The following is a 107,713-nucleotide window of genomic DNA, read 5'->3' as shown; positions in this document are numbered from 1 at the left end:
GATCCGATCTTCCCTCACGACCTCCTCCTCTTGCCAAGACCTATAGCCGACCGAACTTCAACCCACGACACTACTCCACTCCTGCCCTAGCCCAATCCTAACCCCATCTCATATAGCCGAAACCACTTCATAACACACTCTCCCTCTCAACCAAAATCGGCCCAAATCATATTAACAACAACTACACTCAACACCTCACTCCAACTCAACAACTTACCTCAACTCAGTCAACTCAGCCCCCAACTCAATTCACTCAATCCTTACCCAACTCAACTTAACTCAGCCCTCCAACTCATTACTTAGCTCAAGGTATAATCTTTCGAACCTTAAAAACTTCGACGCTTGCAACGTGACAAAACGATCACATATACACGCTTTTCTTAGCGTGGTGGGAGGAAGTTCGTCGTGGTGCTCTCGATGAATCGGGTGATCACCTAAAGTCCCTTCTTCACAGTTCGTAGCGCACCGAAAAACCTCTTATACACGCTTTTCTTAGCGTGGTGGGATGGGAACCCGGTGCGATGCGTACGACGAAGCGGGGATACCCATAAGTACCCGCTTGCGGGGAAACAACTGATTTTCTTTTGTAACAGGTACCGAAGACTCATACACACTTTTCTTAGCATAGTGGGGGATTAAAAAAAATATGGTCGCGGTGTCCTCGTTCGAGGACATCTACCATATACATTTTTCTTAGGGTGGTGGGAAAGACCCAGTTTCCTATAGTTTGACCCTAAACAGGGGAGACGTTAGGAGGCTGCTGAAATTTTGGGTAAACATAAGATCGTACTTGAACATTATTTGGATTTGCATTTGAACACAAAGTGATTTATAAAAATACTTGAACTTAAATGATATGAATTTGAATATGAAATGAATTCGAATGCAAGCAAGAATTTGAACAAAAGAATGATACCTATTTGAACACAACAAAGGACTTGTGGACATGCATTTGAACTTGAATTGAACAATGTCACTTGAGACTTATGAACTTGGTTTGAACCAAGTAAGAGGGACTTATGAACTCAAAAATGATATAAAGAGCTTTAATTCAATTTGAACCTAAATAAAAAACACAATAGGATATGTTATAATTTGAACCTCATTACTTGAACAATAATGAGGACTTGTAATTTGACCAACGAGGACTTGAATCAAAGCTCAACCAAAAGAACTTGATTCAAACCTGATTTGAATAATTGAATTCAAGCAAAGACTTGGATGGACTACAGGGGACTCGTAGCAAGAGGTCTTCATATGAATTCAACCGTCATTTGATTGCAAACAATCATCAACAAAGAACTTTAGGAGGATATTCAGATGAGCAATCATAATATATAAGCTCAATAAACAGAAATTAATCATTCAAGCGGATGTAGATGAGCAGATGAAGATGTATAGTGGAGAAAGAAGGTCCCTACTACATCTCATTCACAAGTAATAAGCAAGATATAGATACATTTGCACACACCAATGAACAATAATGTCATGCTCGTTATGCATGTTATAAATCATCATCGGAGACAGAATTTATCAGTATAATCTGTTTGCAAGCAGCAAGAAGATTGTAACATAGGGTAATAAGCAAGTACAAATAATGATTCTAATCATTCAAGTGTATCCAAATAAAGACCATACAAGCAAATGTCAACCATGCAAACAAATGTATAAGGACTTGTGGACTTCGATGTAATTTGCTTCAAGAAGTTTCATTCAAACGAACTTCAAGCAAGCCATACAACTCAAATGAAGGCGATGAATGTCACAACACCTCTATAATCAATCACTATCCAATGTTGAGCAAATACGTTGATCTGTTACAAGCAAAGATTGATAATACTACAACAAGTGCAAGCATCTGCAAACTATTGTAAAATACCCAGTGTACATACTAAATATCCGACAAGCATAATGTAAGAAACTACAGCTAATGAAACTATCCATATGCCAAAGCACGAGATTCGTTAGTGCACTATAATCTACCTATGCAAATCATGCAAGTAGTGCACGACAGTCTACATGTACAAAACAGCAAACAACTGATCTAGAAGCTGCTACAACACGCCACCGGATCTGGAAGCTTTGTACAAGCAGACAGAAGGCATTTACAAATATTTGTAAAATACTCATACACATGCACCGTAGTTTGTATACACATAGATACACAATAGGTAAATACAATTACAATAACCCGGGCCCCGGCGAGCATGTTATTAATACACACGTGACGTCTAGGAATGTTGCGCGGGTTATTAAATTTGAACATGATCCTCCTGTGTAGGTAAAAAGGAGTTGACAGGGTTTAATTATAAAAATGCCCCCAAACACTTGCATGGCCCCGACGAGTGTGTTATTTGTACACACATGACGTCTAGGAATGCTGCGCGGGTCAATAACTGAATTTAAGTTGAAACCTGATCCTTCTATGTAGATCAATAGGAGTCAACAGAGTTCAAACAATCAAATAAATATACGATTGTGATGACCAGAATATTTATTTTAATACATTCATAGTAGACATTTAGTGCCTATAATAAAGAGAATTCACTAATAAATACATAAAGCCTACGAAATCAGATCCTCCTAAACATGTAAATAGGAGTCGACAGGGTTTAGAAAATAATTATAAAATGCCTCCCAATCACCTTCATGGGCCCCGACGAGCGTGTTTTTGGTACACACATAACGTCTAGGGATGCTGCGCGGGTTTGTAAGTGAATTCAAGTCTGAGCCCGATCCTTCTATGTGAGTAGATAGGAGTTGACACGGCTCAAACCATCAAATAAATATGTGGTCGTAAGGTCGACCATGATATTTATTTTATACATTCATATTATGCCTTCAAAACCTATAATTAAAATAATTCACTAATAAAGACATAAAACCTAAATCTGATCCTCGGTCGACTACTATACAGAGTCGACAAGGTTCAAAACATAAATATTTTCAAATGATCCCAAACACCCTGATGATGACCGTGTTGATAGAAAATCTCAACCGGATGGGTTAATTCCAAATATTTTCAAATGCTTCCCAAAACTTCAATTAAATTTTAGAAAAACCCAAAACTCCAAAATCACAAAAAAACCCAAAAATATTTATAATAAAAATCAATCCATCAAACACATAAAGCAAAATCCATCCACCCTCCGCAACAGTTTGCTGAGATGGAAAATTTTGAATATTACTTTAGTTCACAAAGAGCTAATGCCTAGTCGAATATATCACTAGGATCCATTCTCAAACAATCTCCTGTCATTAAGGACGTGATATGTGTCCTCTAACCGGCGGTTTTGTCGTCAAATGGTACCGTTGGATAAATGGTTATGACACAGTGCCCTCTGAACCGAGTGGTTTTGCTGTCAAATGGCACCACAAAATACCGGTTATGGTCAGAGCCAATACGCTCCTTAGTGACATCAAATCCTTGAGATAAGAATCAATAGGATATGATCGATATGGCACAAAGCCCTCTGTTAGCTAAGGCGAATTCAAATTTGTCCTCTTAGACAAACATTCACCCCAAGTCTACAAGGTTCCATTGGACGAAGCAACCCAAGGCTGCCGATAAGGATCCTTCTATCAGGTTGGGTTGACTACCTCCTCTGACTAAGTAGACCAGGGACCATGATGGGTCTGGACGATGGAACCATGGGATCTTGATCAGGTCTATCATCCATTCCCCCACCATCCGCTTTAAGTGCAAGAAGGTAAAATTTCTATTTTAAACATTAAATCTTTCAACCCAAATTTTCAAACTTTCCAATTTTCCAACATCTCAAACCCATGTTGCTACTATATGTCAGATAACACGTATTTTCTACGTATTTGATTGACGACTAGCCTTAATCGAAAGTTCTCTCTCATGATTGAGAGGGGTAATTAACTATAGGGGCTTGGGCCTATAGGAAATCAGAACTCATATCATAAAGTCCTCGCAAAATGAGGGAGAAATATCTGGGTAGTGTCTTATCTACAAACCCATCTGCCTTCTAAAATTTACCCCGAAACTTATCCATTAAAACTCCCACGTTGAAGAAAAAAGCAATCATCGGGCGGAGGCCGGAGCCGAATTTTTGGAGCTCACAAGCATTCACCCTGAGAATACAATAACAATGACTATGTTTTAACTTATAATAATTTCACTATAACTAGTTATCTCAGTGGATAATAATATTGTAACACTAAATGCACCTAAAGGTACAAATAATCCACCACCTTTAGAGACACAGAGCACCATCTCTCTCACTTCACAATATTTTTAATTCTACATAGCTATCAGGTGAACTAGTGTTGATGCAGGACAAGTAGGCCTTTCACTAGATCTATTTCAAAGATCCGTCATCATTATAATTAACTGCATCTTTTTTTTTAAAGAAATATGGGACAAAACATATGAGATTTAGATATGACATTTTAAAAGTCAAATATTATTTTAGGATTATATCAAACAACTCAACTTAAGGTTTCAAGAGAAATCAAATATTTAACTAAATTTTGAGTAGAATTATTTATTTTCAAATGAGGAGAAACTTTGAAGGGCTGTCATTATATACTATAGATGAATTTTTACAAAGGTATTTTGGTGAATTTTTTGGCTGGTTTTCTGAATTTTCTACAACACTTCATATATTATTTATGTTGCCATTGATTCAATGAAAAAGACCTTGATTTCTTACAAATACTTGTGTCAATGAGGACTTTGTGCTATCAAATCCTTGATATATTTAATAATCAAGGATTTGATAACACAAAGAAGGAGAATAATAAAGAAGAATAGCATCAATAAGGAGGGAAACTTAGAATAGTAAAAAGTGTAGATTCGTACTATAGCTAATTTAGGCCATGAGATAATTTGGATATGGTAATACTCATCATTAAACATAAGGTCACATACTGCCAACTTGAGTTTAAAAATAGTGACCATAAATAATGTAGACAAGAGTTTTATTTTCCTGAAAATGTGAACTTCGGAATAAGAGAGTGACTGATAAAAAAAAATAAATAGTATACTAAATCAAATCCAAACAAACAGCTAAAAGATCCATGTCCAAGAAGATACTAATAAGATTGTTAGTATCTACAATAGGGAGCATCACCAAATATTATTGAAAGAGAGAGTTGATAGAGAGATCAACATAGTGGGGCTGAAAAAGAAGTAGCAAAAAAGAATAAGAGCTTTTATTTTTATTTTTATTTTTTTTGGAAAATGAAGAATGGGAGGTTTTGAATAATACATTATGTAAACTAATGAAGTAGACAATTTTATATGAGACAGTCAACAATGGCACTAGAGGAGATGGAATGAGCAAAGGGAAGGTGAGAAAGGGGATTGAATTGCTTTAATATAATGTCAAAAGAAAGAGAGATCTGAAAAGTACAAAATCTTTACTAATTTTTTATACTAGCTAAAGTATATATGTGACTATATATAGAAAAGAGAAGAAAAAATTAAAGAAAATATCCTAAATATGAGAAAATATTACACTGGTAAATATTATGGATTCCTATTTTAAATGATTTGGGTCATTTAATAATTTAGAAACGATAATAATTATATTAGAGATGGTTGAAGTAACACTTGCTAAAGCAAGCCAATGAAAAGAAGAAGAAGAAGAAGAAGAATTGGGTGATTTAGTAGGGGTGTCAACTTTTGACCCGACCCGAAAACCCGACCCGGACCCGACCCAGAAAATCCGGGTTGAACCCGACCTGTTTGATAAACGGGTCGGGTTCGGGTTCGCAGATCTGACCCGTTTGAAAAAAACGGGTCGGGTTCCCGAAAACCCGTTTAATTTTAAAAATTTTGAATTCCCGAACTAGTTGCCGCGTGCCGAGCTCAAACCAGCGTGCGCGCCAGCCTGGCCGCCTGCCCCGAGCGAGCCCACCTGGCCGCCTGCCCCACGCGAACCCGCGTGCTCCGCCAGTCCGCGTGCCCGCTGCGCTCCGCCGTGCCGAGGCGCGAACGCTCGCTCCCGTCCGTGCCGAGCGGCGAACCCGCGTCGCTCCGCCGTGCCGAGCGCGAACCCGCCGTGCCGAACCCAGCGTGTGAGCCCGCCGTCACTCCGCAATCGCTGCGCGCTCCAGCTGCGGGTGCGGTCGTGTCGAGTCAACCCGGCAACCCGGCCGGTTGAAATGTCCGACCCGTTTTGCAAACGGGTCGGGTTCGGGTTGACCGTTTAGATCCGGTCGGGTCGGTTCGACCCGAACCCGACGGGTTGACCCGAATTGACACCCCTATGATATATATATATATATATATTATATATATATATATATATATATATATATATATAGGGGTAGAATTAGCACTAATAAGATGGTAGATTAAGTTAAGACAAAGGAGTTAAGAAGGGAAAAATGGTAAACCAAAACTAACATGAAAAGAGGTTATTTAAAAAGATTTACATAAAAAAGAGCTAACAATTCAAGCAGCCCTCAACAAGAACCAAAGGAATCTTAGCTTTCATGAAGCCAAGCTCAAGTAGTTGGAATGGATAATAATGACAATGATGGCTGTTGAAATAATACCTTTCAATAAGTTTACACTCAGTTACAAGATGTAAAATATAAAAAGGGGTCTAAGGATAACAAAAACAACAACATTGTTGGCTCAAGAAAAATGACACGAGTGCATGAATCTCGCTTTGCAGCTGCAAGATTCCATTTCCCTTAAGTCAGATTGCAATTAATCAGATTTTTCATGAGGGTGGTGTTAGGGTTTAATTAGATCTAGAGTCCTTACTTCCTATGAGCGCAAACACTCATAATTAATTACACCTCTTAACATATAAGAGAGAACTCTCGATTAAAGATGAAAATTTTTTATATATTTTAATCTCAAATGTGGGGAAAATGGAGGTAAACCCGATCAAGATCCAATGGTTTCGTCGTCTAGAGTATACCATAGTTTCAGTCTACAACCACTAACAATCTTTGACGGTAATGTCCAGGGAATCTAATTAACAACCATGAGTTATCTCCTCTCAGGGATCCCTAATAAACGGAAGAGGCTAGATGTAGGTTTTAATTTTATTTGGTGCTTTGGGTTTACATCTATTATAATACCCAAAAATTGATTTAGTTTAAGACTTATGACTTCGTTTAGAAGTAACCCAGGAGTTTGGATTAGAGCGGATCTTATGGCTTCTTTAGGAAGTAGCCTAGGTATTTAGATTTAGGTTGAGACTTATGCCTTTAGTAAAAAATAGCTCAAAATTTTAAATTTAGGTTAGGACTTACGACTTTCGTAGAAAGTAGTCCAGGTATTTGATTTAGAATGGAGCTTACTGCTCTATTTATGAGTTGCCCAAAAATGGGTCTTAAAACCTAACTTTACAGCAAAGCTGCCCGAAGATTTTAATTATTTAAGGTAGGTCTTATGTCTTTTAGAAAATATCCTGAAAGCAGGTCTTACAACTTAATCCTTTAGACTAAGATGCCCAAGAATTTTGGATGAAAGGTTTAATAGCTTTCTTAGAAGTTGCTTGGTTATTTGTAGGAGTGTTATGGTTGTTGTACTTTATTTTAAAAGTATTCCTAACATATAAGATTTACAACTTCACTTAGAAGTAGCCCGTTATTGGGTCTTTTAGACTAGGATGCCCATTGTTTTGAATGGGATTGTTTGGGGGTTTAGGATCATTGCAATTTATAGCAATTTTTTCTAAAATATGAGGCTTATCACTTCCCTTAGAAGTTGCCCGATTGTGGGTCTTACAACCTAATCTTATAAATTAGGATGCCTAGTTGGTTGAATTTTGAATCTAGGGTTGTTCATTTAGAAGTTTCCTAACACGCGGGCCTTACTGCTTTGCTTAGAAGTAGTCTATGGATTGATATTTGTTTGCTAGTTTGACACTAGAATGTGTTTTTTGACACTTACTTCCGAGCAGTTTGTTTAGCTTTTAGTATTGTGTTTGTTATTTTTATTTTGTGCTCATAGATTTTTCCTATTACAGTAATTTGTTACTCTACTTTAACATTGTCGTTTGTTTGTTTCTACCCTCTTTCAGCACTGTTTCTTTACTAAATTTTTCGGTACTTTGCTTACAATACCTATATTTATTATTCTTCCAACATTGATTTTTATTAGTGATGTGCTAACTCTTGTTTGTTTGCTTGCAGGTACAGTTCAGAGAGTTCACAGATGCATGAGTCACTGTCAAGTGTTAAGAGTCTTAACTTGTGTTATGGGGGAGTTTTGCAAAAGAATTTGTAGAGTTTTGTTTTAGTTGTAGTTGATTTGAGTTTAAGTTGTTTGTTAGTTTAGTTTGTTTTGAGAGTGGGTTGAGAGTTGTATATGCCAATTAGTGGAAAAATAATATTTTTTTCCTGTATTTTCTTTCAAGCTTGATTAATTAATCAATTAACCAAAAATCTAATTTTCTTAGTTAATTATATTAATTTCAAAAACAAACTCTCATACTTTAAAACTCTCGAATTTTAATTCTCTCAAAATTTAAAATTCTCTAAATTTAAAATTCTGGTATTTAAAATTTTTATTTAAAATGTTATTGTATTTTAAAACTTGCTTATTTCAAATGCTCTTGAATTTTTAAATTAACCAATTAATTACAATAGATAAATTAATTTTTGAGATGATTTGTTACAATCATTGCTACCTCATTAGCTAGAGGAAGAGATAATGTTTTGAGAATCATAGGCCTCTAAAGTTTCAAAGGGGAATAGCATTTGAAATGCCACAACAATTCAAAGTCTTCTATCGAACATTACCTATGTTGGCATTTTTTAAAGAGAGATCCCATTTAGAGACATTCAAGGCACCTAAAAATAATCTTTGGATTGGAATAATATCTAACAAGTTCTGCTTATATTGAATAACATTTAGGAGAAAGATGAGAAGCAGGATAAAAGCAAATGGAAAAACATGCTTTTCCCTCTAGCTTATAGAAATTTTGGTAGTGGGCTTCTTAGTAACAACTCAAATAAATTTAATTGCAAAGGACATTAAAGAGCTTGGAAGATAAGTGTTTGCAAACTCTCAACTTTCATGCATTAGATGATTTAGAGAACTCTAATGTTCGTAAAATTAATCAATCAATTGCTTTGATTAATTTTAATCAATTAATTTTACATTTGAATCCATCTTTTCATGTTTTATATGTTTCAACTTATGAGAATAGTTTTGTTAAAAACATTCGCTGACGAAGTGTGACATGTCATAAGCCATAAGTTCTCTTACAGCTTAAAGTGAAACTACACATCCTTTAGTAAAATTTATCTTCTATTCTTGAATTTCAGGACTCATAAGATGATTTCTTCTAAAATTTGCTCATACTAAGAGATGTACCCAATTCATTGAGTTTGTCAATGCAAGATATGAGGCTAATCAAAGATCATATAAATTCATCATTTTATGGCACTCCGCATTTGATTCACCTTTTCATTCTTGTTCGTCGTTAAGATGATAATGATGATATATTGAGTTATTCACTTGTCCTGAATCTATTCAGAACTTTCATTTATGATGTTAGTTATTCCCAAATTAATCAATTATTTTAATTAATTTTAATTGATTAATTTTACTAAACATTAATTAACCAAATTAGTTATTTAATATACGAACTGAATTGTACTCTAAAATTTTGAAGAAATTTCAGTAGCCTCCCAGCATCCTCTCCCTAGTGAGGAAGAAATCGAGATGGTGTTTGTCGTAATTTATTCTTACACAGACTTAAGGTCAACGGTGTAGGGTTTTCGATTTGGAACCATCCTGGTAGGATCTAAGATACGACGTCCGGGGTCTTCAAATTTTAAAACCATCCGCTCAAATCTAAGATCGATGGTGCGGGTCTTCAAATTTTAAAATCATCCACCCACATCTAATATCGATGCCGCGAGTCTTCGACACCTGCTTGAAAGTCTCTTTTTTTATATCACTCTCTCTTTCTCTTTTTTTAGATATATAATATTATATAAATGATAAAAATAATATATTATGATATAGATATATCATAATATATATTTATATATATAATATTATACATTATAATATAATAAAAAAAGGAAGGGTTTAAGTCGTATGGGCTGTTTGGATACCGGATTTATGTAGTATTGGAACAAGATAATGACAAATCTTGCCAAACAAGATTTATGGCACTGTTAAATCTCACAGTGAATTCAATATTAAGTCTCCCTCAGTTTGCTATAAATCTTATTCGGAGGACTTGTGGGATTTGGCCGAAGAAGGGCGCGAAAGGAAGAGATATGGCTACCTTCGCAACAAGCAGGTTGTTGCATGTGGGGTTTTGTCGGCTAGGGCACGGTTGGGCAAAGGCTTCCGAGCGGGAGTCGCGACTAGGGTCTGTCAGGCGGAGGCGAGTTGGTCGCGTGGGTGTTTGCACGTGGGTCTAGGGCGTCGGGCGAGATTCGGGGGCACAGCGGCTGCCCGGCGTGGGTCTGGGGCTTCGAAAATGAAGGAGGCCGGGTGGACTGGTCACCCGGCGGGCCTGGAGCTTGCGAAGGAGACGTATAGAGAGGCTTTTTGGTTGGAGATAGGAGCGAGATTTTTAAATTAAATCCTGTTAGCTTTGCTTCTTCACCTTTTTATTGTTGGAAATCATCGAATGGAAGTTATTGTGGGAAGCAAAGCATAGTTTTGAGCATAACTGTGTGTGTGGAACAATTATTACGTCGACCGGACGCAGAGGAACGTCCGGTCGGAGGCCAAATCCCACCAAAAAATGAGTTGTACCGAGCAAATACCGAGCAATACCAAACAATAACGAGGAATACCATCATTTGAAGACCCAATACCGAGTTATACCTAGTTAAATCGAGAAATACCGAGTTATACAAAATTTATACCGAGTTTTTCCTAGAAAAACTCGGTACAACTCGGTATTTCTCGATACAGCTCGGTATAACTCGATATTGGTCTTCAAAGAGCGATATTCTTCGTTAATATCAAATAATACCTAGTTGTACCAAGCAAATACCGAGTTTTTTGGCGGGATTTTGCCTCCAACCGGAGGTTCCTCTACGTCCTTACACCGGACATAATAAAAGTTTGTGTGTGTGGGACCGGATTGGAAGAGGCATCGTAAGAGATGCATATATTCGATCATTTCTTTTCTCTTTTTTTTTTCATTCAACAAATTACGTCCCAAAGAATTTGTTGTATGACTTTCACACAATGAATCCGTTGTAAATTTGTAGTATCTGTAGACATTTAGCATTTATGTTCAACGCTACCCTTTTTCTCTATTTCAATCATTTAGATTGATTTAAGTAGCTCGACTCTTAGATTTATGAACACAAAAAAGTTTAAGGGTTTGGCTCTTAGGCTTGGTGAACCTGTATTTCGTTTCAACCATTTGAGTTGATGAAAAATAACTCGATCCTTATGTTTATGAGCATGAATTGTTAGGATTTAAAGGAGACACAAAAATCAATTTGATCGTCTCCGAACGACATGTCAAATCATCGAGAAGAATTTTCGGAAGCGTACCTGAATCCATTGAAATGCAGAATTAAGGTCTTTTGATCTTCCACGTTTAGAGCGGCGTTCTCCAAGAGAGCGAGAGACCCCTTCTTTTCACTCAAGATGAGAAAATGAGAGAAATGAGAACTTAACCGCTTAAACTGGGGACCACGACCTTTTATACTTTAAGTGTATTTCTTTTATTTCAGTCCATCATTAAAATAAAATAAATACCCAGCCTCTACACAAAATTAATTCCATACAAAATTTAAATGAGATGCCACATAAGCCAAATAATTATTTAATACTTAAATAGATCACAAATTTAATTGGCTTAATTTTATATAGCGTCTAATGTATAATTCTTTATTTATATGTATAAAATATATTGGCCCACATATAGAAATTTCCCAACATGAATGATTTAGAGGTTTGGTTCTTAGACTTATCAAACCTATATTTGACTTTTAACTTTTATGTAGGTTGATGAAAATAGCTCGAACCTTAGGTTTATGAGCATAAAGAATTTTTTAAATGTTCAGCCCTTAGATTTATTAAACCTTTAGATTTAACTTGATCACTCTTATGTTTGTGAGCATAAAAGGTTTAGAGATTCAGCCCTTAGAATTATTGAAACTATGGAGTTTGGCTCGACCTTTAGGTTTGTGAGCATGAAAGATTTATAAAGGTTCGATCCTTAGACTTGTTGAACCATTATAATGAGCTAGACCCTTAAGTTTATGAGCATGAAAGATAAATATTTGGCCCTCCAGCTAGCTATGCAATTTCTTCTTCATTAGTTCTTGCGCTAGTCCTCGCAGCTATCTTGGCTTCAAGCACTTCACGCCATCTATTATAAAACAGGAAAAAGAGATTTTGAATGAGTTTGTCTTGCCAGGATCTCAAAAGGCAGTATAGCCACCACCGTTGTTACAAAATCATCACAGTTGCCTCCATCCGACAACCTTCATCATAACAGGAAAAAAAAATGAAGAGTTCAAGTAAAAAAGACCAAAGAAAAAGAGGATTGTGCAGGAAGAAGGCTGCATGTACGTGGTATGACAGATATGCTTGTGACAAAATTACTGCAATGCTAAAGACCTTTAACTCCAGCGAGTAGCATAAGTTACAATGTTTAACAAAGATAGAAAGGCACCGCAAGAGTGGCTAGCAGTAACCGGTTTCATGAAAGGACAAGACAATGCCAATGACGCACTATAGAACCAAGTTGATGCCATCTTAAAGGAGCTTGTGATAACTACAGTTGAGTGGAAAGGAAAAACAGGTGTTGGAAGTAGAGATGGATATCCTCATCCACTGGCTAGTCAACAAACAATGGTAGTATGAATCAGTTTTCATCCTTTCTGGGTTAGCAAGTTCAAAATTCTTAATAAAAAGGCATTCTGTGTATTGCTTAAAAAATACATTTCTAAACAGGCAATTTTTTTTTTTCAAGTCTTTTTCAAGAACACCATTGCAGTGTAAAACTTGCATATTTCAGTAAGAATCAGAACCAAAGCTATGCTAAGAAAGATTAAAATTCAACTTGAGGTCTCAAGTGCTCCAAAGGAATAGACGGTTCAACCTCTGTCCATGGGACCAGAAACTTACTTTTGAGAGATCGATAGGAACATCTAAATAGTGATCAAGGAAGTTCATATTTTGTTCAGGATCAAGAAGCTCCAACAGAGCACTTGCTGGATCACCAGCATGCCCTCTGCCTAACTGCAAAAATGGGAAATCTAAAATAACTTACAGAAACATAAATAATAACCAATAGAGGCATGGTTTCTAAAAGAACGATGAATTTTTTTAAAATACTGCGCGTCAATGATGCGACACCCAAGGCTGCAATAATGATAGGGTAGTAATTTCTACTTACACTCTTGTTTTACAATTTGTTGAAAGCAATAAATGCTCGTCTTTAATTCACTTGTACTTTTCACAATCGACTTTCAAAAGGTCAAGTGAATAAGAAAACTAAATATATAATCATTCACACCTATGTAGGATACCCTCAAGTACCTAGTAGTTTCCAACTAAGAGGATTGGCCGAAATTGTCACATCACCCAAGAGAGGAACTAACATGCATGGAAGGACACCTCACAATAAGGTAGCTATCACCAATTTGTAGATCGGCCACTCTCCCTCAGAGGAAACATAACTTAACTTGAAGACTTGTCATCATCCTCTGCAAGACCCATCGGACGACTCGTCCAGATCAATATGGGTCCTAGAGGTCACTCGCCTCAACAGAAACCACTCATCTATAGCAACTATCCACAATCAAGGCCACCCGCCTGCTGATTCAGTTGCAGGAAGCGCATAGCTCAGAATCCCTTAGTTACGATTCCTCATGTTGAGTCAAACCTTGGTTTACGGCTATTTCTATCAAAGTGGATTCACCCCTCGCGCATAAAGGTTCGAATAATGCCTCTATGGACTCACCCTGTCATCTAAAGAACTCACCTACACATACTCACCCAAGACACTAACTAGCCATCGAAGACTCTTCCAGGGAACTAGCCTAGGTGGAGGAAACCACATCATTAGGGGCGGGGAACCAGCCGAAATTTTCAGGGAGGGGGGGGAACTTATAAGGCATATATATCAGGGGTCCAAGGGTTCAGCGTCCCCTAACGGGGTTCGACCTGATGGGGGCAATTACCTAAAGACCATAGTATTTTAAAATTTTTATAGGGGTCAATGGCCTAAAAACTCTTGTAATAAAGACTAAAAAATGAATGAATATGAATAAATTACCTTAAAAATCATATAATCATTTTTTTTTTTTTTTTTTTTAAAGATCATTGTTTTTTTTTTGGGGGGGGGGGGGGCAATTGCCCCCCCTGACCACAAGGTAGTTCCGCCTCTGCACATCATAGATAGGGATCCACTTAGACATCAATCAACTAGGTCACATTTGTATAATGGAAGATATGTTATTTTATATTTCTTTCAAGGTGTACCATTCATTGTAGTTATTTGAGCCTTATAAGAAATGATGAAGAGGTATATTTTGGATCTTTTGATTTCATATATAATTTATAGAGCGCTTTTCTAACTCTTCATACTCACTTAGATCCAAAGAAAAAATTAGAGTTTTTGATTTCATCCACAAACAAATATAGATCCAACAGTAATGATTATTCATAGCACAAATCTATATTAGGTTCATGCTAAAGTGCCAATAATGCTAATATTATGCTTTCAATCATCACATCCTTTCTCATGAACAAATTAAACTTATGCATGGCAAGAAAACTTATATATATATATATATATATATAAGAATAGAGATATTAATATAAGGTCAAACTGCTTTTTGTGAGCACTAAAATTCTAAATCTATGATTGATAAAGGTCTTCTAGTATAGTTAAACGGTCTTTAATTCAATTCTATGAATTTGATGCTTCAGAAAAAATGACTATACAATGAATCAACATATTGCAATTTTCCAGAAAAATCAACGACGGCATGCATTTAAATATAAACCAATAATCAATTATAAGAATTTATTTCATCAAGCGTTCCAAGTAAAGGGATCTGCAGTAGTTTAAGCACAACAATTTTAATTTTTCTGATTACAACCAATCCAGGATTTACGGCAAAAAGAGCAAAACGGAGGATTTATTCCCTTCCGCCGTGAGATTTACGAGGCGTTCAAATTCTGTTTGGCAGGATTTAGCAAACTGCGTACATGACTCCTTTAGCTGCCAAACAGCCCCCGAGTATTCTCACTGCATCTGTATCGCATTTCCCACATTGTAGAGGGTTTTGTGGGGTTTTTTTTGGCTGTTAAGCTTCAAGAAATTCGCGCATCTGAAGTTCTAAGCCCGCTGGGCTGAATTACCCAAACTGCATAACCAAAAAGGTGATTGAGACAGAAATCAAGGTGGAAGGGGATATAGATTGCGACTTTTCTACTGCAGATCGTGCTCCGTAACCCATGCTTAAATTACTGTCTTCCTCCTGCCGTCAAGGGATATTGTGAATCCCATTCAGCAGGTTCCCTGACCGCGCTTTCAATGGCGCCCTCGAGAAGAGCCCTTTGTTTCGAGCCTTCAAGGAGTTCTACTGGCGAAAAACTGCTTTATTCAGCTCGGAGTCTGGGGAGGGGGGATGGTGACGCAGCTAAGCCGGTGGATGCTAAGGCGGCGGAGGAAGCGGAGGAAGCGGAGTACGCGTCTACCGGAGCGGGGGCGGAGGAGGCCAAGGCTTCTTCATGCATAGTGCCTACGATCCCCTTTCGCGCGCTTCTTTGCCAAATATTTGGCGAGCTCCGTTGTTGCTTCCGATCCCACAGGCGACAGGAAGGCAAAGTCGTGGAAGGAGCAAACTAGTTTATGTATTAATTAAATAATTAATTATTTAAAAAATTAACTAATTAATTAGATACTTATTAATATAATTAGATATCAAATATTTATTAAATTAACAAATAAATAAGTAATTTAAAAATAATATTATAATTAATAATTTAATAATTTAGCAATCAAGCTAACTTCTAATTAAATTATTTATCATTAAAATGTATTAACTATAATTAAAATTAAAATTAATAAGTAGTTTGTACTAAACATGTCATTAAATTCATAACATATTAATTTTAATTTTTAATTTTTAATTATTTTCTTCACATTTAAATTTCTAATTGTATAAATCCTAAAATATATTACCAAACAATTTCTCATGATTTAATAGGATTTAAAATTTGTCATATCAAACTGTTTTTAAGATTTAACACCCTTAATATTTACTAAATTCGGATTTACAGGATTTACTGCCACTAAAATTAAATCTCACTTTTTGCCAAACAGCTCATTGGAGTTTAAGAAGGAAGCAAATTACAAACGTCTCCCACCAACTTACATAAATTACTTCCACCTCATTTATTTTAATACACATCAAAATACTTTTTTTTTCAACCAAATATTATGAAAGTTGAATCTCTAGTTTCATATTTTGTGAAGAATTAAGACTTTGTTTGAGATAATTTTATTATTATTTTTTAAAGCAGTTTTTTAATAAAAAAAAGTTTTTGAACTATGAATTTTTGTACTTAAAAATAGACAAACTAAACCTGAGTGAATGCAATATTATTTATAATGTTACATGTGCCTATATATGTGGCAGATAATGACTCATTGTATGTGGCTGAGATTTGTTTCTTGATTATACACGTGTACTGTCTTGATGTTATACACATAGTTTGTTATTTGTCGGCTAGGATTGTTCGTTCCTTTTTAAATACCCTCGGTCGCCGATTATCCTTTCGACTGGGCAGACTGGAAAGGGCACGTGCCCTCCCTAACCTCCCCTAACAGGGAGGGGGTGTTGGAAGGCTGTAGGATTTTTAAGGGGAACAAAATGTGCGTTTTAATTTAAAATTAACAGGTCACGTAAAATGGAATACTGGAAGGCCTATTCTGGAACCAACTAACGTCTAGAAACCCTCAACCGCCGATTATCTTTTCAGTTGGACAAATTTGAAAGGGCAAGTGCCCTCCCTACCTCCCTTCACAAGGAGGGGATGTTGGGAGGCTTAAAAGAACCCCAAAGAATTAATGTTTCACTTTAATTAATTATATAAACAAAAATATGATGATAAAAAGAGATCACACTCATGAAACCCATATGACTGAAGTAGAGGCACCACATGTAAATGCAAGAGGTTGGGATGAGGGGCTCGAGCTTTCGTTTCGTTCACATGAAGGAGACGTTCACAGGCTAATATGTGGACGAGCGATGGCTATAGGTGGGGAGGCGAGAGAGAGAATGTTCAAGAGGCACAACTTGGAAGTTCCGTACAAGTGAGACTTCAGATATCGCAAGCAAGGCGGAAGATTTGGCTTTGTTTGCAGGAGAAGACCTGGTCCGGTGTACGATTTGCCTGCATGAGATCAAAGGAAATCGCGCCTACATGAGATCGAAGGAAGCCAGAGTTAGTTCTGGCATCAGGGTCAAGATTCTGGAGAGGAAGACAGCTTGGGGTAGTGAATTGAAGACTATTGGACGTTGGGCTTGCGAACAAGAGCCGGGAGAGAAACAAGGTCGTCATGGGTTTGTATTTTTTTCTTACATTTTTATTACAAATATATTTATTCGAATAATAGAGAGCATATCTCCTCAAATCATCAAGCTCAAGGCACAACCTCTGCTCTGTATTTAACAACTTAATAATTTCATAATTCTTTTTATGTGATCTGTAATTTGGTTGAACCAAACTAAGCTCACATCAGTAGCTCTAATCACAGCCAATTCCAACGCATTCTTGGCTTCGAGTAAATGTTTCACTAATGATTCTGTGATCATGAAAATTTCCAGTTTTCTAAAATAATCACAGCCAATTCCAACCTCTGCCTCATCTTCTTCTTTTTTTTTTTAACTTTTAAATCATAGTATAAATAAATTCTAAACACCACATAATGCTTTGATGCTGGATAAATCAAAGCATTATGACTTTCATGTGTTGTAATGAAAAGTCAGTGTCTTCTATCTCTACTAAAGGACTGTGCAGTGACCACCGAAGTTTGAGATGATTTTTGAAATTGAAGTGCATCTATCTTGATTCGATTCCTTCTTCATGTTGGAAAATTAAAACAGCTCTGATAAGGAATAATATTTTTCATCTATAGATGGAGGGTCTCAGTATCCTTCTCTTCACCATGATGTATAATTAACAAGGCTTAATCATATAATTTTTTTTTTCATAGTTAAAATACTCATAACATGTGTGCTGGCTGTGATTATCTGTTTTATGAGTGGAAATATACATAACTAAGGCATCATATTGCTGATAATTTCTCTTCTTTTTAATATTTGAACAGAAAGTTTAACATTGTTATTGTCAAATCCCAAATTCTGAATAAGAAAAGTAAAGTAAAGTGATAATTAGTCGATAACTAGTATAAAACTTTTCGACTAATCATAACATAAATCCAAAAGTTTTTACAAAATGAATGTGTCAGAAGCAACATAGTGAACTTCCGAGCAATCATAATTTTAAATTATCATTCGGCTCATAAACTATGCCTTAACAAACAAAGAATAATACAAAATTTTGATTGAGATAATATTGATAAAATAATAGAAGGGAGAAAAAAAATCTGTTATGAGATTGTAACCTAGGAGAAAAAAAAAATTGTATGGTGGCGCAAGGGTGTTGTAATTCAGTGCAATATGACAAGATATGAAACCTCCTCAATTAGCTTTTAGAGCTGTCAATACTTCCAAAAGCAAGCTCAAATATCTTACTGTAATCATCAACAAAATGGACATCAAGACCTTCTTTCACATTATCTGAAAGCTCATCAAAATCTCTTCTATTTGCAGCAGGGAATATGATTGTCTTTACCTCACTTCTCCTTGCAGCTATAGTCTTCTCCTTAACCTAATTTATTTATGAAAGATATCAATCAGAACTATAATATAGGAGAAAATCATAATAAATAAAAACTATGAAAAACCTAATTTTGATAATAAAATTTATCAAACAGAGAATTTCAGACTCTGTAACATTACTCTGCTCACAAAGAACAAATTGACAGGAAAAAAATATGTAATTTTGTAAACTAGACAATAATATTGATAGTTAAATTTATAATATCAAGGCATGAGGGGAAAAAGATAATTCATCAGAAACTATCACAAAAAGAGAAATAAAAAACTGAAACATACCCCACCAATGGGAAGAATGCGCCCAGTCAATGTAACTTCACCGGTCATTGCTAAATCCTTTCTTACTTGCTTCTTTATTGCAAGAGAGAGCAATGATGTGATCATGGTACAGCCAGCACTCGGCCCATCCTTGGGCGTTGCACCGGCAGGTACATGCAAATGAAGCTTTGAGTTTGCAAAAAATGGGTTTTCTGGAACTTTCTCAAGCAAAATTGCTCGGGCAACTGTGTGGGCGATCTGGGCACTCTCTTTCATAACATCTCCAAGTTGACCTGTAATATGAAGTACACCTTTGGCTTCTCCTTGCTCAACTAGCGTTGTTTCAATATATAGTGTAGATCCGCCCAAAGCAGTCCATGCTAGCCCCATAACGACTCCTATCGGAGTTTGATCATAAATTCTATCAGCATGGAATACTGGTTTACCCACAAAATCAACCAAATTTGAAACATCGATTACAACTTTATCAACCTCAGTATCACCACCAGCTTTTTCTCCTATATCAATCACTTCATCGACCTGTCAAGAAAACAATTAACATCTACCACTCGATTTACGAAGTATATAATCAATGTAATAAAAAAAATTTGGGTTATTGATCTGCAATCCTTTATAAGTGGCAAGTTAGTCAACAATAATCAACACCAATATAAAAGGAGCAGTATAAAAGGAACAAAGTTACAGACAACCTAAAGAAAATAATGGTCCTCAATAAAAAAAAGCATTTCTTGTCTTCTGTACATTCACCCCCATACATTTAGGGGACGAGTGGACCAAAAATCTTTTGGTGAATTGACGTATCCCATGCACTTTGTCAAAATGATTGTGCGGCCTATGAAGCATAGCACTGCACTTATTTGTGTCATTTAGGAAATACTCATTCATGAGGTGCGTTGTTTGTTATGCGTTGTACTGTTTATTCACGGGATATGTATAAGTTCCTTTTATTTTAATAATTAACATATATGTCACTTAGAGCACTCATGCAACCGTGATGTACAACAAGTTTGACCATGTCATTTTGTTTGGAAACAATTCACGTGAATGCAACTATTTGAGATGGGTATGAGACTAATGTAAGTATGTAACATGCACATGACTTTGCCCCATGTCAGCATTAGTATTCATACTAATTCGTAAATTGGTCTGTTTCCCACATTAGATGACAATCTGTTGTGCCAAAGTTTTTACTATTGCAAAAGCAAAATAGAGGTTATTTTTCATTTTTGGCGAAGTTGCAAATAGTAACTGTTCGAGTAGATGATAGTTAGGACAAAGAGCGAGTCAACAGACAAAAAAAACAACTACCATAGAAAACACAAGAAACAACAGGAAAAAAAAAAAATCAACAATAACTAACAAGGCAACAGCGGCAGTAAGCAAGCAAGGCAGAAGGAACATCTGCTAGGATTCTTGTAAAAGAGAAGGCAACTATTAGTTTCAATACTTTGGGGAAATCAAGAGATAACATCTAATCCACTACTTCAAAAACGCCATTAAAAACAAAAAAGAACCCCCGTTTATTATAACAAATTAAATATGTTCAATCTACAAAATAATTCCAGCTGAATCTTAATCCTGAATTTTAAATTTGAAACAAATAAACTTTAATTCGACAATCCAAGTTATGGGACCTTAATTTCTCACATGATGTTTGGATAATAATACAATCGTGTGTTTATACTCTTGATGATATCCTATTCAATCTCAATGACGTGATCTATGAATCACTACCACCACCAATATTGACCAAAAGATAGGACGATTGGATTTAACTGATTCGATCTTCTTATGAAAGATGCTTCTTTTTGTAGTCTTCTAAAAAATGAATGGTCGGATTTAACATATCCTTCATGATATCATCCCCAAATCACATAGCTAATAAGCATGGAAATAGTAGTAAAAACTCAGCTAGCAAGGTACAAATAAGATGCTTATCATTTAAAATGTAAATTATCACTAAACTATTAAAAGCATCATCATGATGTCAAGTCATAACCTAAACAAATTACACCCATAGACTATTCTAAGCATTAAAAATAAATGTATGAAGATATAGCTCCAAAGGATGCACAAATAATATCACAGGCACAATATGCAGACCACAAGAAATAATAACTTCAAAAACTCAAGCAAAAAGGCAATGGGAAGTCTTCAAGCTCAACAGTTCTTGAACAAAGTATCTAGAGTTTATTGCTCTGAAAGTAAGAAAAACAAACCTTTGAGTTAATTTGTTCGCCAACTCTTGTAGTTTGGTCAGGGGATAGATCAACTTCTGCCATTTCAACCTCCTCCCAAGTTTCACCAATTTGTTCAGGATTAGCTATATTTTTGGATTCCGCAGTAGCAGCAGCATCAACATTTTCACTAGATGGATCACTATCTGATTTTTCAAAGCTTAGAGAACCATCAACATCTTCAATAAGATCTTCTTTAGATGGTTCATTATATTGCTCAAGTTTACCAGGCTGAATGCTGGCAGCCGCAGATGTCTCAATTGAAATTGCCTTCCGAACTAATTGTAGAGCTATCTGTAACAATATCAGAGTAATAATTGTAGAACTATCTGTCAAAATATCAGAGTAATAAGTAGAAAATGGATAACTATTGGGAGTGAACAAGTATTTCTTACAACACGAGAACTTCATGATTTATATTGCAGATAGAAGTACAAGTTCATGTTATAGAAACTGGCTTAAGAAGAAAACTGATGGAACAAACTTAAGTAAAAAAGTCATATATTTTAATAATATACTTCTTTACTATCTTTAACATGCTAATCTGTGGAAGGCATCATGACTTACAAGTGGTGGTTCTATAATATATTCAATAGCAAAGTGATTTTAGAGATGAATAATCAGACTTGGGAGATGTGAACCTATTATTCCTAATAATCAAGTAATTACAATGACAAACAGTTCCCTAAAATACCTTTTAAACTGCAGATCAATAAGGGAACTTCGCAACAGAATTAAAACAGATTTAACAAAATCATTATGCACAACTACATTGCCCCAAAGCTGAAAATCTAAAATTAACTGAGTGGACAACAAACAAAATTGCTGGTAACAGACGAAATATCACTATGATTGTGCAACCAAAGGAAGGAAGCCCACATATAGTTTTAAAATTATATTTCAAAGAACTCTCACGAAAAAACCTAGATTATTTGCTTGTTCTGATTATTAACAATATCACAAACTGGATTGAAAAAACTAATACAACTTAAAAATATGAAAGCATGAACAATCTTCAAAATTCATATATTCAAACCTTGCGGTATATCTTCTCAATTTGTTTCTGCAAATTACGCACACCAGCCTCTCGACAATAATTTTCTATAAGTTCATGTAGAGCTGCAGCTGTTACTTCCACCTGAATATTTTAATCTAATCAGATTTACTCAATTAAATATATCTATATAAAAAAAAAGATTAGTGGCTCAGTTTGCATTGCCCTTTTACAGAATAACGCAATAATTCTAGTTACAAAGCATCTCAGACATGACAATATTACGGCATACTTGTTCAGGCTTGATACCACAGGCTTCACGAGTTGCCTTCTCCAGGTAATCCCTTGCAATATGCATCTTTTCATCAGTTATATAACCAGCAATCGCAATTACTTCCATTCTATCCAAGAGAGGAGTCGGAATAGTTTCAATCACATTAGCTGTGCAAACAAAGAGCACCTGCATTTCAAATAAAGAAATATAATTCTTTTGATTTCTAAAAGAAAAAGAAATGGGATTTCTCATCTATTCGCTTGTCAACAAACAATGGTAGTATGAATCAGTTTTCATCCTTCCTTGGTTAGCAAGTTCAAAATTCTTAAAAAAAAAAGGCATTCTCTGTGGATTACTTAAAAAATGCATTTCTAACCAAAATTTATTTTTTTAGAATCTTTTTCAAGAACACCATTGCAGTTTAAAACTAGCATATTTCAGAAGTATCAGAACAAAAGGTATGCTAAGAAAAATTAAAATTCAACTTGAAGTCTCAAGTGCTCCAAAGGAATAGAAGGTTCAACCTCTGTCCATGGAAGCAGAAACTTACTTTTGAGAGATCGATAGGAACATCTAAATAGTGATCAAGGAAGTTCATATTTTGTTCAGGATCAAGAAGCTCCAACAGAGCACTTGCTGGATCACCAGCATGTCCTCTGCCTAACTGCAAAAATGGGAAATCTAAAATAATTTACAGAAACATAAATAATAGACGATAGAGGCGTGGTTTCTAAAAGAACAATGGTTCTAATGAATAATGATTAAATGTCAAAATAATTGTATAGGCTGTCACAATACCTTATCAATTTCGTCAATTAGAATAAGAGGATTAGCTGTTCCAACGCTTTTCAAGCATTGGACAACTTTTCCTGGCATTGCACCAATGTAGGTTCGACGATGACCCTGAAAAATTTGAATCATTCAAATTAACTCCATTTAAATGATTTCCTAAGCTGCAGAATAAAGCTATTAAGGTTCAACAATCACCAATGCACGATAAAGACAGATTTGTACCTTGATTTCAGCAACATCAGCCAAGCCTCCCACAGAAAACCTATAAAATTTGCGGTTCAGCGCACGTGCAATTGAACGTCCAATACTAGTTTTACCAACTCCAGGAGGACCGGAAAGACATATGATTTTCCCTGTGACCATTAAATGTAAATTAAAGCCATATCGATGTGCTCATAAATCTGGTGATTCTCCTTAATTAGTACAATAATTCATCACCAAAATACAGTAAATTTCAATTTTTGGAAAGTTAAATTATTTGCATATCAGCAATCACATGGTTGGGAATAAAGGTTGACTAATTTAGAAGTTCCGAGAACATAATGTTAGACTTAATTGGACCTTTTCAAACAAGAATCTTCAAAAGAAAATCAGATTTTCAATAGCATTGGTCATGTTTATGATCAATAATGTCAGATCTTCATTCTCACTGCTAATACTTGTCAGCTCAAGAAAAACAGCGCGAAAGCATGAATCCTACTTTGCAACCGTAGGATTCCATCTTCCTTAAGTTAAGATTGTAGTTATTGAAGCGAAGGGTTGCTTCATTTGGCATGAATCACTTGAGGTGGGACTAGATTATAGAAAGTATTAGAAGAGATTTCACGAAGAGCTGCAACTCTTCATTTCATCATTTTTTTCGTCTCTTTCTATTCTTTCTTTTCTTTTTCTTTTTTTAATCAATCAACAATACTATATTAAGAATAGCCAACTCCCGTTGTATATTACTGATTCTAACCCAAACAGCAATTGGAAAAAAAAAATTTACACATTTCCAAGAAGTTGGGATTTGACCATAATTGAACTAGGTCAAGAATCAATCCACACTTAACAATGCTTGCAAGGTCATGCTTATCATGTATATCCATATTAACTTCTGTGCATCCAAACATTACACTTTCCTACTTACCTGCCCACGGAATTAAGCTTATTAGTCATCTTTTATATTCCTTTTCTATGAGCTAAAAACATTATTGAAGGGAAATAATTGAAAAAAGTACATCTTTGCTCAATTGTCATCATATATGTGCCAATAATTAGGCAAGGGAATAGAACAATAAATGCAAGTATAATAAAGGAGAATATCCTCAATGATGAGAAAACGTAACAAAAATAAATACTGTGGAATCCTACTATAAATAATTAGTAGATATGATAATTTTTATATTTTAGCACTCGCACGCAAACTTAAGGTGGCATAAAAGATGTCAACATGAATTTAAAAATAATTGTCACCATAGATGAAGTAGTCCAATGTTTTTTTGCCCAAAGATAGCAAGTGTAAAAAGATGATGAAATCGATTCCTTGAAAAGATAGTAGCGTAAACTGAATGCAACGAGAAAGCAACGAATTCTGTATCAAAGAAGGCATAGATAAATTCCTTAAACAAATGTATGATAGAGAGTGTCAACTAAGAGTATAAAATGGAATGTAGAGGTGAATAGAAATAGCCAAATATAGAGGTGGCAAAGTGCCTTAATGGCCAGTGAGTGAAGATGACATCTAGCTCCCGGATCATGATTGCAAGATCACTGGGTAAAGAATTTTATGTAGTATTTTGGTCAGATAATGAATCGATGTATAAACAGAACAAGAGGGTGAGTTTTTAGCTCATGTCAATGTAGTGCAAACAATGTTGCAACCATTAGAGAACATCTCATTCCAGATGAAGATGAGAATTTCATGAGGGAAGCCTATAGAACTCAGATAGGTCGTAGTCCGAGGCAAGTGTGAGAGCATGTCAATGGAGATTATTAGTTCAAGGAATACGACATCAACAAGAAGGTGCTTAAAGCAGATTAGGAGTATTCTATGCTATGGCTCTAATAGCATGTTAAAGAGAATTGGAAAAGACTATAACTCACCTCAAATGTCTTCATGATACAATTATATATGTATTTATATAGGTAAGAGAAGAGAATGATAAAGGAGAATATCCCAATAATGATGAAATACGATAATAATAAATTTTTGAAAATTTCTGCAATAAATAGTTAGCACGTGATAATTTAAAAATGACAAGAACACAGTGAAAAAAGAGAGGCTAGTAATAGTTTATAAATCTAAACATAAGCATGTTAAAAATCTTATAATCTCTTGCACATACAAAAATATGTTGAAAGTTTTTTTATTGAGTTACATCAGTTAAACAAATAGCATATATTCATGAAACTATGGAAGAACATCCTTGCTAACCATGTGAGGTTCCTCTCAATTTTCCAACAGCTATAAATTCCAGAATTCTTTCCTTCACATCAGATAAGCCATAATGGTCCTCATCTAAAATCTTTTGTGCATTATGAACGTCGAAGTTTTCATCGCTGCAATCAAAAGGAAAATTATACACTTATGTTACTTGGTACTCCGAAAAGGGAATTCATAAGATAATTGCATGAATTTATTCAACAAAAGAAGAAAATATGGGAGAAACATTAAAATAAATTACATTAAGAAACTATATACAAATCATAGTAGTTAGATGAAACTAAATTTCCAACACTATCAAGAGTGATAGCAAACAGTAGGAAGAGGGAGAAAGACTTCTGAAGAAAATAATTCTGAAAGAAAAAAAGGTAGGAAGAAAATGGAATAGTAAAAATTGGGTGACTCCATCACCTCAAGTTGATAAAGAGAGCCTGAGGCTAGCATAATAAAATTAGATTTTCATCGCCTTGACAACTATATCACAACTCCAGATCTGGTCACATCTACAGTGTAAGATCTCCATAATTCCACAGATGCTAAGGAATATTTGAGGCTACCAGTACTAACAAGTGGCCACGGTTCTCATGACCTTCAACGAACACATAACCTAGCCAAATTTACAGTGCATGTACCTGAATTCTCCAATAGCAAGAAAAATATAGTGTGGTTTTTGAAAAAAAAAAAAATCAGCAATCCAACTAATGCAATTAACTCAAAATTTCTTGGAAGGCACTCTAATTATTAACCTATCTGCAAGCTTTACATGGCATATAATTTAGATATCTACTATTTCAAGGGACGAATCAAGGCCCAACTAAAAGGTGCGGCAAGGAAAAGATTGTCAACCCTCCGCACAGTGATAACACGAAAGGCAAAATAATATGCATTCAAAGCAGTGACAAATAAAAGAGTTATTTTGACAAATAAAAGAGTTATTGCAGGTATTGTCAACTTTTCAAGACCATGGTATACAAGTTGTTTGTACATGCATCTAATCATAATACATCACAAGGACAGATCATAATATTGGCTCAAGAAAAATGGCACGTCAGCATGAATCCCGCTTTACAGAAGTAGGATTCCATTTCTCTCAAATCAGATTGTAATTAACCAAAATTTTCATGAGGGTAGTGTCAGGGTTTAATTAGATCTAAGTCCTTACTTCCCATGAGCGCAAACACTCATAGTTAATTACCCCTATTAACACGTAAGAGAAAACCCTCGATTGAGGATGAATAATTTTAAATGTTTTAGTCTCAATTGTGGGGAAATGGAGGTAAACCCGATCAAGATTCCATGGTTCCATCGTCACGGGTATACCAAAAGTTTCAGTCTACCAACACTAACAATCATTAACTATAATGTCTAAGGAATATGATTAGCAATCATGAGTTGCCTCCTCTTACGGATCCTAAGTAGACTGAGGTTGCTAGATGTGAATTTTAGTTTTATTGGGTTTTGGTGTTTATGACTTCCTTTAGAAGTTACACAAAAAATTGAATTAAAATGGGTCTTACAACTTCTCTTGGAAGCAGCCCGTCGGTTTGAATTTGGGTTGGAGCTTATGGCTTTCATTGAAAATATCCTGAAAAGCAGGTCTTATGACTTCTATTAGCAATAGCATATTGGTGGGTCTTACAACCTAGCCCCATTAGCTAAGCCACTCATTAATTTTGAATTTGGTTAACAGATCTTACGACTCCCTTAGAAATTGGCAGTAGGTTTAATTTGGAGTGGAACTTACGGCTCTACTTATGAGTTATCCAAAGATGAGTCTTACAACCTAGCTCTACAGCAAGACTGTCAAAAGATTTAATTATTTGGGTAGGTCTTAAAGTTTTCCTTTGAAAATTTCCTAAAAGTGGGTCTTACCAAATCCTTTAGATTAAGATGCCCGTTAATTTTTATTTGAGGGTTTGATATTTCATTTGAAAATTTCTCAAATAATAGGTCTCACGAGTCCCAATATAAGTTGTCTAATTATTAGGTAGGACTGGTCTTATTGCTTCACTTTTGAAGTAGTCCAATAGTGGGGCTTACAACCTAACCATATAAGCTAACATGCACAGAGATTTAATTGTTAATTTGTTTGAATGGACAGCTGTTATTTGTTAGCTTGATATAAAACAATAGTTTTTAGTTGTTTACTAGCACGACACTTACTAGACAATAGTTATTGTTGTGTGACACTAGTGTTTTTTGCTACAGTGGCTTTTTTCTTCCTGCTTGGCAATTTCTTTTCAGTTATAGTAGTTTCTTTTCTCTGCATTGTAGTTTATTCTTTTTATTTAACAATTATTAATTATTATGGTACTAATCATTTTTTGTTCTTTAACTTGCAGGTGCTTGGAGTTTTGTACCGCAGGAGCTTTCCCAAGAGCACTAGAGAATATGGAGTTTGTGTTAGAGTTGTGTTTAGTGTTTGAGAGTTGGTTGTGTAGAGTGTGTTGAGTTTTGAGTTGTGAGTTTGAGTTGAGTTGGGTTGTGTGTATTTTATTTGATATTAACTAGAGCAAATATTTTTATTTTGTATTTTATTTCATTTTAAATTGGTTAGATGTGTTTTAAGTTTTAAATTAATTTAATTTAAATTATATTATTAGTTAAAATTGATTATTTGAATTTCTAAAATCAGTTAGTTAATTGGTTGTTTATATGAAGTTTAGATTGGTTAAAATCGGTTAAATGTTTAATTAATTAAAATTCAATTTTATTTAAAAATTTGTTAATTAACTAAATCTAATACTTTGAATTGAATGATTAATTATCTGATTAATTTTAAATTGCTCAATTTATTAAATTTCAAATTTCTTTTAAAGTTTGATTAATTTATTAATTAAATAGATTTAGATTTATTTGAAATTGGCTTAATTAATTAAATTAAATTCCTATTAAATTGAAGTTTAATTTAAAATAATTTTTAAAGTTAGATTTAAAGGTTGTGTTTTGAAGTTAAATTTAAAATTAAAGTTAAAGACTTAAAGTTATATTCACTTTACCGTTTAATTAAATAATTACATTTAAATTTTATGTTTTGAAATCATTAATTAATTTGATAATCATATTTAATCTGTATTTTAAATTATTTAATTAAAGTTAAATTTGTTCAGTTAATTAATTGTATTTTATTATTTTTCATTTAATGAATTTTAATTAAGTTGATCAATTAATTGAATTAGTTATTTTAATTATTATAGTTATGACGTTGCTCTCTAATGGCTCCAAAGGCAATTCGGCAATTTTCCAGGAAATTTTCGGCAGCCTCTCGACATCCCCTCCCTACAAGAGGAGGTAGGGATAGCACTTGTCATTGTTCCTTCCTGCCTGAATCACAGATCAACGGCACAGGGTCTTCGAATTTAAAATTTATCTCACCAGGATCAAAGATTCAACTGCATGAGGTATTTAAATTTAAACCATCCCACCCAAATTAAAAATCAATGGCGTAAGGCCTACGAAAATTAAAAATCATCCGTCTAAATTAAAAATCATGGCATGGGTCTTTGAATTTAAAACTCATCTGTCCAGATCAAAGATCGATTGTACGGGTTTTGAGTGAATATATGTTGCTTTGAGATCTCCAAAGAAAAAAAAATTAATTACATAGCCACTTATTTAGTTTCTTTAGTCAATGCTATCAATTAAAGCAATTGTGTACGCATAAAGCCAGGGCATACAATTGATTTTACTCTTTTTTTAAATTAAAGCAACTGATGACAGGACAATACATTGTCTTGTATTAAATAATATGCCTGAATAATCTGAGGCAATTAGAATATAGGAAATAGGAGGTGGAGAGCTCGCACAGGTTTTCACGTACACAAGGTCAGCTGTACGGTTTTTGTAAGAGAGTCACACACACAAAAAGGAAAAAATTGATTGCCTAAAGCACTTGTGCGTGGGTTGAGGTCGGGAAAGCCTAAGTCGCGCAAACGCAAAGGAGGTGTAGGTTGGATTGCGGGTTGGGGTGATTTCACTTAGGAAAATCGGAGGTGTGCGAAGGCAGGCCGGCGTGCAAATTGGGTCGTGCGGGTGGAGGGGGATGGCGGTTTGGTCAGTTCCAGCGTGTGGAGGCTGTGTGAGGCAGGGTTGATTGAAGCGGGCAGGGATTCTGTAACGGAGACGGGCCGGAAAAGTAGCTTGGGTTGAGTTGTGGCGTCACATGAAAGAGCAGGTTGGGGGGCTAAACATGGCAGGTTAAGCAGGAGATTGTGGAAGAAGAACAAGGAACGGACAGGGTTGAAAATTGAAATAAGCATATGTCATCATTCTTTCTATTTAATGTATTTTTTATATCAATTAAGTAGCCGATCGAGTGTGTTGTTCCCTGAAGAGATGCAAATACCATTTTCTATCTCCTCTCCTCGGTCAACACATAAATTAAGATAAATAGCATATTCCTTACAAGCAAAAACCAGTAAAATAAAACTATAGAATTCCAGAGATAAACAATTCTTAGGCATCAACAAAAAGAAGCATCTCTTATAAGTTGGCAATTTTAGTGTTAAAAGAAAATCAAAAAGCCTGAGGTCAGTTAGTATTCCTAAGGTTGTCATTTTCTGCAACTTGCTTTGAATTACTAGATATGCTGAAAGAAAACAAATCTCTCTTTGAACTGCTAGATACTTAGAAATTAAGTGTTTCTAAGTAGAACCTGTAGTCTCCCCAGGGTAAAGCAGTAAGCCAGTCAAGATAATTACGAGTAACATTAAACTCGCTAGAACTTGCTTCCAACAACTGCAGCTTTGCAAGTTCTTCTTCAAAAACCTGCAATACATGAGGAGGGCATCTATCCTTTTTTGATTCAATCCTTTCTCTAAACTTTGCTGCAAAAGGGGAAAAATATTGAAATATATTATTTCGGTAATCGGGAAACACGCCATACTTACAGAATGGATTTCACACACTGCATTAGGCCAAAATAAGAACTCACCAGAAAGTGCTGTTTTATCATCAGTTTCCAAACCAAGCTCCTGGATCAATGGAATAAAGTCATAAACATGAAAAGAATTATTACATCAACAAGACAAGTTTAAAAGAAGTTGCTCCCCCAGGATCCCATTGATAAGCCAAATGCTCTTTTTGGCTCTTTTTCCCAGAAGAAATTATGAAGATAGGTACATGCCAGGACGGGACAGGCATAGTTCAAGAAGGCTAACAAATTTGATCTAACCAGTTTACTTTGACTACTCTACATTTGAAAAATTACAGCCGCTTCCCACATGAAATGAAATAAGAACTTACCTTCTTAATTGCTTTTAGTTGCTCATTTAGAAGATAGCGTCTCTGTTCACCAGATATTTTTTCCTCAATAGCCTTAGCAATTGATTCCTAGCATATAAAATAAACAGTATAAAACACCTTATAACATGCTTAATTTGGGGGAATGGGATAACTCTTCACACAGCTTAAATTAGCAACAGTGACAGTACCTGTATTTTATTGATCTCAATCTCTTTCTTGATTAAGTCTAGTGTGAGCTTCAAGCGCCTGTGCACCTAGTTAGACAAAAAAATTGAAAAAACATCATAAGTTGAAAAGCTGATCCTTGGAGTGCATATTGCTGATGGCAGCAACCTATCAACGTTTATACAGTTAAGAGAAGAATCAGAGATTTGAATTCTGCTAGTAATACAAAAACGAACACTCGATCTTTTGTGCCTCAAGGCTGAGAAATTTTTTTTTATTAACGTAATTTTAATTACATTAAAATACTATCTAGTAAGTTAAGTTGCAATTAGAACACATTGGTAAATTAGCTAAAAATCTAAAATAAAGCAAACATTCACACAACCTCAACCATACTGTGGAATGTCACAAGGTTCAAGAGAAGTATGTTACAATTGCAATCATAACACTATTAGCATCCAAAAACTACTCAGAAGTGATAGAAAAAAATGGAAATTTCATTGCCTAAGATATTTATGATATCTTCTAAATGGAAAAGTTAACATGTATCTTTTCCTACAGAGCTCAATGAATCTCCTATTACATCTGATACGCACAATTATAGTTTCAGATCATAAGTCTAAACTATTAGATTAATTACATAATATCATGCTTGACGAAACCTCTCATTAAGAGATTTAACACACAATTTTGCCTTGTGATATGCATACCTATTGTGATCTTAGAACCCCAACCTATTTTATTTGACACACATATTAGGGAGTCTAGTGATGAGCCATCATCCATATTTAACATACAACATGACTCGGATATTAGTCCTAGTCCTCCATTGTCAAATTTGTTTCTCATGCAATTAAGCATCTTAAGATGCATTATGAGAATGATGGCTTTTGTTTTAGTGCCTCTTAACTCAATTGACACGATTTACCGTTCATTTTATAACAATGCATTTTCATTAGCACTTCATCTACAGTCTTTATTCACATATATTACAATGAGTTGACCAAAATAATGATAACATTGCTGAAATTATTTTTTAAAAGTATTCACCCTGAGAATAGAATAGCAATGATTATGTTTTAACTTATAATAAAATCACTATTATTAGTTATCTCAGTGGATACTAATTTTGTAACATTAAATGCACCTAAAGGTACAAATAGTCCACCACCTTTATAGACAAGAAAAATTATTAGGTGCGGAGTGCAGACGGGGTGAGAACCGTCCGCACAGACACAGGGTACCGAGCGGTACCCAGTGGTACTGAGTGGTACCGAGTGGTACCGAACGGTACCGAGCGCGGTTTTATACTAGTGTGCGGACGGTTCTCCCGTCCGCACTCCGCACCTAATAATTTCTCTATAGACACGTAGCACTATCTCTCTCACTTCATAACATTTTTAATTCTACACAGCCATCAGGTGAACTAGAGTTGATGCAAGACATGTAAGTAGGCCTTTCACTAGATCTATTTCAAAAATCAGTCATCATTATAATTAACTGCATCTTTTTTTCCTTTTTTTTTTTAAGAAATATGGGACAAAACATATGAGATTTCGAGAAGACATTTTAAAAGTAAAACATTATTTTAGGATTATATCAAACAATTCAACTATTCAAAAGAAATCAAATATTTAACTAAATCATTTAAATTTGAGAAGCATTATTTATTTTCAAATGAGGAGAAATTTTGAAGGGCTGCCATTATATACTATTGATGAATTTTTACAAAGGCATTTTGGTGAAATTTCATGCTGGTTTTCCTCATTTTCTACAACACTTCATGTATTATTTATGCCTCCATCGATTCAATGGAAAAGACCTTAATCTCTTACAAAAACAGGTGTCAATGAGGACTTTGTGCTATCAACTTCTAGATATATTTATGAATCAACAATAGTTAAAATTTGTGAACTGTAACGCATCATTTTTTTCTAATTTCTCTTTCTCTCTTACATCCCCACCAGCTTTCCAAAACCTTGAACCAATTCAACCAACACAAAATTCTGTCTTGCCCTTCCACAAAACCTTAATTAATAATGTCCACATGCTCAGACTAATCCATATAAAAATTCATAATTTCCTAACCACAAGAAAAATCGATCTAAAATCACCTCCATTAATTAACTTACATCCCAAACCTCAGATATGAGGGTTCTCACCCTTCTCCATCAAAGAAAACTTAGTATGCTACTACCATAAAGTTCAACAAAAAATCTATTTAGAAATTGTAAACTAGTTAATATTTTCCTTTAGCCTTCCATTAACTCTAAATTATCCACCACCACATCAACAACCTTTGAAATCTATTAAATACCTCCCCATCAGGGTTACATCTTTATTGAATCTTCATTCTTAGAAAGTATATATGTACCTATATGAAGACAAGAGAGGAGAATAATAAACAAGAATAGCATCAATAAGGAGGGAAACTTATAATAGTAAAAAGTGTAGATTCGTACTATAAATAATTTAGGCCATGAGATAATTTGGATATGGTAATACTCATCATTAAACTTAAGGTCACATAGTACCAACTTGAGTATAAAAATAGTGACCATAAATAAAGTAGACAAGAGTTTTATTTCCCTGAGAATGTGAACTTCACAATAAGAGAGTGATTGATCAACTTCATTTTTAGAAATAAGAGGAAAAAGCCACGAAAACTTAGAGTAATCATCGATGAAAATGACATAATAGCGGAATCCTTGATGAGAGGGAACCGGAGCCGGTCCCCAGACATCAGAATGAACAAGTTCTAAAGGAGCATTAGTGCAGGTAATGGAATTATCAAAAAATAGTTTCTGTCCTTTACAAGAAATACAAGCAGAACACATAGGTGAAGAAGAAGAAGAAGAGATATAGAGAGAGGGATTAAGAGCAGCGATCTGCTGAAGAATGCGATTGTTTGGATGGCCAAGTCGCTGATGCCAGTTGATGAGGCGATTGCGGGTGACTGAGAGACCCGTGGGTGGAATTTGTTACTGTGCCGCAAGCTTGTACAACCCATCCTTACATGGACCTGTAAGAATAATTTGATTGCTCTGCCGGTCCTTGAAAACAAACCCATTTTGGTCAAATATAATGGCTAAGTTATTATCTTGAACAAGCTTAGAGATAGACAACAAATTATATGATAAAGACGGAATGTGTAAAATTTTAGAGAGAAGAAGCTTACTATCGGGGGTGGGAAGGATACCAGTGCCTGTATAGGCAATAGGAACCGACCTTCCGTCCCCGATTGTTACCGAGTCAGGTCCAGTGTAGGTAGTGGAAGTAGACAGATTTTCCAAAGTATTTGTCATGTGAGCCGATGCTCCCGAGTCGATATACCAGTCGGTGGACGAGTTGTTCTCGGAGCTGGCTAGAAGCGCATTCGGATTCTTGGTTGATTGCGGATTTGGTTTGTAATTAATGTTGAGCCGATGCCAACACACATCAGCTTGATGGCCCTTCTTCTTGCAAATTTGACAGAATATAGCAGAGGGCTGAGAGGAACGGTTCAACGATGTTGTATCGGAGTTGTTTCGAATCCGACCACGACGACCGCGACCTCGAGAGGCGTATAATGCAGCCTGATTTTCGGGCAGCCTGGGAAACTTGGCGGCAGCAGCTTTAAGATGTATTTCTTCGCTAATGAGAAGAGAATACAAGCTGTCAAGAGAAAGCGAAGTCTGCAATGTGCGGATTGAGGTAGTGAACGACTGATATTCAGGAGATAAGCCGTTCAGAATGTAGATGATTATATCTTCAGGATCGACCGAAGAACCCGCAGAGGCAATTTGATCTACTATTTTCTTGATCTTAGTGAGGTACTGAGTCATAGTGAGATTTTGCATCGAGACATTGTGAAGCTCGTGTTTAAGCTGAATTACTTTAGAGCGGTTGGATGATTGGAATCGGGTATGAAGCGTAGACCAAATATCGTGCGTTGATTCAAGATGAATCACATATGGTAGAACCGACGGAGCAATGGTAGAGCACATGGCAGTCGCAAGATTCTGATCAGTGATGGACCAGATTTGAGAATCAAGATTCGGATCTGCATTTTCAGACGCGGATTTGGATTCTAGAAAACCAGCGAAGCCATTTGCTTTGAAAAGCTTGGCAATCTGCGTACTCCAGATAGGAAAATTTTCCGGGGTTAACGCGTGGGGAACGAGAAATTTCAGATTAGAAATAACGAACTTGAGCGATGGTGAGATTGCCGGAACGGACGACGCGCCGGGCGTGGTAGCGGCTGTAGACGAAGAAGCAGCGGATTGAGATGCCATGGCCAGGTCTTAAGAACTGGAATACTCTTGATACCATGTAGAAACTCTTATTCTAATCTTGAGCAGCAAGAACCCATTGAGGAAGAAGATGAACAGTGAAAAGGAAATAGTTAATTCGTATTTCTTGCCTTACACAGTTACATAGAAGGTTATTAAATAGAGTCCTGAGAAGGACTTTACACGTGTAATAAGACTACTGGATTACAAGAAATGGAAAAGTAAAGTGAACTGCTGACTGTACATCTTCTTTAAATACACTAACATCCCCCTTCAAACTGAGAATTGGAGGAAATGGTCAGTTTGGATCGCAGAAACTTGAAGCGAGGAGTTGATAATGGCTTGGTAAGGATGTCAGCTAGCTGATCGATCGTGCTGATGGGTAGTAACCGGATTACTTTGTTCTGAATATGCTCACGCACAAACCGTTGATCAATTTCAATGTTCTTGGTGCGTGCGTGAAAAAACAGGATTATTTGCGAGGGCAATGGTTGAGGTGTTGTCGCAGAAAATGTCCACCGGTGAAGTATGATCGATACGAAAGTCGGCGAGCAGCTTCTTGAGCCAAATAGTGTCCGCCGTTGCTGCAGCTAAGGCGCGGTACTCTGACTCAGTTGATGAGCGTGATACAGTGGATTGCTTCTTGACGGTCCAGGAAACGAGTGTGTCGCCCAAAAACGTGCAGAACCCAGACGTTGATTTCCGAGTGATGGGATCCGATGCCCAGTCCGCATCGGAGTACGTCTTGAGCAGTAGAGTTGATTTGGTTATAGGAAGACCAAACTCGGTGGTTCCTTTTATGTATCGGATCAGCTTTTTTAGCAAGGAGGTATGAGTGGAGGTTGGATCGTGTATATGCTGAGACAAGGCGTTGACAGCATAGGCAATGTCTGGTCGTGTAAGAGTCAAATATTGCAGGGATCCGATCAGTTGGCGATAGACAACCGGAGAAAAGCAGGGAGTTGAATTAGACAGATTGCCTGCAAGTTTTGTAACAGAGGGATTAGCAACTGAGTTGCAGTTTTGCAACTCAGCTAGTTCGACAATAGACTTGGCGTAGAAAGCTTGAGACAAAAAATACTTATCAGCGGTTGTATCGATTTTGATTCCTAGGAAGTGAGTCGGCGAACCGAGATTCTTCATGGTAAATTTAAGTTGTAACTGTTGAACGAGCTGTTGGATGGCTGAAGGATCATTGCCGGTAAGAAGGATATCGTCAACGTAGACAAGCAGATATAGTTGCAATTCCTTGCGATGGAGAAAGAGAAGCGAGGGATCGGCTTGACTGTGCGAGAACCCGAGCTGTTGGAGGTATGAGGTGAATGTTGTATACCACTGACGAGGAGCTTGGCGGAGACCGTATATGGCTTTTCGCAGACGGCACACATGATTAGGGTGTGTAGAATCCTCGAAGCCTTTTGGCTGTTTCATATAGACAACCTCATTGATGTCACCATGCAAGAAGGCATTGGTTACATCCAATTGAAGAATTTTCCAACTATGAAATAGCCCGATAGTGAATAGGATACGAATGGTGGGAAGCTTGGCAACTGGACTAAACGTATCGCTGTAGTCTAAACCGTGTTCTTGTTGGTTGCCAAGTGCAACCAATCTGGCTTTGAACCGAGCAACCGAGCCATCGGAGTTGTACTTAGTGCGATAAGTCCATTTCGATCCAAGAACATAGCACGTTGAAGGAGGAGCAACTAGTTCCCAGGTTCCTTGTTTTTGAAGAGCAAAGAACTCTTCGGCCATAGCACGACGCCATTCTAATTTTTTGTTGGCCTCAGAGTATGAGGTGGCATCTAAACTTGATTGTTCTTTATGTAACAAATTAAGTTTTTGAACGGGTTTAAGTGTCCCAGTTTGACGTCGGGTAGTCATAGGATGTCTTTGAGGGAGAACAGCCGGTATAGTTTGATCAATGCTAGCGGAGGCAGGGATGCTTATTTCAGGTGTCGTAGAAAAGGTTGCAGAAGGCTGAGAAACGACGACATTGTGTGGAACCGTAGGAGTAGAGTGGCGCAGAGAGCCTGATGAGGTGTTATATTGCTGGACCGAAGCAAGGGTAAGAAGAGATGGTGGCAGCGGCATAGTAGGAGACAATGCAGCCGAGGTCCTATTAGTAAACGGAAAAATAGATTCATTAAATTGTACATGACGTGAGAAGGTAACTTTGTGAGTAGCCAAATTTTGACATTTATATCCCTTCATAACGTCGGAGCAACCAAGCAGAACACATTCAGATGAGGTGGGGTTTAGTTTGTTACGAAGCATTCGAGGAGTAAGCGGGTAACACAGACAGTTGAACGGACGAAGATGATTGTACAAAGGTGTAGTGTTAAACATTCTGTACAGTGGAGTAGAATTGTTGATCATCTTAGAAGGAAGACGATTAATGAGGTAGACCGATGTGTTGACAGCATCAGCCCAATAGTCCATAGGCATGCCGGCGTTATGAAGAAGAGTGCGAGCAGTGGAAATGACGTGTCTGTGCTTTCTCTCAGCGACCCCGTTTTGTTCGGGGGTATAGGGACAAGCTGTCTGATGACAGATGCCTGCATTCCGAGTAAACGCTTGAAATTTGTGATTGACGAACTCGCCACCACCATCAGTTCGAATGATCTTAAGCTTGCGATTCGTTTGACGTTCAATAAAAGATACAAATTGTATAAACGTATTAGTAACTTCAGTTTTAGAAAGAAGAGGAAATAACCACGAAAATCTGGAGTAATCATCAATGAAGATTACGTAATAACAGAACCCCTGATGAGAGGGGACCGGAGCCGCTCCCCAGACATCAGAATGAACAATTTCTAACGGAGCATTAGTGCAGGTAATGGAATTATCAAAAACTAATTTCTGTCCTTTACAAGAAATACAAGCAGAACACATAGGTGAAGAAGAAGAAGAAGAGATATAGAGAGAGGGATTAAGAGCAGCGATCTGCTGAAGAATGCGATTGTTTGGATGGCCAAGTCGCTGATGCCAGTTGATGAGGCGATTGCGGGTGACTGAGAGACCCGTGGGTGGAATTTGTTACTGTGCCGCAAGCTTGTACAACCCATCCTTACATGGACCTGTAAGAATAATTTGATTGCTCTGCCGGTCCTTGAAAACAAACCCATTTTGGTCAAATATAATGGCTAAGTTATTATCTTGAACAAGCTTAGAAATAGACAACAAATTATATGATAAAGACGGAATGTGTAAAATTTTAGAGAGAAGAAGCTTACTATCGGGGGTGGGAAGGATACCAGTGCCTGTATGGGCAATAGGAACCGACCTTCCGTCCCCGATTGTTACCGAATCACAGCCGTTGTAGTTAGTGGAGCTGGAGAGATTTTCCAACGTATTGGTCATATGAGCCGATGCTCCCGAATCTATATACCAGTCGGTAGTGGAGCTGTTGTCTGTGCTAGCAAGAAGCGCATTCGGAGCCTTGTTTGATTGCTGGTTTGGCTTGTAGTTAATGTTGAGGCGATGCCAACACGCATCAGCTTGATGACCCTTCTTCTTGCAGATTTGGCAGAAGATGACCGCAGCCTGAGATGAGCGATGCGACGAATTTGTATCAGAATTGGTTCGAAACCGACCGCGACGACCGCGACCTCGAGAGGCGTATAAAGCAGCCTGATTGTCGGGTAGTCGGGGAAACTTGGCAGCAGCGGCTTTGAGATGTATTTCTTCGCTAATTAGAAGAGAATACAGGCTGTCGAGAGATAGCGAGGTCTGACCAAAAAGGCGCTTTTTTAAGAAGTTGAGGGACCAAATTGGCCCCTCAAAAGAGTTGGGGACCATTTTGGTCCCTCACAAAGAGTTGAGAGACTATTTTGATCATTTTCTCATTTATAATATTATTTGTCAATATTATAATATTAACAAAGCACGCACTCAAATTTTTAACTTATTTATTAGCTCGTTTAAGTACTCATTCAATTAATTTAAATAAGTCAATGCTAAGTTAAGTATGAACATATGTGTGAAAGTTCGATTTAAGCTCGAACCAAACATGAGTAACTCGTAGCATAACCAAGCCAAGTTTAATCCACGATGTACTTGGCACGACTTGCCTAGATTACAGCCCTAATGATAGATGACTTCAAGGAAGGGCTAACCTAATTAAAAAGGTTTATTGCAAGATAATTTGAGGTAATATAGATTGTTGATCAACTTCAAAATAGAAATGCTTGGATTTAAGCTAAGAAAATACTCTAATAGACCCAACAAAGAAAATTATAACCATCACTAACAGCACGCTATTGAGAAAGGCAGGTATCAACGTCTTATAGGCAAACTCATCTAGCTCTCTCTAGCTTGTCCAAATATTAGGATCCATATTAGTATTGCACATCAATGCTAAACAGCCCCACTAAGGGCCACATGAAAATTATTAATCACATTCTAAGGTATCTGAAAATGACACTAAAAAAGGGCCAACTATATAAAAAGCTATCCAACAAGGATATTAAAATTTTCAAAAATGTTGATTGGGCTACCAAAGATCCACCTATTGTTATAATGTATAAATGTATGGGGAAATTTAGCTACATTGTGAAGTAAAAAAAATAATACTTGGTATCAATAAGTAACATTGAAGTTGAATATAGGATAGTGGCACTTGATATTTACCAAAGAATGTGGTTACTTATACACAGAGATAGACCACATTAAATTATATTCCAAAAAACTCACAAACTGCAAATATTCCTAGCAAAATTTTACCCAAAATAAATTTTGATAAACTTATCAACAAATTGGGCATTATCAATATATACAATCCAACTTGAGAGAGAGTGTTGAAATAATCTTGAGTGTAAGGCATCATGACCAGCAACTTTTCATCTACAACAAGCTAGCAAATTTGTGGACAATAGTTTTCCATCTACAGTAATCCAACAATCTGTAGATAACACCATTCCATCTAAACCGAGCTAACAAGTTGTAGATAATAGCTTTCTATCTTAAAAAATCCATGAAAAGCGGCATTCCAATTATGTTGTACAGGTAACTCTAGATTATATAACAAAGACTAATTTATACATTTGTTTCTTTACTTGATAGTTATTTCCCTACCTATGTGATCTTCTCATTTTATTTTTTACAACACCAAAAACAACATCAAGCCTTTATCCCACTATGTGGGGTTGCCTACAATGAATCTTTTTTCTCCATTGTGTCATGTTAAGAGTCAATTTCTCATTTAAATCTAAAAAAATAGGTCATTTCTAATACTTTCTAACCAAGTCTTTTTAGGTATATTATACAACTTTTAACATAGGCCAAATCTAATACATCTACTCTCCCAACTAGGTCATCAGAAGGCTAATGTCTTATATGACCAAACCATCTAAGGCGACTCTCTTTAATCTTATCTGCCACTGGACCTAATCTAACCTTTTTACATATATACTTGTTTCGCATTCTATCTCTAAGAGTAAAGCCCATCCACCTGAGCATCCTTATCTCTGCAACAATTAACTTAGGTGTTGTTTGGTTGCCTGCAAAGTAAACACAATGTAAAGTAAATATAGTGTAAAGTAAATGTAGTGCATTTTAAATACTTTGAGGCTGTTTGGTTGTCTGCAAAGTAAACGCAGGAAAAATGTTTCCCTTGTTTGGTTAGATATATCCAGAGTAAAGTAAAAATAGTGCATTTGTAAATTTTTTTGTCATTATAACTTATGTATTTATAAAAGTAATCACCGATTGTTGAAACTTCGTTTGGGCTAGCTTCTTCTTGCTTTCTAAAATAGCTTTTCAGTACAAAGAAAAATAATAAATCAAAATTTGTTAGGCAGGTCGAACCCGCCATGGGACACTGCCCCCTTGGACCCTGACATATTTGCCAACAGTTACTTATAAATTTGCCCCCATGAAAATTATGGCTGATTCCACCCGTGATTTCGATTGAAGAAAGGCGGAGGAAATGAAATGAAATCCTTGTAATTTAAAATTTTATTATTAATCTGCAACCATTTATTTAAGTATTACAACTCTTTTCTCATTACCTTCCACTCAACCTCCTCACATTAAAAAACAACATTAATTTCATGAGCTCTCCTCTCACAAAAATTCAAAATGAGATTGTCAGCTTGGGAACTAAAGCTGCTGTTTCGCATGTAAAATGAAAAATTTGCAAGTCCAGAAGGACAAACATGAGCAAGAAGCATCTCTCCCGACAAAAAAGATAACAATATTGAAGGTGCAATGCAATTCATTTTAACTACTGTAGATTGAAAGCTAACAGTGTCTAATATGAAGAATGTGTCACGCTGATCTGAATAATCACTAATGCAAGTTTTAACATTCATTGAAAACAACAATAAAATTATTATGTTTTATTTAAGCAATCTCGGAAGTTGAGTTGAACCTCATCAGGTGGAGCCTCATTTGCAGCCTATTCATGCTTAAGATAAATCTCTAAGTTCACATGCAAAAAGCAAGCATCATTTTAACAACTGTATATTAAAAATTCAATGTGCATGGTATACTATATGGTCTGTTCTATGGTTCTTTCACATACAATAATTCAATTAATATAAATAGAATAATACTCAAAGCAACAAAAATAAAAAAACAAAAGTGAAACAATAAAAATTAGATGGATTTATGATCCGACAACATTTCAGAAATGCTTTTTCCTTCCCTACGAATTTCCTACTCAACCTTTTCGGTTCAGCAAACGAGCTAATAAATTAACAAAAAACAATAACTGAGAATTTGTTTGGAGATTTCAGGCTGTATGAATATATGAACCTGGAAGAAGATGACAGAGTCACAGAAGTTTCAGAAGGGGCGTCGAGGACGAAGCCGCCCTTCAGAAAAGACTAAGGGCCGCCGACGCACCAACCAACGTCTAGGATGTGATGCTCGGTACGTGCTTTGATGAGATCGACGACGAGTTCATCATGTGCTCGAGTGGCGTCGCATTGGGAGCGGTTTGGGACGGAAGGCTGGTACCTTTTCCGATGACTTGACGGTGTCTTTCGGCCGGCGGAAGAAAGACCAGTAATGTTTATATTTGTCCTGGACTTTGTCTTTAGTGATCGATCCCATCTTGAGATCTACTGCTCGTTTTCCTTTCACCTCCGCGGAGTCCATCACCCATATAAACCAGTACAAAACTCTGGTATTGAATACCGTCGTCGTTGCAAGAAGCGCAGCCGTATCCATCGTCAGAATGCAGAAGAAATGGAGATGGAGAAGTGGCGAGCGAGCGAGAGAAGAAATGGAGAGGTTGAGTCGGCATAGCGCTCGAATAACTCTCGCAGGTTCCGTCGACGCCAATCGCTGGTTGCGGCTTCTCTTCTCCCTGACTCATCTCACCTTCGCCAGCGAGCTACGCGACGAGTGAGTGGTTGTCGCGGCCGAGAGGATTTCGAACTCGCTCAATTTGAGCGGGTTTCGAAGTCGTGCGAATGGCCGCTCGAAATACACGATTAATACTTCGGAGGAATTACTAAAGTTTCGCTCAAAACAAACCAAACGAACTAATTTATTAAATGCAGGTAAATAAATTACTTTGCACTCTTAATTCTGCATACCAAACAGCCCCTTAATTGTATGTTGCTCTTTCAAAAGCCAACATTCTGCGCTATAAAGCATTGTAGGTCTCACACTCTCACCATCATCTTATAAAATTTTCACTTGAGGGGTACTTTTCTATCACACAATAGGCCCAATGCATTCCTCCTCTTCAACCATCCAACTTGAATTCTACTAATAATATCCCCATCTATTTCACCATCACTCTGAGCAATAGACCCGAGATATCTAAAACATATACTCCTATTAATGACTTGACTTGATCGTCCAAAGTCACAATCCCCTCATTAGATCTATTACTGCTAAAATTACACTCCATGTATTCAGTTTTAGATCTACTCGGACGAAAACCTTTAAACTCTAAGATTGACCTCCATAATACAAGTTTATCTTCAACTCCCTCTCTAGTATTATTATCAACAAGAAGAATATCATCAGCAAAAAACATACACCATGGCAAATCCTATCGCAAATGTCTAGTAAGAACATCTAAGACTAAAAGCAAAAAGATAAGGGCTTAAAGTTGATCCTTGGTATTTTATTTTTTACACATAACAAAAAAATAAAATTCAATTATACAATCTCTCATTTATTACTCTCCTATCTTCTCATTATAATTTTCAAAATAACAATAAATATGAAATGTTACACACAAACTGAGAGCTACGGCCTTGAAACAATAGCCAATAATTCTAAATTTAATCCCCAGAACATTTGCTTTTAAGGAGTCAACAAAATCCATTAAGAGAAAGGTAGCCAGTTAAAGTGGCAGAACAAAAATCCATGCATCAATATGACCTGAGATCCGTTCCATCTCAAACCACCCACCTTATACAATACTGAACTGTCAACCCACAAAGATAAAGAAGCACCCACTTCCGAACCATTCCAAAACATAAAGGGCTAAAGTCAAATAAGGATCTATAACACTTTTGAACAAAGAAATCACTTCTCACTTTTCAGCCTACGCATCAAGCCTAGTTGAACCCACTTCCATTTCTCATACAGAACCGATCAACCCCATAGTCAACCAAACAGAATAAAAGTTCTCTCTATTTTGGGATCGACCAACACCACACAAACCCACCTCTCCACCGTAAGGAAATTCTCCATGCTGATTTCCTGACTTATACCCAACTATATGTAGAGCAAAGTTGATAGGCAACCTATTTTTCTTTTCATGTAAAGACAGCCTTTGTTGTTGTATCAGAGAATGGAGAACATATATGATTTTCATCTGTGCAGCAAAGCCTTATTAATGTGTATCTTCTAAACTAAAAGTTGAAACCAAGAATGAAGAAATTTCCGAAAGGAATATACTTAATTCTGCAGAGAAAAATCAGAGCATAATTATGAAAATGAAAATTTCAGATTCACTGAAAAATGTTCTTACATCTAGTTCTTCAAGCACTTGCTGGCAAAGTAACTTGTTGGCCATAGATAAAGCAGCACCAAAATCTGCTAGCCTTCCATATGTAAATTCTCCAATGTACTAGGAATGCCAAGAAGACTTTTTGTTAGGTACAGCAGCTGAATCACTACTTTATCTAGTGAAACAGACAATTAACTAAGCATGGATCTAGATAAAACACAAGAATCACTTATATACCATTAAGAAGATATTTCTTTCACTACAAACGAAATAGATTCCAAAGAGATTGAAAGTGCAGGAAGAAAGTCTTAAAGTCAAAGTCACAACAAAATACCAAAATTTTGGAAACGAACATTGCTTTTTTTGTATACATTTTTCCTCCACAAAAACAGTCAAAAAGCCATCGAAATGAAGTTGATTAAATAACAACTTTATTAATGGCATTCATTTCCTATTTTGATGTAATCAAGATTTTCGGCAAACTTGTCAGCATCTGCTATGTTCAAGTAAAATAGCAATCAACCAAGTACATTGCATTTGACAACACTATGATCTGAACAACATTGAACTAGAAAACCTGAAAAAATACAGTATTAGAGAGTAAAAAGCAGTACAATTACAGATATGCAACATACCCGAGAATATGTTTTGGCGTATTCTCTCCAAACTGAACTTATCTTCAAAACATCTCTTAATGTTGAAATAACTTCGAAATAGGTTGCTTTTATCACATCATCATCTTTGTTATAGGGCAATTCCTGCAACATAACAAGCTTCATTGATAAGACGACGATGACGACGAGGATGACGACAAAAACAACAACAAGCCTTTATCCCACTATGTGGGGTTGGCTACATGAATCATTTTTCTCCATTGTATCTTATTAGAGTTAAATTCTCATTTTAATCTAATAAAGAAATGTTATCATTAACACTTTCTAACCAAGTCTTTTTAGGTCTACCTCTACCTTTCTTCATCTCTACAACAACAACAACAATATCAAGCCCTTATCCAACTAAATGGGGTCGGTCACATGAATTTTTTTTCTCCATTATCTTTTTAAGAGTCAAATCCTCATTTAAATCTAATAAAAATTGTCATTTCTAATATTTTCTAACTAAGTCTTTTTAGGTCTGCCTCTATCTTTCTTAATACAAGCCAATCTAATACATATACTCTCCTAACTTGGTCATCAGAAAGCTGATGTTTTATGTGACCAAATCATCTAAGATGACTCTCTCTAATCTTATTTGCCGCTGGAGTTACTCCAACCTTTTCACGTATATGCTCGTTTTGCATTATCTCTAAGAGTAAAGGCACTCATCCACTTGAGCATCCTCATCTCTACAACACTTAACTTAGTTTTATGCTTCTCTTTCAATTGCTAACATTTTGCACCATAAAGCATTGCAGATCTCACCACCATCTTATAAAATTTTCCCTTAGGTTTGAGTGGTACTTTTCTATCACACGACAAGTTGATGCATTCCTCCACTTCAAAAACCCATGGACAGAAGCTTCATTGATGAGAGAAGTTCAGAAATTAAAATAATACATGGACAATATTCATCAAGTATCATTCACAAAATATGGAACAACCAAAATGGTGAATTGAAAACATATTATCCCAAACATAAACTAGGTGAGACAAGGAAAAAATCAACAAAAAAGATATTACAAATGCATTTAAAGAAAGAACCAAGATCCTATGTTAATATGCGGAGAACTTACGTCAAGCTGAGAAGGGAAAGCAATGAATATAATATGCATGAAGAAGATCACAATGCATGCATGAAGAGGATGAAAAAATGAAGAATATCTGGAATATAATATGCATGAAGAAGATCACAACGCATGCATGAAGAGGATCATTCAAGTTATCGTTAATATAAATATATTTCATATAAACAGTATCTTCTACACAAGACAGAACCCGTTGCAGAATCCTCTACGCAAGAGAGAGATAGATCAATCTAACAAACATCTTAAAAAGAAATGATTAGTCAACTTAAACTCAGAGAACTGAAACAGAAACCATTTTCACTGGAAATTATAAAGGAAAAAAAACAGAGAGGTATATATTGGCAGGCAGAGAGGGTGAGAGAAACAGGGGAGTAAGGAGAAGGGCGGAGTGGCAACGCAATGGATAATAAAAGGAGAGTTGTATGCCTTTAGGTGATCAACTTTAACTGTAAGAGGTTCTTCATCAACCTGCATATGATAAGCATGTCAGTAAAAAGATAAAAAAATGATGAAATAAAAATAAACAGAAATCACCAAGCTTCTTGAAATACAAACCATCTCCGTTTTTCGTAGACGACGGTGACCAAGGAGATAAACCTCATTTCCTTGGATGCTACTTATCTATATAAGAAGAACAACACAATGAGTTAGCTAATGAATAAATGACTGTTACACAAGTCAGTTATCCTTTCCCTTCAGATAAAAACGAGATACAAGCTATGTTCACATATGACAAAATTTTTTTACTGCATCAGAAAGAAAAAAGTTTTTTGTTTTTTTTTTTTGGTGGGGGAGAGGGGAGTGAGAGAGAAAAGAGAGAACCTGAGCCAGGGTACCAATGTCATGTAGGCGGTTAAACAATTCTTGACCCTTGAATTCATAGATGCTTTTCCCAGTTTCTGTACCAGACACCAGACTAGGGTCAGTTCCAGGCTCATCCTTGAAAAGAAAAGCACCGGCATATGTAACTGATCTTTTACAGTTGTCCGCCAAAGCTGACAGAAGTTTAGAATCCTAGCCAAAAGAACAAATAGAGAAATTACAAACTGAACTCAATGAAGTATTGAAGCAAGCACAAATAAAACCTGCACTATGTGGTCAAAATGATTAGCAAACTAAAAGGAAAATAGATAGGGTTCATACTAGCTTAAGAGGGAGGCTCAGTTGGTATTACCCTTGAAAGAAGTTGGTATTACCCATATTTTATAGTGTGGTGCGGCGATCAACTCCCACCCATGTTGGGTGATTAAGAAAAAAAGAAGGGAAATTTTACAAACCATAAACTTTAATAACTATTGCAAAAATGTAATAAGAATCGCTTCTTTATTTCACAGTTTAATTTTCAAGGAGGTTTAAAACGGACATGTCACAATGTTGTTAGCCAGGAATATTTTTCATATATTCTTAATAGAAAATAAGAAAAACATAAAATTACTTGGACTAGAGAATCCTTCCTGTAATCGAGAAAATATGGTCTAATTGCAAGGTCTTACTTTTCTAGGTTGATATGCTATTTACAGAGGAGAATTTTATATGAAAATTAGACTGCACTGCACACTAAATCTATGAAAAAATCTAACTTGTTAATAAAAAAATTATAGACATATTAAAGCATGAGTTCAATCTTTGTAAACCATAAAGGTTAGAGAAGTCTTCAGAGGTATGAATCCTACGATCAGAAGGTTGAAGCAACTTTAATATTAAAACAAATATGGGATGTTAAATTAGATTATCACATTGAGGAATCTTCATTATTAAGGACAAATGGCACATAACTCAAAAGCATTTACTGTACCGGCATGGCACACAGCACATTCTAGGCATAATATGATCGCATAATGATTTTGCGTTAAGGATATCAAACTTAACAACAAGAGCAAATAGCAGTGAACTTTTGAAAAGATGCACTGAGCAGGTTTCAAACACCTATGAATCAAGACCCGCATCATCGAAGTGAGTAGATATAACCTCTCAAACTGTGAAAAATGACTCAACCCTAAAAAATGACCAAAATCACAAAATGGTGACTCTCTATAGGTAGCAATTGTATACTCATACATGTTTCTATATGTAACTCTCTGATACCAAACAACTTCCAACCAAGAGGCCCAGCTAAAGCGATCATGTCACCTAAGAGGGGAACTCACTTGAAGGGAACAAAACCACAAAGCAAGCTGGCTAGTACCAGTTTGTAGCTCCATGGTCACTCTCCCTCAAAGGGATCATAACATGAAGATTTGTTTTGCTAGGCCAAATGAAGGGGTGATCGTCCTCGGCAAGCCCCATTAGAGGACTTATTCTTACCAATCCGAGCCTTGTAGACCACTTGCCTCAATAGGGATTGCTCATCCATCACAACTATCCATAGTCAAGGCCTCACCCCTCGCGCCTAAAGGTTCGAATAATACCTCTATGGACTCACCCTGACATCTAAAGAACTCACCGTCACAGACTCACCCAAGACACTAACTAGCCCTCAAAGACTTATCCAGGGCACTCGCCTTGGTGGAGAAAACCACATCATAGATAGGGATTCACTTAGACATCGATCAACTAGGCCACATTTGTATAATGGAAGATATGTTATTTTCTATTTCTTTCGAGGTGTACCATTCATTGTAGCTCTTTGAGCCTTATAATAAAGGATGAAGATGTATATTTTGGATATTTTGATTTCATATACATTTTATAGAGCACTTTTCTGACTCTTCATACTCACTTAGATCCACAGACAAATTTACAGCTTTTGATTTCATCCACAGATAAATTTAGATCCAACAGCAATGATTATTGATAACACAAATCTATATTAGGTTCATGCTAAAGTGTCAATAATACTAACATTATGATTTCAATCATCACATCCTCTCTCATGAACAAAATAAACTTATGCATGGCAAGAAAACTTTTATATATATTCATATTTGATATTAATACTGTAATCATTTAACATCTTTTGCTACCACTCTCTTCTATATTGTTATTGTATGGCATTTAAATCGATACAACACAAATATACAAAAATCTTGCTTCACAAAATAATAAAACAGCACACATCAGAAAATATATATGATAAAGTTGCTAGATATATGCATCAGAAAGGTTTAGCAAAGACAAAATTTTCACCTAAATAGATGTTAATAAATATGAAATATGTTTCATGTATGAATTAATGTTTTTGATACTTTGCAAAATATACAAGAAAAAAAATGGACATGCCTTGATGGAGACTGGCATGTAAAATCCAGGGAAAAGAGGCCGATGTGGGAGTGGCACGACCATAACCTGCTAACACCAAGAAAAAAGAAGCTGATCAGCACAAAATAAACCTTTAAAAAAGTGATTATATAATAGAAATATTAATATAAGGTCAAGCTATTTTATGTGAGTACTAAAATTCTAAACCTATAATTGATAAAGGTTTTCCAGTATAGTTAAACGGTCTTTATTTCAATTCTATGAATTTGATGTTTAAGAAAAAATGACTATACAATGAATCAGCATATTGTAGTTTTCAAGAAAAATCAACAACGGTAAGTATTTATATATAGACCAATAATCAATTATAATAATATATTTCATCAAGCCTTCCAAGTAAAGGGATCTGCAGTAGTTTAAGCACAACAACTCTAATTTTTCTGACTACAACCAATGCATTCCAATGGAAATCTTTTGTTCAAGAAACAAAAACTTCATATAATTGCTACGGGGTTTGTGATACAAGCAAACTGCTTCTTTATAGATTCAAAACTAAAAATAATCCCAAAGTATAAACTAAACTCAAAAAAATTTAGCTTGAATCAAAGCTAGCATTATTTCACAAGGCCATATGGTATCTCCAAGCAGACAAATTTTAAAAAATTACTACACGTAGACCAATACAATCACAACAAACCACTCAACAATTCATATCTTTCAAGCAAAGCCGTCGGAGTAGAATCTCCACGGGAACTTCCCTAAAAGCAGTGCACTAGCATTCTTGAACAAGACACAGACCTCAAATAGAGGTTAACAATAACCAATTCCAAATAGAATCCGATGTCCAAAAGGAAAAAACGCCCAAAACATTCTGGTTAAATATATCACTTAAGCACAAAAGAATGATACGAACGTTCAGGTGATCCTCTGGCCGGGGAATCGTAGGCACTATGGCTGAAGATGCCTTGGCCTCCTCCGCCTCCGCTCCGGTAGACGCGTACTCCGCTTCCTCCACCGCCTTAGCATCCACCGACTTAGCCGCGTCGCCATCCCCCTCCCCAGAATCCGAGCTGAATGAAGCGGTCAGCCGAAAAAGAGTTTTTTCGCCAGTATAACTCCTTAAAGAACGAATAACTCGAAACAAGGGGCTCTTCTCGAGCGCCCCGTTGGCAGCGCCGTCAGGGAACCTACTGCATGGAAACCCCGATCTCCCTTGACGGCAGGAAGTAGACAGTAATTTAAGCATTGGAGACCGAGAACGATCTGCAGGGTAAAAGCTGCAATGATGCAATCTTTATCTCCCTTCCACCTTGATTTGTAATTCAGCCAAGTTTTTGCGGGGCTTAGAAACTAAGTTAATTTCTTGAAGCTTACCAGCCGAAAAGGCGAAAAACCCCTACAAAACCCTAGACAACGAGGGAAAGACGATACAGATGCATTATGAGAAATCTTGGAGCTTAAGAATGAAGTAAATTACGAACTCCTCCAACCAGCTTACATAAATTACTTCCATGTCCTTTATTTTAAATTTTTAATACACATCAAAATATTGTTTTTTTATGTAAAACAAATTATTATTTTAAATCTTTAAATGCAAGGGAGGCTAACCAAAGCAAGAAGAAATGAGTTTTAAAAAATTTAAAATGAATCCATGATTTTAAAATTTATTAAGTTGTTTGGATAAGTGGATATCGTATAGAAAATACTACTTATATTGTATTGAAACATTTAGATATTTATATTGTTTTTAATGACTCAATATGACTATAAATAAGGATTCTCTTTTTTTTTAGAAATTATAAGAGTTCTTTATAATCATATTTCCAAGGCTTTTAAAACCGGATCGGACCGGCCGGCCGGCCGGTTACGGTTCTCTTGAGAGTCGGTTTCGCGTCAAACCGGCCTCAGATCGGTCGAACCGACGTTCCGACCGTTGAACCGGCAAATCGACGCCTGTTTTGGATAACCGGAGGGTTCGCAATTAGCTTAATTTGTGCCGTTGGATCTGATCCTACGGTAAGGATTAGACAACGCTTATACGAAAACGAAAAAAAAGCCCTACTATTCACATATTCGCAAGTTCGTTCAACTTCCTTCTTCCCGTCTGTTCCCCGAACCAGTCGCCTCTTTCGTGAAAGCTTCCCTCTCTCGTGTTGTTTTCCATCTTCTCCAACCCACAGTGAGTTCTACACACGCTTCTCCTTCTCCTCGTTTCTACTTTCTACTATTTCACGAAGCCGACCGCCGACCTGTTTTCCATCTCCTACTTTCTACTAGGAGATTTAATCTTTAGTCATATTGATTTGAATATTTGATTCTATTTCCCTTGTATGAAACAACAAATGTGATAAACAATTTTTATGCTACCAGTTTCAATTTTTATGCTGCCAGTTATGTTTTGTGATGTGTTGTTTTTGGATTAATTTAAATGAAATGCTCACTCTCAACCCGCATTTAAATAGAAGCAGTTATGTTTTGTGATGTGCTCAAGCTTTTGGATTAATTTAGGTTACTTGAATTTTTCTTTTTTTCCTACAGTAAAATATCTATATGCGTAATAGTTTTGATCTTTTTTCATATCTTTCAATGCCTTCTCAGGAAGCTGTTGAGTGGAAGTACAAGAGCAAGATCCCTGGTAAATGTTGAGAGTGAGCATTTCATTTTGAAGGCTCGTGAACATCATCTAAAGGTAGTTTTATTTTCTTAAATGTTTTGTAAGCATGAATGGTATTATCCTTTTTCCTTGATTGATTGGCCGAAAATATCTAGCAAGTCAATCTCAGTTAGTTGGGATAAACATGATGATCTAAGATAACCATTGTTACAATTTATTTATTTTTCAAGTTGATTGGATGCCATTGCCTACATCAACTAAAAAACTTAAATGCAAATAGAATTTGAGGAGACATAGGTCAAAAATATTACTATGGATCTTATTCCAATGCTCTGCTTGCTGAGTCTTCTCTTTCCAATAAAAAAAAAAGATTATAATGTTATATCATGTTTCCTTGCTCAAACCTTTTTCAATATTCTTATTTCTTAAAGCAAACGTTCCTGATTTGTTCAAAGGATTTTATTTGAGTAATTTTCATTGTGATCCTTAAAAATATTTTCAATAGAAAACTTTTACTTCACACTGCATTTTTTAGTTTGCATTTCTTTTCATCAAACAAAAGAGCTTTTTTTTTAGTATTATAGTTAAAATGCATATTCAATTTGAAATCATCTTAAATATATTCCAGGTTTTGAACATGCTTTCTTTGAAATAATATAAAATTGCTACTACGACGAATTGAGGTATGCATTGTTTTCTACCTTGCATAGTTTTCAACTTTATTATTTTTTTTACTTAATAGTTTTCTACTTTGTAGTTTTCTACGTTGCATGGTTTTAATTTATTTATATGTGATTTTATTTAGTAAATCAAATTAGAATGGAAGCACCTAGTAATCAGACTTCAAAATCAACTTATACTGTGCGTGAGAAAATAGATATTGCTTAGAACCATTTTGCTGAAGTTAAAGGACCTGATGGGAAGAAACAATTTAAGTGTATACATTGTGGTATTTCATACAAGGGAGGAGGAATTAATAGAATGAAACAGCATTTAGCAGATGTAAAGAGGAATATAGCTACTTGTAAAAAGGTTCCACATGATGTTAGATATCAAATGAATGAAAACTTGAAGAAAATTTTAAGAAAAAACAACAAGCACAGGAAGACTTGGACAGTACACCATTTCCTGTAGATGATGCTATAAATGAAGAGAGAGATTCTTGCTAGCTACCAAAAACACAATATTCTCATGCAAATGTTTCATAACTTAGTAAGGGAAAAAGAAAAGCTTCTGATATAGATACCTTCTTTGCTCCTAGAACTACACGAGGTGCCCAACCTTCAATTAAGAGTGCTTTAGCATCTAAGGAAGTAGTGCACCGTGCAGATATGGCTTTAGCAAGGTGGTTTTTTTATTGTTGTATTCCTTTTAATGCTCTTACTTCAGTATATGCACAGAAAGCTGTTGACGCTATTGCTGTAATAGGTCTTGTTACAAGCTCCCCAATTATCATAACATGAGAGTTAACTTACTTAGGAATTGCAAGGAAGAATGCATACTACTCATTGATAGTTATAGATAAACTTGGAAGGAAACAGGTTGTACACTTATGACAGATGGATGGACTGATAGTAGGAGCAGAACTTTAATCAAATTTTTAATATATTGTCCACGTGGTCTAGCTTTTTTAAAATCAGTAGATGCTTCAGACATCACAAAGGATGCTACCACTTTGTGCTCTTTATTTACTGATGTTGTTGAGTGAGTTGGTCCATAGAGTGTTGTTCAAATAGTTACTGATAATGCAGCTAATTACAAAAAGACAGGTGAACTATTACATAAAATATTCAACAATATTTACTGGTTTCCTTGTGCCGCCCATTGTATGAATTTAATTTTGAAAGATATTGGCAGTATGCCTCTTATAAAGGACCTAGCAAAAAAACATCAAAGTTGACAATTTTTTGTTATAATCACATATTCATACTTGCATGGCTTAGGAAAAGACCAGGTTGGAAGGAAATCGTACGTCCTGAAGCAACCCATTTTGCAACAACATTTATAACTTTGAAAAGTGTGCATAAGCATCATCATGACCTACAAGCACTAATCACAAGCAAGTTCTTTGTGGATTCAAAGATATCCAAAACTTCTAAGGGAAAGGAGGTAGTTTCAATTATTTTAGACTTGAAGTTTTGGGATAACTGTCTCATTATTTCAAAGATATCAGGCCCTTTGATTAGATTGTTGCGTATTGTTGACTCTGATGAAAAACCATATCTTGGATATCTATATGATGGCATGTATAGAGCAAGAAAGGCAATTAAAGCAATGTTCAGAAACGTAAATAGATCATATAAGCCTTTTACTACATAATAAAAAGAAGATGAGATACTCAATTAAGACAAGGCATCCATGCAGCAGCATATTTTCTCAATCCTCATTTTCCATATAATAGAGAGAACTATTGTCAAAAGCCAAGAATTTTACAAGGTTTAGTTGAATTAATTGGAAATAAAGACATTTGCTCTAAGTCAACTGTTGCAATTAATGAAGTCAGATTATTTCGTGATGGCTTAGAAAGCTTTGGAAAACCAATTGCACTGATAATGGCGAAAGAAATGCAATATGGTTATTCACTTTTTTACTTTTAACATGTGTATATACTAATACAAATATGCTCATCACTAAACTCTCAAACTTGATAATATGTAGATGAGTGGCTGAAGATGTTTGGATCAAGTGCTCCAAACTTGCAGAAAGTTGCTATAAGAATTCTCAGCCAAACATCATCTTCATCAGGATGTGAAAGAAATTGGAGTATTTTTTAACAGATCCACTCAAAGAGGCAGAATTATTTGGAGCATCAACGACTCAACAATCTTGTATATGTTCGATATAATTTGAATTTAAAGAATAGGTATGATCTAACATTAAATTTATGTACAAGTGTCAATTTAAGTAGTATGTATAATCTTAACATAAAATTATTTATTCATTTTTTAGATTTCAACTGTAAAAAAGGCATTATGATCCTCTGGACTACACTTATGTTGAAATGGTTGATTTTTGGATACTTGAAGATGTATCAACTCCAGAACTTGACTTACAGGATTTGAAAAATGAGATATACAAAGATGATGCAATACCAGTTGTTGAAGAACAAAATATATAATTTGATCAGTCAGGACATTATAAGTTGACAATGAAATTTGAATATATTATTTAATTGAAAGCAAAAATAATATATTATTTTATATTTCTTATTTATTGGTGAAGGTGATTTAGAGAATGAAGGAGATGTAGGAGACATAACCGGGCTCGATCAATCGGATGCATTTGAGTTTGAATATTTTGGTGAAGCGAGACCTGGAGACTTAACTTATATAGATAGATTTGATGATGCTAATTTAGGAGATCTTTGAAACTATTGAATTGAGAAAGTGAAACTTTGATTTTAATTATGAATATGTTATGTTTTTGTTATCATTTGGTATAAAGTTATTTTGCATCTTTTTATGATTGGTTGTCTTCAAGTGAAAAATATTGTTATATTTTTCTTAATTATTACCAAATGCTATTATATTTGATTCATATATGGAACTTGTTTGATCTTACTATTCTATTATGTTTTTGGAACGGAAATAGATGTGATTATGCTTTTAGAAACTATTGGTTTAGCATTATCTATGGTAATATAGTTTTTATCCTTTAGATTTAAATGTTTGAATTTATTTGACTAACATTTCTCTATTAGATAAGTAAAAGTATTATAATTTTCTTCAATTTTTGCTATATATTTATAAATAGTTGTGTCATTATTATAATATTTAAATATAATAAATATTTATTACGTCATCCGGTTCGACCCCGGTCGAACCATCAAACCTCTAACCCCTCCTTATTCTGGTTCATTGGCCGGTCCGGTTTTAAAAGCCTTGCATATTTCAGCCATCCAATAATATGATCCTCTAGCGCAAGCAGGCGGGTAGCTGGCCGGGTAAAGCAGAAATTTTTTTTTTCTAGCGGCCTAATTCTGTTGGATAGTCGCCAGAATTATTTCTTGCCGGAAAAATTTTTCCTATGCGGGTTTTACGGGCAAAAATTTTTTCATCGAAAAATCGCCAGTAAATTCTAAATCCGCCGAAAAATTCCGCCAGTAATAGATGATTTTCCTGTAGTGTATTATCTTTGACAAATAGTTCATGTGACATTCTAGAGTAGATAGAACAAGCAATTTAACATTAACATACAAGTTATCTTAAGTTCTAAATCATTTAGTGCAAAGAAAAGCCAAGCATAATCCTCCAATATGTAAGATAACAATATTTTTAATGATCATCATGTAATCATGAGTTTATAATCGAATAAACATTGAAAATAATTAAAATAAAAGGAATATTCATTCTATAAACCTGCAATATACAAATTCACATTTTGCTCCAAGGTATTTTTGTAAAGTATATTATGTAGCATGTAAATTATGCATTTATCATTCTATATATAAATAATACTCATCAAGTAACCTTGTTCGGTGCTACATCTAATTTCAGTTCTAATATGTGTTATATGCCTGCAGATTTGTTGCAATGAATAATTATTTAAGCATGAATTTGATCTGTTAAAACAGGACTATATTACACAAATTTAAGAATGATCTAAGAACCACATGAACGAAAAATAATATTTTAAAACTCACAAATATTAATCTTTCTGAAACAAAACTTACAAAACATTTTTATATCTTAGTAGTTTTTTTTAAGGCGAAGAAGATGAATGACCTAAGAACTCCTAATCGGAGAAAGTAACATTCCGAACAAGTGGAATCTCTTGTTGCAAATCATGGCTGCCATAAGTATTACCATTTATGCAAAACATGTGAAGTTAGGATACCTACAAAAATATCAATGTCTCTCTAGTTGCTGACTTCCTCCTCAAGCTCATGAACCACAGCAGACGATGAAGAGAGGAGAAGCCCTAGCTCACGAACAATAACTCACGAGCAAAGAAAAAAAAAACTATTTGGCGGTTCATTCGCAAAACCAGAACAGTAACATTTTCCTCAAGAATACCAACATCACAACCCATTTCCTGCACCTCAGACATAGACACAGAAGGGACAACAGGGTTCACAGAGACAACAAGGTTCACAAAAATCTCAACAGGAGGTTTAACAGAGAGGGGCAAATCATCAGAAACCAGGACAACACCCTTTGAACGACAATTTCCCAATGAGAATCAATCAATTGTTCCAACATAATTCCTTCTTCTTCGCCTATGAGGATGAGACAATTTTTTGTATCTCATATTATATAGTTGATTATTGCAAAATATTTGTTTACTTTTCTATCGATTAGTTCGCTTCGCAAATCACATAGCAGGGAGAATGGTTGGTCCGCCTTCCCCCATACACACAAATTTGAGTGGTTTGACGAGTAATTGAGCCAAACATCGTCTCGTTAGAACTCGAGCTTGATAATCCAATGGGCTCAAAATTTTACTCGAGCTCGATACTCAATAAACTTATTACGCAAGCTCATTAATGAGTTAAGATGGAGCCAACTCGAGTTGATCGAGTTGGCTCCACTCATTTGCAAGGCTAGATAAAACCAAAATCCCAGCGAGCGGATTTAAGGACGCGTGGCAAGTAAATTGACATGTGTCTATTTCGACCTATGTAGAACATCGGAGACGGCGGCTACCAGCTCAAGTCGCCGTTCTCGTCACCGCTGGCCATTTATCTCCATCAGTCCATCCCCCTTAGGCCCTTCTCTTTTGTCGCCTCCTTCCTCTCTTCTTCCTTCCTAAGGAAAATCAATGGCTTTACCCACTAACAGATCCTGAAAGCCTACTCCCGTTTTCTATAAATTCCCTTCTTCTCTCATCTCTCCACCTCCCTCGCTCGCCCTCTCCGTCTCGTCTGCCATTTCGTAGATCAATTCCTGGATCGAATTTGTTTTCGTCTTCTTATCTGAGGGAAAACTCTGTTTCACGATCGTCCCATCTTCGGCAGTCAGTCCGATCTCTTGAAAATTCCAGTAACAAGCCATCTACGGCATTCATGAACACTAATTCCTTCTTCCGCAGAATCCACCTTCTCCAATCCTTCTCCGTTGTGTTTCTATACTATTTCTACGTCATCTGTTGACGTAACCCTAGCAATCATCTACAACATTTCCCAAATCTGATAGATGTCGATGGAGGAAGAAAATCGGTTTGACCTTGATCAGAGGAAGCGGAAACGGATGCTCTCGAACCGTGAATCGGCGAGGAGGTCACGGATGAGAAAGCAGAAGCATTTGAATGATCTCGTGAACCAGGTGGGCAAGCTCCGGGAGGATAACAGCCGGATCTCCGCACAGGTGAAGTTGAGGAGCGAGTGGTACGCTACTGTTGAGACCGAAAACAGGGTGATGAGGACCCAAGTGATGGAGCTCACGGAAAGGCTTCGGTACGTCAGCTCGCTGCTTAGGTTCGTACAGGCTGCGAGTGGCATGGTAATGGAGATCCCTGATCCCCTCCTCAAGCCATGGCAGGTCCCTTGCCCGTCGCAGTCTATTATGGCATCGGCCAATTTTTTCCAATGCTGAATCGGTTTGCTTGCTTATATTTATTTCTTTTCAGTTTTGGAGGCTTTGAAATCTTCAGAAAGACCTTTGAATCCTTGATTGATGTCAACTTTAGCTGTTGAAAATTGTTACTTTGACATTTCTTCGGTTGTTGAATCTCTCTCCTTCCTTTAATTTTTCTGTAGTTCGTGTTTTGCTCAGATGCTTCTATGGGCTTCTATGATGCTTTTGTTAGTTAATTATGTAATATGGAAAGAAGTTAGAACTACGATCAATCTGTTGTAATACTGGTGCTCTATGATTCGTCGAGGGAATCATAGAAGATGGTTTTTTATTTTATTTTAGCTAATTTTTCGAAAGAATCTTTTTTTTTTTTTGGACATTTAGGTCATTTAAGGCAAACTCAGACACACAACATCTATACATATACTCAAAACCCTAGAACTCTTGGTTGGAAGCTTTAGCTCTCAACCAATAGGTCAAGGAGAGCTGTGTAGAATCTTCTTTTCCAATGTAATATTTAATGAAGTTATGATAAACATAAATTAGAAGGATTAATTATTCTGTGGGGAGGCTGAACGTCATTCGAGGATCAATTAGAATGCGTCACTTCTCCTCTTTGCTTGGTACCGCTCAATCCCGTGGCTCAGTACCGCTGACGTAATTTGGGGCTGATTGGATGCAGCTAGGGTTTATCTTAATGGTATGTTTGAAAGCAAGATTTAAAAAGCATTTCATCAGTTTATATTTAAGCTCTTCAAACGTTAAAACTAAAAAAGTTAAAGTTAATAGTTAGTTATAGCTATTTGAAATGATTTGTTTTTTTAATGAAACTCATCTTGATCTGTTAATTGAAAGTTTTGACTATCAATAAAAATGTTTTGTATTTGAATCTTATGTATGTGATATGTGTATGAAATTATCCTGATTGGCTTAGATGTCCAAAAAAAAAAAAAAGATTTTAATTTTTAATAAGAGATTATCTGTTTGTCTCTAAAAGAAATGCAATGTTGTTATTAAGCTTGCATGAACTCTACATATGATATTGAGCTCATCGAACGGTAATGATGCGCCTTATTGTATTTATTTTTAGGCATAAAATAATTACTTAAATTAAAATTATTCTTCTTATACATTCTTTCTTTTTCTTAAAGATTAAAAAAAATGATAAGCTCTATTTTAGAGACCAAAAAATTTTGTTTGGTATTGTTATCTCCTTCAAAGATTGAAAAATTGAAAATTTGATTTCCGTGGAAAGATATAACCTACTTAGAGCATTTCCAATCGAAAATCTCATTTTTTCACTCCAAAATGCCGTGAAATTACAAAATGTCGCGATTCATCTCCAATCGAACTCCACTTTTCACTTTTGCAGGTAACGATTCTCTCTTTTTTTCCGCGCCAAGTTCGGTAGAGAGGTAAAAATGACGGAGATGAACAGTGCAACGCCAATATTTACATCCCACTGTTCACCCGCAGCCAAATAGCGAGAAATTTACGGTTCAACTGGAGCTGGCCATGGACGCCATTCAAGCTGTTGGAGTTCGGTTGGAGATACCCTTAACCCACCAACAGGAAGCACACACTGCAATTGCTTTACACCAATTTCTTTCAAAACTATTTTCATTATAAATTGCTCAATTTCAAGCGTTTAAAGCGAATTGCAAGCATTCCCAGGATAATTGCAATCACAATGGAGATTTAGACTTCATTTGAAATAATTTTATTATTATTTTTTAAAGAAAATTTTTAATATAAATTTTTTAATTTAATTAATTTTCATACTAAAAAATCATTTAAAAAAGTAATAAAAAAAGCGTCCGAAATAAAATCTTAGCCAGCAAACTCTTCTATCCATGTCTTGCACAGTACCAATCTCCTATTTAAGGGCCAACATAATTCAAATCCAATATTTTCTTACATCAATAGAACATGTGGAAGTTCATAATTCCTATTTTCAAACGCCATATATTTGAACTGTACATAATACATTAAAACAATGAAGTTTCCAACCAGATAGCTTCTGTAATGCAAATATAATATCAGAAAAATCCCCAGCCAACAGAAGCTTGAGTGTTCTCTGATGCATCTTCAATCTGCACTTGCTTGTTCAAGTCCTCAAATTGAACAAAATTGAATATATAATTAATGCCATTAATAATATCATAAAACATTAAGCCTATCCTTCCTCCAATCCAACTCCCTAAGTGACTTCCAGCAAAATAACCTAATCTTCCTAGCAACTGCTCACCATGAAAACCTCCAATGTAAGTACCAAATAATGTGCCACTTCCTCTAAGAAACCCTTCAGTCATGGTGCCACCATAATAAATGGCTTCAAAGAAGTCCCACCCTGACGATATAATTGGGCCGACGATCCGTTTAGTTTGGCGAGAGGCGACCTTCGCAGCCTTCGCTCCTACCTTTTTAGCTTGTTTTGCGGCGGCATTGGTGCTCAATCCCTCCTGCAATGCTTCATTGAGTGCAAACTCAGTGGCCCTTTGTCTTACATTCTCAACATGAACACTTCTGATGCTGTAGCTGTAAAGCTTGACACCTTCTTTAACTCCACAGGCTAGAGTGCCAGAACCCATGTCAAAGCAATTAAGAAATGTGAACTTTCCGCTCTTTGATGAAGATTGTTCCCCCATAAGTTCTCGGAACATTTCAGCTGTATTTAAAATTGATATGGGAGTTAGAGACATGAATAAATTGGCATGAAAGCAGGTTAGAAATGAAGACAACAACAGTTGGCTACCGCTAAAAATAAGTGCCAGGGAAGAAAAGTTAAAATGCCAATCGGAAGAGCAAACAGCAGGAAAACAGCAGAATTTCTGCTGTGGACAGCAGAAAACTGCACTCAAACTGAGAAAACAGTGGGAAAAACTGGAATAAAACCAAGCCAATACTTGTATTCCACTAGAAGAAGAATCAAAACAGCAAAGATACAATAGTTCTTCAATTCGAGAGGAAGAACAACTCTCCACAAGTCTCTAGCAAACCCTAGAGCCCAAGCACACAATGAGATCTCAAACTTTTCATTCAAATTCAAGATGAGGACCTAATTCTCCCTTTTCCCCCTCTTTAACTCTCATCCCCATACAAAATCCCTAAACAGCCCTTCTATTCAAATTTCCCCCCCTTTCCATTCAAATTTTCCCTCCAACCCTTGAATTAACTCCATGTGGGGCCCGCCTAGAGTAAGTAAGGATCGGAGGGGCCCGCCTAATACAGACATGAATAAATTGGCATGAAAGCAGGTTAGAAATGAAGTCAACAACAGTTAGCTACCGCTAAAAATAAGTGCCAGGGAAAATATTAGAGCTAGAAAAGTTAAAATGAAGAAAAATACATCATTGTCGATTACTCGTTATTATGAATGCTCTTTAGCATGAGAAATTATTCTATGCGGACACCGGACGGTCCGGAGACCAACCAGAATGCATCACTTCATCCGGTACATAGCGGTACCGAGCACCGGTACAGAGCAAAAAAGTGACGTGACGCGTTCTGGTTGGTGTCCGAATGCCGTCCGGTGTCCGCACAGAATAATTTTTCCTTTAGTATAGAGAGAGAAAGCAATATCAGTCTACATAAATTCTGCACCAATTTTAATAAATCAAATTTGGTTCAGATCAAATTATACGAGACAGCTTATTATATTAAAAGGATAAGATCAAAATAATCCAGTCAACTGTAATGGTCGAACCAAGTATGGAAAATATATTTGTTGCCAGGCACAACCACCAACAGGATTTAGAACAAATATGTTGATACAAGGTAAAAGAAGAGCCCAAAATCAAATGAATATAAAGCAAAAAAAGTAATTATTGGCTAGAGTCTTTTTGCCTTTTTCAACTGCATTTTGTGTTTGCAGTAAAACGTACACTATATTCTCTCCTACTTTAAAGATCTGTACAATATTTCTGAAAATTTTCTACTTGGCAAACCGTTATCTATATTCTCTTGCGCTGTGGCTAAGTAAAAGCTTATATGTGACACATGACTTGAGCTATGGCTTATAAATAAGCTTCTGAAAACTTTTGTTTACTGTTTGTAAACATATTATTAAGATTGCATTGATTCAAACCAATGGACCAGTTTGTAAAAATGACACTTAAAGCTATTGTAGTTTTTGTAACAAAGGCATACGAGTTTGATGTCCTTGTTTGCAGGTGTTAGATTAAGACTGCTCAATGATACTAGTTCTCCAAAATCTATTGTTTTTCAAGATTCCTTTTAACTCTTACGTAGAAGAAACTCTTTTAGAAGCCCAAGTGATATCAAAAGTAAACAAAAGCATCCTCTTAGGCCCATTGGCCTCCGCTACAACCTTGATAACGTCAATTCATAATATATTTTGACCCTATATCTTTGAAACCAAAGTTTTGTGCATAACATCTAATTATGAAGGCTATACATTGCTCCAATTAACACAAGTGGGTGGAAGCTATTAAGGTAACAAGGTGGGAAAGCGAACTTGATGAATCATTGGCAACATAAACATCAAAATTCTATTTGATATCTTAAAAATTGGTTCACTAATCCCTTACTCTCATTATCAACCAAATGGAAGAAACATCATCAACAACAACAACAACATCAAGCCTTTGTCCAACTATGTAGGGTCGGCTACATGAATCCTTTTTCTCCATTGTGTCTGGTTAAAAGTCAAATTCTCATTTAAATCTAATAAAAGAAAGATCATTTCTAATATTTTCTAACCAAGTCTTTTTAGGTCTACCTCTGCCTTTCTTAACATAAGTCGAATTTAATACCTCAGCTTTCCTAACCGAGTCATCGGAAGGCCTCCGTTTAATGTGACAAAACCATCTTAGGCAACTCTCTCTAAACTTAATCTTCCCATTTATATTGTCAGTAATCCAATATTCCATGAAAGAGCAAAACATATTGAAGTTGATTGTAACTTCATCTCAGATATTGTGTTAGCCAAAAAGATCACTAATTCGCATGTTCCCACTTTAAAGCAACTTTTTGATGTGTTTAACAAGGCTTTAGGACCTCTTCAGTTTGTTAAGCTTTATAACAAGTTAGAGCTTATCGATATATATATGCTCCAGCTTGTGGAGGAGTACTAAGGCAGAGCACTTTAGGAAACTATGCCATGGATGGTTACATGTATAACTTTAGTTTATGATTCTCGGGAACATTGCATTCATGCCTCTAGTTTTTATTGGAAGTTTCTCGACTAACACATAAATTCTCCTCCCTCCCAACAAAATTAAAATATCAACTTCATATATCAGTGAATTCGCCATATCAAGATTTGCCAACAGTTTAGCCAATTAACTTCCACCGAAACAGTAACTCATTTTTAAGATTCAAAACTCTAAAGACAACCCGACAAGGGCTCAATTGAATCAGAAAACTTTATCCTGAAGCCTGATACATTCCCATTGGAAAGAGCCAATAACTAACATAAAAAATCATTAAAATTCTAACTCATATCAAATATAGTACACCAATCGCAAGCCGATCAAAACAAAAGACCAAAGCACTGCTATCAAGCAATCGTGCAGATTCCGAATACGTGAAAATACCTAGAGAAAAGCTGAATGAAACTTTTTAAAAATCTAGCAAAGGAACAGATCCGGTACCTGTCATGCTAAGGCCAATTAAACCCACAACGAAGAGGGCAAGCTGAATCCGCCTTTTCTGAAGATCCAGCATCCTGAACAGATTCGGTTTCAATTACGTTTTCTCTTCCGGCTCCGGCGGCGTGGGTATGGGAGAATCGAAGAAGAGAGACAACTGATGACTGCGGCGAGAAGAAGTCAGCAATTGGAACACAAAGCCGGTGGTGTTCCCATGAGACAGAAGGAGAGAGCCCGGAATAGTCTTCTTCGTGGCCGCGGTGAGAGGAGATGCAGCCGCCTGGACAGCTTTGAAAGTTCAGCTCGTTTTCGCTTTAAAAGAGTAGATGTGACACAAATAATTATCATAATTAACTTTAAAATCCTTTAATCTATTTTGAGATAATAATAATTTATATTATACTCATTTTAAAATAATTTCAAATGATATAAAAGTTATTCTCATAAAAATTTTAATCAAAATATTATGAGATAATTTTTTATTTATTTTTAATACATATTTACTAATTTTATATATGAAAATAAGCAATGTTATTTTATTCATAATTGATTTTGTACTTTTTATCTACAATTAATCTTATATTTAACGAATATTTGAGATTTTTTTTTTCCTTTTAAAATGCTCCTTAACTCAATTTATCAGCTTTGGATTTTGATTCTCTTTAATTTTGTGGTAATTGATAAAGTTTAATTATATAACTCATTTTGTGAAATAATAAGTAGCTCAATAATTAGAATAAAAAATTATTTTTCAATAACACTAATTTAAATAAGTGATTTACTAACCATGATCGTGCTCGACAAAGTCAAGTATGACAGCGGACAGTTACTCATTATATGCGTGTGTTATGAATTTGTGCTTCATTCAAAAATAAATAAATTTAAATGTAAAAATTTAATATTTGAGAAGCAGAATAATTACATATATCATATAAAAAAATTTTGTAGCATGATTAAGACTTAAGAGCATAAAATTTAATTTTAGCCCTAATAGTAAAATTTGAAACATGCTTGGTATAGCTTTAATATTTTATAAAATTTATTATGAAATTATTATGAGAAAAGTAAAATTTTTAAAAGCTATTTTGATCCTTTGAATATTAGAAAAATTTTCTTTTAAAAAAAAAGTAAGACGGATAATTTTTCAAAGTTATCGCACATTAACAAATTCTTAACATAACTGAGGTGTTTGATTGAATTCTATGTCAAAAGATTTAAAATTACTAATTTGTCCTTCTATTGTCATCCACTGGGAGAAAAAAACAAATAATTTGGCTGTAAATTCATTGACCCCATTTTTGTCTCTTCAAACGCAACTTAATCAAAATTTACTAAAACAATGAAGAGTAGCATCCATCCATGAAAACAGCCAAAATTTCCATGCAATACAGCTCTAAACCTTTTTACTCACCAGCAATATATAAGGACTCGCCTCATAATACATATTCAATACAAGCGTACAATTTACAAACACCTATAGAATATATAAACATACAATTCCCCAACTAAGGGCATCTCCAATGGGTTTGCCGTTTTCCGTTCTTCCGTCGCTCCAACCGAGCGACAATTTTGCCGCTATTTCATCACGGGTGAACAGTGCGACGTCAATATTGGCATTGCAATGTTCACCCGCTAAATTTTTATGTGTCAACGGGATTTGCCCACGAAATGAAGAAACACAGTTAGAGACGACGAAGCCCGTGAAATGGAGTTCGATTGGAATAGAATTACAGCATTTTGAAATTTTACTATATTTTGCAGTGAAAATGTAGTTTTCGGTTGGAGATGCCCTAAGAATACCAATGGAAGCACACGAATCCGCAGCCATCCAATGACTTCATTGTTCTAGAAAAACTATTAGGTGCGAAGTGTGCACCGTCCGCACAAGGCATTGGAGGATGATTGGTACCGCTCGATACCGAGCAATACCGAGCACCAGCCAATGCTTGTTGCGGACGGTTCTCCCCGTCCGCACTCCGCACCTAATAATCTCTCATTGTTTTAAGTGTCATAAGTCAAACAAACATCACTAGAATCTACAACTGGTCACAACTCTAATGTTCTCTCTCTATATGCATCACACATATTAAAAACATTAGACCCTAGAAGCTCTCAAAACTCACAAAATCTAGTCTTTTTTATGTCATGTTTATGTTGAAAAAAAAAACTGAGTCGTAATATACTATGCAATAACCTAATGTAACATAAGAAATTGAACAAGGAAAATTTCAGATTTCAATCATAAACAAATTTAGTACACCACGTAAGGTAGAGGTATTATTTTTCATCAAATGACAATACTTAACCTAAGGAGCAAAAAATTTTCAACATGATGTGATGTGATTGGTAGTTCCTTGGACAGCTTTGTAACACTGCAGACTGCACAACGGAAGATTTGATCTCGAATCCCGATACTTATATGGATTTGTACATGATGGTCCCGCACATTTCTCTCTTGGTGGAGGATAGCTAGACAAAAAGATAATTTTCATTTATTTAAAGAAAATTAAGTATGAACAACACTAGCTACTATAAGATCGATCTGCATCTCCATAATTCCATCCTTAAGGGACCATTTGAGATCAATTATGTATGATCGATGGACTACTACACTTAGAGAAATGTGAGATTCTGGAATTAAATTGATCACATACGAATAGTTAAAGGATTATTTTGGGCTTTTTTCATATTCATAAAGTTTCATTGTAAGCAAATTTTTATTTTGAAATTCAAGAAAATTGAAGTTCTAGAGGGACAAGTCTCACCTGCATGGCTTGGAATCAAATATGCTGGGCAAGCCAACACTATCTGGGAATCTAACAACAGTACCAGTAGGTCCCATAATCCATCTGATGCTATTACCCTCTGATATTTGACAACTAGCAGCTTTGGCCTACAAACACAATAGGTTAGAAATTCCATTCCAGTTGAAGAAGAAGGAAATTAACATGTTTGCATGATACTTTTTCTGCTTGAGCTTTCTCCTTTTCAGCTTTCTTCTTGTCAGAATCCAATCCTAGTATTTTCCTAATTGCTGCAGCCTGCAGATTGGATGAATTTAAGAAAGTTATAAAAATCCAGAAATCTGGCAAATACATTTTTTATTTGGTTGGTCGCAAGAGTGAAAGGGGTATGGAGAAAGACCTCTGATTCTCTAGCAGCTTTCTCCACTTGCATTTTCCGTCTCTGAGCTGCTTCTGCCTTCTTAGCCTGCTCCTCCACCTCAGATAGCTTCTGCTTTTGTTCTGTACGAATAACATTAAGTAGCTAGAAAGAAATGTTAGCTTGGTCATAGTTCATGTGAGGAAACTTACTTCTTGGAGGAGCTGGAGGTAGCCCATCAGGAAACTCAATCAGGCTCGAGCCACCGCCATCTCTACCTGGATGCAGAGCTCTCTGTCGTGTCGTAAGAGGTTCCAATCGCACATCAGGAGATGAATCAGCAGTTAATTTCTTTTGCTTCTTCCTTTTCTCCTCAGGATTATCATCAGAAACAGGTTCATCCTCTTCAACATAGTCACTATCCTCAGAAAACCTGCCTGACCTGGACTTTTTCCTGCCATCTTTGGTCATTCTTGAAAAGTTGTAGTCTTCATCCACCGGATATGAAGTATTCCTAACTTTAGCTACCTTGGAAAGCTTCCTTTTCTTGGACCCATCTCTCTCATTTTCTGCAGTGTAATCAACAGAACCCTTAGAGGTTTTGAGCCTTTCAATATAACGGAGCTCATCATCTTCCTCGCCATCATCAAATTCACCATCCAAGACCCGCTTCTTTGGCACCCTCCTGCTCTTCCGAATGGGTTCAGAGAATAAACCTTGGTTTTGATCCCTTTGCATTCCAGATAAATTTCCTTCAGTAATTTTACTTCTATAAGAATTTGCTCCACTACCATCCTTCCAAGGATCTCCACGTGAACCATGATTCGCATCAGAATTGTCCTAATAGAAAGAAGCAAGTCATCTGCTAATGTAACATTTAAATACATGCATACATGCAGAACATCTAAAAAGGGTAGAATCCAGTTATTCCACAAAAACAAGGAAAAAAAAAAGATATATATATATATATGCTCAGGAAAACAAGGCATGAATACCATTCATGAGATCAGAAAGAATTACCTGAGACATGATCTTCGTTCGATGTCGAGATGCATCAGAAGAGCGCGAATATTTTATGGATGAAGATCCAATGTTGCCAGTTTCAATGTTGGATTTTGCAGGAATTGTGCGAGTGACGCCACCAACCTTGAGCTTCACTTTTTTCAGCTTGTTCTCAACTGAGGCGCTAGAAGATCCAGCTGACTGATGCAAGTTATGTCCATACTGTTCGGGAGAAAGTGACTGCATGTCAGGATTCTCCTTAAATTTGCTTAAGCCCTTCCAGTTACTGGGGGCAAGAACACCTTCACTGCTTCGCTTCACATCTGATCCACCCCGCCCATGATCTCTTAAACTGCTGCTTGCATAATGCGCATCAAATTCTCCATGTGTTCTATCATCTTTCTTTTTCTTCCTTGATGGAGCGGCATCATCAAATTTACTAAGAGAAGCAACCTTAGGAGGAGGGTAGTTGAGAAAAATTTCCTTCCTACGTGAGCTGCCATCATATCCTGAACTGTCATCAGGAGAGAACTTGTTTGTGTTATCAGAAGATGGTGTAGAAGAAAGTGATGATGGGTCACGACTCCCAAAATGCAATGGTGAGCCTTGCCGGGGTCTTCTTATCGAAGAACTCCTCCTCTTCTTAACCACAGAAGCAGTAGCCTGCCCTGATCCTGAAGCCCCTGCACCCTCCATCAACTTTCAATTGGTGCGGTGGACACACCTCCACTTGAGCCACCTGCAAATTTGCAAGAACATCAACAATTTTAGTTCAACAACAAAGAATAAGAGAACTAAAGGCACGAATAACTTCTATGAAAATTTTAATCAAGTAGTAGAATCAAAAGCAATGCCAATCTATAGTACAAATCAACTAAGAAAATTATAAATAAAAAATAATTTCACATATGTCATATAAGATCACATATCAAGCAATCCATGACACAATAAACCAAGTATTGGAAAGACCAGATATGCCAATCTAATTATAAGAAACAGAAACAAAGCTATTTCTGACTATACTATTGTGCTTCACAAATGTAATTAAAGGCATGGTTGCAGAAACATGCAAGAATTCCTTCATAATTTGCATCATGAATACGATTAAAATAACTGCATGAAATTGCTATAAGAAACCAAATAATAAATTAGAATTACTACACCAAAAAGGTTACAAGATAACCAAAGCATTTAAAATAATGCCATATAAAACGTTTACGCTTCAATAAGAAAATGAAAGTAGCAGCATAAGCATGCAAGCAAGCATCGTAGGCAATATGCAAGATAACATGATACGCTGAGTAGCAAGCAGCATAGCAATAAAAATTTAAAATATACAGCAGTTAAAAATCTACAACAACATCAAGCCTTTATCCCACTACGTGGGGTCGGCTACATGAATCTTTTTTCTCCATTTTGTCATTTTAAGAGTCAAAATCTCATTTAAATCGAATAAAGAAAAGTCATTTCTAATATTTTCTAACCCAATCTTTTTTAAGTCTACCTCTACTTTTCTTAACATAGGCTAAATCTAATACATCTACTCTCCTAACAGGATCATCGAAAGGCCGCTGTTTTACATGACCAAACCATATGAGGCAACTCTTTCTAATCTTATTTATCACTGGAGCTACTCATACATTTTCACTGATATGCTCGTTTTGTATCCTGTCTCTAAGAGTATATCCACTCATCCACCTGAACATCCTCATCTCAACAACACTTAGCTTAATAATATGTTTCTCTTTTAATGACCAACATTATGCACCATAAAGCATTACAGGCTGACCACCATCTTATAAAATTTTTCCTTAAGTTTGAGCGGTACTTTTCTATCACACAACAAACCCGAAGCATTCCTCCACTTCAACCATCCAACTTGAATTCTACTAATAATATCCACATCTATTTCATCATCACTCTGAATAGACCCAAGATACCTGAAATGAATACACTTCTTAATGACTCAATTGCTCAAAGTCACAATCCCCCTGCTAGACCTATTACTACTAAAATTACACTCTATATATTCGATTTTAGATCTACTCAAACGAAAACCTTTAAACTCTAAGGTTGACCTCCATAATTCGAGCTTACCTTCAACTCCATCTCTAGTCTTATCAACAATAAGAATATCATCAGCAAAAAGCATACACCAAGGTACATCCTCTTGCAAATGTCTAGTAAGAACATCCATGACTAAAGCAATAGATAAGGGCTTAAGGTGTGAAATAGGAAAATACTTGGTCAAAATACCTTGTGTTTGAACATAAGTAACAGCTCCTGCATACATATCCCTAATGACTTGAATATAAGCATTATGAACCCCTTTCTTTTCTAGAACTCTGATAGCACTTCTCTTGGAACTTTATCATACGCTTTCTCTAAATCAATAAATATCATATCCTCCTTATTGTCTCTAAACTTCTCCATTAACCCTCTCAATAAATGAATAGCTTCCATACTAGACCTACCCAGCATGAATCCAAGTTTATTTTGAGAAACATTAGTATCACGTCGTAACCTATGCTCCATAACTCTCTCCCAAAGTTTTAAAGTATGACACGTCAACTTAATTTCTCTATAATTCGCACAATCTTGTGCATCACCTTTATTCTTAAAAATAGGAATCAACAAACTCATTCTCCACTCATATATATGACATCTTTTTAGTCTTCAAAATAATATTAAAAAGTTTAATAAGCCAAGAAATTCCTTTATCTCCTAAGCATTTTCACACCTCTATTAGAAAGCTTACAAAAATATCTCATCCACCTTTGTTGAATATCCTCTTCTAAAAAAAGCATGTTTTGATCTCCATCCTTAATGCACTTCACTTGAACTAAATCCTTACTACTACTATCCTCTTGGTTTGGCTACAGTTAAAATCTAAAAAAAAAACTCAAACGAATAAAGATATTAACAATTGATAAATTAATATTTAAGTAAACATTTAAACTACTCAAGTAGGATTAGTAATATAAAAAGAAACCTTCATTTCAAATTTACATGTTTAAAAATTAGAGGTAGTTGACCAAATGTCCAAATCAAACTCCTATAATCATCTTCCTAGCAAATTATACATTCATCCTTAAATACAAAATGCCCTCGTATTGGCAGAGCCACTTCCATCACTGAATCATGAAAAGCACAAAGAAAACTTACTAAACACAATCAGTCAATCAAGGTGGAGCAGAAGTAAAGTGCTCAAATCACCATTCATGATCAGACTAGTGTTCGAAGCTAGGCACAAAAATAGGTGAATGGCTAAGCTGGTAAAGTGCAAGGGGTAAGGCCAGTGCAGTAGAGATGGATGTTGCATCAATGTTGGCTAGATCTTTCCTTTCCAAGAGATAGAGGGCAGAAGGGAGACTTGATTGATGCCAAACCACGTGAGAATAATTATTACTAGCCATAAAGGGGGATGTGACCACGACAATTATGGTGAAAGTTGGCATCAAATTGTCCAGTTCTTTCATTTTTTTAGGAGTACAGTGGGTTCCGGTAGGAGAGTAGAAGAGAGAGACAGAGAAAGCAATAGAGCTTGACTGAGACAGCGTGTGCATGTGGAGGGGGGGGCACGGGGGGAGAGAGAGAGTTGCTGTTGACCCACCCATTATAGGATGGTATATGGATGCAAATGCTGGAGACAACAAATATCATTACTAGTCTAGTAGAACAGCTGATGCAGAAGAAGACATGCAACAAAAAAATTTTAGAATTTATTTTCATTTTTAATTCAGCCCACTCTCCCTGAACGGTAAATTCAAGGAAAAAAACAAGAAATTTCAAAGCCAATTTAATATAAGAAAAAAGAAGATAAAAAAGGAGACCATCAACAAAGGTACCTTCAAAAGGAGTTCATCATTTTGGTATCAAAACATCTTTCTCTATCAGCTAGGCATGAGCAATCCATAAATCTAAGTTAGATGTCAGCCCATTTGTTTATTTTCAAAACCTGATGACGGTTAAATTAGTAGTGAGGAGATAATAGATCTAAAGCAAACCCACTAATAGATGAAAGAAAACAGTAAACGATACAAGTTTTTTCAATTCGAGAGGAAGAAACATATCTCCAAATCTCTAGCCAAGTCTAGAGCCCAAGAACCCAAACCCTAGATCTCAAATTACTTTTCAAATTCAAGATGAAACCCTCATTCTATCCCTAGCACCTAATTAAAACAAAAGGAGAAACAAAATCCTTAAACAGCCCCCCAATTCAAATTTCCCCCCTAAACACTTAATAATTCAAAATTTCCCCCTAAACTAATAATTCAAATTTCCCCCCTAAACACTTATTACATTACTTGTTTGGGCCCACTAGGCAAACCTCCCTCCCTCCCCCCCCAGTCCAGGTTGGACCGGCCTAACATAAATCAGTGGAGCAAGAGAAGGATTTAACATCGAAGAAGAGGCACTATAGCATAGTAAATTTAATGATGGAGAAGTCTGATCATGACTTGAGGCAGTGAAAAAGTAGCATAAGTGAATTTGAATTTCATTTGATTTGGACAAATTTGAAATGAAGAGAAAATGGGGGTTTTTAAGTATTATAAAGTCCTCAAATTTTACTTTTAACTCATTTTATCTTTGCCCCAAACATCCAAAAAATTTTAACTTGCAAACCTTTTAGTTTACACTCATAATACATGAAATCAAGCATCCATTGAGAATACCCTATCAATTGTCGAATTTAGTGAGGCTATAAAAAAGAAAAGGGCTACTTGCTTTAAGGTATTAGGTGCATACACTAAAAGGAATACATGTGATGTGAGTATTCAGGCATCCGGCATAAGATAAAACAAATGCAAAGTATTCTTCTAAATAATTTAGAATGCCTCTAAAGGCTCAGTTTTTGTGAATTTGAATTTTTTTGTATTTAGTGAATTACAAATTTATTGTTTAGCCTCGTCTCACGAAGCCATCGCCATGTTCACCTACCACATGACTTCATCTCAGGCATCCTTGCATCAAATGTTATAGATGTCCCAATGTTCACATTTATTGTCATCCCTACGTGATGAGGACATCGACGATCTACGACTACGATTGTGTGTATTTATTTTTGATATATTTTATGTATTAGATTTGTTTGTTATTTTTTCCTTTCTACCCTCACTTGAGGGCTTTGTCTTATGTATGCCCCATGGGAAATTGTATCTTTTTTTTTTAATTCCCTTCTTGTATGTGGCTACTTAAGCCTTTTCCCTTCTCTTGAGAGGGTAATGATGATAAGGAATGAAAATTACAGCTTTTGTTTACTAGATCTTTTTGTGAGTTCTTGAGAGGAGAAACCCTAGGAGAGGGCCAAGCATCACCCGTCAGCCGCCGGTGGATTCCGGGACTCGCGGTTTGTAACCTTCGCTATTTTATTCCTTTGTCTTTATTCCCCTCCTTTCCCTACTTCCACCTCCGGCCACCATCGCCAAGCCAACCAAAACCACCGATCACCCATACACCACCTTCCCTTTTTTCACCTCCACACCACCAAAACATCCCCCTCCCAATCCTTGCCGCCGGCCCATTACCACCTCCCCAACCACCGGCCTCCCCTAAGTTCCCTCACCACCGGCCTCCTCTAGCCTCCACTAGCCGCCGGACCCTCCACCCAATTATGTTTGAATTTTGAATTTCAAAATTCAAATCTACATTAATTACTTTCCTAATTTATCCCACTACTAATTTGGAAAGTATTAACATTTGAATTCAAATCTATATTTGAATTTCAAAAGCTTTCCCTACTAGTAAACTCAAATTAGAAAACCTTCCAATTATATTAAATCTGAAATCAATCTCAGATTTAATGATAATCACTCATTAAATTCTTCCCGGACCCACATACATTGAACCTAGACTCTTTCCTCCCTTCTCTCTCCTGGCTTAAATCTCCCCGTAGCCCCACTCCATTAATTGTCCCTAAATTAATTCTCCAATCAAACACCTAATCTCCCGCAGCCTTAACTGCCTTCTCGAAGCCCCGTCCTCATGGATTTTCCCCATTCCTAAAGTTTCTACGGGCTGTCCAAATCCCTGGACAGACCATGCATGCTGTCCAGAAATCCTAGACAACTCCATTGCTGTCCAGGAAAAGTTCAGCTGCTGTCCTGAACTAATTCCATAATTCTGGAAAGATTCTAGTGGCTGTCTCGAACTTTTGAACCAGGAAAATTGTTGTCCTGCCCATTCGGAATTGGTCCATTGCTGCCCAGAATATCCCCAGTCACTGTCCAGAAGTATCTCAAGTGCCAAAATGTTGTCCCGGCCTTCATTGCTGATGTCTAGACATCCTTACTTGCTGTCCAGTCATTTTGGGTGACCTTCTATGGCTTTCCCGCTGTCCAGAAGGTCTCCGATCGCCATCCGTAAGGCTTCCAATTCTGAAGTTGCTGTCCACTCTCCCACAAGCACATAATTGACCACACCGAAGCATCGTAACTCCTCTTCTTTGGGGTAAACTCTTCCTCCAATTCTCTTATCATCCTAGTTTATTTCTCAATTGAGGTTATATTTTGATTCACAACGATCATGTTGATTCTTCCCTGCTAAAGCTTAGAAGAACTAGAGAGTTGAGTGAGGGATTCTTGCATAGTGTCTAATCTCATTGTTAGTTTGGGAATTAACTTTGAAAACCACCCATGCATGCAATGTTAGATTAATTGACTATTTTACGATCTTAACTCTTACATATGTGATTTAGCCTAAGCTTATTTTACTGCTCTTAGTGTTTTCTTTTGTCATTCAAAATCAACATAAAGTTTATAATTATTGTGCTCTAAATATTAAGCGTGCAAATTCATTAATTAGCTCATCTTCGCATGTACGTTCCACATCACTACGTCTACCTTTATTTTCATGACCCAATTTCCACCATTCCAACAGCAAGCCCATGACAATTGGCACCCTCGCATCATAGCCAACCCCATCCCCACATCCACCATCCCTGACAAACATGTCTCTATATCTCCCATTCCCACTGATCCCGTCCCTCCTATTGCCCTAGATTCATTTAAAAAAAGAGGTTTAGAAGAATACATTAATAAAAGATTTATATTTCAAAAAGTACATTAATACAAAATTTAAATCAATTTTCCAGCCAACTAAACAAAAAATTAGTTTCCTAAATTTCTTTTAGGACTAACTAAACAACCTTTACTATTCCAAACACATTATATTTAATTTATATTACATTTAAAAGATACATGCATCCTGAATGCTAACAATAAAATGTGCCCTAAAATAATGATATCAAAGAATTTAGTAAGGTACATGAATTTAGGGGTAAAAATGATTTAATTTTGAGCTGATCTATCCTTAGCTCGAAATCAACTAAAACATAAATAATTAGACTCAAAATTGGCTTGTGAATGGTTGAAATTTTTTTTATTTTTAGCTGACTTGACTTGAGTCGACCTGATTTTAAGCCTATTTGAAATTAGTTACTTTTGCTTTTCTTAAATTTTTAAAAATTATTTTATATGCACTATATTTCTATTTCATGATAATGTCGAGCCATCTTGATTTGATTCATGCTCAACTCCAAATTAACTCAAAGATAAGTCCAGACAAAAATTTTCTTATGGCTTAACTCATTTGGATTGATTTGAAACAAGACAAATTCAATATGAGCCAAAATTTGATTCAATGAATGAGCGAACTTTGATCTTAAAGCTAAAATCTCATCTTTACTTTATTTAACAAAAATAATAAGGGGTTACGAATGGAAGGCTAGAAAATCATTTTTCCCTTATTTGAAGGTATGATTTCACATGAGTTGAATCCTCCTAAAAGGAGGACCCATGATCCAATTCACGTGATCAGATATTGTGTTTGCAACTAGTATCATTTCTAATTTATACATAGCAACAAGGTATTATTTTTTTAACTTTTGTTCCATTTTCTAGAATTGATACTATTTTCCATTAGCATTGTTCTAGCTTTAAAAATTCAAAAAAGTCAGAAAGCATTTCAGTAAATATGAAATCAATGTTTCTTAATGTTGCACTTGATAAGTAAGTGTTTGTTTAACAACCTCAAGGTTTTGGTGAGAGGCATGAAGCACAAATTCTAATTAAAGAAGCATTGTAGGAGCTTAAGCAAGCATTGAAAGCATGGTATAACAAAGTAGACAGGCATTTTGCTAGACTATTCTTTGTGTCAAAGCGATGGTGATGATATCCAGAACTCCTAAGAAAAAAACTTGTCACCATGATCAATACAAATTAATAATAGAATAATAATAATAATAATAATAATAAATAATAATAATCACTTTTCTTTTTCAAAATTTGCCTTAAATTGCATAAAAATAGAGAGAGCTTTTGTTTTGCTTTTTCAGGGAAAAAAACATCAAGTCATCCTAGTTCAATCATAAATAAAAAGGTGAAAATAATTATTATGATTCAAAGATGTCATCATGGACCAAAAATATTAGCATGCACAAATATTAATGGATCATTTACTCTACATGATTTGCCAACAGGAAATTTCACAAGAAGATGATATTCCTTTATCATACTTCACACACCATTTTATTACTGTTCACTTAAAAAAAATCTGTCAGCCGTTTACGTCTTATACATAAACTGTAGACCACTAAAATGCAAGTGACCAAATCTTCGTGCCATAATAGAGCCTTAACTAGATGCACTGGATGCTTTAAATTCAAAGTTTGAAAATGCAATTGGAAACAATTTGTTTTCAATTATTTTGATTGATTGAGAACAATCTCTTCTCATTCTTCTTATAATGAAGCATACATTCATCATTATTAAAAATATCTTAGTAATACTATTTCATCAACTGATCCAAACTAAACAAGTTTAAAGTGAACCTGGGAACATTTATCACAACATAAATACATTTTTCCTATCATAATCTCAACAACTTTCCAATTAGATGCAACCAAAATTAATATATATAACCCATCCTCAGTTGTGTGATAAATTAATATATATAGCCCATCCTCAGTTGTGTGATAGATTGATTAATTTCACCATATTTTCATCCTGATCGTTTGAATATTACATTCAGTATTTAAATATCATATCAACCTTAATTTCAGCATTACCAGCAAAACAAGAAAGAAACAATTTATTTTCATCCTTATAATCTCAACAACTTTCCAATTAGATGCAACCAAAATTAATATATATAACCCATCCTCAGTTGTGTGATAGATGGATCAATTTCACCATATTTTCATCCTGATCATTTGAATATTACATTCACTATTTAAATATCATATCAACCTTAATTTCAGCATTACCAGCAAAACAATTTATTTTCATCCTTATTTTTCTCTTTTTTTTTCTTCATAAATATTTACTTACCCCTAGCCTTTAGAGAACCATTTTCAATATGTCCATAATCCATATTCCTTGCAATGATAACAGTATACTGAATTCCTATGTTGATTATTTGTATGCTTAAATCAATCGAGCTTCATGTTTTTAAGGGTCCATCAGAATTGAACATGACAATTGATAGATTTACCGTTGATAAAGAAGATACTGGGCTAAAATGGATCTACCTCTCTAATATTCTTCTTTCTTAACTGAAAACAGCAAGAATAATTTTCTATTTTTGGCGCCTAGTCTGATTGAAACAACCACCTTCATCTTGACTTCCCCTTCAACAAACAACAAATGGTTTGTTGTTTTTTGGAATCTTGATGGGTGCATAACAGCACTGGCAAGCCATTGCTTAGCGTGAATATATTATCTGGATTCTCCAGTACCTGGATAGTGATTGGAAATGGCCTTAATCAGCTAAAAGTGAAGTCTATCCGAGCTGTTAAGTAATTTCAACAATCTTCAGGTCCACTAATCCAATGGAAAGGAAACTTATGGTACCTGGGAAGGGGCTTCATGACAAAGAGGATAGGAAGAGGAAAAATATTTAAGAATTCTGATTACTTACCTTCCAGGACAACAAGCCTATTTACAGGCAATTACAGTAGAGATTAATTCTTATCCACTTCCTAAATAAATCACAAAAAGGGCAAAGTGTATCTACAATAACAAACTAGATAAATTCAAACCAAAATGAGAATTCCAGCAATCATAATTCCGGAATTTAAATTCAAACCCATCCTTGTTATAATCTGGATTTTCATCTAAATATCTAGCTCGGAACCTTGATCTCCCTTGTGGATAGCTATGATGCACTGACACTTCTCCTCAAAGAGGCGTGCAATGTCCGACACCGTGTCCGACACGACACTCACCCGACACTCTTCCGACACGTGTCGGACACGTCAAAAACGTGTCCAATTAAAAAATATTAAATACAAATTGGACATGCGTGTCCGACATGCGTATCTTAAATATTTTATGAATTTTTTTAAATATAATTTCTTGTATTTGACGGGATTTAAACTAAATTTCTTATTTCATATCCACAACACCAAATCAACGTACGCACTTAATACCCAATCATTGAATATTCTCATTTTCATTTCTTTTTGGCAGTGAAGATATTTTCATCTCCTCTCTCGGTGTCTGATAAACGGCATCAACGTCTGACTCTCGACATCCTAATGCTAATCATTTTAAGCACAATTTCTAGTTAAATGACTTATTATTTTCAAATTATTTTTAAAATTTTACTTATTTAATTTTTATACACTATTTTTTTAAATATAAAAACTATAATACCGTGTCCAACCCGTGTCCGTGTCCTATATTTTCAATAACTGACATGTCCGTGTCGTGTCGTATCCGTGTCGCCGTGTCCGTGTCTGTGCATCATAGGTGGATAGGGAACCGCTCCAATTGTATAGCTCAAACTTTGTCCCATTAATTACACCTGCACCCTAATAAGTACCTAAAATAGATGGGCAATGAAATGCAACCAACTGTATCAGAATATGATGGGAATCAAGAACCCATTGAGACCCTAACAATGTTGTTGCATCAAACTAAAGCACAACGATAACCGCTTGAAGTAATTTCAATTCATGCAGTTCAAACAAACCGATGTACTTGAAATCCGGTCATAAGAAGCAAGGAGGAATCAAATCAAGAGCAAGCAAAGAAGATTTCATCATCAAAGATGAATTATTCTACCATATTAACCATTCTTCCATAATTTTCCCTAAAACTCCTTTATCATAAACCGAATTCATCATCGAACTGGACGTACCTTCGGGGCTGTTTGTAGCAGGATTTATGCCGGATTTGAGGATATTTGAGCGAAATCCAGCCGAATGGGCTAAAATGCAAAACCAAATCTCACAGTATAAATGAAAGCCGCCGTAGATGGAAAATTACCCCTTTTCTGGTGAATCCCGGATTTCCAAAATCCTCTGATTCGGCGGATTTACGGGATTTGGTCGAAGAAGCGCGCGAAAGGGAGAATGTTACCTTCACAGCGGGCGAGCTCCCTTCGTTGCTTCCGATTAAAATGTCGTAACTTCCGATCCAACAGGAAGGGAACGCCTTCGATGAGCGAAGTCGAACAGCCACGAAGGAGCCCGAAAAAGAACGAAGAAATACAAGGAAACGCAAACCGTGGGGCTAGGCTAGGTAAAGAAAGATGCAAATTCGAATTATCTTAATAATTAATGTTTATTAATTAACTAGATATTAATTCATGTAAATTAATATTATTTATAATTTATTTTAATGAAAATTATTATATTTAACTATATCCTGCCTTGAGATCTAAGAGTAAAAAAAAGGGAAGAAGATTCTTGGAGATCTATAGTGTAAAAGAGTTTTGAAAGCAAAATAGTTTGAAACCACGCAAAACTCACTTGACGTGCATTGACCAAAAAACTAAAATCACAGAAATGGCCTCCTCTCGCAAAATTGACTGTGTCAATGTGTCCGGAGCAATGGAAACAATTAAGATCGACGCACATATTGATTGGTCGTCGATGGAAACAAAATTTAAATTTCACGCACGTAAATCGAGGCTCGACGCAAACAACGATGATGATGTGGTGACCAAGTCGAAACACAATTCATAAAATTTTTTAGTTTCATATATTTATAAAATTTTAAAAAGTGAATTAAAAAAATACTTAAATCCTAAATAAAAAAAAAACCTAAAATACCCCTCACTCCCTCATAACTCCTCCCCATCTTATCTCACACAAAATCATCCCCCCCCCCCCCCCCCCCCCTTCACCTCTCTCCTAGTTTTCCAATTTTTTCACATTCACATCTCAAACCATCAACCTCCCTTGCAAAAAAAAAAAAAATACTCTCCAATACATCCTGCACACATAAAAAACCCCCTTCATTTCCACTTTCTCTCTCTAGAAAGAAAAGAAATTCCTTCCCAAATACTTCTGTTTACATTCGAAATACCATATTGCACCACCATTTCCCCATATCTTTCCTCCTATAGAGACAAAAAATTTCCTCTTTCTCTCTCTAAAATTGAAGAGAGAGATTTTGTCTCTCTTCAATATTCATTCTCCCAACATTTGTTTTAAGTGTAAGATGGTAATTCCAAATACTTACTAATTTTGCAACTAAGTATTTTTGCCTTCGGATTATTTTTTTATTATTGCTTATTTTGAGATACAATTCATCAAAAGACACTACATGATATTATCACAAGTAGGACTCTTGACTTATCGGTTCATAAATATAAAACTTTAAATAAAAGGAAAATTTCATGAATATTCTAAGGAATTTATTGATGAGGAGTTCCTTAAAGAAAATATGAACTTTAAATGTCATCTATATGTTCAAAAATAAAAGTTCATAATTTGTTACATTTGATCATTAAACTATTTGGATTAATTTTCTTTAAAGAGATTGTTCGCTCATCAATGCATATATTTTTTTTATTTGTTCGTTTTCACTTTTTTAATAGCATCACATCATCTTGGGATTAGTTATGAATATGCATTAGGACATATGTTATTATGTCGGCGTTTTAAGATTTGCATTAGTGCTTCATATCCCATCAGTTATTTTCAAATTTTGCATGATTCATGTAATTTGCATAAATTTGATCTTTTTTAGTGATAATTATAAATAATTGTTAATGTGAGCATTCGACAGATGGAATTCAGATTGAGTGATTAGGCAAATGATATTTCTTAATTTTGAAAAGCTTTCCTGTGGGAATCTTTAAAAATTAATTGCAGAACGACAACTTTATAAAATCATGTAATAGATTGCAACAAATCTTTATAAATTGACGATTTCAGAACTCCTTATTCTAGTTCATTTAGTGTATCTTTTTATTTATTTATTTATTTTACTATCAATGCATCTGATTCTTTTATTTTTCCACCATATGCATTTGGAGAACCAAAACTCGAAGATGTCCTACATCAACTGCAACTTACAAAATTTTGATGAGACATAATTGGTGTTGACATGCCTCAAGCCCGATCCACATCAATTCCTTCTATCTTGACCTTGTGGTGTAATTAGCTCATTTTTTATGCTAGTTAATGCTATATAATGATAAAGCATGGTTAATTAAGATTTTGGATAATAAATCACACTAGATAAAGAGCATTTGGTTGTTGGTCATCTAACCAGAATTGATGATATAGTTTATAGTCCACATAAATGGATTTGTTTCAATGGAATTGTCAATTATTTATATTTTTTGTAATAAGTCTTGAAAATATTTGCAAACTTCTTTTAGAAAGCAGAAAAATTATATTTTATTATTTGAAGTGCAGGTGCTCTTTGTTTGCACAACGAATGTGATTGAGATAATTCCTACTCCTTGTTTAGATAGAATGGAAGTAACTATGATTATTGATTAAATAAATATAACTGATGAAAAGGTTTATTGTAAGGGATTATCTGGGAAGTCAATTATTGAAGCTTGTGGTATCAAGCATGAATAAATATGTCATAATAATATCATGTTTGAGATGCATTGTGAATATAATTATTACATCATTATATGAAAAGGCCATGCAAATTGAATTACTAATTTTTTTAATATATATAACCGAGTAAATCTAATTAAATTAAAATGTTCAGGTGTAAGTAACAACTGCAGCTCTATTTGAACTTATATAAAATTATTGCCGAGAGGATCGTGTGCGAAATTTGCAGAAACAAATTGAGAAGATGTACCACAAGGTTTTGAATATATAAATCTTGAAGGTTGTTCATGCTTTCATGTTTTTAAGTTGTATTAGGTTTTTTAATCCAGTTTGTGCTATTATTAATAATCAGAACAAACAAATAATATATACTTTTTTCTTAAAAGTTATATGAACTTATTGCGTCGAGGAGTACTCGCGGCAGTAGAGAAATATAAAGTTTAACGTCTTAGTGTTGTGCGAAAATCCGGCACGCAATCAAATATGAGAAAGGGTCTAACATTTATGAGACACCAAGATTTTTACGTGGAAAACCCCTGAAAATGGGGAAAAATCACGGGCCTAGCCCAATTTGAATGAATCCATTAATATTGTAGTCGATTACAAATGAGGCCCTTCATTGGGGGAAGGCCTTGGCTTGGTGTACATTATATGAAGTACATTACATGTTGGAAATACAAAGAGTCATTGTTGATGTGTTCGTTTGGTCGGGAGGACCATAGTATGGTGACGGAGGTCAGAAGAATCATTGTCGGTGGGCGACGGAGGTCATAAAGATCGTTGTCTGACGACGGAGGTCAGAAAGACTGTAGTTTATGGACGATGTAAGTTAGGAGGACCGTAGTCGGCTGGCGGGAGGTCGGAAGGACTGTAGTCAGTATGCGACGTAAGTTAGAAGGACTGTAGTCGGCGGGCGACATAAGTTAGGAGGTCCGTAGTCGATGGGCGAAGGAGGTCGGAAAGACTGTAGTCGGTGGGCGATGTAAGTCAGGAGGACCGTAGTCGGCTGGCGACGAAGGTTGAAAAGACTGTAGTCGGTGGGCGACGTGAGTTAGAAGGACCGTAGTCGGCATGTGACATAAGTCAGGAGGACCATAGTCGGCTGGCGGCGGAGGTCAGAAGGACCGTGTTCTTGCGACAGAGGCTGGAAGGATTGTCTCTGACAATAAAGATCAGAAGGACAACGTCATGTAGAAGTCCAACAATGGAAATAAATCCATATTCGGATATACGTCCAGAGAAAGTCTGATAACCGGTAGAAGTCCGACATCGGGTAGAAACTTGGCGAAGAGTGAAGGTCCAACGTCGGGTAGAAGTCCGACGTCTGTTGGTGGCCGAGGAGAACTCTGGCATCACTTGGGCGGAATTTCGGCGTCAGGAGGGAACTCTATCGTTAATTGGGAAGAATTTCATCATCCCGTGGAACTTGGGCAGAATTCTGGTGTCCCGTGGAAGTCGGGCAGAATTCCGGCGTCATTTGGAGTTCGGGCAGAACTCCGGCGGTGGTCGAGGAGTATCTTCCCTCATATTCTTCTCTTCTTCTTCTCCTGCTTCTTGCTTGGGTCCCCTCTCATGAGAAATGATGGGTCTATTTATAGATTTTATGGAGTTGCATGGCTCGTAAATAGATGAGAGATCAGGGGCAAATGTGGAGTGGTTCGATGGATGGCTGATATTGAATCCCTTGATCATGAATCATTTATCAGGCATTTGAAGGTCTTAATGACTTTGGAATTTGGCGATCTTGGGCTCATTGGATTCGTCTCGTCAAGCCGCACGATTCGACTGTATGCTCGTTAAGTTTAAAGACCGTTTGGTAACTCAAATTGTGGTACAAACTTTCTAATAGCGCTTCGGGTCTTTGATTTGGACTCATTTGGGCTCAGATTGAGTTGAATTTGGTGTCGTCGTTTCGTATTTCCGAGATGCTCCATTTTTACTATAAGTTCGTTAAAATCGGAGTTCAGATGCTCATGGATTTAATTTTTTAAATTTCCTGCTTGACTTTGCCTCGAGATTCGTGCCCGATCAAGACAATTTTTTTATGATATATCAGAACTATAATTTTAAAATTATATGTGAGCTTCTTTCCTTTGGTTGCACGATCATTGTACTAGCAATTTTGTTTGTTGTCTACTCAGTTAGTTTCAGATTTCCAGCTTTGAGGCAATGGTTGTTGTGTGTGATTATTTTGTTAAATCTATTTTTATTCTACTGCAAAGTTCCCTTATAGATATGCAGTTAAAAAAGTATTTTAGGAAACTGTTTGTTATTGTAATTACTTGATTATTGAGAATAACAGGCTCACATCTCCCGAGTCTGATTATTCAACTCTAAAATCACTTTGATATTTAATATATTACAGAACCACCACTTGTAAGTCATGATGCCTTTTACATATTATATTATCATGTTAAAGATAGTAAAGAAATATATATTTAAAATATATGACTTTTTACTTAAGTTTGTTCCATCAGTCCGGGGCGGAACCACCTACTATTCAGGGTGGGGGCAATTTATATATATACAGAAAGGGAGGGGCAGACGGAAGGCGGCTAAATCATGGGCAGCGAGGCGTAGGCAGATGGAGTTGGGCCAGCGGGTGGGTACGACAGTTGGCTTCGACATTGATGCGATCGGAGCAGGATCGAGAGTCAGCTAAGGCAGTTGGATCAGACATCGAGCTAGGGCAAGATGGTTGGAGTCATGTGAGTCGACCAACGACATGGGTTTGACAATTGGTGAGTTCGATAGTCGGAAGGTCCGAATGGTGGTTGTAGGGAGAAGTTAAATCGTCCAATATCTATGCTCGGTATGTGTCGAATGCCTCTTTTTACTATATAATAAAGTTTTTTGTGTGTTGTTAAGGAGATCGTGTGGGGTAGTTGTGTTTGATCGTGGGGTCGACAGTTGGGTCCGAATGGTGGTTGTAGGTCAACAAGAATTTGATTTTAATCTTGTTCTAAATCCAATATCACCTTATTTTTTGAAAATTTCAAGAACAACAGCTCGTAGTGATGTCATGTTAGTATACAAAAAAAAAGAGAACAAAAAGCTACATAATGTACTAAATTGTATAAGAAAAATCAATTTTGCCATAGATATATGGAAGTCCAAAAATCAATGAATTTAATATATGGTTGCGACAATATATTATGTAGACTATAATTGGAAGTTGTAAAAGGGTGTGCTAAGTTTCCATCACTTATCTCCACCTTACAGAGCATCAAAGATTGTTGACACGCCATATGAATGGGGTTTATAGAATAAAGTGTTCATAATATCAGTTAATAATGCTTCTAATAATGGTCGAGCTAATAAATTAATTACTTAAAGATAACTTCTATGTACTGTTGATCTCATTTTTTTATGAGATCACATGGACCCATCTAGATCCATACCTTGTTGATTTGATGATTGATGTTCATCCAGGTGTCAATCATTTAAAGCTTTAGTTCAATTAAAACCCATACCTAAATCCAGTTGAAAATCCATACTGCAATTCAAACCTCAATCCATACCTCAAATCAATCCAATTCTCAACCCTGACTTTAACATTTAATCCAACCTTCAATCTGGTATCAACTATATCCTAATCATTAACAATTATTCAAATGATTGCGAATAATTTGGATAATTCTAATTCAAACATTTAAATCCAAAATCTAGCTCAAACCCCAATATCCAAACCAAAATCTAAGATCCTAAAAGCCTTTTTTAGTAAATTTTCAAAAATTTCAAACCCCAATTAAATGACCCCAAATCATGATCTATCAATTTCATATTGATTAGTCATATCTCTAGGATTGACCCTCCAAATTTAAACTCATTCTGAGACCTCTAACCTCAATTATTGAATCATTTTCCAAATGTTATAAAATCTTTAAATATTTATGGCTTATGCCACTAGACCTACCATCCAGTGGAATTTGACCTTAGAGCCTTCTCCAAAGCCTCTAACCGCATCCAAACTCTTGATTATGATATTTTGAGCAGTAAACTGCATTTTTGGTGGACCAATTTGACCCTAGTTGATAAGAGGTCAAAATGACTAAAATACCCCTTAAGGGTAATTTTGGAGTTTTCTATAAACTTCAGCATGGCCTATTCAACTCAAACCCTGGAACTACTCCCAATGCATCCTAAACACTATTAGGAGTGCATAGGACTCAAACCTAGACCCTTGGTGAACTTGGTTGACCAAGTCAATCAAGGTTGACCCAAATATCTCTTAAGGGCCCAATATTTCATTTTCATTGAAATGACCAATCCAGACAATAGGACCACCTCCAATGGTCTCCAAATGTCAAATCAAATCCATTGAACCCAAACCCTAGTCCTGAATAAACTTGGTTGACCAAATAGTCGCTTAAGGCTTTAAATGGGTTATTTTAATCCATTTAAACTATCCAACCCATTTGGCCAAATCAATTTCCTCAAGCTTTCAAATCTATTCTAAAGGATGATTCAAACATAACCAAATTCACTAAAAGTCAAATCAAACTTACTTTGACCAAGTCAACACATGAAGACTTGGTCAAAGTCACTTAAGCCCTCATATTCCTATTTCAAATCCTAACCCTTAACATTCAAACCCTTTCCAACTTATTCTAACTAGCTCATGACCTCCCTCCATACCACCTAGGCAGTCAAGTTGACTGCTTTGACCAGTCAAATTGTCAAACAAGCCCTTATGTAAGCTTAAGTGGCCATGCCACCTTGTCAATCCAAATCCACTTAATAATTTCGTGCCTCCATGCATTTGGATAGTTGTGAGGAGTACTTGGCAGCAACACAAAGCCTCTCCCCCTCAATTAATGATTGCAATCATTAGGATGAAGGGGTAATATCACACTTAACTCATAGTTTTTTATCTACTTCATCTCAATCAAACTTCTCATCCATCAGCTCAAAAACCCCATCCAACTGATTATCAAACTTCTCCAACTATAAGGTTTTTCCAAGCTTTTCCCCACCACTTCCATGCCTCCAAACCACATTTTGGTGAAGAGAGAGATATAGAGAGAATAAGGAAATCCAAAGATATCTTTCAATACAACTAGAACCAACTCTCGAGGCCTTCTAAGAAATTGAAGAGGAACTCTCCAGCTTTTTAACAAGCCCAAAATCATCAAAATCCGTCTACATGTTGGAAAGTTATCTTAATTTTAAGTTATATGGTCAAACTTTGATTTCTCCCAAATCCCAATACACAGAGCCTTGAAACTCCATATATTGATATATTAGGGTATCTAGATCATACGTTTCAAATTTAATCAAATTTGGACAATTGGATCGAATGGTATGAGCATTTGAAGTTTCAGTTTAAAAATGAACCGAAAAATTTGGGTAAATCCGTTCATTTGAAATGGGCCGATTAGATGGCCCAAATATGTGCGCCTTCCCTAGATTCGATATTTGGTTCTTCAGTGTGAAGGTGCGGCGACGTGGCCAAATCCTAGTCGTTGAGGATCAGATGGCCCGGGATGTCTGCTAATGTGGATAAGTGGCACTTCCAATGTCCACCATGTGTCCCGTACAAGAAAAGCTGCCATTTTTCTCTCTACAATGATTGACCGCTGATCTTTTAAATTAAATTTAATTTTTAGAAATTAATTTAAATGCTTTAAACTTAAAAAAATTCTCAAAAAATCCAATTTTAGTCCAAATTTGATGTTCTTATGCTCGTTGGAATCGTCTCGAACCCAAGTTTATTTTAAATTTTAGTTTGATTGATTTTTTTATCATTATGTACAGAGTTATGCAGATTTTAATTAAAAATAAATTTCTTTGATAACTCCAATCCAATGATCTGATTTAGCTCAAATTTTGACAAAATAAATAAAGGTGTGATATCCACATCCCATAAATTTTTAGCTCTCTTTAATGGTTGGATTCTGGTGAATTGAATTTTCGAAGTTTTGGGTTAGAATTTGGCCCAATACTTTAAAAATTTATAGCTCACACACTACTTAGAATTAGGTTTAATTTTTTTTTGGTATTTGTAATTTAGTCTGAGGGTTAGGTGACCATAAATTCAAACCTAATTGAACAGAAGTGACACCAAGAAAAAATAATTAGTGACAAGGTCTAGTCAATTTAGAAAAATTCTAGTAAATTCTGCACACACCCAATATAGGTGAAACTTAACCACAATTAACCTAGTGAAATTATATACTATAGGTTAAAATTTCATTGAATTTGGAGGTCGTTAAGTAATAAAATTTAGCAAGTTAAAATCCAGCTTTTTTAGGGATCTAGAAACCTAAAAAAATTATAATAAATCTAAATTAAATCCAAAAAATATAAATAATATATCAAACTAACCAGAATTTAATCCTTTACTTAGGAAAAATAAAAGCCCCATCAGTGGACCTTTAATTTGACTTTAATTTAAGTTTTTTTGTGAAAATTATTATTTAATTAAATTAAATATTTAAAAATTGTTAAACATACAAAATAAAATTTAAACACTTGAAAACAGTCTCATGGTCATCTTTGACTTTTGGGAGTGATTTCATATAGTTTGAGATTAGTTTTGATAAAAATGATTAAAATCTTCCTAATTAAATAATTTAAAATATCAATTAATTAATCAAACTTTGAAAAATCATAACTAATTTTAAAATAATCCAAATTTAACAAATGTAGTATCATTCAAATCAATTTGAGGTCTAATATTTTCCAAAAATGACAAACCCATAGAAATAGGTCAAAGTCAAAAGTCAACTCTTCGTTCAACTATAATTCAGAATCAGGTAAGAAATTTAAAAATTTATAACTAATTTCAGATAATTCTAAATTAGGCGAACTCAAAGGCATTAGACTTCTTTTTATTTAACACATTACAAAAAAATTATCCATAAAACCCGTCTTCCTTGAACTACTCTATGATGGTAAGTAATTAGTTTCGTTGCTATTAATCCTTAAGAGGTTCTCCTTAAAATCATTTCCCACAAACATGGGTGAGCAAACACTTAGCAGTTAACAAATATTTAAAAAAAAATTCATGAAGCAAGAAAAAGGAGATGTTATGCATGGAAATTTTTATTTGGTAGTGCTGGAACTTTATTTTAGAAGAATTATAAATAAAATAAAAAGTATACTTGATATTTGGATATGCATATATGGTATAAAATTTTACATGCTCAATCTTCTTTAATTTTTCAAAACTTTTTCATTCTTTATAACTTCTCATTTATTAATAACTTTTTCTTTATTTTCTTATATGCATAAAATATAAAATGCTTAATCTTATATTATACACCCATCCCGGAAGTACCAGTATTTTGTACTAATTAGGTACACAATCAAATTTGGCCAAACATTTCATTATATTTACTCCAAAGATTCTTTTACCAATTTGATTTGAAGAGTCATTTACCATTTTGCTCTGAAGATCCCTTTATCAGTTGGTACTTCGGATCATCATGCACATTCAATCATAATACTTATTTTAGAAAATAAATCTTTCAGGAATTCATATATGCTTGCATAAATTATTTCATATTCAAATGTTCTCCTAATTATATTTCATTGTCAATCTCATGTCTACCTTAATTTTATTTAAAAGACATGCCACATTACTCAACCTTACATTAAAAATCACAAGGTATAAGTTTAACATTATTGTAATAATAAGTATAAATACAAAATTAACCTTTCTTGAACAATAACATAAATATAATTCTAACATATGCTTGTTGAATGAATAGGGATTTTCAACAATTAAACATTTGCATTATTTCATATAAATGAAAGTTTAGGAATATGAATTTAATCTAAATACAAGTACATACCTTAAGAAAAATACGGGACGTGTGAAGATATTAGTTTAACTCCTTGATGCTTTTTCTCTTCTACTTCCATCCCTTCCATTCCCAAAATCTATGAAAAACCCAACATAAACTTAATTCATTTCCAATAATTGATTTTAATTTCCCTAGTAGCCACCTTAACATTTCATGATAATTAATTTAAATTTTCAAATTTATCATTAACCCTAATTTTTGGAAATCATAATTTCCTTAATTTCATCAAATAACCATGCCAAACTTTCCTATAAACCTAATTAATATTTAGGTAAACTTAATTTCAAATTAATTTAATTTAAAAATTAAGTTTTTTTTTTTGCTAAAAAACCTTAATTTTCATCATTAAAATCTTCCTAATGTCATTTGAAACAATAATCATGAAAGGCTTTTCTTAAAAATCCAAAAGTGTGAAAAACTCTAACTTTCCAACTCACAAAATTTTTTGTAAAAACTTCGTTTTTGTGGTTAAGAAGTATCTTCAATCCTTCTCTAATGATCCCCTTTAAAAAATTTTAGGTTTTTCCAAATTCTTAAAAATTTTCTCTTCAAGAAATTGACATGAAAAGGAGGGATTTCTTGATTACAAATATACATTAGTCTTCCTTGAGTATCTCTCTACGATTTCCGCCAAGATTGGTCGTCGGAAACTGCCGCCAAAGTCGCCGTCCCAATTCTTACGACGCCTCTTGTATCTGCCTCCCTTTTCCTTTTGTTCGGTCCAAACAAATAGAGTGAAGGGACCGAATAGTTTCGGTGCCTGAATACTTTGTTGGCTTAGGGATTGCCAAAAGACCGATTTGCACTCTCTTAAAACCATGGGGGTTATTAAGTAAATTTTAGTTTATAAAACTTCGACGATTTTTACCTTTAATTTCGAGCAAAATTAGGTACAAGTTCTTTATTTCAATTCGCTCGAAATTTTGCGTAGAATTTTATAAAATTAATTGTGTTGAATTACGATGAATTTGAAAATTCATTCAATTTTCATCAAACACATCGAAATGCGTGTAAAGCTTACGATCGATGTTTTTTAGGTTTTACAATAACAATGTGATATTTGTTCTTCTCATACAAGTATGATTTTTATCCTTATTTTATTTTAAAGTGTTTTATTAGTACACCAATCCTGTACCAATCAGAGACTGACACGTGGTCTTTCCTCATGTATAAATCATCTATATATATGAACTATGTATATGAGAATAGCATGAGATAATAGATTTAATATTTCATGTTTCCCTTCCGTCTCTTTCTTTCTTCTGTTCCTTGTCTTCTACATGGTATCAGGCCGTCTTCTTCTACTTTCTTGATCGGGACGATGGCCAACTCTCCGACCGCATCGTCTGCAACCGCCCAATCCCAACTCCCGCCGGCTGAAACCTCTCAAATTTCTCAGTCGCTCAAATTCGTCGTCTCTAATCTCAAAACGCTCGTCCCGAATCAATTATCCTCGGAGAACTATCCTCTGTGGCGCCATCAGATCTCCAAGCTTCTTCGCGCAAATGAATTCGATCACTTTCTTGCTCCTCCGACTCTCCCTCTGGATTCTACTGATCCCGCAGATGCTTCGCTGATCAAGAACTGGCGGTTCATTGATCAGAACCTTCAAACCGCTCTGTGCTCGACAATCTCGCCGACGGTGCTCCCGTATATTCTTCATCTCGACACCACACATGAGATTTGGCAAGTTCTTGAAAGCCAGTTTCAAGCCACCAGTAGATCCAAAGTAATTCAGCTCAAGAATGAGCTTCATCACATATCCATGAAAAATCAGTCTATGATCCAGTATATGACCGAAATCAAGAAGCTCGTCGATCAAATCGCGTCTGCTGGATCTACCATCGACTCTGAAGACATAGTTTTGTACATCTTGAACGGTTTGCCGGCGGTGTATCAATCGTTCAAAACATACATTCGGAATTCACCCACTCAAATTCGTCTTGAGAATCTGTATGCCATGCTTATCAGTGAAGAAATTCATATCAATGCTGATGCCGCGCGCAACTCAGTCGAAATCAGCCAGCAATCGACCCTGTATGCCAACAAAGGTAGAGGCTGTCGCACCAGAGGCCGTTCCAACCAATCTCAAAATTCGAATGGTCGATCCGGACAACAGCAACAGCAACCGGTAATCTGCCAGATCTGCACCAAGAAAGGCCACTCAGCAGATGTATGCTGGCATCGCATGAACGCTAACTACACTGCTCAAACGAGTAATCTGAAACAGAATAATGCTCTCATGGCTAACTCCGAGACTCCATCTTACGATTGGTACTTGGACTATGGAGCCTCCTCCCACATGACCAATGCGGCTGACAATCTTAACCAATCGACAGCATATCAAGGAACCGACGGCGTCTTCATTGGGGATGGAAGAAACATTCCCATTGCTCACTCGGGCACGAGAATACTTCCAACCCCAAATCGTAAGCTTCATCTAACAAATCTACTTCACGTCCCTAACATTTCGCATAATCTTATCTCTATATATCATTTAGTTAAAGATAACAATATCTCGGTTACTTTTGATCCAATGGGTTTTGTTTTTAAGGATCTGACGACAAATCAAGAGCTTCTTCGCGGTCCATGTAATGCAGGGCTGTACAAAGTCAGCCCAGCAAACAAGATCCCGTCAAGCTCATCAGCATTTCAAGCTTCCAAGAATTCGGTTGTCAGCTGGCATGACCGTCTCGGACATCCTCACATCCGCATATTGAACAGCATAGCTCACTCTAATCCTACACTTCACATTCAGCATTACTCTTATTTTCCTTGCAATACTTATATTCAATGTAAAAGTCATAAATTACCATTTGTATCCTCTACAAATAGGAAACAATTCCCTCTTGAACTTGTACACTCGGACGTATGGGGACCGGCTCCGGTCACCTCTACTCAGGGACATCGTTTTTTTTGTTATTTTTGTGGATGATTTTTCACGTTATACGTGGCTCTTTCTAATTACGAATAAATCAAATGTTGTTTCTATTTTCATGCAATTTACTACATACATTGAAAATCAAACTAATCGCAAAATCAAAGTTCTTAGAACAGATGGCGGCAAGGAATTTTTCAATCAACAGATGCATACTTTTCTCCAATCCAAAGGAATCCAGCTTCAATCCTCCTGTCCTTACACACCGGAACAAAACGGGGTATCGGAACGCAAAAATCGTCACATTGTGGAAACAACGAGATCTCTTCTTCATAGGGCATCTGTTCCGTTAGAACACTGGTCTGAAGCATGCTTAACGGCGGTATACCTCATCAACCGTATGCCATCTACCAACACTCAATACAAATCGCCGCTGCAACTTCTGTTTCGCAAAAATCCGGACTACGATCATCTTAGGACCTTTGGCTGCGAGTGTTTTCCTCTTCTGCCCAGCCATGCTCGGAACAAACTCCAACCCAAGTCCAGCTCATTTGTCTTCATGGGTTACTCCGATATCTACAAAGGCTACAAATGCTTAAACAGGGAAACTCACAAAACTTTTATCTCTCGTCATGTTACTTTCATTGAAAACTCATTTCCTTTTCATCAAAGCAGCTCTCCTCCGCAGATACATTCTAGGGACATTCCTCCCTCTCTGCTTCTACCGGTCTCCAAGGCATCAGACATACAACTCTTCATTCCAACCCATACTGCACAATCCTCAAAATCGCAACACCACGAGCCCTCATTGATCCCATCTCCCAGCCACACCACTTTGGAGGTACTTCCTATCTCGGACACCCCTCAGCCTCGGCAGATCATACCAACCAAGCATCCAATGGTTACCAGGCTGCAAACAGGGTCCTTAAAACCATCCAAGCGTCTCAATCTCCTAGCCACAGATTCATCCAATGCGGATCCAGACCCCACCAGTTTTGCTGAAGCCAACCGTCATGCGGAGTGGAGACAGGCAATGGCCGAAGAATTCATTGCTCTTCAAAAACAGGGCACATGGTGTCTCGTGCCACCTCCTCAGAAAGTCTCTATCTTAGGTTGCAAATGGACGTTTCGTAAGAAGTTCAATTCGGATGGCTCGGTGGCCAGGTACAAGGCGCGCCTCGTAGCTCAAGGGAATAAGCAAGAATACGGCATCGACTATATGGCAAAACATTCAGTCCGGTCGCAAAATTTCCAACCATTCGTATGCTACTTACCATAGCTCTTTCGCAAGGTTGGACAGTGCAGCAATTAGACGTATCGAACGCCTTCCTCCACGGCCAACTCACAGACACGGTCTACATGGCTCAACCGCGAGGATTCATCGATAACACTAATCCTAACTACGTATGCAAGCTGCAAAAATCAATCTACGGGCTCAAACAGGCGCCCCGAAATGGTACAATACATTTATGAATCATCTTCTCACACTCGGCTTCCAACACAGTCAAGCGTATCCGTCGCTTCTCACGTTTCAACACAATCAGTCCCAAATCTTCCTCCTCGTCTACGTCGACGACATTCTTGTGACTGGCAACAATCAAGAAGTCATCAACAACATTCTCTCCAAGCTTCATGCTCAGTTCAATATGCAAAATCTGGGCACGGTTCATCATTTTCTGGGTATTAAAATTCAACAATTCAAAGATAAGTTCTTTCTCTCTCAAGCCTCCTATGCTACATCTATCTTGACTTCTGCTAATCTAACGCATTGCAATCCTTTAGCCAACCCGTCGTGTACAAAACTTCCGCCTGAAGTAGCAGAGGACACCATTCTCTCGGAACCCAGCACCTATCGCAGAATCACCGGCTCACTACAGTATCTCACTCTCACGCGTCCGGACATTACTTACGCAGTCAACGTGCTATCTCAACATATGCATGATCCTTCTTCTCAGCACGTATACCTCCTTAAACGTCTGCTACGGTATATCAGAGGAACGGTGGACTTCAGACTGCCTATTCTCAAAAATCAGCTAAAACTCACGACATATTCAGATGCCGACTGGGCCAGTGACGCTACCACGAGGAAGTCCACAACTGGTCACTGCACCTTCTTAGGTGACACTCTCATATCCTGGGCTGTTAAAAAGTAGGCCACGGTTTCTGGATCATCCACGGAGTCGGAGTACAGAGCTCTCGCGGCGGCTGTTGCGGACTCCATCTAGCTCAAGAGACTACTACACGACTTCCTCATTCAGCACGATCAACCCATGGATCTTTTCTGTGATAATATGTCGGCTATAGCGCTCGCTCACAATCCGATTTACCATGCCAGAACGAAGCACATCGAAATAGATCATAGATTCGTTCGGGATCACATTCAAAATAAAGCCATTCGTCTGCTACCGATCGGGACAAATTTCCAGATTGCGGACATTCTCACGAAGCCCTTATCCACTCCCAGGTTTCAAGAGTTAAGATCCAAACCGACCATTCAAGATGAACGCTCGGTTTGACGGGGGCTATTAGTACACCAATCCTGTACCAATCAGAGACTGACACGTGGTCTCTCCTCATGTATAAATCATATATATATATATATATGAACTATGTATCTGAGAATAGCATGAGATAATAGATTTAATATTTCCTGTTTCCCTTCCGTCTCTTTCTTTTCTCTGTTCCTTGTCTTCTACATGTTTAATTGCTAATTTTACATAGTGATTGAATTTTAAGCTTAAAAAATTTTGGTTTTTTGAACTGCCGCACTTCATGAAAATGCAATGGAGTTATAAGGCTGTATTAATCATCGAAATGCATATCTTAGAAAAAATTGTAAAATTTTATATTAAGGTTCTCCTTTGTTATAAATATTTTTAAAAAGTCCATGAATAGGTTTATCTTTTATTTTCCTCCTAAAAAAGAGACCAGAAGGCTGGAGCTATCTAGTTAATGTCAAAGTAAAATTTTGAGAATTTGAAGCTAGCTTACAATGAAAAATTCATAAAAATGCTTTCTATTCAAGCTTGTAATTGAGCAGAGAGCCGAGCTGAAGCAGGCTATTCAAGATCGAGCTAATGAGCCGAGTTTGAGCCTTAGAGATTCCAGCACATGAGTTGATTTCGAGCTTGAGTTCTGGGCTCGAGTCGAGTTCGAGCCGCCTAAAAATTTCGCGAGCACAGCTTGAACTTGCTATGGCTCGAGCTCGTCTCGACTCGTTTACACCCTAGTTTCTTTATTTTAGTATTTAATTATTAAAAATATGAAAAGTATTAAATGATTAAAATAAATAATTTCCCTTGATGAGTAACATAGTCTTCATTATACAAAAAATTGGGCATTCACATTTATTTATGATTTAAGCCATTTGCTTATATGCTTAAACAAAACTTTAATTCTTTACAAAATATGAAACTAAAGATACAATTTTTATAATATTTGGTTGAATAAGAAAGTATTTTGATGTGTATTAAAATAAAGGATATGGAAGTAATTTATGTAAGAAGGTGAGAGACGTTTGTAATTTACTTCATTCTTAAAATCGAATGAGTTGTTTGGCAACAAGTGGGATTTAACTTTAGTGAAATTTAATAAATCATGTTAAATCATGAGAAATTATTTGGTAATTATTTTATGATTTTGATAGTTAGGGATTTAAATATAAAGAAGATAATTACAAATTAAAAATTAAAATTAATATGTTATGAATTTAATAACATGTTAATTACAAATTAATTATTAATTTTATTTTTAATTATAGTTAATAATTTTAAATGATAAATAATTTAATTAGAAATTAGTTTAATTATTAAATTATTTAATTACTAATTATAATACTATTTATTAAATTACTTAATTATTTGCAAATCTAATAAATATTTAATATCTAATTATATTAATAAGTATTATTAATAAGTATCAAATTAATTAGTTATTTTTTTAAAAAAATTAATTATTTAACTAATACTCAACAAACTTAGCTCATTCTAGAACTTTCCCTCCTGTCAGATCGAATGCAACACCGAGAGCTGGCCAAATACCATGAAAGTTGAATCTCTAGTTTATCCTAAGGGTCTCTTTGGCAACAAGTGGGATTTAGTAAATCAGGTATATGTGGAATTTGTAAATCCAAAATGTGTTAAATCCTAATAATTGTTTGATATGTCAAATGTTAAATCCTGTTAAATCCTGATAAATTATTTGGTAACATATTCAAGATTTATGACAATTAGAAATTTAAATATGAAGAAGATAATTATAGATTAAAAATAAATTTATAATTAAAAATAAAAATTAATGTGTTATGAATTTAATAACATGTTAAGTACAAATTACTTGTTAATTATTATTTATACTTAAATTATATATGTAATAATATATATTTTGAGTTATATTAATTAAGATAATTGTATTAATATTTAATTATTAATTATGCAATTAAGTTAAATTATATAATTAATTTATGCACTAATTATACAATTAGTTATTTAATTCATTTACTTAATTATTAATAATTTAATATATATTAATTAAGTTAATCAATACCTTAGGGCGTCGAGGTTTTTCCTTTCATCTTCACTTTTTCGTTACTGTTCCCCTCCGTTGCTTTTCTAGGTCTAGGATTACACGCGTCGCTTCTTCGGCTCATTCGTGGCTGTTCGACTTCGCTCCTTCGACGACTTTCCCTTGCTGTCGGATCGGAAGTTACGACATTTTGATCGGAAGCAAGAACGGGAGCTCGCTGGCTGTGAAGGTAACTTTCTCCCTTCCACCGAACCGAGGGATTTAGTAAATCCAGGATTTAAGCCGTTAATCCCTAAATTCGGGATTTATGAAATCACTGGATTTAACGCGCGCACAAAAACCATTTGGCTGGATTTAGCGTAAATCCGACATAAATCCCACGATAAATCTTATACCAAACAGCCCCTAAAAACTCTATTTCGGCAGACCGGATTTGGTATGGCCAAGAAGCGGGCGAAAGGGAATCGTAGGTAAGAAGCCTTGGCCTCCGCTCCGGTAGATCCACCGTCTTTATGGGGAGGGGAATGTCGACGCGGCTAAGTCGGTGGATGCTAAGGCGGCGGAGGAAGCGGTGTACTCGTCTACCGGAGCCGAGGCGGAGGAGGCCAAGGCATCTTCAGCCATAATGCCTACGATTCCCCGGCTAGAGGATCACCTGAACGTTCGTGTCATTCTTTTGTGCTTAAGTGATATATTTAATCATAATGTTTTAGGCGCTATTTTCATTTGGACATCGGATTCTATTTGGATTTGTTGCTTGTTAACGTCTATTTGAGGTCTGTGTCTTGTTCAACAATGCTAGTACGCTGCTTTTAGTGAAGTTCCCGTGTAGATTCTACTCTGACGGCTTTGCTTGAAAGATATGAATTGTTGAGTGGTTTGTTGTGATTGTATTGGTATACGTGTAGTAATTCTTTAAAATTTGTCTGCTTGGAGATACCATATGTCCTTGTGAAATAATGCTAGCTTTGATTCAAGCTAATTTTGTTGAGTTGAGTTTCTACTTTGGGATCATTTTTAGTTTTGAATCTATAGAGAAGCAGCTTGCTTGTATCACAAACCCCGTAGCAATTATATGAAGTTTATGTTTCTTGAACAAAAGATTTCCATTGGAATGCATTGGTTGTTGTCAGAAAAATTAGAGTTGTTGTGCTTAAACTACTGCAGATCCCTTTACTTTGAAGGCTTGATGAAATATATTCTTATAATTGATTATTGATCTATTTTAATGAATGCCACCATTGATTTTTCTGGAAAACTGCGATATGCTGATTCATTGTATAGTCATTTTTTCTGAAGCATCAAATTCATAGAATTGAATTAAAGACTGTTTAACTATACTGGAAAACCTTTATCAATTATAGTTTTAGAGTTTTAGTGCTCACAAAAAGTAGTTTGACCTTACATTAATATTTCTATTCTATAATCACTTTTATAAATGATTATTTTGTGCCGATTATCTTCTTTTTTCCTGGTGTATAGGTTATGGTTGTGCCACTCCCACACCGGCCTCTTTTCCTTGGATTTTACATGTCAGTCTCCTTCAAGGCATGTACATCATTTTTTACTTGTATATTTTACAAAGTATCAAAAGCATTAATTCATACATGAAACATATTTCATATTTATTAACATCAGTTTAGGTGAAAAATTTCTCTTTGCTAAACTTTTCTTTTGCATATATCTAGCAACTTTTTCATATATATATATATATAAGTGACTTGGGATTCCACTCATATCAAATACTGGCCATCCATTTTTATTAATTTTAATTATTCAAATCAAATCTCAACCTTTAATTTTATTTATTATAATTATAATTAAAAAAATAATATTAATACTGGTCTATAATAATATCCATTTTAATTAATATACGTTTCTTTTTGAATGTTTAATGCTGGGTTCGCCATTTCTGCCCTATTTTGCAAGCATTATATACACTGTGTATAAGCATTGCACATAATGTGTATAAACTTGTACATAGTGTGTATAATACTTATACATAACGTGTATAAACTTATATATAATGTGTATAATACTTGTACATAGCATTTACAAGCTTATAAATAGCATTTACAAGCTTATATATAGCATATATAATGCTTGTACATAGCATGTACAAACTTATACATAGTGTATATAATGCTTGTACATAGCGTGTATAATAATTGCATAAATTTGTACATAGTGTGTATAATGCTTATACATAGTATGTATAAACTTGTACATATTATGTATAAACTTATACATAGCATGTACAATGCTTGTACATAGCATGCACAATGCTTGTACATAGCATGCACAATACTTGTACAAAGTATGTATAATGCTTATACATCATGTGTATAATGCTTATACATAGCGTGTATAATGCTTGTACATAGTATATACAAATCTATATATAGTGTGCATAATGCTTGTATATAGTATGTATAATATTTGTATGTAGCTTCTATAGATTTGTATATAGTGTGTATAATGCTTGTACATAACGTGTATAATACTTGTACATAGTGTGTATAATATTTGTATAAACTTGTATATAGTTTGTATAATGCTTGTAAATAGCGTGTATAAATTTGTATATAGTATGTATAATGCTTATACATAATGTGTATAATACTTGTATATAACGTACATAAATTTGTACATAGCATGTATAATGCTTGTACATATCATGTGGCATTAATAATGGAAGAACAAAATCAATGTGGAAAGATTAAAAGGGAAAAGAGAGTAAACCAACAATAACATGATTAGATAGTACAATAAGAAAGATATACAAAAAAATAAAGTAGTATCTCATGTGATACTCGACACATATGAATGTAAAAGTCACAAAGCAGACTAAGAATAATTGCAATGACAATGATAATATTAGTATGGTATTTCATTTTCTATGCAGGAGCAAAATTCAAGTTTAGCTCCTTGTAGGCTCACAAAAGCACTATATTAAATAGCAGTAGCTCAATTTTAACTTATATGCATTTTCACTACGATAATGATATTTGTTTTCCTTTTTCCTCAGCAAATGGCTGCATCCAGAGGCTATGAAGACATTGTGAGATTTCTTATTCAATGGAGAGCTGATGTAAATTGCATTGGTGAGATTAGACATGGATTTAGAATAAAGTTGACTTCAACGAAATCTCTGCATGATATTTTTGTAAAATGGCTTTGAATGCAGATAAATTTGGAAATTCGCCATTGTTCGAAGCTGTTAGGGCCGGACATGATAAAGTTGCAAAGCTGCTTGTGCAGAATGGCGCAATTCTGAACCTAGAAGATGCCGGTACATATCTCTGTAAAATAGTAGCAGATAGTAAAATTGACATATTTTGCCGTATGTTGGAATATGGAGTTGATCCAAACAGTAAAAATTATGATCACAGAATACCACTACATGTTGCAGCTGCAGAAGGGCTGCACCTTCTGGCGAGTGTCTTGCTTGAATTTGGAGCTAATGTGCTCTCCCAAGATAGGTATCACACTCAGGCTTCATCACATTCTCCAGAATTTTGTTCTTAAATATATAACTTCACAAATCTTTAAGCAAAAATATGAAATGAAATTCTTTTTCTTGCAAAAAGAGGCTGCCCATAAGAACATGCGATCCTAGTGATAATGAAAGAAAAAATTTCACCATAGTAATGTTTTGTCCTTTCGCTCTCTATGGATGTCAGGTAAGTAGCAAAGAGAATGATAAAGCATGTTAATATAAACTGCTATCTTTTGGGAGGAAAATTGATGATCAATTATTTAAAGCCAAAGAAGGCGTTATTTTTCTCAGCTTAAATATTCATTGCTGCAGGGCCTTATCCTAGGTAATTTATTTCCTTGAGTGATTAAGAGAAAGTAAATGATTCAAGGCCAATATTTTATTTTAATCTCACTTCTTGGTTAGCAAGTTTTTCTCATCATGAATTAAATTTTACTTATTAACAAGCAAAAATTTCTTATCGTGGAGGAAGTTTTGAAATAGGAATAACCTTTTTTTTTTCCTATTTTACTAACAAGAAGGATTTTACCTTTCCATGACAGATGGGGAAACACCCCCCTTGAGGAAGGCCAGAGATGCGGAAGCAAACCTCTAATCAAGATCTTAAAGCATGCTAGTCAAAGAAGTATATTAATGTCTCTTTAGAATACAAATAAGTTCCACAAAATAAGCAACTTTTTTCCTGTAATTTTTTTGAACTTTTACTGCAAGCCAAAGTTTTATTTTTTTATCAATTCAAAAATGGGTATCACCTACTTTGATGTGTAATCACTATTCAAAAGTAACGTTTTACAACGCAATGCTTTGTTCTGAGGCTTCATTTGGTTTTTGTAACACTTATCTAGTTGAATAAGCTATTAGAAAGCAGGAACAGGGTTTTTTTTTGCTCTATCAACAATTTCCCTCAAAAAAGTTGTTTTTTTATGACAAAGTGAACATAATGTTCTAACGTGAGCGAAAAAATGGCACAAGTCATGCCAAACAAAACATAAATTTCAAAGTTCACTAACCTTTGTGTCCAATTCTAGAGGAGCCATGGATTATTGCTAATTTATCTTTGGTAAGATATAATTTTTGTTTCCGCTTCTTGAGGACAAAAAAAAACTACCAAATGAGCATAAAGGTATTTCTCGGTGACTTATGTATAATGCTTATACATAGCGTGTATAATGCTTGTACATAGCTTGTACAAACTTGTATATTGTGTGTATAATTCTTGTATATAACATGTATAAACTTGTACATAATATGTATAATGCTTGTATATAGCATATACAAACTTGTACATAATGTGTATAAAGCTTGTACATAGCGTATATAAACTTATACATAGTGTTTATAATGGTTGTACATAGCTTGTGTATATTCTTTGTACATAACATTAAACGTAATGTACAATGCATTTATAAACTTGTACATAGTGTAATATGTACAAACTTGTACATAGTGTAACATGTACAAACTTGTACAATGCATGCATAATGCTTGTATAATCATGTACATAATGTGTATAATGCTTGTATAAATTTGTATATAGCGTATAAAATACTTATATATATTGTGTATAAGCATTATATATAATGTGTATAAACTTATACATAATATTTATAATGTTTGTGCATAACTTGTATAAATTTATACATAGTGTATATAATGTTTGTATATAGCATGTATAAACTTATACATAGTATATATAATGCCTATATATAGTGTGTACAAACTTATACATAGTGTGTATAAACTTGTACACAGTGTCTATAATGCTTGTACATAACATTTGTATAATACTTGTACATTGCGTGTATAATACTTGTACATAGCATATATAAACTTGTACATAGTGTGTATAGTGCTTTTACATAGCCTGTATAATGTTTATACATATCATGTATAATACTTGTATATATCATATATAATGCTTGTACATAGCGTGTACAATGCTTGTATAAACTTGTGCATAGCATGTATGAACTTGTTTATAATGTGTATAAATTTATACATACTATAAAAAAGTTTATAACATAGTGTGTATAATGCTTGCACATATTGTGTATAAACTTGTACATAATATGTACAATGCTTGTATAAACTATGTACATAACGTGTATTAACTTGTACATAGCATGTAAATTCTGCACACCAGTCTCTCAACAATAATTTTATATAAGTTCAAGTAGAGCTGCAGTTGTTACTTACATCTGAATATTTTAATTTAATCAGATATATATATATATTAAAAAAAAGATTAGTAATTCAGTTAATACGACACATTTATAGAATTATACAATAATTCTAATCACAACGCTTCTCAGATATGACAATATTACAATATACTTGTTCAAGCTTGATATCACAAGCTTCACTAATTCTCTTCCTAGGTAATCCCTTACAATATACATTTTTTCATCAATTATATAACCAACAATCACAATTACTTCTATTCTATCCAAGAGAGAAGTCAAAATTATCTCAATCACATTCGCTGTGCAAATAAATAGCACCTGCTTTCAAATAAGAAAAATATATTTATTCTGTTTTTTTAAAAGAAGTTTGCAAATACTTCCAAGACTTTCTGCAGAAAATAAAAACAATCAACAATTCCATTGAAACAAATCAATTTGTGCAGACTCATCATCTTGGAATTAGTTATGAATATGCATTAGGACATATTTTATTATGTCGGCATTTTAATATTTGCATTAGATGCTTCGCATCCCATTAGTTATTTTCAAAAATTGCATGATTCATGTAATTTGCATAAATTTGATATTTTTAGTGTCAATTTTGAATACCTGCTAATGTGAGCATACGATAGATGAAATTCAGATTGGCTGATTAGGTAAATGATACTTCTTAATCTTGGAAGGCTCTCCTATGGGAATCTTTTAAAATTAATTGCTAAAAGATAACTTTATAAAATCATGTAATAGATTGCAACAAATCTTTATAAATTGATAATTTCAGAACTCATGATTCTAGTTCATTTAATGTATCTTTTTTTTGTAATTTACTATCAGTGCATCCAATTCTTTTATTTTTCCACCATATGCGTTAGGAGAACCAATACTTGAAGATGTCCTACATCAACTGCGACTTAAAAATTTTTGATGGGGCATAATAGGTATTGACATGCCTCAAGTCCGATCCACATCAATTCCTGCTATCTTAACATTGTGGTGTAATTAGCTCACTTTTTATACTAGTTAATGCTATATAATGATAAAACATGGTTAATTAAGTTTTTTTTTAAAAAAATCACACTAGATAAAAAGCATTTAGTTGTTGGTCATCTGACCAGTATTGATGCTATGGCCTATATAGTCTAAACAAATGGATTGTTTCAATGAAATTGTCAATTGTTTTTATTTTCTGTGAAAAGTCTTGCAAATATCAATTGTTTTTATTTTCTGTGAAAAGTCTTGCAAATATTTGCAAACTTCTTTTAAAATGCAGAATAATTATATTTCCTTATTTGTAGTGTATGTGCTCTTAATTTGCTCAGCGAATGTGATTGAGACAATTTCGATTTCTCCTTTGGATAAAATTGAAGTAATTGCGATTGTTGATTATATAACTGATGGAAAGATGCATATTGTAAGAGATTACCTAGGAAGGTAATTAGTGAAGCTTGTGGTATCAAGCTTGAACAAGTATGCCGTAATACTGTCTTGTCTCAGATGTTTTGTGAATAGAATTATTGCATCATTCTATGAAAGGATCATGCAAACTGAATTACTTATCTTTTTTAATATATATAATCGAATAAATTTGATTAAATTAAAATATTTAGTTTGTTCCATCAGTTTTCTTCTTAAGCCGGTTTCTTTAACATGAACTTATACTTATCTACAATATAAATCGTGAAGTTCTAGTGTTTCAAGAAATGCGTGTTCACTCCCAATAGTTATTCATTTTCTATTTATTACTCTGATATTTTGACAGATAGCTCTGCAATTAGTTCGTAAGGCATTTTCAATTGAGACATCTGCTGCCGCCAATATTCAGCCTTGTAAACTTAATCAATATAATGAACCATCTAAAAAAGATCTTATTGAAGATGTTGATGGTTCTCTAAGCTTTGAAAAAATCAGATAATGATCCATCTACTGAAAATGTTGATGCCACTTTTACTGGAGAATCCAAAAATATAGCTTAATCCTGAACAAATTGGTGAAACTTGGGAGGAGGTTGGAATTGCAGAAGTTGATCTATCCCCTGACCAAACTACAAGAGTTGGCGAACAAATTAACTCAGAGCTTTGTGTTTCTTACTTATAGGGCAATAAACTGTAGATAATTTGTGAACGGTTATTATTGAGCTTGAGGACTTCCCATTGCATTTTTATTTGAGTTTTTGAAGTTATTATTTCTTTGTGGTCTGCATAGTGTGCCCGTGATATTATTTGTGCATTCTTTGGAGCTATATCTATATACATTTATTTTCAATGCATAGAAAAAGTTTTTGTGTGTAATTTGTTTAGGTTATGACTTCAAATCATGTTGATGCTTTTAATAGTTTAGTGATTATTTACATTTTAAATAATAAACATCTTAGTTATTTGTACCTTGCTAGCTGAGTTTTTCCTACTGCTTCTATGCTCATTAGCTATGTGATTTGGGGATGGTATCATGAAGGATATGTTAAATCTGACCATTCATTTCTTAGAAGACTATAAAAAGAAGCATCCTTCATAACATTGAATCAGTTAAATCCAATCGTCCTATCTTTTGGTCAAGACTGCTGGTGGTAGTGATTCATAGATCACGTTATTGAGATTGAATAGGATATCATCTAGAGTATAAACGCAAGATTCTATTATTAACCAAACATCATACGTGAGAAATTAAGGTCCTATAAGTTGGATTGTCGAATTAAAGTTTATTTGCTACAAATTTTAAATTCAGGATTAATATGATTCAACTGGAATTATTTTGTAGATCGAACATATCTAATTTGTTATAATAAACGGTACTTCTTTTTTATTTTTAATGGAGTTTTTTAAGTAGTGGATTAGATGTCATCTCTCAATTTTCCCAAAGTATTGAAACTATAGTTGCATTCTCTTTTACAAGAATTATAGCAGTTGTTCCTTCTTCTTTGCTTGCTTATTGCCGCTGATGCCTTGCTAGTTATTGTTGATTTTTTTTACTTTGTTGTTGTTTGTGTTTTCTATGGTAGTTGTTTTTTGTTGCTATTCTTTTTTTTTTTTCTGTTGACTCGCTCTCTATGCTGACTATCATTCACTCGAACAGTTACTATTTGCAACTTCTCCAAAAAAGAAAAAAAACAACCTCTATTTTTCTTTTGCAATAGTAAAAAATTTGGCATGACAGCTTGTCATCTAATGTGGGAAATAGACCCATTTACGAATTAGTATGAAATACTAATGCTGACATGGGGCAAAGACACCAATACATACTCTAAAATCTTTTCAAACATATGAATGACATATCTAGGACATGATTATCTAGACGCACATACATAATCCCAAGCTTTTCATTGACACATAAATATAAACTTATACTTTATAGTCAGCGCTAACATTTTTTTTATATTAAATGCACATATATGTTAATAACATATACTTTTAGTTATTTGAGATGCCTATATATCTGGTCATTTAAGTTCAATTTTACCAATTTTGCAACAACCAACGTTATTGGCCTTATCCCAACTTTTTCGGTTTAGTTTTTTGAATCCATCTATTTTAATTCCTATTAATACATAATGTCTTAGCATTATTTTGTGCCAGCATATGTTCACAACTTTAGGACTTTTTTTGCGACTTATTTTTCTTCCTAATCATTTGACAGGAATCTCTCCCACCCACCTAATTTGTTTAACTTTTTCCTTCTCTTGAAACTTATAGTCTTTAAGAGCATGCTTGGAGAATTGAACTCGGGGTGAAGATGAACAAAAGGGGTTCATCTATTTATAACATAAAAATTAATTCCCCATGGCACCCACTTAACTAGAAAAGGATGGTGTGCAAAATATGCTAAGATTTTAATTTGTGACACTAAAAAATGAACCCCCACAACACATGCTCAATGGATAGAATACGAGCAGTAATTTGAACCCAAAATACAAAGTCATGTGCATGTTCCAAGGACAACAAGTTCATGTGAACCGTTGTTACATCAGTCTCCTACTGATGCAATCAAAAATTTGGGAGAGGGATCCAAATTTTTTATCACAAAAAACAATGACTTCCTATATAAAAAAAATACTAAAATTGCTAAAGAAATCCACCAAATTCTAAAAAGACATAAAAATAAGAAATAAAGATACTTTTATAATATTAGAGAAAACTCTTACATTTCATGACACTTACAAACTTGACTCTTAAAATTAAACGACTCAAGCAAGACACCCTAAAGTTGCTTCACTTAGAGAAGAGGGATACAGGTGGGGTGGTCACCTGCGGAGAGACGAAAGAGATTAGAAGCCAAGACGAAGGTTGGAAAGAGCTCGCAAGATTTCCAGAGGAGGTGGAAGAAGGTGGACAAAGCTCTCAAGCTTTTCCAAGAAGAACCCGTAGGTTATGGCTTCCAAAAATCACATCATATCACTCTTCTTAAAACAACCCAAACATCTCATATATATAGGCAATAGAGGGGAACTAAACAGCCCAATAACAGCCATTAAAATCCAGCACAGGAAACAAGACAGCATTTTGGATTCCAGCACAGAAAAAGACAACAGCAGCTGGAGTAATAAAAGCCACGGTAATCAACATTAGAGAATTCCAAACGGTAGAGCCAATATCAAGAAAAAGCCACGGTATACCAAGGCACTAAGGCAGCATTTAAAAGGGAATAAAGGCCACGACAATCAGCACAGAGAAACCCCAAACGTCATAGCAGTTCTCAAGGGAAAGCCACGGTGCAGCATTTAAAAGGGAATAAAGGCCACGACAATCCAGCAATCAATTGAAGGAAAAAGGCAGCAGCT

At 35.4% G+C, this 107,713-nt stretch overlaps 6 protein-coding genes across 13 annotated transcripts; 3 read left to right on the top strand and 3 right to left on the bottom strand.

Moving 5' to 3' along the window:
- Positions 1-18,342: 18,342 nt before the first annotated feature.
- On the bottom strand, positions 18,343-50,792 carry LOC110099479 (lon protease homolog, mitochondrial). 8 transcript variants are annotated; one of them, XM_020826642.2, is made up of 20 exons: positions 50,306-50,792; positions 49,414-49,479; positions 47,017-47,208; positions 46,750-46,815; positions 46,621-46,662; positions 45,086-45,208; positions 44,472-44,570; positions 31,283-31,348; positions 31,095-31,181; positions 30,784-30,844; positions 30,505-30,676; positions 25,842-25,966; positions 23,648-23,778; positions 23,432-23,536; positions 23,184-23,297; positions 22,652-22,819; positions 22,402-22,503; positions 21,348-21,659; positions 19,129-19,647; positions 18,343-18,841 (listed from the first exon to the last, which is right to left on the bottom strand). In XM_020826642.2, the coding sequence occupies exons 1-20, from the start codon at positions 50,636-50,638 to the stop codon at positions 18,656-18,658; spliced, it is 3,069 nt and encodes a 1,022-aa protein (XP_020682301.1). In that variant the 5' UTR covers positions 50,639-50,792; the 3' UTR covers positions 18,343-18,655. The 8 variants fall into 8 exon arrangements, with proteins under 8 accessions (XP_020682301.1, XP_020682302.1, XP_028548640.1 ...); XM_020826643.2 differs by having other exon boundaries at positions 30,784-30,823; positions 50,306-50,791; XM_028692807.1 differs by lacking the exon at positions 45,086-45,208.
- Positions 50,793-57,686: 6,894 nt separating this feature from the next.
- LOC110099470 (bZIP transcription factor 53-like) lies at positions 57,687-58,612 on the top strand. Its single transcript, XM_020826628.2, has one exon. The coding sequence runs from the start codon at positions 58,141-58,143 to the stop codon at positions 58,537-58,539; it is 399 nt and encodes a 132-aa protein (XP_020682287.1). The 5' UTR covers positions 57,687-58,140; the 3' UTR covers positions 58,540-58,612.
- Positions 58,613-60,377: 1,765 nt separating this feature from the next.
- LOC110099474 lies at positions 60,378-64,433 on the bottom strand. The gene is made up of 2 exons (XM_020826634.2): positions 64,137-64,433; positions 60,378-61,189 (listed from the first exon to the last, which is right to left on the bottom strand). Exons 1-2 carry the CDS (start codon positions 64,207-64,209, stop codon positions 60,561-60,563), a joined length of 702 nt encoding a protein of 233 aa, XP_020682293.1. The 5' UTR covers positions 64,210-64,433; the 3' UTR covers positions 60,378-60,560.
- A 1,912-nt stretch (positions 64,434-66,345) lies between these two features.
- LOC110099473 lies at positions 66,346-79,737 on the bottom strand. The gene is made up of 7 exons (XM_020826633.2): positions 79,380-79,737; positions 68,256-68,976; positions 67,448-68,075; positions 67,278-67,378; positions 67,097-67,174; positions 66,899-67,026; positions 66,346-66,602 (listed from the first exon to the last, which is right to left on the bottom strand). Exons 2-7 carry the CDS (start codon positions 68,931-68,933, stop codon positions 66,458-66,460), a joined length of 1,758 nt encoding a protein of 585 aa, XP_020682292.1. The 5' UTR covers positions 68,934-68,976; positions 79,380-79,737; the 3' UTR covers positions 66,346-66,457.
- A 14,405-nt stretch (positions 79,738-94,142) lies between these two features.
- LOC114579063 (uncharacterized mitochondrial protein AtMg00810-like) lies at positions 94,143-94,889 on the top strand. The gene has a single exon (XM_028692753.1). The coding sequence runs from the start codon at positions 94,143-94,145 to the stop codon at positions 94,887-94,889; it is 747 nt and encodes a 248-aa protein (XP_028548586.1).
- Positions 94,890-95,006: 117 nt separating this feature from the next.
- On the top strand, positions 95,007-101,648 carry LOC110099471. The gene is made up of 7 exons (XM_020826630.2): positions 95,007-95,246; positions 97,271-97,489; positions 98,743-98,808; positions 100,289-100,364; positions 100,448-100,552; positions 100,673-100,742; positions 101,302-101,648. The coding sequence occupies exons 1-7, from the start codon at positions 95,007-95,009 to the stop codon at positions 101,402-101,404; spliced, it is 879 nt and encodes a 292-aa protein (XP_020682289.2). The 3' UTR covers positions 101,405-101,648.
- The last annotated feature ends 6,065 nt before the right edge of the window (positions 101,649-107,713 follow it).

The sequence above is a fragment of the Dendrobium catenatum genome, unplaced genomic scaffold (assembly GCF_001605985.2).
Source record: "Dendrobium catenatum unplaced genomic scaffold, ASM160598v2 fragScaff_scaffold_157, whole genome shotgun sequence".
Lineage (NCBI taxonomy): Eukaryota > Viridiplantae > Streptophyta > Magnoliopsida > Asparagales > Orchidaceae > Dendrobium > Dendrobium catenatum.
Note: the sequence above shows the minus strand (reverse complement) of the source record. Positions and strands in the feature narration are given on the sequence as shown.

Excerpts from the sequence above, each read along its gene's own strand:
- LOC110099473 (XM_020826633.2), bottom strand. The coding sequence starts at position 68,933 with ATGGAGGGTGCAGGGGCTTCAGGATCAGGGCAGGCTACTGCTTCTGTG. Across the intron at positions 68,076-68,255 it reads GAACGAAGATCATGTCTCAG|GACAATTCTGATGCGAATCA; the intron begins GTAATTCTTTCT and ends TCTTTCTATTAG. Across the intron at positions 67,379-67,447 it reads ACCTCCAGCTCCTCCAAGAA|AACAAAAGCAGAAGCTATCT; the intron begins GTAAGTTTCCTC and ends TTATTCGTACAG.
- LOC110099474 (XM_020826634.2), bottom strand. The coding sequence starts at position 64,209 with ATGCTGGATCTTCAGAAAAGGCGGATTCAGCTTGCCCTCTTCGTTGTG. Across the intron at positions 61,190-64,136 it reads AATTGGCCTTAGCATGACAG|CTGAAATGTTCCGAGAACTT; the intron begins GTACCGGATCTG and ends TTTTAAATACAG.
- LOC110099470 (XM_020826628.2), top strand. The coding sequence starts at position 58,141 with ATGTCGATGGAGGAAGAAAATCGGTTTGACCTTGATCAGAGGAAGCGG.
- LOC110099471 (XM_020826630.2), top strand. The coding sequence starts at position 95,007 with ATGGATCTTTTCTGTGATAATATGTCGGCTATAGCGCTCGCTCACAAT. Across the intron at positions 97,490-98,742 it reads GGAGCTCGCTGGCTGTGAAG|GTTATGGTTGTGCCACTCCC; the intron begins GTAACTTTCTCC and ends CCTGGTGTATAG. Across the intron at positions 100,553-100,672 it reads TCTGAACCTAGAAGATGCCG|CTGCAGAAGGGCTGCACCTT; the intron begins GTACATATCTCT and ends TACATGTTGCAG.
- LOC114579063 (XM_028692753.1), top strand. The coding sequence starts at position 94,143 with ATGCAAGCTGCAAAAATCAATCTACGGGCTCAAACAGGCGCCCCGAAA.
- LOC110099479 (XM_020826642.2), bottom strand. The coding sequence starts at position 50,638 with ATGCTTAAATTACTGTCTACTTCCTGCCGTCAAGGGAGATCGGGGTTT. Across the intron at positions 45,209-46,620 it reads TTAAAGTTGATCACCTAAAG|GAATTGCCCTATAACAAAGA; the intron begins GCATACAACTCT and ends GTTATGTTGCAG. Across the intron at positions 30,845-31,094 it reads AACTAAAAGCAATTAAGAAG|GACTTTATTCCATTGATCCA; the intron begins GTAAGTTCTTAT and ends TTTCATGTTTAT.